This window comes from Thermobia domestica, chromosome 3, assembly GCF_964235325.1.
Source record: "Thermobia domestica chromosome 3, izTheDome1.hap1.1, whole genome shotgun sequence".
NCBI lineage: Eukaryota > Metazoa > Arthropoda > Insecta > Zygentoma > Lepismatidae > Thermobia > Thermobia domestica.
The window spans coordinates 50,946,357-51,090,535 of NC_137456.1; the positions used below are offsets into that span (position 1 = coordinate 50,946,357).

At 34.3% G+C, this 144,179-nt stretch overlaps 1 protein-coding gene across 1 annotated transcript; it reads left to right on the forward strand.

Annotated features, from left to right (window-relative positions):
* The first annotated feature begins 48,398 nt into the window (after positions 1–48,398).
* LOC145681782 (glycine receptor subunit alpha-2-like) lies at positions 48,399–109,305 on the forward strand. Its single transcript, XM_081753391.1, has 9 exons — positions 48,399–48,461; positions 90,366–90,429; positions 95,753–95,826; positions 97,698–97,927; positions 99,331–99,413; positions 101,304–101,441; positions 103,847–104,048; positions 105,289–105,490; positions 109,069–109,305. Exons 1-9 carry the CDS (start codon positions 48,399–48,401, stop codon positions 109,303–109,305), a joined length of 1,293 nt encoding a protein of 430 aa, XP_081609517.1.
* Positions 109,306–144,179: the final 34,874 nt, after the last annotated feature.

The following is a 144,179-nucleotide window of genomic DNA, read 5'->3' on the forward strand; positions in this document are numbered from 1 at the left end:
AAGTAAATAACTTTGAAACCAACAAAAATATTCTAAGATCTTATTAGAAACTAACAACTACAAGAAATTCAATTATGACAAAATACTACATACCAAATGCTATGCAATGTCAACCCACACGAAGTGAAAGCTATTTCACTCTATTCAGATGTACACTTATTGTAGGTATTCATAGTTTTATTGTTGGCATAATATTGAAAGATTGTGCACCAATCGTGACTTGTTTTGTTGCTTCAGCAGAGTGCACCTTTCATGTTAGCTTGGTTAGTATCGTTTGACAAGCTTGCCCTAAATAAGGTAGGTGTGCACAATTTCATCACGATAAGCTTTGAAGAATCACTACAAAACTCTGGATATAGATAGTAAATATGATGGTTCTATTAGGTAGGTTCCTATTTCTGGTATTTTTGATAAATTTATCCAGGGGCGGATCCAGGACGGACTTCTGCAGGGTGGCGCGGTGGGTTGTAATACTGCTACTTAGAGCTAATTTAAGAGCTCCAAACTCTGGGTTGGGTTTTATTTATATATAAAATAAGAAAGTTTTCTCTTCTGGGGAGGAAGCGATCGCCCCGATCGTCCCCTCAACTTATCTTTGTTTCTTACAATTATATTGATGTTTTTCAAATGCGTAAAACAGATCTCTTGCAGATAACAAAATTACACGACAGAGTATATTCAATTTCACCAGTTAACCGCAATGTTATCTGCAAGCGGGCTTACTTAATTAATAGGAGAGGATGAAGATAGCTGCAAAATTTCTTTATAGTTCATAGTGTATACTTGGAAACTAGACAGTTTACACCCAATGTCACATACATGTAATTACGTAAGCACTTCAACTTTTTTTAATAATAAAAACAAGTATTGCTTATTACATTAGTAACTATATGATATACGGGTTTTGAGAGATGTTACTCTTGACTCTTTACAATGAAAATGTGAAGTCTATACAGCGCAATCAATATTGGAAGTCAATATAATCACAATACTAATAAATGAAGCATAGATATCAAATAGTATGATTCAATTGAAGAACCCAGAAGGAAAATCCACACAAGTCTAAAATTGTTGAAGGGGTGGAAAACTCATTTTAAGTTAGCTTATGTTGATCTGTTGAAACACGTACTATTTGAACATTTTTTATCTACTTATCTACGAACCAGACTTGCCAACCGTATGATAATTTATTGTAGTATAAGATAATTTCAGAACCTACACTTTTTTTCAGTTTTTGAATGTGCAAATAAATTGTAGATGTACATTAAATAATTTTATAAAACAGATACACTGAGGACTTTAACGGTATTACCTCCAAAATAAATCAATAACGATTTGTGAATTGGCAAATGGCAACTGAGCATCCATTCTTTAAATTCAATTACGTTTACGAGAGAGTGAAAATGTTGTTCGGAGTAGTGTGTATAAGTATTTTAAACAATTAAGAGAACAGTGACGCGGATTTCAAGTTCGAAACTGAAAATTATTAGATAAATTTAATATATTATTGTTATTATTAGTAACTAGACTTGCTTCTGCAATTGAGCGGTTTAGCGCAACAGTGGCCTAACCCACATTTTTAAAAATGGAGAAAAATCAAGTTACAAAAAGCCACATGTGTTTAACTTGATTTTTCTCCATTGTAAAAAATGTAGATTAGACCATTGTTGCGCAAATCCCCTCAATTAGCACTTGTATAACGAATATATACGATAAGTTTTTGTAATATGCGATAATTTTAAAGACAAAAATCGATAAATTCGTTCTCTGACGTTTGCCAGTCTGCTACGAACTTCCAATGTTTTGAAACCACTTGTTACTACATAACACTGATTCAAACTGTTCAAAAATTTAGTCATTTCATTTGCTTCTGTTTAAAAGCCTGAAATAATGTCATGTAATTCATCTTGCATTCTGTAATTGTAAAGACACTCAGAAGTTTCTTTGAAATTGAAGCAAGAACAAAAATAAACAACAACAAACAATGACGGTTTAAAATTTTGACATGGTGCTTCCACCACGGTGAAATTAATACAATCATGATTTTACAAAGATAACGTTGTATGTTTCATTTTTTTTTTGTAAAATCAATAATTATTTAAAAATTCAAAATTACAGAAACAAATAGAAATTTGAATATAACGTTTTTACAACAATTAATTTTCCGATATTCTTAGATGAAAACCTCGGCTGAATATATGATTGTTTACAAATATTTAAAATAATAATATTGATTCAAACGAAGGTCGATGCGTTTGACCTACTGTGCTCTCTGCTGAGAAAGGGAAAACCATAATTAGTTTTCTTCTGGTTAACATAGCTCTGTATAATGCATTGACCGACGCTTTAACTCCCATAAGACTCGGGGCTCAAATGCATTCTAGATCTCTCCAACTTTATTTCCAAATTTCAATGCTCCTAGTGTACTAAGCGCCGTCAGAAATTATAAAAGAAAAATCTCTTCTAATTCTTTACCAGTGGGTAACGTGCCCATAATAGCGGCCACGTTCCCTCGCTGAACAGCAATGCTTATGCGCTGAACCAGAAAAGACCTAGCTCGAGTGTCTCCCGATTTAATGGATATACGCTTGCCAATTTCGTTAATAAATTTTGCGCCCTCTTGATCCCAGGATCCACTAGATTCAATTGCTATTGCGATAAACCAATACTTATCTAGGAGATTAACGTATTTATTTCTTTTTTCTTTTGCTCTTCGTGCAGCGATAAGTCCTGCTTTGGTCGATGAAAATTGCAGATTGGAGGGCGCATAAGTGTCTGAGCAAGTGAAATCCCAAATCAACGACTTTCCTTGCTTCCAGGGCACTAAAGTCATACCATCCGGCCTTTTTCCGTCTGAACGGCTGCACCCAATTGGTTCTCTCACTGCTGGCACCCCTGCGGATGTAAAGGCTCTCAAAATGATGTCATTCACATTCGAATACATACAATGTATTATACTACTACAATCAGGTGTAAATACTAGAATGAAATGTGATTTTATGTATTTGGTTACAGTATTATGCACAGAAGTAAACGAACTTGCAGTATATGCCATAATGGGAACAATTTCTAATTCACAATGTTAGATCGGCGCCAGAACGAAAGCAAAGAATAGCTGTTCTTCGTTCCTCCTTAGTTATTTCTCGTGGTAAAACGTTATAACGTACTGCCTGAATAAACAATGACGCCTTTTGACTAATCATTTATCAGACTTCGCAATAGTGGTGGGTGGAGAAATTGCATACATCTAACTTATATTAAACCACATTCACAGAAATTACAGTGTATTTAAGATGCATCAAATATCCTCGTTTTCTTCAGCAAATGTCGTGCATGTCTTATTATTGTAGGTGGTGTATGCACAATTCAATTATACAGTAGAATTCTGATTGGGTAACATCCGATTAATTTTCAAAATTTGTTCATCCTATGAAAATTCAGGGTAGGCATAGTTTGAAAATAGTTTTGTTCATAGTTTGAAAATAAATATTTCTTTAACAGTCCTACAATATAGTATACGAACATACATAATTTTCCTTGAAACTAGACATACAGGATCATTTATAAATGAGGTAATTTTCTTGTTTCGAATCTTAATGGTAGTAATGAGTCTTATGATCGTGAAAAGTAAGTCAATAAATAAAACATGAGTTTCGACGAACATAACGACTTTCTAACATACAGAGGATAAAAAGCGGCTTATGGATTCCGTTATTTTTCAGTTGAGTGTCTAAATGCTACACAGTTTACTGTATCCACTCCGAATTTTAAAACACTGTTTTAACAAGGTTCTCCAGGAAGGTCTTAAGAATTTTTCTCCTACACCGATGAGAGTAGTTTTATAGAGACCACAGTTCGATTCCTGTTGGAAGCTCAAATAGTTCAGATCTCACGTTAAACTGTAAGTCCACTCCCGCCACATAGCCTAGGTGCCGAAAGGATCACTAAACCGCAGTGCACTCAATCAAACTGAAAACAATCGAAATCAAATGCCACGATGTTCTCAATATGATGTCTGACTACTACCTTTATATTTCGTTAGTACACTAGGAATCTTAAACTATTGCATAATTCATTTTCCTTATAAATTTAGAGGTTTTACTATACTGGTAATTGTACATTTTGTTCCGACAATTTTCTTCAAAATAATACTAATAATTATCTGTGAATAAATATTTCACTACTAATAATGAAATGTAACATATAGAGTATTATACTGACAAATTACATCTGTCAGTTATTATAAGTGCAGTCCTATATTATTGATATTATTAAATGAAATGCCTATTTAAGATTCAATTTCTTACTTCGTGTAGCTTTGATGGAAATTGGATTTTTCTCGATTTTTAATTGTACCACGTAGTTTGGAGTCTTAAGTTCCTTTGCATCACTTTTTACAAAATGCGCTTGCCTTTTCGGGTTCCACTTCATTAATACTTTATCCCGTGTGTCTGGATCTGGAATAAATAACAGTAAGAAATATCCATAATTAATCTACAATTATTATAAATTACTTGCAAAACACGACACGAATGGTGATTGGAACGAAATTATCTAGAAACGTTTTAGAAGATGATGAAGTAAAAGAAGCATAATCTCCAAAATTAACATTGCTATACCTCCCCGAAATTCCATATATTACGATAATCGATTTAATTTTACTCAGGAAAATAATTAAGGACAACTCTTTAAACTTTAATTCCAAATTAAATTCTAACATGCTAAATCTACAGAAAATACAATCTTTTTATATAAGTTTTGCGAAATATATTTTTATTTTTATTTATTCATTTCTTTGTACAATTTTTGCTTTTACTTCCGTAGAGGATAAAGTACAGTTACTCTATTTTTGAACTTCTAAAAATGATAGCATTTTGAACAAATGATTATTATAATTACATACTAGGATACTACATCTAAGTTTCTTCACAAACCTTTTTAATGATGCACTAAATTTAACATTGCCCTCGAGGATGTTTGGAAAGTGCAACGAGACATAGAAATGCAAATTGATTAAAGGCATTGTAAAGAAGATTTTAAATCATAACCATACTTATTAGAGAGAGAATGACAAGTGGAAACTGAATCCCCTTCTTATATCCTTCAGTTCCTGAAACTTTCAGTTGCTTTTTTTTTTTTTTTTTTTTTACACAATTACTGTGTGTGTTCAAAAAATAAGTAGTTAAAAAATGTAAGGTGAACTCAAGTTGCCCATTCCGAGAAAGTTAGCCTTGGTCCACTTCTCTTAGTATGCTGGCTCTGCGCCTGAATTTCAACCATTAACTTCGTACAAAATTCTACAGCTGTTAAATTATATGATGGATACTCTGAAGCAGAAATATTGTGAAATTATAACATTGAATATTGGTAAGTATATGGCGTGCCATACGTTGTATAATTGTATCAGGTCATCAGAAAAGATCGAATCTAGCACGAAAGGTAATTAAATTGAAAAGAATTGTAAAACACTGGATAAAGATATTCTTACTTACATGATAAAGCACGAAAGGTAATTAAATTGAAAAGAATTGTAAAACACTGGATAAAGATATTCTTTTTTACATGATAAAGCACGAAAGGTAATTAAATTGAAAAGAATTGTAAAACACTGGATAAAGATATTCTTACTTACATGATAAAGCACGAAAGGTAATTAAATTGAAAAGAATTGTAAAACACTGGATAAAGATATTCTTTTTTACATGATAAAGCACGAAAGGTAATTAAATTGAAAAGAATTGTAAAACACTGGATAAAGATATTCTTACTTACATGATAAAGCACGAAAGGTAATTAAATTGAAAAGAATTGTAAAACACTGTATAACGATATTCTTACTTACATGATAAAGCACGAAAGGTAATTAAATTGAAAAGAATTGTAAAACACTGGATAAAGATATTCTTACTTACATGATAAAGCACGAAAGGTAATTAAATTGAAAAGAATTGTAAAACACTGGATAAAGATATTCTTACTTACATGATAAAGCCTTGAGAACACAGCACTGGACGTCAAAGGGGTAATTACTGAAGTCAAAATTGCAGGGAACTTTGGCTGTAATTCTAGAAAAGGAAATTAGAATACGTAAGAAATATAATTGTTCAGTTTAAACATATGCACTCCCTCACATGGTCTATAAACATATGCACTCCATTCTGAATACACCTTTCTCTCATGCAATATGATGCATTCAGAAGTTCCAGGTTAAAAGAATTTTGGTTTGTCAGGAAATCAGAATATCCACATGTACACTCATGTCCAAAATGATTGTCGCATATCTATAACTGTATTCTTCTAAGAATATAATTTGATAATGATATTGCAGTGTACTTTTAATACTGATACTATGTGTATAATCGGGAAATCTATATTTGAGGTAAATTTCATAGGAAAAGAATTATAAATATGAAAATTAGAATCAGTAAAACAAAATGTTGCTAAATGGACAAAAAAAAAATTATTTTCGTTTTATTGTTCTTATTTACTGCTCTTTTGACATGAATTTTGCCACATACATGTCTTTGCCGATAATACATACTAACATTATAAGAAATACTGGGCGAATTCGTTATCAAATTATGTTCCTACAACAACATATGTATTTATAGACATGTGACAATAATTTAGGACATGTGTGTACATTAGAGAAAAGAAATAATTTCGTTTCATAAAGTTTTCGTATCAGCATTTACAACCTCATCCATACAGGACGTATTACATAAAAGTTATATTTTACAAACATCAAGTTAACAATAACTGTTATTTCCTTTCAGTTCTTTTGAGTGTTTTTACTGTAAGTTCTTACTGTGTATCTAATCACTTGATTTCCGTGTTATTTCATTTTTACGATTTATCACCAGATATATTTTTTAAGTGTGTACATTGCTGAGATTCCACTTCTTAATGTAAATATATATTTTTCTGTTACCACTCTTTAAAGCAATCAAAAAATATTTCCTAGTTCACAATTGGAATAGTTCTTCAATGATCCATACCGTTGTTGTTCACAGGAAGAGGGAAAATGGGGGCAATTGTATTTTCCTGAAAAATAGTTCTGCAAGCAAATGTTGAAATATATCAGATTGCCTGGCTCTGATTCCTCAGTATACAGTCATGAGCAATTAAATTAGATAGCTGTCGTTGATTACAGGAGTTTCCATCAGATAGCCGGATGGTAAGAGCGGATTGAGGGGTCATAGTGCAGGCAACCTTTCGTCAATAAAATGATTGACAATAACGACGGGTAGGAAGCCATACCATCTCCTGCCATCTCCTCACCGTGGGGTACGGAAGTAAGCGTCTCACAACGGTACATCTGCACAACTTCCATCACAAGGCACAGCAAGTGACATGGACAAAGGAACACCGCCATTGAACGCTCTTAGCATGTGAAAAGGTCGACTGGCAAGAAGAGTCTAGGTATCAGTAGGTACATATCGATGGACGAGTACTAGTGCGTCTTCAACATGAGACAATGAATCCTTCTTGGCAGAAAAGTAAGGTTCAGGCCAGTATCGATGGTATTCTCGAATGGAGACCACTCGTGTTGGATGAAAATCGACATCTTCTACATCTGTCAACACCTCTCACTGGTGAAGGTTACAGGAACCTGCTTCAGATCGTGTACACCCTTTGTTTGTCTCTAGCACACTACAAGTGACCTGTATATACAGGAAGACAACGCTCCAACCAATCTCTTCCAGATTTACCTGAATGATTCGATGAGAACTCCATGGACGTGAAACTACTTGCCTGTGTGACGATGTGCAGACTCTTTTTAATTATTTAGCTCGTTTTATTCCACCATAATGTAGAGATCTGCTCACGCTAATTCTGTAGCGGATGTCACAAAGAAATATACTTGAATTACACCATGATTTTCATGGGAAAAGTGGTTTAATCTAGGGGAATGACAACATTATTTATAAAAAGTAAGTTTATTACATAGCTAAAATGGTAATATATAACAACACTTGATTTAGTGATTCAACAAAAGTAATGGAATATCTGATAGTACATGGACAGCTAGGTGCATTAATGTATATATATTGATTGACAGGCTAGAGATTGAAATATTTAAGTTAGAAGAAACGGAAGATGAAATACAAGTATGTGACAACAGTTCTTAACCTTGAAAGTTTTATGGTAGGTACACAATTCATTTTGAAGTACCGCATGACATCTCTAAACTTGAATTTTATGATGCAACAAGAGATTATACATACCTTACGGTAGTATTCTTGTAACTCTTAGAAACTTTGACGATGATTCTGTCTGGTCACAACCGACGTCTCGAACCTCTGCACCTTTGCACCGGAACTTCTGAACTTCTCTATAACCGTTTGAGACCTTGAGGTTCTTTTATATTATTCTCGAGAGTCACACCCAAGCCTCACATCCGTCAGTACATCCGTTTTATCATCTCCACAAATATGGAAACTTATTGCTCCTTTGCATTTTGATTGGCTCTTAGAGACTGCCGCACCCAAAATACGTGGCGTGACACACATGTACATACGTGTACTGTCACAGCCGGAAGAATTAAATAGCGTGATCTCTAGACTTATCTATAGATTCATATCTATATAACCAATTTCAACATATTAATGCGGTGTCACGTTGCCAAAATCATGATTATGTATCCTGTAGGATGACTATGAGTAATCTTCGACAAGTAAACTTCCTACAAAATTGCGCAGCAAAAGCAACATTAGTCACTTTCAGAAAGTTTTACGTATTTCCTGTTTCTGTTGCTAGCTTGTAGCAAGTCAAGAGAGAGAAAATGTCTTTTATAATGCATATTAATCCAAAATAGCCTTCTCAATTCCTTCAATAAAGAGCAATGTAACCATATTTTTTGATTCAGCGTCACATTCTCACTGCTTCATAATTTTCGACCTCGAAAATCATCAAGAAGCGAGGTTAAAGCTGGAACATGGGTAATTTACTTTCCGAGTGCCCCTTGTAAAAATAAAATAAAATAAAATAAAATAAAATAAAATAAAATAAAATAAAATAAAATAAAATAAAATAAAATAAAAAAAGTTGTTTGAAAAAAAAGTTTTTGCCAAGTGAAGGATATTATATGTCATGGATATAAGTATGAGCCTGTTGTCTACATAGTCGCATTTCACCTTTTCTGTACAATAATTAAGAGAACGTTTATAACAAAATGGTGTCTCTGTTCCTTCACATAACACAACTAAAATGGAAATACATTTGATTATGAATGAGTTACATCAACTAACAAGAATATTTTAGTGATAATGAATGAGTAACATCAACTAACAAAAATATTTTAGCTTGACGCATCATATAACATTACTGATGTACTATATCAAAGTAAGGATGAACAACATTTCAATGTGCTAAAATTTGCAAGAAGTCACTCGAATGAAATACTACACTAAGGTTGAAAAGTCAATGACATACTGAACATGCTACATTAAGATAAAAATTCAATTTTCTCAATTATCATAAATGCTACGATTGCAAGAATGCAACAGGAGAACAACCTACATAATGTTCATTAACAATGTTGTTCTACATAATGTTCATTGTAATGTTCAGCACGCTATCTTAAATTCAATTCAGTTCCTTTAGTACAGTAAATTCACTAATGGCAAATTCTGAGCTTTAATAAAAGTAAGTATTAATATACGGTTACGTACGTTAAATACTACAATCTAGTGAGATGTGTACCATCTCATATTCAACGAAATAGGGTCCCATTAGAAATTTAACACTACACAAATAAGTAAGAAATAGTATTGTTATAATTAGTAACAATGTAATATACTCAGGAGCATAATAGTTTGCATTATTTCATTACATCACACACATATTTTAATTTCAATATTGTGCTTATGAAATGATTGAATGAAATAAGAGAACATAAACCATTGATTAAGAGATTGGCACCTAAGATGAATGGAAAAGAAGATATGCCAATACATAAATTGTGTCAATTACTTAGCAAGACAGCCTTGTTTCGTTGTTTACAAAGATACATGAATGATTAAAATTTAGTCACCCCAAGTAATTGGTAATGAGTAATTAGTAACGTCAACTATTAATGGGGTTTAAATAGAGATCTCTACAGTTACATAGCTCGTAGAGATTTGGTTACATAAGGATTCGAGATATCAACAAGGGTTGAATTACAATGTTTGACTACCATTGATTTGTTAATTTATTATAATGAATTTCCAATATTTAAGTTCATGTAGATTCAAGGGGTAACTACCGTGAAACTGTTATTATGATCTTAAATTTTAATTTATCTCTTTACTATAGGTTATATTATTTTAAGCGTGACAAAACAAACAAATAATAGTTCAATATTGAATTTACTTGTAGCCGTTTCCTTGAGTCTACATGTCATGAATTTAAAATTTATTGGAACCCTGTTTCGTTTTAAGTAATCCTCCAAAATATTGAATAATCCTCTCTTTCCCTTCTCCTCTTTTGTGCGTTTTAAAAGTTTACAGGTGTATTCAAAAGGAGCGAGGAAGGAAAAGGATCTCCTGTTGTTTATTAGTTGGGGACTTCGGAGAATCGAACCAATACTTAGTTAGATTTGGAACCTCCACACCTAGTGGTTCTTGCTTCCGCTAGAGGTTGTGGGCGTTTATCAGGTATACCGAATTTAGCCAATTAGAGAATTTTAATCATTCACATTTTAACTTCTCGCTGGCATTAAAGTATATTGCCACAGGCGATCATTCGCAATCTTAGATTAGGTAAAACCGCAGGCATTTCCTGTTTACTGTCTACAATTTGCATAGACAGGAAGCGTGTGCCAATTCAGCTAGGAAAACGTTTACAAAATTTCCAACTGAATAAGAAGTAATGCTATATTCCTTTTTGTTTTTACTGTTGGAACCCACAAGAATCAGGGGCTTAATTGTGAGTGTTATTGAGTGTTCATAATTCACAAATAAAGTGTCGGGTTGGATACTCCTTATTCGAGTTAATGTTCTAAGGATGACACCATACATCATATAAGGAAAGTAATAGGTGTCTCAATTCTTTTTGGTCTATTAATTATTTCCAATAGCGGATGGGTGGATGCCGGATATTTTATATTATGCAAAGCTTGTGACCACGTAGTCAAACGTTGGTAATTCGCGGATTGACATGCACATCGTAGTTACTCTTATTCTTGAGAGTCGCGAAGTGATCGTAATGTAGGTGTTTGTGTGAGTGTTGTTTAAGTAAGAAATGCATATTGAATGCAAGTACAACAATTCTTACTAAAATATAAAAGTGCGTTTAATACTACGGGTAGTTAGGGATTTAAATCATTTTGGAAATATTATAATCGCGTCGGCGTGATTTACTTCAGCATCCTACCTATGGATTACCATGGGAAAAGTGTCCAGTGGTAAGTAGAAACTTAGAAACTATATTCTGACATAGTATAATACTCTAACGCTTGAATGTAATGCCACGTTTTGAATTAAATACACCACTATACACCATTAAAGACAATTACTTCCTGAAGTTGTAGTCTGATGTCCGAAGTACAGTAAGGATTTCCAAATTATTTCCAATTTTACAAATTACAAATTTTACTCTTCTTAGGCATTCTTCCATTTTTCAAGGAACAGAACTCACACTCAGAAGTCAATTAGATCCATGAAAATAGAATAGAACACGATTAGTTTATAATTTACCATTTTCAATTAAAAGATTTAAATAACTAATAAATAAATAATAAGGTAATTCTTCATTTAACTAAAAGACTGATATGATACACCATAGTATAAGCAGAATTTCCTAACGCAATGTTGATAAAAATTTATATAGATATAGCAAGTAGTAAAAAAAATGAACTTATAGTAAGGAAACAAAATTAAAAGAAAAAAGTATTTGGAGCAAAGAAAAATAAAATTCTTTGCAATAGTAAATGGTAGTTACAATGATTAGAAAGTCTCACTAATATAAGGAGGGAGCGTATCCAATATTGGGCGCACAAGAAATACGCACAGGAAGCTATGCAAGTAGTCACAATGGAAGTAGTGGTATTAGAAGAAGGTATTCAAATAATATTTGTTATAGGAAGTAATACTTGTTTTATACAATAATTGTTATAGGAAGAGTAATGAGGGCAATTGTTATGTAACATGTACATTCTTCAATTGAATGTAACGAATTTAAGTAAGTGGAGATCGATGGTAATTTAGACGGGGAATCGAAAAGTGAATAGCTTATATATACTCATTAGTATTACTATTTAACTTAGATGACAGTACAAATCATATGTATTTTATCACTGTTATTATTATTAGTAGTAGTATTAGCATTATTAGTATTGCATGAAAACTTATGGGTAAGGTTGCTGCTATTCAACTTGACCTAATTCCAATAGTAGAACTAAGAGTGTGTGCTGATAACAGTTGAGTAAGGAAGTAGATAACTTACTTCCGGAATGCAGAAACTATGCAAGAGAACATTATTACATAATAGCAGATAATACTGTTATGAAGTAAGATCGTTGAGAAAAGAAACAATATTTGATTTAACAAATATGAAGTATATAACAATATTTTATTTAATAAATATGAAATACATAACAAAACATATACTTGATTGGAGAGGGAGACCTTTAAAAAGGGTACAGAACGTTGCAGGATCAGGCCGGAAATAGACCGGAAAAAAAAGTAAAGGGGAAAGAAGTCGTCCTAGCTTCGTAACAGAGTACTATACCTACATTCATGCCAATGAAAAAAAACTAAAGAGGGGGGTACACAGGTATTTCGGGGCTACCTATAGTGCTTACGCAAACGGTGAATTGTGAATCGTCATCCATCTGCAATATTTGTAATACAATAATGTATGTAACTATAATACTTTATATAGAATATACTATAATGTTGCATTGCAATAATACAAACAAAACAAGACGTAATTACTTACGACCAATGGCAATTAATAGAGACTTTTATCTGTAAAAGGGAGCAAAACATGATTATACAAAATTAAGATTGTGTCGCTCGTGTTCTTTTCTTGTCTTTGTTTTTGTTTTCAAATGACAACTACGTTCTCACTGCTTCATTATATAATGTTCTAGAGTAAAATAATACTAATAGAATTATGGAATTGATTACTAATAGAATACTAATAATGAATTGCATCTGCTTATAAAGGTAGTAGGCTACTACTTGAATAAGATAGGTCGTCAGTGTATATGAAATTTATAACCTATATTTGCACATATCATAAAAATGAGAGTTCCTAATATAAATAAGGAACAACTTATACTAAGCTAACGAAAACTAATAAGGGTACATACAATGCCATGCAATAATATTATATACATAATATTCCATTCCTTTATTGAATTTATACTGACTTCATTTACTTTTGAAGAACATAAGAACACTTAAAGCGAATAAGTACGCAAAAAAATCTTATTTCCTGTCGCATAAAATAGAAGAGAGAGAAGAACTTAGCTAATCTCGCATAGTTGAGATAGAGACATATGGTATAATAAGGAAGTGCGTTTCTAATTTACAAGCAATTAATATTTACCGTTGTAACAGATAACATTAACATATTAATTCCAATATATAGTTCTATACTCTAACAACGGGTGTCTACAAATAACACATTGTCGAGTTGAGTCTGCACAGTAGGTGCACAGGCTAAATGATTACAATGATTTACGTATAGTAAATGTATATTGACATATACATACATTTATTTACAGCAAGCCTACTAAATACATAATGAAGACTACACTGTTGCCACATGAATTAATCATAATTGAATTAAACATTCCATTGCACTAGCTTTTGTGCACGGATGTCTTTTGAATAGTACTCTCGAATCATACATTCCAGATTCTGTTATAGATTGGTGGCGGGGAGTAACATCCAACTCGAGTAATCGAAGGCAACTTAACCTAACTTATGAACTTATTCATGCTTCTTCATATATTCTAAATGAATATAATATATGGTGTGTGTTGTTTTGTTTTCTTGTGCCTTTTTTTTAGATTATGGAGGTTGTATGTACAGTGTTAATAATTCGAATTCTTTCTAAAGATATGTCCTGCGTGAATTTTATTTACAAAATTCAAATTTGTCGAATTCTTGAAAGTGAGGGGAGGGGAGTACCAATACGCACTTGAGATTTGGGCATTATTAGGAATTTCTACATTTTAAGTTCTACCTACATTATTGTTCTGTCTCTCCCTATTAAGGCGTCTTCTAGAATGTCGTCCCTCTATTATGCGGCTGACCTCTATCATTATTATAACCTCTTTTACCACGACCCTTATTATTATAGTATCATTGTTCACGATTTATCAATACACTCTGTCGATTGATTTTAACTTTGGTTGACTACATTCCACATTATGGAGCTCCAAGGGAGCATCAGAAAGGGCACGTAAACCTGCTTGAACCTTAGCATATTCATACAATTTAAGTAGTCTCTTAACTTCATTTACACACGACCTGGCTCACGAGTAAAAATAACTTCCAATACACGGGGTTCAAACCATTTTTAATATGTAATGTGTACTCTTAATTAACTCTAGTTTGTTACATGCTCTTAGAACTGCATACTTAATTCGAAAACGTTCATAGGGTATTTTATTCCGTCTTGCCAACAAGGCAATGGTTCACTAAGCTCAGATGAGGTTGCATGGGCAAAAGCCTATCTGGACCTACAAAGTACAAAGGCGTATCCTGTTTTTAATTATTATTCTCTCCTTGTATTAAAATATCTTTTTTAATTATATTCTCATCAATGTGATTTTCAATCCTTCTAACGGAAGTTTTACTTTTAATAAATAGAATTTAACTTTTGTATATCTATCCACTTCTCTCGTCTTCTTCCTCTTGGTGTTTCTTTTTTGTCTGTCTGTCTGTCTGGCCATCGGTCTGTCTGTCAACACCAGGAATATAATACTTACGCAAGGAATCAAGTTGGTTCCTTAGTTGTATATATATATATATTTTCTTATTATTCTCTTTTCTCTTTCTCTCTCTTTTTTTTATTCTTTGTAGCAGGGTTTCCGACCATATATGGATTTAAAACTATCTTGTACTTCTCTATACTACTCTTTTTCCTCTATTTATTCATTCTATACATATAGATATATTTACTTAATTGGTTAGTTACTTGCTATATTTACTTGCTTAATTATTTAGTTATGTATTAATATAACATTTCTTTCAGAAAGCCTGCATCATCATTGAATTTCACGTTAGAAGTTGAATTTCACGCCTTTCACGATAACTTAGTAATTTAACATATTTTAATTAAACCTTGCGTGTAAGATGATCGAACAAAATCGATCAGGTTTGGAACTAGAGAACTTAGATAATATAATTTCATTCGTTCAACATTAACTTTCTTTGGCTGATCTTCCTCGTTTACATTTAAGAAATAACCCCGGCTTAGTTGTCAAATTTTTAATGAAGACTAATCATTTTCCTTTTACGTATGGGCTTTCCTACACTTATCATTTTTTTTTGCTTTTGTTTTTACTGCTGACTAATTAAGGTCTTTTGAGCTAGTTTTCTTATACGACTAAGATTCTTTTTCACGAGTTTCCCATACAGGGTTCGACATGGTGTCTCGATTTCGATACCTAATACAGCCTTTCTACCAAACACCAATTCAAAAGGAGAATAAGGATGGTGTTCGTGTCTCGCAGTATTATAGCGTAACAAGCAGTTCTAACAAATAGAGGCCAACCTTCTGGAGAAGTAGACACATATTTCTTCAATTAGTTTGCCAAATTATGATCATATTTCTCGACTATGGTCTGATATTCATCAAGGAATCTAGTAATAGATTCTTTAGGACTTCCTTTAAATTTCGGCAATTTCAATACCGGTACACTGGCTACTCGATCTCCATTTTCTTCTCTTGCACTTGATTCATCAAGGTTTTGTCTATTTTCTACTTGGAGTTCTTTCGGAGGGGGTGAATTAACTTTTATTGCCTTATTCTCGTCCAAGGGTAATGAATCCTCTGAGGGAGTTTCACTTCATGATTATTTAAAATTTCTTGCCTAATATTATTATATAACAAAAATTCAAGTGCATTATCGACAGTGGGGGAATATTTTATTTGAGGAGGGTGAGAAGCAACTTGCGGATATGTAGGAAAACTTAGATTCTCAATACAAGGTTCTTCATTTATAAACTCTTTAACTTCTTCGCCTGAGTCATATGAGAAAGGACTTGGTGTTAGTACGTCACGTGCAGTCTTTTCCTGATAGAGCACCTTCTTTGCCAATTGTTTAATTTCGTCATTGGAATCATATTTACTTGATTGTGGTGGTGAATTTTCTGGGAGTTTACTTTTCAAGGGTTCGCCCACATGAGGTGGTATGTCAAATGGAAAATAAACTTCATCTTTGACAGCTTTTGAAGCAACTACTTGCTGCTGTTCTTCTTTCTTTAAAGGTGTTGACGCTAATGTAGGGTCAAACTCAAAATCACTCGTCATAATGCCAGGAGACTCTTTGGATGAGCTATCTGCACCTTCATTAGAAGGGTTAGTAAGTTGTTCTGGCTTAAGGAAAATTGTGCGTTTCGCGACCACTGGTTTATATTGTGTACTGTCCAAAGGAGTCAAGGATGGCATTTTATTACAAGTTTCTTCAAACTTAGCTAAATTTTCCTTATAACGCTGCGTTTGTGTTATCGGTTGCCTATCCACAGGATCTGGTAAACTATACTGATGTGGATGGTTTATACGCGGTTCAAGTAAAGTAGGCGAACTGGCTACTGGGAAACTGGCTTGCTGCACGGGCAGATCTGTTGCTTCTTTTGCCAGGGGACATACTTCGGAGCGCAAAGCCTGCGTAAGCGCGGCGTTCTGAGCAAGAATTTTTTCTGCAATATTTGCAACTTGCTTCCCCCGATTTTACAATATAACAAACATAAAATTTTGGTGGGGATTTCTTAGGTTTGAAAAAGGGGAACCAATGGAAAGACATTTTGAATTACTGTTTTCACTATTTTTTTGTTTTCACTAATCAAAATAAATCAAGGGGGGTATTTCACTATGAGCAATATAATCAGATCACAAATTGCCATTAGAATCCATAATAACACGATTGCAATAATGCGACAACTTACATAACTCACTTAAATTATCATGCACTATGAACAAAATACCAAACATAACATAAGACACAAAATAGAAAAGGAAAGATGTCATAGCAGCACCACAAAATTTTTTCGTCCCGAAAAATGAAAAAAAAAGGAAGAAAAGCTTTGGACGAGCCCCCATTTGTGACGATGTGCAGACTCTTTTTAATTATTTAGCTCGTTTTATTCCACCATAATGTAGAGATCTGCTCACGCTAATTCTGTAGCGGATGTCACAAAGAAATATACTTGAATTACACCATGATTTTCATGGGAAAAGTGGTTTAATCTAGGGGAATGACAACATTATTTATAAAAAGTAAGTTTATTACATAGCTAAAATGGTAATATATAACAACACTTGATTTAGTGATTCAACAAAAGTAATGGAATATCTGATAGTACATGGACAGCTAGGTGCATTAATGTATATATATTGATTGACAGGCTAGAGATTGAAATATTTAAGTTAGAAGAAACGGAAGATGAAATACAAGTATGTGACAACAGTTCTTAACCTTGAAAGTTTTATGGTAGGTACACAATTCATTTTGAAGTACCGCATGACATCTCTAAACTTGAATTTTATGATGCAACAAGAGATTATACATACCTTACGGTAGTATTCTTGTAACTCTTAGAAACTTTGACGATGATTCTGTCTGGTCACAACCGACGTCTCGAACCTCTGCACCTTTGCACCGGAACTTCTGAACTTCTCTATAACCGTTTGAGACCTTGAGGTTCTTTTATATTATTCTCGAGAGTCACACCCAAGCCTCACATCCGTCAGTACATCCGTTTTATCATCTCCACAAATATGGAAACTTATTGCTCCTTTGCATTTTGATTGGCTCTTAGAGACTGCCGCACCCAAAATACGTGGCGTGACACACATGTACATACGTGTACTGTCACAGCCGGAAGAATTAAATAGCGTGATCTCTAGACTTATCTATAGATTCATATCTATATAACCAATTTCAACATATTAATGCGGTGTCACGTTGCCAAAATCATGATTATGTATCCTGTAGGATGACTATGAGTAATCTTCGACAAGTAAACTTCCTACAAAATTGCGCAGCAAAAGCAACATTAGTCACTTTCAGAAAGTTTTACGTATTTCCTGTTTCTGTTGCTAGCTTGTAGCAAGTCAAGAGAGAGAAAATGTCTTTTATAATGCATATTAATCCAAAATAGCCTTCTCAATTCCTTCAATAAAGAGCAATGTAACCATATTTTTTGATTCAGCGTCACACCTGGTTCTTGAGGATCCCAGATATCAACCCTATCAACCACAGCAGGGATACCATCGAGTTGAATGTGCCCACCCTGGACCATGGTTCTATCAATCTTCATTGATTATGGGAGGGTGTGCAACGATCAGGATCTGTACACCTCCCCAATACCTCCTGTGTATTATAACGTCCATGCCACGACTCATCGCGAAAGATATGAAGGCAGAAAGAGATGCTAGACAGGTGCCTTTTAGGCAATTATTCATAAGTGCATTTACTAGAGTTAATAAAGTTATGTCATATATGCAAATAATAGTTTTACATGAAGTATTATGCACACTATGCTTCAATGTGTTTGTGTATTCTTGACTGCGCTTCGATTTTTTACCTTTCATAAACTAGAAAATTCCTGCACGCATCCTTGCTAAGATATACAGGTGTCTTCAGTTTGTGAACATGTAGCATAAACGTAATTTGTGTTCGGATGAGGAAACTCAAGATGTGGTAACTATAGTGTGTTTAAACATGTTCAAAATGTTCCTGTACACCATTTTGAAAACACTTCACCTATTATCGCCTTCCTTGTACGTGATAATTTGAGCTGAATTTATGGTATTGAATGATCTTAGATACGTTTCTGCAAGTGAATAAATTTGCTGTAGAGTTTTCAAAGGAGGTAAAATGTGCAGTTTGTTACAGAAAGTAAATTGTATACCTATGTATAATATTTGTCAAATGGTGAAAGTTGATGAGAAATAAAATAAATATTAAGATATTACTCTGAAAAATTTGTACGTTCTTACCCTGTGGCCAACATAACTGTTTTATTCCTTGTAATAGCCATTCGAAACGCATCACGGATTCCTTTCCTCACCCGTATCTCCTGCATATGCCAAAAGTAGAAAGTGGGTTTCCAAAATAAGTCCTCTTTCCCAGCCTGCAGTGCTAACTCATCACAGGAATCACAATGAGATAAATTCAGTTCAAGGCGTGATTCTTGCCATTCTAGATAAAACCATAAATCTAGAGAAACCAACTGCAATTATATGAAAAATATTATCCTTTGTAGGATTTAACAGTATATTATTATATGTTTTAAAGAAATAGTTGATAAAATGTAACATAAAAGTGCTAAAGTATAAAATGCTAAACTATAAAATAATCTATACTTCTTGTATTTATTGCTAAGCGTTCAACACGTCAAATGCACAGACAAGAATATTTTTTAACTGCACCATTTCACATGGTTTAATCTTTTGGATGTTTTGAGCTTTGAATGTAAGGAAAGAAGCTAAGAAAGGAACGTCTACAATTACAATTATACGTGAATTATAAAATTAGACTTTTCGACTCAACTTAAATAGAAAGATTTATTAACAGGTACAGGTTTATATTTTACAAAGATTCAATGAGTAATATAGTGATATAGAATTATCCGTGCACGGGATACACATTTTGTTACTCTATCCAACAGCTCTTACGAACACCGAGTGGGAAAGACAGAATTTCGAAAACCAACTTACAAGGTTAAGACGACTTTCAGTTTCATCTTCCCCCCGAGAACTGCTGTTTTAGCTCATGATTGTAAAAGACTATGATGATGTGGCGACCAATCGAAATAATGGATGCGTGACTGATTGATGTCCCCGTAGCTCCAACCCATCTTATTTATTTACAAAATTTATCTTTATTTTAATGGTCAATTATCAAAGATTGGGTGTTGGCGCAGTCTGTCTTGCTAGTTTTGGATTTGTTCAGTTTCGGTTTGGTTTACATTTATAACAATTTAATGTTTTCCTCTGGTATAGTCTTCAGGGTGTAAAGTTCATAAACTTATTTTAATTGGCAGAAATTTTTTTTTTTTATCATTTCAACAACAATTGTCTTTTTGTTTTTATTTCACTCTGGCGGGGTGTGACACACGAAATAAAATTGCAAATGAATGGTAATAAATATGTTGTTTTACACTTGTTAATTTTTATAAATGAAACAAAACAATTGTTTAAACAATTATGCCTTACGTTAATTATTTACTACATACTGTATTTTGGACAACGAAGTAGGGGAGGATGTGAAGGGTTGAGGATTCTTCGGGATGAGTTTGGAAAGGCTATATCCGAGATTAGGAATGGAAAGGCAACCGGGATAGATAATATACGAATCGAATCCATTTAAAATATGGGCGACGAAGGCAAGAAAGAATTATTCCCACTCTGTAATAAAGTATATGAAACAGGAAATTGGCCAAAATACTTCGTGAAGACGATCATGATATTGATGGCTAAGAAATCAAACCCAAAGACATAAGTGGATTATAGAAGTATTAGTCTCATATCTCATGAAGCTAAAATTCAGCTCCGAATACTGAACAGAAAGTTGTATGGAAAAACAAAGGAAATGTTGAGGAGAAACAGTTTGGGTTCAGGAGAGGTAAGGACACAAAAGATGCATTTGAATTTTTTAAGAGTGATTAGTGATTGATGTATAGGAAAAAGGTAAAACGTGTGTGTCGTATTTATTGATATAGAAAACGCATTTGACAGAGTGAGTTGGAAAGTGTTGTTGGAAGTTCTAAAGAAGATTCGGTTGGAATGAAACTATCGAAGACTAATAAGAAGCTTACATATGAACCAACAAGTAAGTGTTAGGATAGGGAAGGAACTGACAGAGGAAAGTGCAATTGGAAGGGAAATTCGACAAGGATGCTGTCTCTCGCCAACATTATTTAATACTATATATTTAGAAGAGATAGCAAAAAGGAAAACTACATGATGAAGACGGTATCTCAGCAGGACGTAGAAGGATTAGATGTATAAGATTTGCAGATGGTATGACACTTGCTGCAGAATCTGAAAAGGAATTCAATAGGATGACAGAAAACTATAGGAGGGGCTTTGAAGAATATGGAATGAAAATAAATGTTAGAAAGACAAATGCCAATGTGATTTGAGCGAAGTGGTCTTTGTCAAATATAAAAGTGGGAGGGAAGAAAATAGAACAAGCGAATAGTTTTCGATATCTGGGTAGTATTATTAGTAACGACATGAAGTGTGAACTTGAAATAAAAGCAAGAATAGGAATGGCGAAAGAAGCTTTTAGGAGGAAAAAGTGTTTTGTAGATCTTGAAAAAAGGGTTGAGAAAAAGACTTATAAAATGCTTCGTGTGGAGTGTTGTACTGTATGGGCCGGAAACATGGACATTACGGAAAAATGATGAAACACGACTAGAAGCTTTCGAAATGTGGTTGTAGAGTAGAATTAAAAAAAAAATAGTTAGGTCGAGCGAAAAACGAATCAGGGGGTGTTAGAAATGAAGGAGAAAACAACACTTTTAGATATTATTGAGAAGACGAAGAGAAACTGGTTGGGATATTGCCTAAGAAGAAATTGTATCATTAGGGAGGGTTGCGTGGCAGAAAGAGAGGGAGAGGGCGAAGGGGGATACAATTAATGGACGATGTAAAAACAGAAAGATCATACGCGAAGACGAAGGTGTTAGCGGAGGACCGTGGATCATGGAAGCTATTCAGCTGCGGCAAGTGATCTGCCAATAAGAGCAGAATACCTACGATGATCATCATCATGCACACGTATTGATCTTTAAATGTTTCGAACATCAAACTTTATATTTGAATACTACCTTAAGAACTCGTCATAGCAAGAACTTGCATAAAAAACAAGAAAAACGTTTTTGTAAAACAGTCTCAACCATTTCATTGCTCGCAAGTTCATCCTCTGTATTATTTAAGTTCGAAAACACAGAGATATGGTGATCGCATAGAGGAAAGGCATTCTTATAAACAACAAGAAAAGAAGCATACATAATATTTGATCTCCTCTATCCTCCTCTTTGATCCGAAAATAAGAGAAAATCAATTAGAAAAAGCTTCGTATACTATTAGAACTGATGAGGATCTATGTACAGAGTGGTGGCTGTAAGTGACACATTTCTATGTGAAATTCTGATCACAGACAAACATATTATTATTTGATAAATACACAAGTTTTGCACGGATTTATGCAATATATAATATTTTAAAGTAAAGATAGGATTGAAATAAATAAATATGGAAGATAGGAACCCCGCTTTCACCTTATCAATATGAATGAAATATATAACTAAGGATGTTGCTTCTGTCAACATCACTCAAATGAATAAACAAGAGGGCCGAACTCAGTTTTTCTTGAAAATATGAGTAAAATAAATAAGGTAGGTGCAGGTAAATACGTCATGTTAAGGTGTTATATTTTTTATGACCTTATTTTCCACGAAATACAAACAACAAGACATGTGAGTTAAAGAGTAGCCCTTTCCGCTTGTAGCAAAAAAAAAAAAAAAAAAAAAAAAAAATGGGAATGATGCGACGAAATTCTGTTTTGCACCGAAGGTAAAAGAGGAAACCTTACAAAGTGGCATCTTTATCTACATGTGCAGGTAATTACGCCAAATCTAGGATACTACTGGATACTTAGACTTGGAACTGTAATAAGCCTTGCAACTGCTTACACCGTCTATATTATACGAACTCAAATATTATTACACAACATGGCTGAAGCAAACAATAGAATAACCGAAGTGCAAGATGAAGACAAAGAGATAAAATGTAAAAACGATAATCTGGAAAGTTGAAATGAAGTTCAAACCTAAATTGTTTTAGTTCATAACAAGATAAAAAAAAAAAAAGGTGTCACTGTATTGTGACTTAAAAAAACTACACTGATATTACATGGAACATGTAGGACAAACGAAAACATTTTTGTCTTCTGCAGTGTATTTCGTTTTAGATGTTTGGTATTGACTTAGTAGTCATGGAATCACAAATACTGAAATTACTACTAAAGATCAAATTATTCTTAGACGTACACGAAATAAGGCTTCAATTGCTGTAAACAATCGTCAGTGTTCTGAGTTGGCAGGTACTAATAACGAATTCTTAGCTCTTTTGAAATAATAACGTACTTCTACGGAACCTTCCCGAAGCAAACAACACTGCACGGCATGGCGGTTTCAGGGCTGTTTCCCGGAGTATTTGTCAAATCGGACTTGTTCAAGACCGTGCCACATATTGGAGGCGCATTTTAGCGCATTTCCTGAGAAGCACCGGTATATATACCTGCAGTTACCTCAAACAAATAACCGAAAAGTAACGCCGTTTGCATTGCTCCTCTCAATACGGCTGGAATAAATAAGCAACGCCCTCTTCATTAATTCCCGCCCAACTGACTTACCTCTTCTTGCCTAAACTTAGGCTTAAACATCACTGTGACCGTAATTATTATACGAGTTAGCATAGGATATAACAATGGGTCCTAAACCTTGTACCACGAAGCTATGGATTACCACAAAATTGTCGTTGATATATATATATATATATATATATATATATATATATATATATATATATATATGTGTGTGTGTGTGTGTGTGTGATCTCATTAAAATTATTCAGGTAGATTGAAATTTTAAATTGTGTTTGAATTGTTTATTTCATGAATATCAGTTTATTATGGCTCTGTGTGAATTTGTAAATGTTTTTGTTTTTCATGTTTGCTCACCAAAGAGTAGTTTAATTAGATTTTCGTCATTTGATTAACACACAGAGCCCAGAGAATATTGCAATAACAATTTTATCAATATTTTATGTATATAAATAAAAATTAACTAGGCGATTTTTGCTTGTTACAATCTTTGTGCACCACTTTCACCACTTTACCGTTTTTGACGATTTTTGGTATATGAGTGGTCCCTGGCCTAACACTGTAAGAGTAATATAACTCCAAAAATGTTAATTGCAATACACGGTCTGTGTGGCCGGGACATTGATTTTTATTTATGAACCATACACTTTTACAACGTAAGCGGCCAAAGGCAAAAACATCTTTACGTTATTCCTTCTACAATTATATAAAATGTTTAAACTTACTCTGTCAATGAACTTTGTTTTTAGTTTATATTGTTTCTTAAGTAGCAAGTATACAGGAAGTATTATAACTCGCAAGTATTTGACAAAAGTATGCAAAAATGCAATAAAAATAATTACATATACGTTTTTAAGAACTTTTATTAATTACAAAACCATTACGAAATGTACAATTGAAACCAAATATTAGACTTTAACTTTTTGTCTTCAACTGCTTAGGTGAGAAAACGGAGATCCTAAAGAACCTGTTGAGGAAGGAAGGATTTAAAACTTACAGGAAAGGAGGAAAGAGGATAATAGACTTAGTGAGAGAGACAAGAAGGAAGAAAGAAAATGAGATGAGGTCAGAAGAGGAAGGAGTAGTGTACCATGTTAACTGTAAAGAGTGCGATATGAAGTACATAGGGGAAACAAGAAAGAGATTAGAACAAAAGATAAAACAACATAAGGACGATGCTAGACTAAAAAGAGAGAACAGCGCAATATATAAACACATTAAAGAAACAGGAAGTGAGATAGATTGGGAAGGAATAAAAGGATTAGAAAGGGAGAAAAGGAGTGTGATAAGAAGGTGGAAAGAAGCCCAGTGGATTAAGAAATACGGGAAGGAGAAGTTGATGAATTGATCTTGTGGACTTGTAATACATGAAGTATGGGAGAAGATGCTAGAAAAAATAGCAACAAAGAATTAAAAGGATCAACACGAGCTGTTGGAGCAGGTGTACTACGGAGAACAGCAGATGGGCAATACTGAACAGAAAGTGTAAGAGACGAACACCTAATTAAGATTTTCATAACAGGTGCTTAAAAAAGAGAAAATGACTACACTAATTAAAAGTTTACTTTTTAGAGCCATTTAAAACTTTACGTTTTGTAAAGAGAAAGTGGGCGGGCATGTCTTACATTCAGATTGTATATAAGCTGTCATAATTGGGTATTTATCTTATAATGTGTCTGAGGAAGGCTATGTTACATAGCCGAAAATGTAACACAAATATATAATCTTAAAATATATATACTGCTTTGGTCAGTTAGAGCTTTATTAGCAATCTTGAATTGTTCAAAGCTGCAATGAATAATTTACATGCTTTGTCGCAGTTTTTCGCCCTTCACTGAAGCTCGGTTTCTTAAAAACATCTTTTTTGAGAACATTGACAGAAGAGTTTCCTGATTTGATTTCAAAACTGATGTCAGAAGTAGCAAGCCTATAACCGCATTGATCTCAACAGTGTCTATTTCTCGGTAATTTGATTTGTATGATGGATCAGTCAAGATATTTCGTACTGACGGGAGCTTCACATTAGTATTCACAACAATTGCGACAACTATTGTAGGGTCAAATATCAAATTCTAGATGTTTCTATGTCAGGGCGCTGGGATTTCACCAAGACTTTTCCATCTTGCTCTTTTGTGTACGTTGGATATAGTGGACCATTCTCGTTCTTTCTCAATCTACCAAAAATATACTCAGAAAGATTACTATTATCAATAAGTAGTTCAGTCTTCTCTGGTATCTCACATTATATTTCATCATTTTTTCATTTTGATGTACATTATCACACATAACTTGAGTTTTATTGTGCTTCTTCTGGAAGTACATAATCCAGATCAGCGTCGTAGTCATCCATAGAATCACTTATCTCACTGCCACTGTCAGTAATTTCTCCGTCATCTAACATCATCTTTATACGATCTATACGCACAAATCTGTGATCTCTAACTGAAACATTTTTACTTGTATTTGGCTCTTCCATGATGTCTTCAGTAAAGCATATGTAACTGAAGTAAGAACAAACTGTACATTACTATAATAAAACTAGTCAAAGCAGCGTACATAGCGTACAACGTAATATGCGCATGAAAAACCGGTTTGAAAGTGACGCATACTGCAATACCCGGTACCTGATACCAGAAGTGTTTCCAAAAGAAAACTGTAACAAAGAAATAAAAGTCTCACAGACCGGTAGTACGTTTAAAGTGTTACTTTACGGCGTACTTTTCGGCAAGGCGGGATGGGATGAAGGATGAGATGTAAAAATAATGGAAACCAACCAATATTAATGACAAATCCATTGGTCTTGAGATCGCTGAGATGAATAGTGGTACTTCAAATGCCGTTGAAGCCCAAGTATATTCCTCACCAGTATGGAAGTTGATGATGGGATGACAAGGTCCGATATTAGAGTCCAATCCATAGTGTTTGGAGCTACTGAGGTGAATAGTGATACTCCGAATGGTTCCACGAATATCCACGAGTTCGCATTTTTCATAAATCTGTTCCGGGGCGAAGAACGAGCATTTCAGCTGGCATCTCGTATGTTAATTTACATCAAACTAATATACGTAGAACTCTTTGTCGTGTAGGTCCTTGGGGCTCGGACACCTCTTCCCCGAAATGTTTCCTTTGCTGTAAATTTAATCTAAATTTAGGTGTAATTTTACAAATTTCAATTAAATTTATCCTTGTATTAAATTTTGACCTCCCCAAAAGCTTTAGACGCTCTCGTGAAATTATTGCTCATGTGTCTGCTCTAATGCATTTGTAACATATAAAATATACTTACATTATTAACTGCGTCTACTTCAGCCAACCGATCCAGTCGTATTCTGAGGAAAACAGTTACTGGCCCTGGAAGAAAATATTATTTGTACATTACTCACTAAAATGCATTAGTGACATTAATTATGTTGGTATGCTAAACACATCTATATTCTTTTAAAAGAAGGAAAATATACTTTAGTTATGAAAATGAAATTCATGTTATCAACGTTCAAAAACGCCCATACTTTAGTTCTAGAAGGATGTGGATAAGATTGTATTATCTTAATTTCCACATAAACTATTACGACAATAATTTAAAGTTCGAAAGACACTTTCCGCTATTATTCTATGAGGAGATGCTGAAAAGTTTGTAGCCCAACATAGAAAGAGTGTAGGTAGAATGATAAAATTATATAGTTTTTAAGAACTCTGTATAGTTTTTATATCTCTGTATTTACAAATACAAATTTTCGTATAAATAACAAACTTCTTACTGTACTTATTAGGCAACTGAAATGATCATGTGTGGCCAACTTCACAAACATTGAGATCAAAGTTGTCATCAAATTTTAGTTGCACGAAGGGAAGTCACCGAATTAAATTCATGAGGAAGTCTATGAAACACTACGAGCTCTCTTCCGTACTATGCAATGATTAAGAAGTGGGCAGTGCAGTTTAAATTTGGCGAATTCTCAACCGGTGGTGCTCAACGTGCAGGAAGACCAAAAACAGTGAGTGTCCCCGAAATCATGACTGAGATTCATGACATTAAAACCCACAAACGCCCCTTGTGCCACCAGTGACCCACTTTATTTTTCACTACGTTACATGGGCTATATCATTCATTTAGCCAAAAGCCCGTTGTTCCACTTCAGGCACACTACCCGTTCTCTTGTACGAATTTCGTTCAGTTTTCTTCTCAGGTTTTCGATGTAACACGGTATTGTTCAATGCAATTGCTAATGAATAAAACTGGTCTTGGGCGTTTGTGGGTTAATCATGAAAATCACAGAATCCTGCAATACTTGTGGCAGAGATTGTGAACATTTCTGGAGAACTCATCGGTGGCATAATTTATAATGACTCGGGCATGCGCAAATTACCGGCAAAATCTGTTCTCAAAAGTTTTTTTTCAGTAGGTCAAAAGCGTGAAAAATTTAGGACATCAAGGGAAGTCATTCTTCCTTTCGACCGCAATGTAGATCAGTATCTGCCACAAATAGTAACCATTAATGAAACTTGGCTGTACCACTACGATTGCGAGACGAAGCAACAGTCAATAGAATGGTTACACGAAAGTTCCTCTCGACCGAGAAGTTCAAGACACACAAACTGTGTTTGCTACATTCTTCTGACAAGGGAAGAGAGGAAGTTAATATATATAAGGGGAAGATGATTTATACATGAATCGAAAGCTCTAATGACGCTTATTAAGAATCTGTAATAAAATTTTTCCGAATGCATATACCGTGCGAGTTATATGAATATACAGGGAGTCCAGAAAGTCTATTTCCACCCCTAGAAATGATAAACGGTGAGACAGGTACCAGAACAGGAAAACACTTGTTTTATCATTTTAAAAGTACAACGCATCAAAGCATAAAGTGTTGTCCAGTTCCACCCGCAGGGTCCCAGACGGGGTCCAACTCAAAATTTGCAAATGGTAAGGGAGTCAATAGGCATGTCGTTGGAAACCTGCTGGGAAAGGAAAGAAGATGAAACAGGTCTCTACTCTCTAAAATTAATCTGTGCTGTATGACGGCTGGTCAAAATATCAGCAAAACCATCATTGCAAAGTCTATGACCACTCCCATAAATCTGAATTGTTGAGACAGATATCAAAACAGGAAGGCAAATGCGTCATCATTTCAAAAGTACAATGACTGAAAGTAAAAATATTTGTCCCAGGATGCTCCACAGGGTCCCAGACGGGGTCGTACTCAAAATTTTCAAATGGCAAGGGAATTCAAGTAGCATATCACTTGTAAGTGTTGGGAAATGAAAGAAGACGGAATAAGTGTCGACTCTCTAAAATTATCCTATGAAAATGGCGGCCAGTCAAAAAATGTACATCCTCATTTCGATTCTCAGACCGCATTCGCTTTCCATTTTGCAATCGGTACTTGTTGTCATTGTCAGACATTTGCACGTATTCGCTGTTCCTGATGGAAGAAATTGTTTTGAATCATCTTATTCATCAAGTATAAAATGATTCAAAACCAGACAACGAGCATAAGTGCCACTATTCTACACTATATGTTAGTCAGATCTATACTCAAAGATGTCAAATGTTATTCATTTTCTTTTCTTTATTTTTTAATCTTATTTTATTGTATTATATTTCTTTAATTGTTTATACATTACTTTGCCCAAAGAGCATAATCTCACAGTAGGGAATGTTCTTTCTTTCCCTTGAGTACAAGAATTAAAATGAAACTAAACTAAAACTCAACTACAGAAAAAAGAACTAAAAAGCAAGATGTGTGCACAGTGTTATCGTAGAACATCCACTTGTTTAATCTACTTTCATTTAACAACAACTTGCCAACGATATGCTACTTATCCACCCTTGCCATTTTAAAAATTTAAGTAGAATCCTGTCTGGGACTCTGTAAAGGACCCTTCAATCATTGTACTTTGGAAATGATGACACACTTGCTTTCCTGTTTTGACATCTGTCTCACCGTTTCAGTTTTTTTTCTTTGGGGAGGGGGATAGCCATACGCTTTACAATGACGTTTTTGCTGACATTTTGACCGGCTGGAATTTTGCACAGGGTAAGTTTAGAGAGTCGAAACCTGTTCCGTGTTCTTTTATTTCACAACAGGTTTCCAACGATATGGTATTTGACCCCCACCATTTTCAACTTTTGAGTTGGACCCCGCCTGGGACAATTCGGGTGGCACTGAGACAATACTTTTAGCTTTGATATGTTCTACTTTTAAAATCATCAAACACGTGTTTTCCTGTTCTGGCGTTTGTTTCACCGTTTGCAATTTCTACGGATGGAAACGGATTTTCTGCACACGCTGTATATTTATATAACTCGCATAGTATATGCATTCGGAAAATTTTTCTTACAGTTTTGTAATAGGCGTCGTTAATGCTTTCGATTGGCGTATAAATCATCTTCCACTTCAATATATAATCTAAAGTTATCTATTGAATACTGTCACGTTCACTTGTCGCGTTCACTAAAGTTATCCATTGAATACTGTCCTTAGCCAAAGGATCAAGTTTCAAGTTTTTACTTTGTATTCCTGTTTCTGCGAGATCCATCTTAACATTGTAATCCGATATGCACCTAGGTCGTTCTAATGATCGTTTTCCGATTGGGTTTCCAGTTAAAACTTTAAAAGCGTTCCTACTTTCTTCCATTCAGGCTATATGGCCTGCCTACTTGAGCCTTTTAGACTTCATGAACCTAAGAATGTTCGGTAAACAGTATAGATAATACAGTTCCTCATTAAAAAGTTTCCGTCATTCCCCATTTCCGTTAATCCGAATATTCGTCTTAGGATTGTATTCTCAAATACTTTAAGTCTGCGTTTTTTTTTTCTCAAGGTAAACGCTCATGGTTTGCAATCATACAGTACAATAGGCATGATTATCATTTTACTTATTTTAGGGTTCAAATTCCTCAACAAAATTCGTTGCAACGAAAGGTTTTAAACTGAGTAATAACACAGATTCCCTGATTTCAGTCCACAATTTATTTCTTCATGGATATGGTTTTCGTATGTTAATATTTATCCTAGGTATTTCCACTGTCTTGAAAGCTGTATTTGATATCGTAACGCATCCATAATTTACTGTATTTCAATCCCGACGAATTTCCATGTATTTAGTTTCCTCACCATTTATTTACTTCTAAAGCCATGCCCTGTAAAGATTATATATAAAGCTTCTGTCTTTCTTTCTATTGTTCTATCATCCCGTATTATATTTATATCATCGGCATACATCATAACCTAGTGAATACTATTCAGTCCAGGAACTGTTTATTTTCTTTGATTTTCCTTACAGCGTATTCCAGAAAAAAAGTTGAATAATAATGGCGACAACACATCTCATTGTTTCACGCCATTCTGGACGTGGAAGTTCACGGACAGTTAATTCAAATTTTGCATTAAAATGTTCGTTCATCAAGTCTAACTTAGAATCAATTCGCTGCGTCAGTTGTTGAGTGATTTCCTGAGACATCAGCTGTATTTGTTGTCTTGTGTTGAGTTTCATTTCTTCGACTGTCGTTGTAAGCTGTTGACTTGAGTTAAGTTTCACTTCTTCGACTTTCGTTGTAAGCTCACTGCTTATTTGCTGCTTTAATTGCATAAACATATCCAAGATTTGATTAGTATTTACCATTTGCGATACGGTTTCTTCTGTATTATCCGTCGTTGACCTACCATCATTATGCACATTGGCCATATTAGTCTTGCGCTCAATTTTTCTTCCACTACGCAAAGAAGTATAATTTAAGTTCATAAGTCCCTTGATATTAGAATTGAACCCTGTCTTTTCTATGCTTCAAGACTTCTACAGGGTCCCGGGATTCGGCGCACCATTATATAACGAGAATGTTTATCTCTCTATATATTATTATTAAATAATATTATCGACAAGACTATTATAAAATATATTTGAAGCTTACACTTCCTTTTATTTTCAAAAGATGACTACAAGTATCCACATCACAAAATATTTATCTTCATAACAACCATACCTTCTTGACAACCTTTTATATATCCATGACAACCTAATCAACAAACTTTTTCTTTTTCAATATATATTCCTGCTCACTTATTGCGCCTCTGATCATATTCATAAAACAGGTACAGATTGATAATATTATTTTACATCGTTATATGAGCTGATGTTGAGCATCACTTTAACAAATTTCATCCCGAAGTGGACATTATTTTGTTGTCATATAATTATCGTGCCCAGGAAAACTTATTAATCTTTTCTAGCGGTGTATCTACTTTTCAAACTTTTGTGTTTTAAAGCAATTCTAAGCCTATTTTATATCACGACTCCCCTTGTATCACTTCCTCTACTCGCCAACAACTCCCATAAGTTATTTCCTGTTTTAATAAGCTTTTAGATTAAATAAGCTTGTTTTTGATTTACAGTGTACAACAATTTGTAGTATAACTTATTTGATATTAAGTGTAGAAAAAATATGTCTATCATTATGGACATACGTAAGGAGTGGGTCCTGGGAGTTCGTAAGCCCCCGAAATACCGATATTTCTGTAAATTTAATAGGGTCTATAATTTTATTGGTGATTTTATAAAATTTAATATAATTCATCCTTGTATTGAATTTGGACTCAGTTCGAAAAGTTTGGACTCCACGAAATAAATTAGTGCGTATGTGTCCGTGTAAGTATCACAATCAGAATTCAAAATATTATCTTCCAACATATTACATTCTGGACTATCTGCACCTACCATGTTCGCCTCCCTTTGCTCTCCCAGTAGGGATTCTGCATCCCAGGATTAACAACCCTATTCTAGAGAAACACTGTTTATGTTGGCTACATATGGTCATTATTTAACCTTGTACAGTTAATGTGGGAACATAATGAGCGATAATACATACAAACTTTATACTTTAAACACCTGAAGACATATGATCAATTTTTGGGGAAAATTGCAAAAACAAAAAGATGTCAAATATTGCATACTTAACGGAATTAACACATTAATTAGCAGTTTTATATATAGGAACTTAACATACAACTTGAACTCCTGTGGACTTTGTGCTACTTGTACCAACCATTTTTATTCACTGGGACAGCATACTTGTCATAGTCCTCTGGTAGTGAGAATTGAAATGAAGAGCTCCTGGTTTTATCTAATACTAGTAAGATGAACCTAAAAAATAACATATTAATATTAAGTATAACATAAGATTGACTACAATGACCGTATTTTATACACAGATAAATAAGCATATGTGGCGTATTTAAAAACATAGATTATATGCGTAAATCCTGCATTTTTTGAATTTAATGTACGACTATAGGAACATCCTACAACAAATGTATAAGTAAAAACGTATATTTTATAATACTTTACGTATGGGTGTTTCATCTATATGTACTTTCCGTATGAAACAAAGAAATGTATACGATGAAATATGTAACATACGCATACGTATGTAATATACGAAAGACTGTTAGACGTCAGACATCCTGCAGTGCTTGATGTAACATATAAGCGGGAAGAATGTAGAACTTATGTAGCATGTTTCTGACGTATGCTCCGTACAGTTTTCCGCAGTATATATATGGATTCCATATATTTGTGCAATATACCCCTCTTTAAATAACGGATTTTTCTCAGTGTAAAGGATTTTAAATGTTAAAGGTTTATTGCATTTCATGGCCCGTATTCCAGAACCTAAGTAGAATAAAATCTCACTTTAGAACAAGTAGCACCGTAATGTTTGCAGCACGTGAAAGAGATTGGTTTGTTTGGCATGATATTTTCTCAATTATTATTGAAACCAGAAGCGGTAGTAGATGTGTACCAGTTCTGGTTTCAGTACAAATTTTAGAGTGGAGGAGGAAAATATTGTAAGGATCCTTAGCTTCTCGTGTATATTACTTCTACAAACACATGCTACAACTGTAAGCACACGTTATAATTTACCAACTTAGTTACAAGCTAACGATAGTTGGAGGAAACAGGAAGACACGAAGCCGGTCCGGTCGAAACCGAAGATAGACGAACCTTCCAGAGGACAATTATAAAATGGATCGCAAGAAAAGAAAAGAGATCAGTTCTTGACTGATCAATTAACCCTCAACACCTTCTCCTGAGGTCGCTATGGACAAGGGAGTACCTAATCAAATCGTATCTCTGGAGGTCACCCTGGGCAAAGGAGATATCTTAACTATCACTTACTTCCCGAGGATGCCTGCGCGAAGGAGGTTCCTTATAAACCGTCTCCTGAGGTCGCTACTAAAAGAGGACACTTCTTTAACAAACAGATTCCAGATGCTACCATGAGCAAAGGCGTTCTCGTACAAACCTAGTAAAGCCACTGCTGTGTGCTAAGGATATAACTGAACTTGGAAACATTTTTATTAATATTTCAAAGAAACTGTAAATTGTTTACAGAAACTTATTTTTATAATAAATTAGTGACGGGATTAAGCCTCAATATTTATTGACTCTATATTTCAATATTCTTTGAACTCTTAATTGATTGCAGAATACCAGTTCTCATTATTGCTATTTCAGCGTTAAAATCGAAAATAGTTAATTTCTACCATTTCCTGTTTGAATATAATCTATAAGGGAACTCGGTTTCTAACTTCTGACAGTGTTCATCCTGGCCAAAACTGATAGTAGGTAGCTCAGTAGCTACTGAGATATTTGTCTCTCCGACGATCGGACGAATAGACACGTAAACTCGAGGACATCAATAAAAAAAAACTCCTTAAAACTTGAACAGAAACTGTAGGCTGATAGCAAGTAATTAGAAACAATTGCGCTTGGTGTGAACGGTAGAGGGTGACAACTGAAGAAGATATCTGAAACGGATAAGTTTAAAGGCTGCATAGTTTTACATTACTACTAGCAGAATGCTCGTTCTTTGCAGGGGAATAATATGTTTCACTGTTTACTTAAAGTATCAATAAGGACTGAATTTGATTTAAGCAGCATCGGAGGTGCCACTATTACTCTGAGGCGGCAACGAAAACTATTGATTCGATCCTAATATTCGGTTATTTGTGGATCATATCTATATCTATCTATCTATCTATCTATCTATCTATCTATCTATCTATCTATCTATCTATCTATCTATCTATCTATCTATCTATATCTACTGGCCTTTCCCTAAGCTGCATCTCCAAAGTGAAATGATAAAAAATATACCAGGTGCCATCCTCATTTATGTAGCAATATTGGTCGAGATCAGTCTCGTATTTCAATATATATATATATATATATATATATATATATATATATATATATATATATATATATATATCCTCCCGTACGTGGTAATGTCAAAGTGGAATGGTAACACTACCCCTAGACCAGAACCTCATCTATTTTGAATATTTGATCGAGATCGGTCTGGTGGTTCAAGAATTATTAAGTCACAAAGATATTGACTTCAATTTTTGTATATATAGATTAAACCTGGATGGAAAATAAAACCACGGATAAGAATAAAGTCCAAATAAGAATCAGGGGAGGATTCGGGATGGACTCCTGGCGTCAGGAGACGAGGCGTTCCGAGGGAAGCTGGTGAAAATTTCTCAATTTTCTGTCTCACCAAGCTTATGCAGCACTGGTCCCTGTGCCGTTGGGGAAGGGGCGGACGAGTCTTAACCCTCTTGAATGTGAATATGTTCGGAGTAAGGATTCTTCGAGCAGAACGTAACATTCTAGGTTGTGAAGAATAAAGAGTTAAGGAAAAGTATCATTCAATGCTAAATATGGAGTATTCTATTTCATAGACTAAGAATATGGTTACATTTTTGTTTATTTTAAATTTCCACGTATATGCTCCGAGACGGAAACGTATAAGGGAGACGGTTTGACGAGATAGTAATAACGATGGAATGAAGACAGTGAGAAAGAAACGTCAAACTCCCGATAATATAAAGCACACGATGCTGTTCGCCACAAAGTTCAGTTGAGGCGCGCTGGGAGGACTCCAAGCATCAGAGATGAACCCTCTATCATTTAAGCTTCGCGGCTCCAAGATAATAATAATAATAATAATAATAATAATAATAATAATAATAATAATAATAATAATAATAATGATAATAATAATAATAATAATAATAATAATAATAATAATAATAATAATAATAATAATAATAATAATAATAATAAGAAGAAGAAGAAGAAGAAGAAGAAGAAGAAGAAGCCAGCGTCAACAATTGACAGGAAATCATAACAATGTAAGAGTACAGAGGAATAAAGAAAATTAACGGGATGCCAATTAAGGGAAACATTGGATAGACGAGAAATATTAATAAAAGAATATTTAAAAATATTGAAGAACAAGAAGTATTATAGGAGAGAGAGGGGTAGCCCCGGTCAGGGCGATATAGCGTGAAAATCTTGTCGTAAATAGAAGCAGATGATCGCGCCTTACTGGCAGCTGTCAGATACTCTAATTTTGAGCGCAACGCCATTGTAGGAGTGATAGGTATTAAATGAAGACGTGTTGTTTTTTTTGGCTGCGGTTGATGTAATATTAGGCAAAATACTCGTCACTGTTAAGTACTATTCCGTTTGATATTTTTATTAAGTGACTGTTTAGGTAGACACTATACTTACGTAGTTCTAAAGTAATCTATAAATTAATGCATTTATTTGTTTGTTTGTTGGTGTTGACCGTGTTTTACTCAAAACATGGGTTTTGGGTAGCCTCGTTCAAACGGATGGGGTAATGGCAGTCAGTGACCGGGGCTTCCCGACATTAAAATATACGTTAATCAACATGTATTAAAGGTCAACCCCAAAACAAAGCTCTTCAAGTGTAATCTAACTCAGAGGCCAGAGATGATGAAGTTGAACAAGGAACTTCCACTGGATCCAGGCGTATATATTCATTTGATTTTTTTTGGCAATACCGATAGATTTATATTTCAAATTTATTAAAGTGTTGACTAAAAAAATATATGTAACTTGAATGAATAAGTAGTTTCTCAAATCTTCTTTACGCGAAACTGTGGTTTATTATCTGTCCCTGTAGATACTCAACTATTATAAAGTTAATGAATAAATTTGAAACTTTAATGGTGTTGAAGTTTTTTTTCCTTTCCACATGTAAAGCATGGGGAAATCCCTGACTGCCATTACCCAACCGTGTGGGAAATAACGGTGAATTGAGTATGTCCATTTTTTAGTTTTTAGCTTGGCAATGAAATAAGTGGCGTATTTTAAAATTGGTTATAGTAAACTAGACAAAATTACCTATCGGATCGACTTATCGGGGAAAGTTTTCGTGCTTTATGAGCTAGATCATAACGATTTTTGCTTAGGTGACCCCATTCTCCCCTATTAATGCACGATAATTTATTGTATCTCCTGTTAGTGTCATGAATCGAAACGATCTAGTAGTTAATAATTCTCTCCACAGATGGCAATGCCATTTATGTTTGCAAATAGGTAAGGTCAACTTCATTCATTAAATACTCGTGAGATGTAGAATAACTATCGATCAGAACACACGGAATTTATAGGAATAATGGCAATTTATTCTTAAATCGAGAATGAAATGACCAATGAAGAATGCTGAAATAGACTATTAGCAGATAGATATAAGGGCGCCGATTTCTCTGTTACTTTGGATGGCGAGCATTCATAAAAATATATAACAATACATAAAACAATAAAAAATACATATAAAATATAAATTCATAAAAATATATGAGGGCCCACACGAGTTTTTTTTTGGGGGGGGCTCGACCCTCAGGATCAGCGCCCTTGGATAGATATTAAGAGCAATTTCTAGATACTCCGGGAAAGATTGCGTATAATTTGCATCTTTCCTTCTCATAGTCAGAGGAATAAAAACTTTTCACCCTATGAGTGAATGTTAAAGTAGCGTATACACATATAACGGTAGCCCGGGTGCGATCCAATGACTTTTAAGAGAACGGGAATTTTCCAGCTGGCATTGGACTTGATTCCAAAGTTAGACAAATATAATTAAAAATTAAAAAAAAAAATAATAAATGCAAAATTGAGAGTAGTACCCTTGATTAGCAGCTTCATGGTTCGAAGGAAACCAAAACATGTAACGTATATCTAAATCTACCCTTACAGACTGAAAAGTTTTAACCAGATATAAAAATCATATTTCAGTATACTTATTATTTATTTCAGCCATGTGCAAGAGCTGCTCCTGGGCCAGTTCCGGCCTGCTTGATTCGTAAATGAAAATGTATTTCTTAACAAATCCCTCAAATTGAACTGAAACATTTTTCGTAGAAAACTTATGCCCACTTTGAAAATATTATCCTTGTTTTAACATGGAGTATATCACCAAAGATTGAGAGTCTAGTCCAGAACATAAATGATAAATTTTCCCATTAAAATGGTAAATACATATTTTTCTGATTTTCTTTAATAAGCAAATACATGGGTTACAGTTATAACAGCTTTTTGTGTTCCTGTGATATTAGTGTATAATTATACGATGAGCGAGTTTCTCCACTGAATACGTATTGGCCCTCAATGCCAATAAGTCCTCTGTGATGAGCCCATTCGCAGTTCCATCTTGCATATGCATGGTTTATTTCAACTACAATGTAACCGAAGGATAATTACGAAGATTAACATTGAACACTAATGGTGGGTCATGAACTGGATTTTTATGTACACCTACCATAAAATTACATTAAGCAATACCTAAATCGCCCCACTTCCATTTTATAATGTAATTTATCCATACTTAAAAACACTTATTTCAAAACTCTATAATACTTTTATAAGTTAAACGAATAACAAATCACATAACTAAACAAAACTTTGTGGGAGGCGCTAGCACAAAGACGTACGCCTGGGCCAATCAACTAATGTCATGTTTGACAACCGTCCAATAACATCAATACACAATGCAATATTGTTAGCTCACATGCAACATCGTTATCATCAGAAGTATTCTACCATTATAGAGAGGTCATTTGCTACAACTGAGAACCTTCTATGCTCACACTCTTCGCCAAACCTCTTCGTCTTCACGTATGATTTTTCTAAATTGATACCATTCATCAATTCCACCTTCTTCAGATCTTTCCCACCCTTTCCTGTCACCATACCATCTAACACGTCCCTCATGATATATTTTATTATCACCCAATATCCCAACAGTTTCTTTTCCTCTTTTTAATGATATTGAATATTACTCTTTTCTGACCCACCATTTCTAATATCCTCTTATTGTTTCCCGCCCGATCCAACTAATTCTTTGTATTATTCTCCAGATTCAAATTTTGAAGACTTCCAGTCGTTTTCCATCACTTTTGCATAATGTGTATGTTTTTGGTCCATACAGTACAATACTCCATAGGATGTATTTTTTTCAGTCTTGTTCACAATTTTTTATTGAAGGACCGACAAAATAGACTTTGTTTGATTCTTCCAAAGGCTTCTTTCTTATTAATATCCTTATTTTTATTTTACATTTAGACTTCACATCATCACCAATAATACTACCTAGGTATCACAAACTAGTCACCTGTTTATTTTCTTACTTCCTACTTCTATTTTTGACGTCGACTGTTTCATTTCAATCACCATAACTTTTCTTTTTTTTACCATTTATTTTAATAACATATTCTCCACAATCCTTCCTAAAGTTTCCTAATATGTTATTGATGTTTTTTCAGATTCCTCGATAAGCATACTATCATCTGCAAACCATATACACCTGATCATTCTACCTCTTACCGAAATGTAGAGTTTATTATCTAGGATCTTTTTTCTCTATTTCTTTTATATAGATATTAGATAATCTAGGCGTACCTGTCAAACTCGACTTCCAATTGCCTTCTCCTTTAAGATTGTCTCCCCTATTCTAACACTTTCTTCTTGGTTCAGGTTCCAGCATTACTATGGAATATTTGGAACAATTTTAACCAAACTTTGTACACATATTACTTACAACATGGTAAAGAACTCTTTGGAAGTAGGACCTTATACTACAGTAGGACAGTAGTGGGAGAGATGAAGTATAAAATAATTAAAAATAGCTGGTATTCGAGGCGAACCCATAGTTGTCGTAGCTTAGAAGAATAGTGACACTTCCGATATCGTTTAAGTTCAAGTTCAGTGCCCATTAGTACTCATGTTGGCAAATAATTACATGTAAAAATAACCGAAAATAATCGATATTTTGCTCAAACCCATAGTTTATGGAGCTCGTAAGTTGATTCGTTACAGTTCCGTTGCCGTATGAGACGAAATTCATCCCCAGTGAGGGGAGGACCCTCTGTTACTCCTAAGAGCATGTGAAGTATGAAATAGCGATATATGAATAGCCACCGTTGAAGTCGTCGTTACCGGTTTAAGATGTTAACGGACTGACGCGATTGACACACTTGGATAATCGCTCTAACTGTTTACCCACAAAAGGTAAACTATAAAAAATCGCTGTTGTATAAGTTTTATGTAAATTAATGGACTCACACACGTATGCATTAACATTGCAGCCCTATGAGGGCCACTTGCGTGATCCTAAGAAGCAATAAATAATATTTTCCTATATGTATCAATCCAATTAGTATATAAATCGAAGAATTACTATTATTTGTGATAACATGATATTACAAGATACAATAGAAGAAAATTGTGATTCAATACAAGAAAATTAACCAATTTCATTTTTATTTTTAATTTTACGTTCTTGTTTTACTTTTTATACTGTCAGTATGTTTAAAATAATTTCAACTTTGTTTTGTTTTCAAAACCTTTCCTTTTTGTTGATCAAATTCTCCAATATGTTTCAATCAACAATTTTCTTGTAAGCCTTATATCTGGACAATGTAATGAGTTTGTTAAAAAAAAGTTAACCTATTGAATTGTATAGATTTCGGGGAGATAGGCCGACTATAGCGCTGTTGTGGCAATCTACAGAACTATATATATATATATATATATATATATATATATATATATATATATATATATATATATATTCGAAATTTACGTCACGAGTTATAAGCTTCAATTGTAAAGCTGAAATCAAACTGGTCGGAAAAAAAATCTGTAATAACGGGTTTAGTGAAAAGTGAATATATAATTTTCGATATAAGTTATCTTAAATCAATTGTTCGTGAAACTAGAAAAGTCAAAATTAATAGTGGTATGATACCAGTTGAATTGTATTTGGTGAGTGTATTTTTAAATAAATTTTATGTATGATTATTAAAATTTGTGGTTAAATAGGTTGTCCATAGATTATATATTATCCCTTAAAGGATCCTGGCTTTTTGGGCTATTTTTTAGACTTTCAGACAAGCAGCTCCTTTATCGTCACTATTTACCCTAGGATCATGGTTCATACCTCATTCTCTTCAGAATAGAGCTGGCTTTCAAATGGTATCACTTGCATGCTCATACCATATACCAGAAGCGGGAAAAAATGTCAAAGTGAAAATTTCGAAGGGAAAAATTTTTTTCTCGAATTTGGCCCCCCCTGGCCACTGTGTGATCGTAGTCATCTAAAAAAAATCTGATAAATAGTACTTGATATACTCAATGTGTGTGCCAAATTTCAAGTTTCTATCATGAATAGTAAGGGCGAGAGAATTTTTATTAAAAATTCCCACAATGCCCCAAATTACCATAAAACATTATGATCTCAGGGAAAAAAATTCCTGAGACATCCCTAATTACCCTAGCGCTACAATCCGCCAATCATTCTCTTCAGAATAGAACTGTCTTTGAGGCGGTACCATTCACATGTCTCCATCATATATCTATGGCGGGAAATTCCTGAAAAAAGGGATTTTTTGGGGCAAAATTTCCCTTCTTTCAACTTTTGCCCCTCTGGACTCCCTCTGTTTTTACGCAGAAATCGGAAAAAAACTTCTGGTAAATACTACTCGGTGCACTGAATGTTTGTGCAAAATTTCAATCTTCTACTTAAAAAAATAGGCCCGCCAGAAAAAATTTCCCTACCATGCCCCACTTTTACCCTATACAGAAGTATATTTGGATAAAAATTCACTGAGACGGCCCTAATTACCCTAGAATAACAATTCGACAGTCGTTCTCTTCAGAATGGAACTGCCTTTCAGACGGTATGACTCACGTGGTCCTATCATGTATGTAAGGCGGGAAAATGATGAAAAACGGGATTTTGGGGGTTAAAAAATCCCCTTTTTTTACTCCTTCGCCCCTCTGGTTCCCCCCTATTTTAACACTGACATCGGAACAAAAAATCTGGTAAATACTACTCGGTGGACTGAATGTTTGTGCAAAATTTCAATCTTCTGCGTAGAAAAATAAGCCCCCCAAAAATATTGAAAATAGGCTTAGAAAATGAGAAAAGAAATTTTTGACTTATGACGTCATCACCTCCTATGTCTGGACGCAGGAGGGTCTGAAACCATACGTAATGTCTGAAAAAAAAACCCGGACGAAAAAGCTCAAATAGAAGAGAAATAACGCAATGTACCATGAAAAACGCGTATGGTACAAATTGTACCATAGGATCCCCATATCCTGTTTTTCATGATTGAACTTGTTTCTAATGGAGCTTGAATTGTAAAGATTAATTAGTTAAAGGTTGTAAATATCAATCATATTAGGAGATTGCTTTTATGTCTATGGAATTTAAATTGGATAATTTGTTAAATTACTCGATTTTTCTGGAAGCAGTTATAGTGTTGGTTTTTGTTATAAAATTGAGGGAAATTGTTATTAAATTCGCATATTTTAGAACATTGCTTAATCAAATCATCTTTTAATCTCTGAATAATATTACAGTAATCCAAAGGTTGTGATTTTCGATTTATATTTTTATGCTTATATAAATATTTTGAAAGGTTCAATTGTTCTATGCAATTCTAACATAATTTCTGCCAGAAAATTTATTGTGGAGGGGGGCCATTAATTCCTCCTCGGTTAGTGACGTTGCGGTATTAGATAGCCATTACTTAACGAACATTAAAATAACTACATATAGTGTAGCCAAACCCAAACTATCACTTAACTCCGTATGATGTGCTTATTCCGCAGAAAATATGTAAACTCGATTTAGAGGCCGTTCAAAACTTTAGTGGTTATATATATTGGCCAAGATCGCAATGTTTTGATGCATTTTTGGACCATTCCTAAAGTTCTTGCCCAAGATCGTAATCTTTCGATCCATTTTTTATCATTCCTAAAATTCTTGTTTCATTTTTAAATGTGTTTATCACCATTTTAAGTGATAAATAAATTCAATTAAAATGTACAGTTAATAGACCGACCATTACATTACACGGATGTTGCTTAGAACGAGTGAACTGTTTTTTCCGAGGTACTCTTGAATGTTAAAGTGCTTTATCTTAGTTGTTAGTGTGTACACGACAAGATACAAGGCATTTATTTACTTATCCCAGATGCTGCTTTTTCAAAGTCAAATAAATGAAAATATATACAGGTTGAAATTTTATTAACTTCTCAATATGCATTTTCAAACATCTATATATTTCTATATCAAATTATACTTAAGGTGAATGTAATATTTAATGCTTGCTTGCCAAGTAAAATAAATCCATACTTACACAAGAAAAATCACCATACTAGATAATTCTCGAAACTCATGTAATTTGGTAAAATCCCACTTAGTTCCTGTAAACAAGAAGTTATATTATGCTTAGATAATGAATTACTAAATTTAGATTAATTTAATATTATTTATTTATTTATTTATTTGCCAAAGTTCCAGATACAGCAAGGCAGCCATTTTACACTGAAACCATATAACATAGAATATAAAAAATTAACAATAACAAGTGTCTGTTTAGCATCTGTTCATGTAACAGTATTTTTGCAAATAAGTAGAATAACAAGTTTCGAAGTATTTAATTGTTTTTTAATTTATTATAGTATAGAATAAAACATTTTTGTCTGTACTAATATAATACAATACTGTGTGTGTGTGTGTGTGTCCGTCTGCCATCAGTTTTTCGGATAGAAAGAAGTAACCTACAGCATCTAATTTGGTGCATCTTCACCAGCTTTAAGGTTGTATGAAGATCTTCTTTTCGAGTTGAGTTGACTTAATTTTAACATTCCTTTCAGCAGCAAGGCTATATGAGACTACTGATCTACTGATTAACGTGGCATCCGAACCACATGAGCTCCCGAGGGAAATCGAATCCGGGTCTTTCACGCCAAAGCCGCGTATGCTAACCGATTAGCCACGAAGGAGCTCTACCTTCTTTTCGAATTTGGACTAGGGGAGAAATTATAAATGCATAAAGGGAGATAAATACTAAGAACACAAGAAATTAGTTTCAAATTCATAGTTTTAGGGGACGTTGAGTGACTAGTATTACTTCTGAAGTCGCTCAAGTTCAATTTTATCCCTTAATATAGTTAAAGGTTAGGGATCATGAAAAATAACATGTCCAAAATTACTTATATTAATTTCAAATTAATAGTTTTCGAAACTGATGAGATGAATAGCAACACTTACAACACCATTCGAATCCAACTTTATTTTTCAACATCACGGAAGATTTGAGTGGTTTCATGAACGTAACCAAAATGACTATATTAATGACAAATTCATAGTTTTCGGGCTCACTGAGATGAATAGTCGTACTAGGGACATAGTTTAATTCTAGCTTTAACCTCTATCATTATGAAGACTTGTTGGGCGTGAATAATAATGTCTTGATAATGACAAATATTAGCTTTGTACCTTTCGGGGCCACTGAGATAGGTTCCCGACGCAGTTCAGCTCCAATTCTATCCTGCATCGTCATAGGGCTCAGAGACAAGAATAATAATATGTTCAAAACTAGTGATATTAGTGTCGAATCCATAGTTTCTGAGATTGCAAAGGTGATTGGTGACAAACTCCATGATATTTGAGCCCATCTTTAGGAAAGGAAGGACGTTGCAGCCAGTCCTGGAACTTATAAGGTCAACGACGAAGAGGGTACTCTTCGATATTTCACTTATACGAATCCACAAGGGTACCGCCAAAGGCGTCGCTCTTCCATACTAATTTATTTATTCCAATGATTTCGTTATCTTCATGTATGATACATTACGTAAACCCGATCCTCCCCGTGCGCAAAACCGGTATTAGGATACATTTTACTGTTCAATTTCCTAGGTTTTTGAGTCTAAACCCCTAAAATGTTTTGATATCGAACCAAATCAACCAATGAAGAGAAATAGCTCATTTGAATAGTATTAAATTGTACGCAAAGTTTTGAATACATTTACAGTATGCAATATGAGGCAAAACCAAAGGCATTTTTTAAGTATGGAGCGGGTAGTGGGATATACACCATATTCTAGATAGAGGTAATGGAGATATCTAAATGAAAGTGATCTTGTGAAGAATAGGATCACGGGAAAGCTACTTGAGACGAGCCTTTTACCTATTTCGAACTGGGATTTTATCACATTACATGGGTTAAAATGCACATTGTATAATGGGGAGTGGGGTAGCAACTTATTCGAAAAATTGAGTATCTGAAGAGCCCATCAAATTAGGGAGATGAAACTCAGGATATAAAATCTTCTTTAAACATGAACTGTCAAATGCGAGCTTTTTTGAAAATTCTCGTTTCAAACGAGACACTTTCTAGTTTTGTTTACATTGAAAGTGACGCGAGGTTTGCTTGTTTGTGACTGCATCCGGGATAAATGGTTGAATAGTTTGACCTATGGGTTTTGTAACATACAATAGTTAGTATCTGGTTCAATTTAAGATTTTAGGAACAAAACAGGACAGGATAGGAAAATGTCTAAACAGTTTGAAACGAGTTTCGAAATGTAGTTACTACCCACTTTAACACTTCAATTGAAGAGCGCATTCTAAAGGAATAGAAAGGAGTAAAGGAATACAGCAACTTTGCTATTCTAGTGTGACGAGCTGATAAGACAGTCAACAATCAGGAATTAAGTTGTGACAACGTTTGCAGTATTCTTTCTATTTTCGAATGGCTGGCTTCCTTCAGCACAATGAGATCGGCCATTTTTCAGAATTCTTCAGTTCCGAAGTGAGGATTCAGCTCCATCAGAGGTTTCTATCACTTATCACCATTGACCATAGATTGGACATATAGATTCTCGGAGAAGAAGATTCGAGGGCCGTCAGTTTAACGAAACCACTGGGACTAGAACCCTCGTGGCTTTAAACGTTTAGACTGTGATAGTGAATACATGGACGACAGATCACTGATTTCGAATACAAACCTTCAACATTTTTTAAATCGAAGTTATTTAAGGTACGGTGCCCATGTAAGTGATCACACTAGACCAACTTAGGTTAACTTCTATCGTCTTTTATCTATTCTTCTAAAACCTTTAATACCATTGAACTAAATCTACCAACTGGTTCATGGATTAAACCTCTCCCAAGACAATTCGAAACTTATATCTTAATTATTATCCCGATGTTGTCATCAATGGTGGAGAACTATCTTCGTATTCAATTACTTAGCCAAAGAAAAAATACCATCTACCATAAATGGTTGTTTTTACCAGAAACATCATTGACAACAAGTAATGTAACACTTGCAAGTTAAAATTCAAAAGCATGATATATTCTGAAGTTAAATTTAAGTCTTCCAAATACTGGATGATATTTTCAAAGTTTAATGGAAAACCTTAATATAATGCATAACAAAATGCTCAATACAACTGTTATAACGATTGGTAATGATAAATATATTCATACCTTACACTTTACTTACCTTACGTTTACATTTTTCATACCTTAAAATTCATTGTTTCTTCCTTTGACTGCGGCGAAAATGTCTATTACTTCTTAGGAGTCCAACTTCCTAGTCAAGGATAATTCGATTGGAAAAAAGTGTTAATCCTTTCAATCTTTCTTGACCATGGTGGCCCTCAAATGGTCTATATTATTATTAGACCATTTTACTTCAGGTCTGAAAAATGGACAATCATACTAGCATAAGAGCTGTACAGACTTCTGAGAAGTTGAATCAAAGGGATTGATTTCATTATAAGAAGAAAAGCAAGTTCAGTGATTATTGTGACTGTAGATATATTATTAATAGGTGCCGACTGAATACTTAAAATTTCTCACGAAAATCTTACACTAGTTTGTTTTGGTAATAAGATTTACGAATGATCTGTGTTGTTATAATTATAGACTTAAATTCTGTGTGTTTAATCTCTTTAGTATTAAGGATGCTTTCCTTAAAAAATAAAAAAAATGTAGTTGATAACGAGTTGTCCACTTTATATTGTAGTCCCCTGGCCACTTGCCAGTCTAGCCACACTCTAGATATGCTCCTGATCGCACACGCTTTAGGATTGCTTATAATATCATGCCGCTTACACAGTAAAAAATTCAGATGCAGCCACTTAGCGAGCCTTTCTTTTTAGGGAAGATGTAGGATATGAAAATCTTTCAAGATTTCTGCTTCAAGAACTTCCTTTGTGCTCTATAGTCTGCACACCTCGATTGGGAAAAACACAAAACCTAATTTTACTTTATTAATTACCTATTGTTAAAAAATAAAACTCTCATTTCGCTTTAAAATATAGAGAAACAGATATATACTTACTACAAAACACAATGAAAATAGATCATCTGTCGATTTACAAAAACATTTTTTGTCCGTTAGCGGCCATAACATCAATAACCTCCTCAACATTGAGTAACAGCTGGGAATGAGAGGAATTGTTTAGGAAAGCATCTCACATTGAGATCGTCATTATACCCAGCTCTTTAAACTCAAATATACTAGCATGTACTTATCGTTCAAGGTATTCAACATTAAGGACAATCTCTTCTGGTACGCCTTTTAAAAATTGTGTATAAGTGTGTTCTTAGCGTGAGACGCTTTTCTAGGCAGTTCTTCTGCATAAATATTATCATACTTAATATTTGGAAGTGTATAACTCAGTATCTAATAAAAATCAAAGATCATACACTCATATTCAACATTCAAGATTTAAAACCTAAATATATAAGCCTAAAACTTGTTTAACTATATATTTCATGATATTGCACCGAAATTGCACCAAAGATAACAAGAAATAAGTTACATGTCAGAAGAAAATTCAAACTTATGCTCAATGATGTTCAGTAGGCACAAGTTATTATCTTTATTCAATCAGAAACACTATAAATTCAGCACCATCGTAATCTTCAAACAAATTTTGCTCTTTCTGTTATTTATATAGCTTGTCGAATTACATTATAATCGAATCGAATCTTCTCTCGAATCATTAATAAACATTTACATACAATAAAATACAAACTCTGACGAAAATATATATTATGTAATAAATAATAGCATTACAGATTCGGCAAATTATCTTTGCCTTCATTAGACACATTATCTATGCTTCATATATCCTTTGGTCAGATTTTGTGTTTTATTGTATACAAGAAGTTCCAGTGCTAAAATGAGTGGTATTCAGATAAACACTTACTTTCTCAATCTCATCATCATTGTTCTGTTCTGCAGGAATTCACATTTAACTCACGAATCTTTGTTGGCGGAGTAAATGCTATCTGTAGTCGATTTAGTCGGAGTAATCGCACCAAGGAACACAGCTCTGTACTACTCTTAATTAAGTAACTACTTATCCCAGAGTAACAGTTTAATGTAATTTGGATAAAACTCGTCCTATGGATATTATATTCCACTCTACCATCGTAATACTAAATCTGAGAGTAGATTTAATTAGGATTATTATTTTGTGTTCTATCTCCTTTCTTTTCTTTTTTCTCAGTTTTTCTTTTAATCCCTTTCCACTTTTGTTCTTGATCAAAAGTTTACGAAGGGGCGTGTTCACCTGTCCGTCCGTTTGGCTACGTCTCTGTCTAAATGGAATATCAAGAGTGCTTGCCACCAATTTCAAGATGACATTCAACAAGGGCAAAGAGAAGGCTACGAGATTCGCAAGAAGAGAAAGTACAGAAAAAGTAAGATTCAAGATTGGAGATCGATGGTAGGAGGGATCGAGGAGTTACATTATTTAGTAGGTAAACTTAAGAAATATTATAGAAATGCAGTGAATGTGTAAAATTGAGAATAGATGAGCCGAACAGGACATAAGAAAGAAAACTGCTTAAAACAACATAGGAACGAAAGAGAGGGTGATGGAAACAAACTTATAGAGTGTCACGTAGTATTAAAGTGACGCATGGAATCTAGAAGAAGAAAAAAACATAGAATGAAGATTCTTGATATACCATGCTACAGAAGAATATTCAAAATTAGGTAGGTGACTGTAGTATCAAATGAAATACCGTTGGACATGGTAGGACAAATGCAAAACTATACAAAGTCTAATTTCGAAATGAAAAACTTAGAATAATCCGATATAGAAAAATCACTCTGTTAGCTGTGAAAAGAATACCAGAAAGACACACGTTTAGAAGAAAGCTGAGATTGAAATTATGGATGGAATAATACAAGCGTCTGGAAGAAAAGCAAGAAGATAATGGCAGGCTCACTCAGAATATGATAGAATAGAAAGTAAACAGAATAATATACGCGCCTGTTTCGTGGGTGACCTGTGTTCGATTCCTGGTGGGAGCTTATGCGGTTTGGAACTCATGCAAAAATATAGATGCACATCTCAAATAGACTCGCTGCTGAGAAGTACGCTAAACTTAAATCAAACGAAATCAAATGACAGCCGCCTAAATGTAAGCATGAAATTGACGAAACAAGAAGAATAGAAGAAGGTATTACCTGAACCATCGTTTAGTCCTAAAGCCAATACGGATTTAAATAAAAATGGTCTAAAAGAAGTTTATGCCAGGCGTTAATGCGTGTATGGATACACCTGAGCATTTCAGCAATTAACGTTTATATCCACGTGTGGGCTTTTACAGTCTCTATATGATTGCAATTAAAAACGATAAGATCAGAAAACAATCTGGTGATGTAGAAAGCAGAAACAAATGTTTTTTTTTATTTTTGTTTTTTTTAACAAATAATGTATACCTAACTACAAAAAAGTATTCCATTAATGTGTTTTATTGTTTCTTACTATTATCACTAAGCATGCAAAATATGGATCACTTCCATTAGACTTCATTTTCAAAACCACTATCTATGCTTTTTATCAGATGCTATAAATGAATATGTTACATGATGCTTTTTAAATTTTTAACCGAAACATTATTTTTGCTAAGAGTTTCCATTTTGCCTATTATTCATTGTATAAAGAATAGGGAGAAAAACGTACTTAAATTGCTAAGTATTTCACTAATTTTCGATTGGACTGGCAAAGGGTAAAATGTTTCATGAAGTATAATTTTGGTTTCTTAGAACTTCGAAAATATAAGCTAACAATAATCTAGATTATAAAATTGAAAGTGACTATTTTTGTGACTCTTAATCTCTTGAAAAACTGACCGTTCTCGATCAAATTTTCAACATTGATGATGTTTGGATCTAGGAAGGTTTTAATCTATTGAGTCTTGACGGTGCAGCTTCAGCAGGAGGTTGAAACATTAACATTACGTTGTTCGAGAGCATCGTGGAGAGTGGAGGTTCTGCGGGGGCAAGATCATCCACTCCATCATGTCGTAGTAATCGTCCGCGCCAAAATTTATTTTTAAGAACTGCGAATTATTGGAAAATACAAAGAATACTATCTGCTTTGTTTCCGTGGGTAGAAATTGGGCTGGCTGTCCCAAATTCCATAAATTCCGTGGTCCATCACAGCATGCTGGCTTTTGTTGGATAGCAAACCAGACTCGGGGATATACCGTGACAATGTATTGTTTAAGACACATGAATGCCTCGCAAGGTCTCGCTGTGCTAATGTACAAACGAAGAATTCGACATACCTTGTTGAGCCAAACTGACTTGATCACTGGTCCGGGTTTCTTGTTCGCCAAGTTTGAAGAACAGTATCCTGAGTGAATTGCTCTGCAGATTGCTAGTAAATATTACTGGTCCGCACTGATGCCTTCAATTTTTGCGAATTCATCCAACCAGTCAATATTTATTGCGTTGTATTTTACCAAAGGCGCTTCCTCGCATTTGTCGAGCTTTTTTCGGATGGGTCCCGAAAGTGTTTTGGACCCGATGCTCCCTCCTCGAGATGTCTTATTAAGTAAAACTCTTAGTAAGTAAAGTTATTACTTAATAAGAAACGAAGCGGTAGTTTATTTCCGTGAAGAATGCAAACGATCCATTGAAGTTCTCGATTTATTTTTTAGTAATGTAGAACCCCTTTAAATCTTCCCGTTTTGATTGGTGTACCGTCATAGTAGGACCATTTGTCTATCTCTGTATTCATCTGTGTGGAGTTATCTATCAAAATACCCCACATCAGCCCGTCACGTATGATCTGTGGTACTTCAAGCATGGATTCTGGCCTGTAATTTAGGAGGAACCAGATGATGAGAATGAAGTGAACGCTTTAGTTAAGAGAAGGTAGAAATGTAGTAGGTAATTTCATTTAACAAATTATGGAACTGAAGTCTAGATATCAAGCAATATCTCTATGGATTCCGAAAAGCAATTCCTAAAGTCTTCTTCAATCTATGCGTAGTAACTTGTTGCAAACATCTTGCTCATTGACCATAAGCATAGAAACAATGTACATTGAGTTATATTTATTAGAAATGCATTTTCGCATTAAAGGTTTCATATTAATGATAATCTACAAAATACTGTATACCACTCACAACGAATCACAGAAACCTGCCCACAAATATCCACGTTGGTACATTATTCCTATTGAAAGAGTACTCCACAGGCGTCTGAATCTTTCTGCTCTGTCTGATGTGTCATCAATGTCATATTAAGCGTATTTAGAGGTATCTCAATTTCGTGAAGATGAGAATTGATTATGCTCCAATGATTAGTTTTATGATATTGTCTCGTAAATGCAAGTTAATGTCGACCGTTGTAAGATCACAACATCAGAGAAATGTCGCACAAAGATCATTCACAAGTCAGAAAGATGTACATTCAAAGGCTGTAGTTTCCAAGTTAGTCCCTGTGGTATTTTCTGCAGCGTTCAATCCATTTTGTTCAACTCAACTTTGCGTAATGGGTTTTCACAATTACTACTCCATGCATATAACAGCAGGACAGCGTTCCATTAAGTTGTAGTAAAATACACTTGAACGAGTCATGTTCGAACGTGTTCGTTTGTAAGTTTATTGGACTTCGAGGCAGTTAGGTAAATGTTATGAGGGCGAAACACAGTGCCCTGTAACCTTGAACCGAACTCACTTCTTGGTTCCTACAACACAACAAAGAACGGCAACAATAATCTCCTAACAGCTGATATTATAAATTGGATGATATAACTATGTGTTGTAGCACTCACGAATTGTATAACTGTTTCAACTGTTTTCATGTCATGCACTGCTAAGGTACGACCACCATGCATTTCGAGTTTGAAACTTGCAGTGTTCTGAATTATGCACGTACTTCGACCGTATTGCACTAAATGCTGTATCGTAATGTTCATGAAATCACTAATGGTACTCGACGAGTCTTGGTCTTCTGCTGCATCTACTGAAGAAATACATTTTGTCACTTTACGTGACACATTTTCGTGTCTCCTTTTAAAGTGCAACACTCAGGTATGTGATGCCAAAAATTATGGTAAGCCTAGATTGTGTAAATCATCACCGGAGTTCCTTATCGTGTAAAGGAACGTTTGCATGCAGTGCATTCTTAAATGCACGTAGAACGAACTATGAGAATTCTGGTTACTTTTCCTTTCGTTCCCAACCAGCAATGATCTGTTTGTCTCATCGTACTATCAGTTATCTTGATCTGGCTTTGCTGTATTTATAAAGCTAACCAAAAAAGATCTGTCTTTGTGGAAATCTGTGTACATTTGGCCCTCACACCGTGAGTTGAATGCGAATGGAGATAAGGCGAAGATCAGTTGCTGGTGTGGGTATATCCAACCATACTATCTGGTTGTGGCACGTTACATCGTGAACTTGCGTAAGGACAGAGTGAACATGAAACCTCCACAGAGCGTCAAAAGGACGGTATGCTGTATGAGTTCAAACTGCAGTCAAACACCGCTTCAACGTTGAGGAGGATAGGATTAACAAGCGTGAGGACGGTGACCAAAAATTCGAAGACGAACCATGTGCCGGGAGACCAACATATGTACAAAATAAAGATCTTCAGGCAGTAATTGAGGCGAACAGTGGCCAAACATGCGATGAACTGGGACTACAATTCAGTGTGAGTGGAGAAACCATTCGGCAGCACCTCCATCAACTTGGAAACACTAAAAATTGGGTCGATGATTTGACTCCGGCCGAGAAGGCAAAACGAGCAGACACCTGTGTTTCTTTGTTGTCTTCTGTGAGTAAGGAGCCAGTTCTGGACAAAGTGTTGACATGTGATGAGAAGTGGGTCCTATAGAAAGCTCCACGACGCCATCATCATTGGTTAGCATCCCATGAATCGGTTCCAAAACCGTCGAAACAAGCACTGCACCACAAGAAAGTTCTCCTGTGTGTTTGGTGAATTACTCGCTGCGTCGGGCATTGGGAACTCCTACCAACTGGTAAGAGCATCAGTGCAACTATGAACTGTCAGCAGTTGTACTATGTCCAAGAAAAGCTCTAAACTTTGGAGCCAGCACTTCTAAATCGCAAAGGGGTCCTCCTGTTAAAGGAGAACGCTAAGCCCCACGTGGCTAGGATGACCCGGAACACCATTCTACGCCTTGGATAAGAAACGCTATTGCATCCGACATACTCCCCGGACATTGCACCGTCCGATTATCACTTGTTATATTTCTTGGACAATAACTTTAGACTACACCAGTTGAAATCCATAGTAGAAGTCCAAAATGCACGTAATATCTTCTTCGCTTCACGGCTCACCAAGTTTTACCACGATGGTACCCATGTTTTTTTTTCAGAACGTTGGCAGGAGGTCGTCAATGCAGATGGGGACATTTTGATCTTTCAGCTAGGTCTTAAGCAACTTATCGATGTTCAAAGGTGGTGGCTGAAAAAGCGATAGAACTTTCTTGGTTACCTTTATAGGTTGGATTGCTCCCACAGAGAGAGGTTTCTTCTTCTCCCATATCTAATACATGATAGCATAGGATGATATTAGAACTAGATGCAGTGCCAAGGCCAGTACACTCTTTCGGAGTCGTCCTCAGGTAAATAGTGTACGTCGCCCGCTTCTCTTCTTTTATCGTCAGCAAGGGTTGTAACTTGTTCAGTCTGAAACGCATCTCTTTCTTCCATTCAGTCGTCCAACACTTTAGGGAACTATCTACGTATCTTTTATGTAGTGTAAGTGACGTATCCGACAGATGTATTACGTTAAATGCTAGATGCAGTAACATAATAACATATAAAGGATTAATTGAAACCATCTTCACGTTTCTGCAGCTCCTTTCTGTGATTACTGTATTGCTTCCGAGCCATATAAATATTCCCGGTACATCATTGTGTATACATGTTAAGAGTTCTATGTAATCAGTATACTCGTGATATATTACTCTTATGTTTTTCACGCAGTGAGTGAACAAACGCATTTCCGCATACTTATCATGCTCATTATCTCTCCACTGCCACTGATGGTATGCATACCTGCAAGCAACAACACTTCGATACATCTCAAATAGTCAATGAAATGTTGAGTAAATTTGTACAGTCTCTTAATCTTTCTCTTTCACATGCTGTTTGGACATACCCACATACCGATATTCCGTATCACAACTTGCGTCATATTCAGTTATCAGCATGGCAAGTGCAACTCATGATATTTCAACACTACAAGGCATACATTACGTAAAAGTACTTCAGATCATATAAAGAGGAGGAAAATGACATTAAATGTTTGCATTAGTGACGTTATTGCCGTGCTTGTACATTCTTCTTTCAAAGGTAATACAATCAAATGACAAGTTAGTTTCGATTAGGTACATTACCTATCTCTATCATGGACTCTGACTTTTGGCGTTGCCATACTTTATTGAGGGCTCGTGGCTTCCGAAACAGCTTTATCGTAGACAAGAAACGTATTCACGCAATTTGTGTGCGTTATTTGTGTTTTAAATTTCTTTTACATCATGCAAGTTTTCTGTTTTGGTATCACACATTTCCTGCTTTTCACATGGTTTGATGTTTCGAGATGCCCCGGCAACTTTCCTGTCTTTTAATTACTCCTTCCTTTTAAGTATTATGAATCCTTGTCTGACTATTTTCCGTCCTCTTCATACGTTGATGAGATGTCAGTTGCCACAATTTATCACTGGGCTTTCGCTATCAATAACCGTTTTCCGCTGTATACTCAAAATGCTTTTCTTGTTTTATATATATTGTCTCTCAACGCAGTTTCATTAAAATCATACATGTACTCAGGTACTTCTGAATTACCTTCATGATTAATTTTGAAATTTCGTGGTAACAAGTATGAAGGAGCTTCTACTCCAATTAAAGTGTTTTTGAAGAAATACATGTACGGCATATTCTTTTATTTTACGTCTAGTATATCTGTACCCAACTTCATTCACTTCGGTCTACCTTTCCTTCGCTATTGGTATCGAGTCATACATTTTTCGGTTTTCGATTTGGCCCCAAGAACAGTTTTTCTGCAGAAAAATAAGAAAACACTTGTATTGCTTTATTTTACACGTAGTATCTACCTCCCAAATTTGATCGTAATCAGCGTGGATCACTAAGTTGGTGTTTCGTGTAAGTCGTGTATTCACAAGAAGACTTAACTATTTTTTTATACTCAAGTACAAAAATGCATTGTATAATGCGCTTAACTACTTTCAAGAACTGACAGCGACCATGTTATTTGATGCTCATTTACAATAGGTTTAAATTAAATTTGTTCATTTCAGAAACGCTAGGATAACAAATAAATATAAAAATTAGAACATGTGAGATTCGTTCCACAGCTGAAAAACTATGATAGACTTCAAACTATGCCAATTCAATATTGAAACAGATCTAAAAACGTATTTTTTTTCTATTTCAATTTTAGTAGAGGTATATTCACTTGAGACGATAAAAGTATTCAAAAATAAATAAACGCATGAAAAATATCTTGTTATAATTTACCTTGGCGATCGTGGTTGAAACCGAAAATTTGAAACCGGTTGAAACCGAAATCCGGTTTCTACTAATTTGGCTTCAGTAGAGTGTTAATTTTGATGATAATACAAATTCTTGGTAGGCTACATCGATAGCAATAGAAATTTTTCGATTTACAGGGTGCAACTAATATGCACGGTTAAACTCCATGACTGGATTCCGTATGGGAGAGGGGATATGTAAATTATTTCATATAATATGACCATATATGAGGAAATGCATGGTAAGAGATCTACAATCATTACTCTCTGATGCTAGGCGGGAAATTGACGAATATGACAAAGTCAAATTTTCGTCATCTCTGTTTCCTCGATAAATTAGTAGGAATACATCAGTGGAAAGAAAATGGACCGCATATTCCCAGGAATCCGCGTTTGTACTCATTACACTGAGCTGTAAAGGAAGGAGAAATAGTCTAAAATCACAAACAAAAATATGTAAGTTTATTTTCTTATAGTAAAATGCTAACATTGCTACCAATAGAACAGTGACAAAAGCACACTCATGAATTCAATGACGTAGGTACATCAGATATCAATAAAAGTATTAAAAAGTATCATGAAAGCACTACAAACACTCAAATCGAAAATTGATATTTATTTATACAGGTTCTAATTTAAGTAGAGAATAAAGGATATGGGTAAAATGAGCTCTTGGGACGTCTAATCGATGACGCCTGGGTTACGTGATTTCCACCAGCCAACAAGAGCGATTGGAGTTAAAGGAGTGAAACACTACTCACATACACAGTACGTCTTCCAATTTTAAGAAATTTCCAGCACATATTATGTTTATTGAACTATATAATTATTCTCATAAGCACCTTAATGTTAAACTCTTCACTTCACTGTAAGTATCTACGTATTCCTTTGAATGTTGAAAGTCGTATTGGGCGTATAGCAAACGCTTACTGGGCGATATAAACATCACGAAGTTTTGTCTAATTCTTTTTTAACAGTTATAAAAGGACTACCTTCTTACACTTACATTAGGCTTTCCCCCCGTTAATTATGTAGACCAAATAATTTATAGGTTACTATAATCTTCATGTCCCTTTTATTAATGATTTCAGATCTCGACATCTGAATTCAGACATTCAGAAAAGGGTTGAGGTTTCGTTGGAAACCTCCCCTCTTTAACTGTTTAAGTAAAAGGAGTACGTGAGGGGAGAAGGGAGTTCCATGATTGTAAAAGAAAGTATCCAAGAATTGCCGTAAGAAGATAAATTGTAAATAAGGGAGTAATATTTAGATAAAAGTAAGTGTATATTTCCTGCAGTTTATTCCGATCAACTTCTTTGCTTGTGGTTGGAATCAGTCAAGGACAAAGCGATATAATTGGTTAAGTTCTCCTAAGCTTAGAAGTTTCATGATTTAAATAATAGATAAGGAAAGTCAGCTTGTTGAATCGAAAATAAATACGAAATAATATTGAACTACTTTGATCAAAAAGAAACTTGTAAATATGCTGAAATACACTGATAAATCTACTTTAAAAAAAGAAACACAAAACAAATATAACATTAATTTGAAAGTTCTATGAGTTATAGGCAACTCCGTTCTATGTGCATACCTCTTTGATCTTAGAAATATATTAGGTTTAAGAATACGGACATTATTTCTTCCTCATAAGCACATCTAAGAATACATACGTAGATAATCTGTAGCCATCATATTTCTTCCTAAATGAACATCGGACAGCTTGACAACAATATCTTTCGAGTCTTTAACGATTTTGAGCAACAAAATAAAATCTGTAGATAATGTTACTGCCACTCCCATAGTTACCGGTATTAGCCATGACTTTCAAGAATTTATATTTATCCAAACTGGATTCAAAACATTCTTAATGAACATAGTGAAAGTGGTTGTCAGCCTCTAGGATTTCTCTACTTCCGTCTTATTGTGTGTTCGTGAAAAATCTCGTCCACTTCTTTACCAGGAGGTAATGTGCCTAAGATCGATGACACATTCCCGCGCTGGATGGCGATGCTGATACGTTGAAGAAGGAATGCAGTAGCTCGGGGATCACCATTTTTGATTGCTATTCGATGACCAACTTCATTATTGAAATTAGATCCTTCGTGATCCCAAGACCTACTGGTTTCTATTGCTACTGTTATTTTTGTCGATAATTTCCGCCGACAAAATTTTCCGGCTTTGATGTAATTGGTGTACGCATTTTTCTTTCCTTTCAGATTTCCCAATTGCCTCAACGTTTTGTACTAAAATCTTTCAGAGATGGAAGGGTGAACTTATTCCTTTCCTTTGCATTTCTTAAAAAGGTTGTAATATCACATAAAATATCTGATTAAGAAACTTTATGCCGCATAGTTTGTTTGAAACTTCGCAAATGATCCCCGAACATGGAGGCAAAATAAGTGAAGATTAACGAATGGAGTTAGCAGCCATTCTTGGTTTACAAATAAGTTACAGTGAACATATTCTATGAGAATTTACCGTAGTATCATTCTGCTTGCAGTTGAAAGCAGTTAATCATTAGGAGGTGAGTTAACTTCCTCTATAATTAAAACGATTTTGACCTCAAATTATGCAAATATGGCCTGGGAAATATTTAGTAACACCACAAATTAAACAAACATAACAATTTGTTTCTAAAGTGGAGCATCTCTAGAATTATGAAACCTACTCGTTGTGCTTAGATCTTTCCGGTAGATCATAGATAAATTACTTGTATACCGGTATTCATCTGTATCCGAACAGAAAGCAAAATCTATAAATATGATTCAATTACATAAAATAATACATATGAAAACACATTTGTATGTAATGACTCAATAATGAAGAACTCTCACCAAATTAGTTTTATATTGGCAAAATTTAACAACAAATCAAAGAGATAATTTGCTTTTCCATCGTATGTCAGTCAGTCTTCTGGTGATATGCCTGGCATCTACTGTATGAAGTAGTTGTGTGGGAAGTAAGCTATTTGGATATATTTACCACGAAAAGCAGAAACCCTTTAATGGATGCATTAAGAGTTACAAAGAATAGTATTATATGGACTAGCAAATGCTTTTTTCATTATTGTCGTGACACAAAAACGCCATTAAGAATACAAGTTAGCAGAAATTGTTTTCATCAGAACTAGTATTATTCCGTTATTGTAAAAAGGACAATACAGTTTTTCATTCAATGGTAATATCTTTCTAATATCATCTACGTAGAATATTACTTCCTTATAAAATTAAACAAACAACTACGCTTTCACTACCATAACACACTACAGACTTACGTGTATATCGTGTAAACGCGCCGCTATTCCGAATCTACACTACAGCGCATTACATATGTGGAGTAAGATATTGGGAACTTATTCGAAACGCAAATAATATGAAAACAGAATATAAATTGGTGATAAGGATTCAACTCCGCACTATATGATATAAATTTAGAAAAAGTAAATGATTTTTTCGAAACGAAAAATATAAATTAGATATAAAATATATAGATAAAAGATGTCGGAAATTACTACAGGTGAGAAAAGAATTATGAATAGCTAGTTGTGCGTTTGTTCGGGAGATATTTCTCTTCTCTCTCCCCTTATCATTATAATCTGCTATTATTTTAGGATGACATGATTTAAAGTAAAATATGATTAAAATAGTCAAAATCTTAAGCTTTACATTAAACTCTTCAGTATTTACTACTTGTCCATTATTTTGACTAATCAAACTTGTGCAATAAATTTATTATATGTTATGAAACTTAATCACATGGTAGATGAATAGTTGGAATTTGAATTTAGTAATACAGTTGTAGATGTTTTCTAGAAATGTGGAATTTTGGCGCACCAATTTATTTAATATTTTAAATAGCAGACGAATGGTTCTTTTGAGACAATGCAAACAGTAACTTGACGTTTGTGATGATTTGGGAACTAACAGTAGTGGTTGCAGCGCAGAATCAGCGTACCTGTAAAAATATAATAAATAAATAAATAAATAAAGAATAATGTATTTTAATATAATAAGAAGAAAAGATACACAAGAAGAAAGTAATTTTATATGAGAAGAAGAGAGATTAATAAAATATTGCAAATATTATATGCATATGTTTACGACGTATTTTAATTATGAAAAGGAAAGTTAAAGGTTGAATACTTACCTCGTGTTTGATGTTGTTTCCGCTGTTTAATATTGTTTCCTGAACAAATTATATAAATATACTTACGACAAAGCTGAAATGAGAAAAAAGAGCATTGAATATATATATATATATATATATATATATATATATACAGGAACATCTACATATAAATATTTTATATGAAATCTAAACTAATTAATCTACTAAGAAGTTAATCTAATAACCTAATCTAACAAAATTAAACAAAGAAATATATATATATATATATATATATATATATATATATATATATATATATATATTAGTAACAACCTATTATAAAGAGATTCAATGTAATTAGACAAATCACTTACCTGTTGTAATATTCTATGCTGTATATATTAAAATGTTGAATTTAGAATGCTACTGAGAATTTCAGTTGATCGTAGTTATTAAATTTTATATATAATATGTACATGAAATGTATATTCTGTTTTCATATTATTTGCGTTCCGAGTAAGTTCTCAGTATGTTACTCCACATATCGACTAGAATCTGATTTCTTCTGATTGATTTCTCGAACCGTTATGTGTGATGGTGGCGACTTCGTTGACGCCGGGTCAAACTTTGGCTCAGTTCCTGTTATGAAATGTCCTGTTGCAGAAACCGAGCCCACAATTGAAATAACTTAACCTAAGAACTGTAACGACTTGTTGTACCGCCAGAGAAAAGTAGATCCCATGTACCATCTTATTATGTCGACCTATAAAGGTGACAGCAACATTATCAGTACTTAAAAGGTTCATACAGTAACTTCATTTAAATGTCAACAACACTGTATAGTACTGTGGAAGGAGTGTATTGCAGTAAGATGGCGATCCCAGTCATCAGGATTGGATTGTGACAACAACGTTGTGGAAAACAGGAACAATGTGGCAGTAAGCTGTGAAAATAAATTTGAATATTTTTTAAAAAAGAAAATAAATGAGAGATATGAAAAGGGGAAGAATATAAAGATCTTCCGAGCTATAATTAGAAGAATATAATGGCAATTGTTCGTAATATTAGTAAATATAAGAATTCTAAAGATGATGATAAAGAAGATAAAGAAGAAAGAAAACGCAAACACCAAGAAGAAAAAGAAAGAATCAAATTAAAAGATGTTGAAGAGAAGGAAAAGGAGAGAAAAAGAATAAAGAAGATGGATGAAAAAGAGAAAATAATAAAATAAAAAACAGAAGATGTACAGGAAAAGAAAGAAGTAAAGAAATGTCCAAGCGATATAAAAGATGAGAAGAAGAAAAAACACAAAAGTTACAACAAAGAAGAATAATAAAAAGGGATAAAAGAAAACATAAAGATAATTTTAAGAGTGAAGCGAAGGAGAAAGAAAAGACAAGGGATAGACACAAAGAAGAAAAGAAAGAGACGACAATTATCAGAAATGATTCCGTAAAATGTAAGAAAGACTCGAGGAAAAATGAAGAGAACGCAAATAAAGTAAGAAAGAAAATTAGAAGCGATAATGAAGAAGTGAAAGACAAAAAGGAAAGAAAGAAAACAAGAATCGATACTCAAAACGATAATTCGGGAAAAGAAAGAAAAAAAAAACTAGAAGCGATACAGAAGATGTAAAGGCTAAAAAGGAAAGAAAGAAAACAATAGGCGATACTGAAAGAGATAATTCGAGAAAAGAAAGAAAGAAAACTAGAAGTCATACAGATGTAAAGGCTAAAAAGGAAAGGAAGAAAACGATAAGCTATAATTAAAATCAGAAGAAAGAAATAAAGAAGTCGAAACGTGATAGTGATGACGAAAAGAAACATAGGACAAAGATGAAAGAAACTAGGAATATAGAAACTAATAGTATGAAAACAAAACCCGTTCTGGAAGACAAAATTAAAGAAGAGAAAAAGAAAGAAAGAAGTCGAAACGTGATATTGAAGATGAAAAGAAGAAAAATAGAGATAAAAAAGGATGTAACAATATAGAAACTAATAGTGGGAAAACAAAACACGATCTGCAAAGTAGAATTGAGGAAAAGAAAGAAGAAAAAAGGAAGTCGAAAAGCTATATTGAGAGTAAAAAGAAGAAGAGTGAGAGGCAAGAATGTAGTAAAATAGAAGCTAAAAAGAAGAAAACAAATTCTGATATTGAAAATGAGAAAAGCAAGAAGAGATAAAAGGAAGAAGGCACTGGTGGAAAAGGTGGAAGAAAAGAGGAGAGATGTGAACCAGAAGATGGGAAAAAGCAAGAAGATATGAAAAAATTAAAAGGGAGAAATTGTGAAGACAAACATAAAAGAAGAGAGAAGAAACGTTTAGAGATTAATAAAGAGAGTGATGATCAGTTGGAATAAAAGCTTAAAATAAATGAATAGGAAGTTTACAAAAGAAAAACTAATGAAAGTTCACATTAGGACACATGATGAAGAAATTCTGTTTGTTGTTTTTTCGGGAAGCAACAACTCAAGAATATGAGACGATAGAGAAAGGTATTGACGAGATTGATTTTAATGAGATGACTGTGTATGAGATTTCGCGGTTTATGTTCAAACAGAATATGCAGTTTCTGAAAGAACTGAAAAGGATACGAATCTTAGTTTGTCTCAATTGTCATCCTACTATCATAACAAGATGGACAAATTGAAAGACTCGAAGAATAGTGAAGTGAATATCGGAAAAATAGATAAAAAAAGAAATACCAAGATAAGTTTATAGACAATGAAGACAGTGAAAAACAAATATTTTAACTGTTGAACGAATCGAAAATGAAACAATGATTGTAAATGAGGATGGAAGTATTATCAAATGATTCAATGTAATGAAACAAATCACTTACCTGTTGTGATATTCTATACTGTATGTATTAAAATGTTGAATTCAGAGTGCTAATGAGAATTTCAGTTGATCGTAGTTACTAATTTTAGATATAATATGTACATCAAATTTATATTCTGTTTTCATATTATTTGCGTTTCGAATAAGTTACCAGTATGTTACTCCACATATCGACTAGAGTCTGTTTTCTTCTGATTGATTTCTCGAACCAATATGTGTGAGGGCGGCGACTCCGTTGACGCCGGGCCAAACTTTGGCTCAGTTCCTGTTATGAAATGTCCTGTTGCAGAAACCGAGCCCACAATTGAAATAACTTTAGCTAAGAACTGTAACGACTTGTTGTACTGCCAGAGAAAAATGGATTATGTCGACGTATAAAGATCATAGCAAACATTATCTTTTCTTAAAAGATTCATACAGTAACTTCATTTAAATGTCAACAACACTGTAGAGTACTGTGGAAGGAGTGCATTACAGTCGGAAAATAGTGGGTCATGGTAACTCAGTAGTAGAGTTCCAGTCTCTGGTGCGTGTGGTCCTTGATTCAATCCCAGGCTAAGTAAGTTTGTGATGAACATCGTATTCGTGGATTTTCTCAAGGTACTACCATTCTCCCACATTCTTATACTAGTAAGGACCTGACCTGGTCGCGTTTTTGACTCCTTTGGAGCGTGGCGCCCGCCGCCCGCCAAAGTGTGTACCTCGAGCCCCCGGCATCAACCTGGGATCACGTCATATGACGTCATAGGCTCACGTCATGTTAGGCCACGCCTCATTGGGTCACGTGATATTAGGCAACGACGACTTTTGGGTTACGTGGTGTCAGGCCATGCCTCTTTGGGTCACGTAGTGTTAGGCCGCGCCCTTTAGGGATCACATGGTTTTATGCTCCGCCATTATGGGGTAGTTCTACCGACGAGGTTGATTTTGTTCCTTTTTACTGCATAAAATTTTGGAGATGATTACCTTTTGATGTAATATAAGTGTATGTATAGCCCACTTTGCGGTATCTGATTTCAACTTTTCGCCCTGTGGAGTTTGAAGTCCGCTGAAATTCTGCAGCCTGTCCCCTCTGGCTTACATGGTTTTACGCTCTATCTTTATCGGGTAATTTCACCTAGGGCGCTGATTTTGTTTCCTTTTATGGCATAAAATTTATGAGATGATTACATTTTGATAGAATATAGGTGTAAGTATAGCCCACCTTGCGGTATCCGATTTTAACATTTGCGTCCCCTGGAGTGTGATGCCCGCTGAAATTTTGCACTCTGTCTCCTTTGGCTTACATGGTTTTACACTCCACCTTTAAGGGGTGGTCCCACCGAAGGGGTTGATTTGGTTACCTTTTATGGGTAAAAAATTTAAGATTGTTTTTCCCTTTCCGCCTTATAGGGTGTATGTATAGCCTACCTTATTGTAGCGTATTGTATTGTAATAATAATAATAATAATAATAATAATAATAATAATAATAATAATAATAATAATAATAATAATAATAATAATAATAATAAGAAGAAGAAGAAGAAGAAGAAGAAGGCAGCGTCGACGATCGACAGGAAGTCATAACAATGTAAAAGTACAGAGGAATAAAGAAAATTAACGGGATGCCAATTAAGGGAAAACATTGGTTAGAGGAGAAATATTAGTAAAAGAATATTTCGAAATATTGAAGAACGAGAAGTATTATATTAATGTGTGATAATTTATTGTATTCCCTGTAAGTGTTATGAAGCGAAATGATGTAGTAGTTGATAATTCTCTTCACAGATGGCAATGCCATTTATGTCTGCAAATAGGTGAGGTCAACTTAGTTCATTAAGTACTCGCGAGATGTAGAATAACTATCGATCAGAACACGGAATTTATAGGAATAATGGCAATTTATTCTTAAATCGAGAATGAAATGACCAATGAAGAATGCTGAAACAGAATTAGCCGATAGATATTAGGAGCAATTTGCAGATACTCCGGGAAAGATTGCGTATAATTTGCATTTTTCCTTCTCATGATTAGTGGAATAGAAAGTTTAACCCTACGAGTGAATGTTAAAATAGCGTATACGCATATAACTGTAGCTTGGGTACGATCCAATAACTTTTAAGAGAATGTCAGTTTTCAAGCTGACATTGAACTTTATTCCAAAGTTAGAGAGATATAATTTAAAATAAAAAAAACACAAAAATAAATGTAAAATTGGGAGTTGTACCCTTGATTAGGACCTTCATGGTTCGAGGGAACCAAAACATGTAACCTATATCTGTATCTACACTTATAGACTGAAAGGTTTTAGCCAGATATAAAAATTATATTTCAGTATACTTATTCTTTTATTTGAGCCATGTGCAAGCGCGGCCCCTGGGCCAGTTCCGGCCTGCTTGATCGTGAATGAAAATGTATTTGTTAACAAATCCCTTAAACTGAACTGAAACTTTTTTTATTCATAACTTATGTCCACTTTGAAAATATTATCCTTGTGTTAACATCGAGTATATCACCAAAGACTGAGAACCTAGTCCAGAACATAAATGATCAAGTTTCGCATTAAAATAATAAATAAATATTTTTCTGCTTTTCTTTAGTAAGCAAATACGTTGGTTACAGTTATAACAGTTATTGTGTTCCTCTGATATTAGTGTATAATTATACCATGAGCGAGTTTCTCCACTGAATACGTACGGCCCTCAATACCAGTAAGTCCTCTGTGTTGGGCCTATTCCCTGTTCCCACTTGCATATGCATAGTTTATTTAAACTAGAATGTAACCGAAGGAGAATTACGAAGATTAATATTAAACACTAATGGTGGGTTATGGAATGGGTTTCTATGTACACCTACCGTAAAATTACATTCCGCAATATCTAAATAGCCACACTTCTTTTTTTATAATATAATTTATCAATACTTAAAGACACTTATTTCAAAACTCTATCATATGCTTATAATTTAAAAGAATATCAAATCACATAATTACCAAAACTTTGTGGGAGGCGCTTGCACAAAGACATACGCTTGGGCCAATGAAGTTCTTAAACTAATGCCATGTTTGACAACTGTCCAATAACAACAATACACAAAACAATATTGTTAGCTCACATGTAACATCGTTATCATCATACGTACTCTGCCATTACAGGGAGGTCACTTGCTACAATTGAGAACCTTCTATACTCCACAGTCTTCCGCTAACCCTTTTGTCTTCACGTATGATTTTTTCTAATTTGATACCGTCCATCAACTCCAGCTTCTTCTGTCCTCTCCTGCTCTTTCCTGTAACCATACCCTCTAACACGTCCCTCATGATATAGTATTTCGTTATCAGCCAATATCCTAACAGTTTCTTTTCCTCTTCTTAATGATATTGAAAATTCCTCTTTTCTCCCCCACCATTTCTAATATCCTCTTATTGTTTCCCGAACGATCCAACTAATTCTTTGTATTATTCTCCAGATTCAAATTTTGAAGGCTTTCCAGTCGTTTTCCATCACTTTTGGATAATGTCCATGTTGCTGGTGCATACAATACAATACTCCATAGGATGAATTTTTTCATTCCTTTTCGCAACTTTTTATTCAAGAACCCACAAAAGAGACTTTGTTTCATTCTCTAAAAGTCTTCTTTCTTATTAGTGTCCTAGCTTTTATTTCACATTTAGAGTTCACATCATCACCAATAATACTACCCAGGTATCGAAAACTAGTGACCTGTTTTTTCTCCCTTCTTACTTCTATTTTTGACGTCCACTATTTCATTTAAATCACCATAACTATTGTTTTTCTAACATTTATTTCAATAACATATTCTCCATAATCCTTCCTAAAGTTTCCTAATATCTTATTGATGTTTTTTTTCAGTTTCCTACATAAGCACTAAATCATCTGCAAACCGTATACACCTGATCATTCTACCTCTTACCAAAATGTAGTGTTTATTATCTAGGATACTTTTTCACTATTTCTTTTATATAGATATTAGATAATGTAGGCATACCTGTCAATCTCGACTTCCATTTGCCTTCTCCTTTAAGATTGTCTCTCCTATTCTAACACTTCCTGCTTGGTTCATGTTCCAGCTTAACTATAGTATATCGGGAACAATTTTAACCAAACTTTGTACAATATTACTTACAATATGGAAAAGAACTCTTTGGAAGTAAGACCTCATACCACAGTACAGCACTAGTGGGCGGGATGAGGTATAAAATAATAAAAAATAGTTGGTATTCCAGGCGAACCCATAGTTGTCGTTGCTTAGAAGAATAGTGACGCTTCCGATACTGTTTAAGTTCAACTTCAGTGTCCATTAGCACTCATGTTTGCAAAGAGTTGCAAGTAAAAATAATCGAAAATAATCGATATTTTGCTCAAACCCAAATGGGCTTCATAAGTTGATTGGTTACAGTTCCGTTGAGGTATGAGCCGAAATTCAGCCCCAGTGAGGGTAGGACCCTCTATTACTCCTAAGGACATGTGAAGTATGAAATAATGATATATGAATAGCCACCGTTCAAGTCATCGTTACCGGTTTAAGATGTAAACGGATTGGCTCGATTCACGTACTTGGATAATCGCTCTAACTGTTTACCCACAAAAGGTAAACTTTAAAATATCGCTGCTGTACAAGTTTTATGTGGATTAATGAACTCACACACGTAGGCATTAATATTGCAGTCTTATGGGGGCCACTAGCGTGATCATAAGAAGCAAAAAATAATATTTTCCTATAATATCAATCCAGTTAGTATATAAATCGAAGAATTACTATTATTCGTGATAACATCAGACTAAATTTAATACAAGAAAATTAAGCGATTTCATTTCTTATTTTTCATTTCACGTTCTTTTTTTCCCGTTTTATACTTTGAGTATGTTTGAAATATTTTCTGCGTTGTTTCGTTTTTAAAACCTTCCTTTTTTGGATCAAAAGATCCAATATATATTGTAATCAACAATTTTCTTGTAAGCCTTATATCGAGAGAACTACATATAGTGTAGCCAAACCCAAACTATCACTTAACTCAGTATGAGTGATTATTCCGTAGAAAATACGTAAACTCGATTTAGGAGCCGTTCAAAAATATTGTGGCCCCTGATCCAAAAACTATATATATTGGCCAAGATCGCAATATTTTGATGCATTTTTCTGACCATTCTTAAAGTTCTTGGCCAAGATCGCAAACTTTTGATCCATTTTTTTCTTTCCTAAAATTATTGTTTCATTTTCAAATGTGTTTATCACCATTTTAAGTGAAAAATAAATTTAATTAAAATTTACAGTTAATAGACCGAACATCACATTACATGGACGTTACTTAGAACGAGGGAACAGTTTTATCCGAGGTACTCTTGAATGTTAAAGTGCTTTATCATAGTTGTTAGCGTGTACACGACAAGATACAAAACATTTATTTACTTATCCCAAATACCGCTTTTTCAAAGTCAAATCAATGAAAAAATGTACAGATTGAAGTCGTATTAACTTCTTAATATGAATTTTCAAACATCTATATATTTCTTTATCAAATTATACTTAAGGTGAATGTAATATTTAATGCTTGTTTGGCAAGTAGAAGGAGTCCATACTTACACACGAAAAATCACCATATTATATAATTCTGCAAACTCATGTAATTTTGCAAAATCCATTTACTTGTGTAAACAAGAAGTTGTATTATGCTGAGATAGTCAATTACAAAATTTAGATTAATTTAACATTCAGCATCTGTTCATATAATAGTATTTCTACAATTAGCTTAAATAACAAGTTTCGAAGTATTTAATTGTTTTTCATTTATTATAGTATAGAGTCTTACATTTTTGCCTATCTTACTAATGTACTATACTATTGTACTATGTGTTTGTGTGTGTGTATCCGTCTGTCGTTACTTTCTCGGATAGAAAGAAGTAACCTACAGCAACTGATTACTTGCACGGGTACATCTTCACCAGCTTTAAGACAGTATGAAGCCCTTCTTTTCGAGTTAAGTTTACTTGATTTTAACACTCCTTTCAGCAGCGAGGCTATATGAGACTACTGATCTACTGATTAACGCGGAATCCGAAATACATGAGCTCCCGCCGGAGATCGAACCCGGGTCTTTCACGCCAAAGGTTCGTGTGCGCTCCACGTTCTTTTCGAATTTGGAAATTATAAATGCATAAAGGGAGATACATACTAAGAACACGAGAAATTAGTTTCAAATTCAAAGTTTTAGGGGATGTTGAGTGACTAATATTACTTCTGAAGCCGCTCAAGTTCAATTTTATCCCTTAATATAGTGGAAGGTTAGGGATCATGAAAAATAACATGTCCAAAATTACTTATATTAATTTCAAATTCATAGTTTTCGGAGCTGATGAGATGAATAGCAACATTCGCAACACCATTCAAATCCAACTTTATTTTTCAACATCACGGGAGATTTGAGTGGTTTCATGAACGTAACCAAAATGACTATATTAATGACAAATTCATAGTTTTTGGGCTCACTGAGATGAATAGTCGTGTTAGGGACATAGCTTAATATAGCTTTAACTTCTATCGTTATGAAGAATTGTTGAGCGTGAATAATAACGTGTGTATAATGATAAATATTAGCTTTGTAGCTATCGTGGTCACTGAGATAGATTCTCGACGCCGTTCAACTCCAGTTCTATCCTGCATCGTCATAGGGTTTAGAGACAAGAATAATAATATGTTCAAAATTAGTGATATTACTGTCGAATACATAGTTTCTGAGATTGCGAAGGTGATTGTGACAAACTCCATGATATTTGAGCCCATCTTTAGGCAAGAAGGGACGTTGCAGCCAGTCCTGGAACTTTAAAGGTCAACGACGAAGAGGGTGCTCTTCGATGTTTCACTTATACGTATACACAGGGGTAACGCCAAAGGCGTCGCTCTACCATACTAATTTATATATTTTAATGATTTCGTTATCTTCAGGTATGATACATTGCTTAAACTTTATCCACCCCGTGCGGAAAACCGGTACTAGGATACATTTTACTGTTCCATTTCCTAGGTTTTTGAGTCTAAACACCTAAAATGATTTGATATCGAACCAAATCAACCAATGAAAAGAAATAGCTCATTTGAATAGTATTAAATGGTATCCCAAGCTTTGAATACATTTACAGTATACAATATGAGGCAAAACCAAAGGTATTTTTTAAGTATGGAGCGGGTAGAGGGATATACGCCACATTCTAGATAAAGGTAATGGAAATATCTAAATGAAAGTGATCTTGTGAGGAATAGGATCACGGGAAAGCTACTTGAGATGAATTTTTGTATGTACCTTTTACCTATTTGGAACTGGGATTTTATTATATCACATGGTTTAAAATGCATATTGTATGATGGGGAGTGGGGATAGTAACTTATGCAAAATATTGAGTATCTGAAGAGCCCATCAAATTCGGAAGATGAAACTCAGGATATACAATTCTTCTTTAATAATAAACTGGCAAGTGCCAGCTTTTTTGAAAATTGACGCTTCAAACGGGACAATTTCTAGTTTTGTTTACATTGAAAGTGACGTTACGTTTGCTTGCTTGTGACACCATCCAGGATAAACGGTTGAATAGTTTGACCTATGGGTTTCGTAACTTACAATAGTTAGTACCTGGCTCAATTTAAGATTTTAGGAACAGGACAGGACAGGATAGGAAAGTGTCTGAACCGTCTGAAACAAATTTCGGAATGAAACACTTCAATTGAAGAGGGCATTCTAAAGGAATAGAAAGGAGTAAAAAATACCGCAACTTGGCTATTCTAGTGTGACGAGCTGATAAGACAGTCAACAATCAGGAATTAAGTTGTGACAACGTTTGCAGTATTCTTTCTATTTTCGAATGGCTGGCTTCCTTCAGCACACTGAGGTCGGCCATTTTTCAGAATTCTTCAGTTCGGATAATAGAGATAGTTTATATTATTAATAATTTATAAGATAATTTATTGCCGACTGAATACTTAAAATTTCTCACGAAAATCTTACACTAGTTTGTTTTGGTAATAAGATTTACGAATGATCTGTGTTGGTATAATTAGACTTAAATTCTGTGTGTTTAATCTTTTTAGTATTAAGGATGCTTTCCTTAAAAAATAAAAAAAATGTATTTAATAACGAGTTGTCCACTTTATATTGTAGTGCACTGGCCACTTGCCAGTCCAGCCACACTCTAGATACGCTCCTGATCGCACACGCTTTAGGATTGTTTATAATATCATGCCGCTTACACAGTAAAGAATTGAGATGCAGCCACTTAGCGAGCCTTTCTTTTTAGGGAAGATGTAGGATATGAAAATCTTTCAGATTTCTGCTTCAAGAACGTCCTTTGTGCTCTATAGTCTGCACACCTCGATTGGGAAAAACACAAAACCTAATTTTACTTTATTAATTACCTATTGTTAAAAACTAAAACTCTCATTTCGCTTTAAAATATAGAGAAACAGATGTATACTTACTACAAAACACAATAAAAATAGATTATCTGTCGATTTACAAAAACATTTTTGTCCATTAGCGGCCATAACATCAATAACCTCCTCAACTTTGAGTAACAGCTGGGAATGAAGGGAATTGTTTAGGAAAGCATCTCACATTGAGATCGTCATTATACCCAGCTGTTAAAACTCAAATATACACGCATGTACTTATCGTTCAAGGTATCCAACCTTAAGGACAATCTCTTCTGGTACGTCTTTTAAAAACTGAGTATAACTGTGTTCTTAGAGTGAAAGACTTTTCTAGGCAGTTCTTCTGCATAAGTATTATTATACTTAATATTATACCGAATAATATTATTATATTATTATACCAAAATTGCTCCAAAGACAACGAGAAATATGTTACATGTCAGAAGAAAATTCAAACTTATGCTCAATGATGTTCAGTAGGCAAACGTTATTATCTTTATTCAACCAAAAACATTAGAAATTCAGCACCATCGTAATCTTGAAACAAATTTCTTTTTCTGTTACTGGTATAGTTTGGCGAATTCCGTTATAATCGCAATCTTGTCCCGAATCATTAATAAACACTTATATACAATAAAAGACGAACTCTGACGAAAACATATTAAGTAATAAATAGCATTACAGTTTCATCAAATTATCTTTGTCATCATCAAACACATTCTCTATGCTTAATATATTCTTTGGTCAGATTTTGTGTTTTATTGTATACAAGAAGTTCCAATGCTAAAATGAGTGGTACTTAGATAAACACTTGCTTTCTCAATTTCACCATCATTGTCCTGTTTTGCAGGAATTCACATTTAACTCGCGAATATTTGAATTTCCTCGCCCTTAGTTGGCGGAGTAAACGCTATTTGAAGTCGATTTACTTTGAGTAATCGTACCAAGAAGCACAACTCTTTCCTACTCTTAACTAAGTAACTACTTATCCCAGAGTAACAGCTTAATGTAGTTTGGATCAAACTCGTAATATGGATATTATATCCCACTCTACCATAGTAATACTAAACCTGAGAATAGATTCAATTAGGATTATTATTTTGTATTCTATCACCTTTCTTTTCTTTTCCCTCAGTTTTTCCTTTAACTCCTTTCCAATTTTGTCCCTGATCAAATGTTCACGAAGGAGTGTGTCCACCTGTCTGCCCCCTTGGCTACCTCTCTGTCTAAATGGAATATCAAGAGTGCTTGCCAGCAATTTGAATATGGCATTCAACAAGTGGAAAGAGAAGGGTACGAGATGCGCAAGAAGAGAAGCTACAGAGATAGTAACATTCAAAATTGGAGATTGATGATAGGAGGAATCCAGGAGTTACATTATTTAGCAGGTAAACTTAAGAGATAATATGTAGATGCAGTGAAAGTGTAAAATTGATAATAGATGAAAGAAATGAAATAGCAACTTCTGCTTAAAAACAACATAGGAACGAAAGAAAAGGTGATGGAAACAAACTTATAGAGCGTCACATAGTATTAAAGTGAAGCAGGGAATCTAGGAGAAGAAGGTAAACGTAAAATGAAGATTCTTGATATACCTTGGTACAGAAAAATATTCAAAATTAGGTAGGTGACTGTAGTATCAAATGAAATACCGTTGGACATGGTAGGACAAATGCAAAACTATACAAAGTCTAATTTCAAAATTAAAAGCTTTTAAAAATCCTACATAGAAAAATCAGTCTATTAGCTGTGAATAGAATAGCAGAAAAAAAGCACGTTTAGAAGAAAGCTGTGATTGAAATTGTGTATGAAATAATACAAGCGTCTGGAAGAAAAGCAAGAAAAAAATGGAAGGCTCACTCAGAACATGATAGAATTGAAAAAACCTGATTAATGTACGCGCCTTTTGCGTGGGAGACCTGGGTTCGATTCCCGATGGGAGCAAATGCGTATTGCACCTCACGTTAAGCTGTAGATCCAAATCTGAAATAGACTCGCTGGTGAGAAGAACGCTAAACTAAAATCAAACCATATCGAATAACAGCCACCAAAATGTAATCATGAAATTGCCGAAACAAGAAGGAGAAAGAAAATATTACATGAAGCTTCGTTTAGTCCTAAAGCTAATATGATTTAAAATAAAAATGGTATAAAGGATGCTTATGCCCGTCGTTAATGCATGTATGAATACAGCAGAAAATTTCAGCAATTAACGTCTATATTCACGTGTGGGCCTTTACAGTCTTTATATGATTGCAATTAAAAACGATAAGATGAGAAAACAATCTGGTTATGTAGAAAGCAGAAGCAAATGTTTTTCCATTTTTGTTTTCTTAACAAATATTATATACCCAACTACAAAAAAGTATTCCATTAGTGCGTTTTATTGTTACTTACTATTATCATTAAGCATGAAAAATATAATTCACTTCCATTACAGTCCATTACAGTCCATTACAGTCGAAACCAATATCTTTGCTTCTTATCAGATGCTATAAATGAATATATTGCATGATGCTTTGTTAAATTTTTAACTGAAACATTATTTTTGCTAAGTGTTTCCATTTTTCACATTATTCAATGTGTAAAGAATAGGGAGGAAAACATACTTATTGCAAACTATTTCACTAAATTTTCGTTTTCTTTTTCGATTGGACTGACAGAGGGTAAAATTAAATGTTTTATGAGATATAGCTTAAATTAGGTTTTTTAGAGTTTCGAAAATATAGGTTAACAATAACCTACATTATAAAATTAAAACTGATGTTTGTGGGGTCTAGGTCAAAACCCCCACAGCCAAAACCCCCACACTCAAGAAATGTCAAAACACCCACACAAATGGACAAATCTCCCAAACGCATGTAATTGTTATTTACGTCGTGGTTCGGAGCAACATTTATTTTTCATATATTCCCCCTTTTCTTAGTTATGTTTCCCAGTTACACCATGACGTAAGCGACCACTGCCCATGCCTACAGTTCCATTTACGATGACTGGGGTATGATAAATGAAAATGTAAGCAACGTAAAGTTTGTTGTTTAACTACACATATAAAGAAAATTAAGTATTAAACATGTAACAAATGATAAAGTCACTTTTCGATAAAAGAAATATAATGTTACTATAAGAGCACAAATATTACATGCTTTTATATTTCCAATATATTCATCATTAACAATTTAATACTAACGACACTATGGTGGCTTGGCTTTAGTAATGGATAAAGTGGTGGCTTAAAATGTTAATAAACTCACGTGTTTCTTCGGCTAGCCTGTCAATGTTGCGCCTCCGCTGTCCTATATTCGAATATGTGCGTAGTTTTTGAAGTTGAAGTCCTAAGGTTGACTCTCGACCGCTGCTTCCTCAATGAGATTTCCAAATAGATGTGATGATTGTGAGTCCTGTTCCCTAAGATTCTTATCGACCATCAGACAATTTCACTCATGTAAATATTATATCAGACAATTTCACTCATGTAACTATTGCATCGGACAATTTCGCTCATGTGAATATTACTGTACGAAAATACGAACTGTCACTGTCATATTCAGAAAACTTCGTTTATTCTGGCTTAACACTGAGCGCGTCGACAGAACACTTATACGTATACAACTATCTAGTAATATTATAGTTTTAGGCAGCTTAAGCGCTGCTCTTAGAAAAAAAAAGAGAAGGCGCGCCGTGCGCGAGTAAGTGTCGACGAGTCCTCCGCCGATTGTACGCCGAGCAACTGCGCCTTTTCAATTTGCTGTTGCGTATATGTCCTCCGGGCTGAGACCCTCCGGTGATGACGTATGATGACAAGTTTACACTCTTTGGCTGAAGAAGTGCGGACATTTCAAATAATCAAATCAACGTTGAGCAATGACAAGAAGTAAAGTAAAGAACATTTGATGCTGTTTAAATCCAAATTCAGCTTCTCAACTTGGTGCTGGGGAAGATATAAAAATTATCGAAATAACCAATATCAGTGTCGAATTTATAGTTTTCCCGCTCGCTGTGACACTACAAGTGCCGTGCCCCACAACATAGGGTGGGGAGGGGATATATAAAATACATCGAAAATGGCCGATATCAAAGAGCGCTTTAGTAATCCTAAACAGTGACCGTGTAACGGAACATAGCTGGTAATTGATGTTAATACTCCTCCTCCTCCTAATCCTCCTACTACTAGTACTACTAATAATAATATACTGCTGTACTGTGAATGTGAACATTAATTATTATAATTATTATTATTTTAGTAGTAGTAGTAGTAGTATTCACGTTCGATTGAACTTGTACGACTAAATTACTGCAAAATATGTTTTATTTCCGTACTTTTTCCTGGATTCTATGTTTTTCCTTTATTAGTGAGCACTAATTACTCTCTAGGCCGTCGAATAATTCAATTTCGTTGTGTACTTTGGTTCGTTCCAAAGATCACGGCGAAATGAAGTAATATTTGGTTTGTAGTTTCAGATGGCATCATAGTGCTTTCTGCTCGCGCTTTCGAGCAGGTCACATCGCTCATTCGTGTGGTCTGGCTGAGTGAAGCTACAGCTACTCATATATTTATCAACGTCCATTGTGGTTTCTTTTCGCAGGTTTATAACCTTCAGGTTTTTGGTGCCTAGCATTTTGAGTTTTCAGTGTTAAAATGTTTATTTAGTGATCAAGATATGGAATACAAAAAGATCTACAGTTTTAGTTGCTATTTGACCGCAGATTTCGTAGTTCTAGACCAAATCCCAGCCAGATATATCTCTGGTTAGCCGACCATTTTCTTGATATTTTCGATCATATAAATGCACTGGAACTACATGCTCAGTCACATAGTGTTCTTACTCAAGTTCAAGAATCGATGTACTTATGAACAGTTTGCTTCAAACGCTCCGCCTTCTGTTGCATTTCACCATTCGGACACCAAGATTAGTGACGTCAGGATCATCGCAGTTGGGGATTCAGTGAAAGTAATACGTGTGTATGGTTACCCTTTAGAATGTCCTCTTTCGATCCTTGAAGAACATTTTCGTGAATATGGAGTGGTTCGTAAAGTTGAGTCCCAATCATAGAGTGCGCCTTTCCTCTCTGATACAGACAGTGGAATGCGAGTTATTCATATGTATTCAAGAACTAACGTCCCCGTCATATTTTCTCAGTGACTATGATTCAATTGTAAATATAGAAGGTTCCACTGCGCTTCTGATCCTTAAGGGACTGCAATATGACAGTGTGGTACTGTCTTCGATGGTCGAGCAATTCGTTGTTATATTCAGAATATATGTTTTCTAGGATTATACAGCTCTTCTGGCTTTGTACGTACACAGGAAAAGGATGATTTTTACGCATCTGCGATCCCATGCTTATTGCCCCCGGGGTTTCGCGTAGTACCTTGATCGGTGAATTTAATGCTATTATCGACCCCCTGGACTCACTCGCACCTGCCCCGCCTTGTCCTTTGTTGGTGGAGCTTCTCCGAGTTATTAATTTATAAGACGCTTATTCGTGTCTCAGTCTCCCCATGTTTTTTTCATATTGCTCTGTAACTACCGAAAATCGTATCGATAGGCAGATACTTATATCTTCTGTCCTGCGGTAATACAAGTACCTAAAATCCCAATAGACTTTTACGATCACGCAGCAAATGAAATTTGTTTTAAATTACCTTTCTTGTTCCCACCTTCTAGAGGCCCTTCTTGTTGGAAGATGAATCATGAGTTAATGATACGAGAGGAGGTACGGGAAGTTTTTTCCCCTCGTTTCCTCTAATGATGTCGCGTGCAGAGATATTTCCCAACTGTAAGGCCATGGTGGAACCCATACTGTAAACCGAAAATTCGTATCTTTTTCTCAGTGGCGAGGCAAAATTGGGCGTGAGGATGATCATCATTTACATGAATTCTTGTATCGTGCACATCGAGATTCTGTTTAGCCCCTCCTTCGCTTACAAATTTTGCGCATATGAATAGTGTCAAAACGATTTATTCCCATGATTTCCTCCAAGCCTATTTGTCAGATGAAATCACCTTTATCACCGTTTCTACGACGAAAGCACTACCATTTCCCAAGTAAATTTACTTTTACAACAGGGGTGTTCTACGGCTATTCAGTCTCCAGTTCTGGAAGACGGTACGTGCACCATGGACATTAAACAAATATTACGTGAATTTAAAGCTATTATACGGATTCCACTATTGAGCGTCCCACGCATGCTACCCAGAGCCCGGATTTTCTGTCTATGATATCTCAGCCACTTTCAGAGCACGATAGCCAGAGTCTAATGCAACCGATTTCTGCAAATGAAATTTTCGCTGTCCTTCGTCGAGTGCGGAGTCGTAGCTCCGCTGTTGAAGACGGCTTGACGCTCCAGTTTTATAAACAATATTGGACATACCTCTGCACTCATCTCATCTCTTTATTTAGTGTTTACTTATCTAGTGAGCCCTTTTGTAGGAGCACGCTATTATGGTGCTGATTCCGAAATCCACTTCTGCGAAAGTGGTTCAGGACTTTAGGCCCATTTCTTATTACCCGTGGATATTAAATTATTCACGAAAATCCTTACAGCTCGTCTCCGCCCACTTATGTCACACTACATGAGTTTGTTTCAAGCTGCACTTCACTCCACACATAATCTTACGAATACCTTTCGCTCTTTTCGAGATGTTTTCCTACTTTTATTTTCGGCAAGTTCAGGCAGGTGCTCTAGACGTAGATTGAGAAAAGGCATAGACCTTCTCGACCACAGTTTTCTTATGCATATTCTCGAAGCTTGGCAGTTTCCCATAGCTTTCCGTGCAGTCATTGCGAATTTATACTCTACGGCCACTTTCCGCATTAACGGACATCTTTCCCCTCAGCGATTTCTTCGTCTGCACTTATTGCATCGAATCCAATTTATTCATATTTATGTGGTTTCTAAATTGTGGTACAGAGCGCGTATTTTTCCATTACCGGAAATAATGCGAAACGGTTTGAATCTTCATTTCTTTGGAATATTTGGCGCGGTTTCTTATTTCGCATCCCACGTCCGGCTCTTTATCTTCCCCGTTCTATGGGAGGTTAAGAACTGATGAATATACGTATTAAATGCCGTACCTTGTTTGTGCTTGACTTCTATACCGTCATGTATAACGCCGAGGCCTTTACAGACCAGTGGATCCGTTGTTTTTGGCCGAGTTATGAGGGCCCTCTCAACTCCCCGTTTATTCAATTCTATGGCAGTTGCCCGTCTTACATTATCTCATTAATACAGTACTGGACCTATGCTGGTATGGCACTAAGCCCTGAGGGCCACACTTCACGTACCTTGCACCATTTACTTGCATTTTACACTTTCGCTTCGACTCTCTTACCTATCTCCCAGCGTTTTCCACATATTTTTGGTCGCAAGTTTGGGCTAATATCTCTCTTCACGTTTGGCCTTCGTATTTCCAGGCAACCTGGATTCAAGTGGTTCATCACTAAATACTCACCCGTGCTCGTCTCGTTGAGCACCATCGTCTTCCTGCCGCTTAGTGCATCAGAACCAAGAAGACACACACGATGGCTCATCGTTACACTTGTTGCGTCGGTGCTCCAATTATTTGGAATTCCCTCACGACTTAATTAAGAGGAATTTGTGGGCGACCCCCTATCAGTTCACAGTGACGTACATCTTGTTTCCAGATTTCCATTTTGTCCAACCTAAAAAACATTATGCAGTCCTTTTTCTACTCGCATGCACCATCGTTTATATTCACCGCTACGCCCCGTTGATTGACGCTCACAATTATTACGACTTTCTTAAACGCACTCGTTACAGGCTTTTTTTCGTCTGCATTGGACAAACGGTATTTTAGTAGATTTCTAGAAGTAATACTTTCGTAAGTCCTTCTTTTTCTGTTCGTTTTGCAAACTTTCATTCGGAAGCGCTATCAATTGTTATGCAAGTTTTTAGTATATATGTTTGTGTCCCAGTATTGTTATAGTGTTTAGTTACGGAAGCAGCCGTATTATGTAAATTTCTGTACAGTCTTATCCAGTCCTTTACATGTACAATAAAAGTTAATAGTATAGGGGTAACGTAATGCCCTTTTGAATAATACAGCTATCGAAAGTAGGTTCAAATCCTGTTCATGCCAAAGCTAATTTTTATGCAAAGTGATTTTGAAGAATCGATTTATCACACTGCACAAGCAATACATAAAAATGTGGAAGCAAACACCTGTATCACGATTTACGAATGCTGGTTCGGAAAGGGCAAGAGAATTATAAGGACATTTCAAAGACATTATTGATCTGCAGTATACACTTTTCGTGTTAACGTTCTCAGAAAGAAACACTACATCATTTGTTAAACAAAGTTTTGCTAAACAATTGGTGGTGTAGTGGTAACGTGGCAGACTTAGAAATCGAAAACCTTGGTTCGATTCCGCATGGGTATTATGATTTTTTGCATAAATTAATGGCTGGAGAGATTTATCTTCGAATGGAGAACTTACAAGGCATCACTGGTGATAGTTCGAGTAAACAGTGTGTGCGTTCTACACCATACACTGCAATGATAAGTATGTTTCATATTTATTTTCGTGCCCGTTTCTCTCTTTCTTGATATTTTCCTATTTTATCTTTGCATCTTTCACTTCTCCCTCTCTCACACACACACACCCACCCACGCACTTCACGTTCCAAAATTAAAATGGAGGAAGAGCCCGATACACTTTTTCTGGAGAATCTAATTAACTGTTAACTTCGGCGTCGTGTTTTTCGTGCTCTGTGGATAACATCTCCAGTCCACATCATCTCCGATAGAAATACTGTTTAAACGCAACGGAATAAATATTCTTATTTACCCTCTGGGTTACCGAGTCTCACTCGAATTACCGTGTCACCCGGATGGTTTCGATATATTTATTTACACAGAATCCAAATTTCGAAATCCCAGGGCTATAGATTGTGTCAAATTTTTTATGGGCGATAAAGTTTAGCGATTTTAAATAGGGAGGGAGGATACACGTAATATAGCCGTACAAAGCAAAAGTTCTGTGCAGGGTACAGCCAGCGTATTTATTTCCATTTATTTTGGTACACAGAATTTAAATTTGGAACCCCTAGGACGAGAGATCGGGTCAATTTCTCTTTTACGGGCGAGAAACGTATGTGCGGTCTTAAGTATAAAATCCGCACCAAAAATTGCTGAAGTTTTTCTCCCATGGAAGAAACTGGGCACAGTCGATCGTCTTGGAATTTTAAATTTTAAATTCTGTATACCAAAATATATCCAATCCACACCCTGTGGTATGCTGTACAGAATATTTGTTTTCTATGGATGTCTTACATGTGTTCTACCTATATGAATTCCCTACAGTTTTTGACCCATAAAAATGATACAGTTTTTGACCCATAAAAATGATACAGTTTTATTGTTTTGGGCTTTCAAAATTGTGATTCTGCGTAATAAAATATATCGAATCCATACCGTGAGGTACGGTGCACATAACTTTCAATTTTCTGTGTGACTGTGTATTAATTGGAATAAAGATTTAAGAAGTTAATACGTAATTTCACCTGTTCTTTTGTTCCATTCTAGAAGGAACAGTAGCCCTCATCAGAAGAAAGATCATAACTAATAAGATTGTAAGTGTTTATTTTCTTTATGTAACATAATACTCTTGCTGTGCAAAATAATATTGTTATGACTTTTCATAGGTTAATGCAAATAACTTTATGAGTGTTTTTCTTTCATTCCAATTTCCTAGTCATATCTCTTCTTTACCTCACTTCCCTTATATGAAAAATATTCATATAGAGAAAACTATTGCTGGTAAATATTGTCTAGATACGCATCACTATGACGCCCGTGATATTCAATGATAATATCATCGTAATGAGAGGGTACGTACCTACATGTATGTTTTGTAGCAAGTCCCACTGTAGTTTCTTATATATAGGGTGTTTCAGAACAACACTGACAACAGACAACATTTGAGAGGTGATTCTTGACACCAAGATAAGACGGAAAGAGTGGACCAACTTGGCTGCACAAATGCTTCCTGTCGGAGTAATAGGCTGCTCGAAACATGAAAGAAATGAATTTTAGAGGTCCATAGCTTCAAAACTATGAAACCTACCGTAGTCGGGTCAATACTTCACTTAGAAAGTAGTATATACAGCCACTTACAAAAGAATTTCCCCACTAAGTGCTCCAATTCCATTACTTGGAGTCCAGGTCATTTGCATTAGTGAGAACGCCTAGACAGTTGCAACCCAACTTACACGTAACTTTGCTCGGCACTGGCAGGAGTTGGTATACCTGATCCAGGTGTTTATGCAGGTAAAATTGTAATGTAGGTGACTAACGACAAGATCTCCATTTTAAGACGAATCTCCATGATTCGGATCGTGTTTTCCAAAGAACGCAATATATTAATCTCAATATTGCTGTGTATGTAATGTATTATTTCTTTATATACTGTATGTTTAGAGAAATAAAAAAATATTGAGGACGCATTTATGAGGAAATTCTTGAAAGTAGCTGAAAATATCAAATCTAGAAAAACTGCTGGAAATAAGTTTTTAAATGATTGCCTTCATTGAGAGACCTCTAATTCCCCTCATTCCAACAACATTTTCTTCTGGACAAGAGAAGATCTTTCTTGTCACACTGAGTATGTATTGAAATTGAAATTGAAACCTTCGAAAAAATTTCAACCTGGCAGGGAATCGAACCCGGATTCGCCGAACAGAATTTCAATATGCTAAGCACTTACCTACCGCGTTACTTAATCTTTTATCTACGCTTTCAGATAGTTACAATCGTATGTACAAATGCTCGTATAGGAAGACATTCTTTTGATTGTCAGAATGATTTACTCGAGATCGTTTTTAACTGCTCCCATTTACATTAGTACTATTCTTCCTCATCGTAACTTCTAATTTCCAAAGAAGAAAAGCCGGTAGCATTTACGCGGATTCCAAGAGTTTCGGTATTTGTGCGCTACCCTAGCCAGCTCTTTGAAGTTGGCAATGTAAAATGTCAGAAAAATTTGAGCAAGAGAAAAGAACCTAACCAACTCGTGCGGGGCTTCTAACCCCTTGATGCTACTACTATTACTACTACTGATATTATTATTATTACTATTACTTTTACTATGGATCCGTATAGTAAAACTGCAAGCTTATTTTAATGAAAAAAGTGTTATGAAAATCTGAAAATAATCGGTAAATCACTTTCTTTAGTATTATTTTCAATTCTATTTTAATGAAAAAAGTGCTATGAAAATTTAAAACATCCTTTGGCAGGGTTTGAACCCGCGCCAAAATCTAATGTCATTACTAGAATGTTGTCCTAGTACGCTCGGCCACGAGGGCGCCGGAAGTTGGCCTTAATTTCCGGTATATGTAGGTAATGACTCTTGATGTCCTATCGGGCAATAAGATCAGAGGATATCTGAAATTATTGAAAACCGCGAAAACGAAAACCGTCAGAGAGGCATGTAGCCAGGATATCGTAATAGCGGGAATCCGTGATGAAATATTGAGGTTATCACACCAGGGGCTGGGTCAATCTAAACTATTTTAAAGGTAAATATTTTGGTTCGTGTAGCCAGGATTTTGTAATGACGGGGCGTGACATGAAATATTGTGGTTACCCACAAAAGGCTCGATCAATCTAATCTATTTTACTGATAACGTACCCACATTGCTTTGTTAGGACAATAAAATGAGAATATTTTAGTAAGTATTTTAATAACAAACTATGAAGAAATCTGCAGTAAAAGGATATTTTTAAAAAAAAATTGAAAGTAGTATAGTCTTCCGAGGTCTTTCGTACTCAGTTCTTCTTGTCTTTTATTCTTATTTTTCTTGCATTCGTTTAATGCCGTTAAGGATAGCAGTGATATCTCTTTTGGCAGTGAAAACATCCTGCCGCGAAATGGTTTAGTGTTGCCGGGAAATTGAAAACATCTTTAACAAGTGTCACTGGAATCTATGTTGCCATGCTCATATTATTGGGGATTATTGGCATTCCTTAAGTTCTACTTGAGAGTCTATCTAATCGTCATTTGTAGTCCATAAGATTAGCATGGAATTACAATAATATCCATTTTTAACTTGTTACCCTCTGCTTTCCCCACACAAAGCTCCTCATAAGAAAAAGTAACAAAACGGTTGCTGTAGCTTTATATTGTTAACGCTGATTCTTATTTTCCTCGTTTTTTTTGTTTCAACTTTCCTTATTTTTTCATTTCTGGTCTCGATGGGGGGAAGGGTACGGAAACCCGGACCCACTCTTTGGCTGCGTGCCTGCAGCAGACATTATTTCCGCATTCTTTCAATTACATTAACATGTGTAGAAAAATAAAGTTCTATTTTATCTTCCATAACTACTAGTTTATAGTTTTATCTTTGTGTGAGGAATTTGTGGTGGACTGGCAAATTATGAAACTCATATGGCAGCCACATGGGTTCGAATCCCGTCGTAGCAAGGCGGTAACTTAGATTTTTCTGGGGAGGGATCAACCATTAACACTCGTATTTGCATCCCCTAGAAAAAGTCGTTTTCCAAATTTTTGGGCCTCGTCTTTCTACCCTTCTCTTACTCTTTATGGCCCCACGGAGACTGTGGGCCCTCCTGCACAAAAAGGTCTGTGACTTCGTTAGTTACGCCTCTGGGCCCGTTCCATACACGACAAATTAATTAAGGGAACAATATTGACCAACCTGACAATAATAAACAAATATAAATTATTACTAGTGCCCCTAATAGTAGACTTTTTTACTAAAATGGGCCCAGGACTCATTATTATTTTATTTACCTTTTGTGTGCTGTTCTGTTTATGGAATGTAGTGAACCTGTTTGATGCTTCACTTATAATTTCATGTTCGTATCATATATGGAGTAAGAAAATTTTGTGTTAAAATGCCCCCCCCCCCACGTCAAACGCCGGGAAGCTTCCCTTTGGGCAGTGGGCCCTGCCCCCTACAAGTTACGGCCAGCGTCGTGGCAATCATTTTTTCTTAATTGGAAGATATTAGTTAAGTAAATGATTTTGTAATTCTGTTATTCCATTATTATTATTATTATTATTATTATTATTATTATTATTATTATTATTATTATTATTATTATTATTATTATTATTATTATTATTATTATTGTTGTTGTTATTATTATTATTATTGCAAAATCGAGACTTGGCTACATATTTTATATTTTATGAATTTTTGATTGGATTTCACCTCCTCCATTGAAGGGGACGGCGGAGAGAAATATCATCCTTTTGCTTTTTATTTGTTTACTTGCATACTACAGCAAGCCTGGATACTACATTTCACCTTTCAATATCTACGAGAATTACCCTAAATGTTTTGATGACCATAAGAGAGTAAGTGAATAAGTGATGAGATCAATGAACTTTGCGTATTAACATTTAAAGTATCAAGTTGTAGGAAAAGTCATGACTTATTTCGGTAAAATATGACAAATGATGATTGTGGATATACTAGAGTTATTCGACTCATACAATAGTTATGTCATGACTAGCTAAGATGTTGAGCGTTTTGTGTATTAATATTGCTCTTTGTTTGGTTTCGTTTTACAGATATGATCAGAGATGGCGTAGGTCAATGAAAACTTTACACACGACCCACTGACCCACCACACACCGTGATCCACTCATCCATGATCCACCACCCACCGTGGCCCACTCTGACCCACTACCCATCATAACTCACAATGACACACAAACCACCATGAACCACTGACCCACCAAATCACATGGTCGATGACAAATGATCGATGGCCTCTTCTCTACCGACTAAAAAGTTTATACTTCAATAAAACCTGGTTGTCAAATTCTAAGTAATCGTAAATTGAATTTCCACGGTCAATCACTAAAGCACCTCTCTGTTACAATAACGATGGATCTGGCCTTTATGATATAAAATGGCAGTGTTTGTTATTCGCAAAATTACGATGAATTTCAATTAAATTATCATGGTCTAATTATTTCCTTGTTGAAGTATCGATACTTTTCAGCGGAAAAACGGATGAAATTTGAAATTCCCAAAATTAAGATAAGTAGACCAACATACAGAAGCTTACATTGCAAATTTTATGTCTATTTTTCTCATAACTTGATGGGTTGATTGCCCTGTGCTCTAAACGCTTCATATAATAAATAAGCTTTAGCAATTATTATAAAGCGCATGATAAGCATATATGGATATATGATACGAAATACGATGGATATATGAAAAATATAGTTATACCCGGTTGTTTTCAAAAATCTGGACTTGTAGTGGCCATACGGTAAACGATTGATTTTTATGTCCATTAAGACTTTCTCTCACGATGAGAAGATCTACATCACAAATTTACTCATTCTTACAGAAATCCAGATCATCGTTACACTTGGCTGTTTCGGAGAAAGTAACCTTGTGGTGACCAAGCGATTAGTGACTTCTGGTTGTGTCCATTGGGACTTTTTCTCAGGATGACAATATCTACAATATATCACAGTTTCTGTCATTTTGACCGAAATCCAGCATATCATTATCTTTGGCTCGACTGCTTTCAAATAAGTGGCCTCGTACTGGCCAAATGGTCAGTAATTGGTGGTTTTGGCCATTAAAACGTCTTCTCAGAATCACAATATCTACAACGTATCGCAGTTTCAAGCAATTCCACCGAAATCTAGAATACCGTTCCTTCTGCTCTTTTCAAAAAAGTGGCTCTGTAGTGGCCAAATAGTCAGTGATGGACGGTTGTACAAACTGAGATGTTTTCTCAGAATCATAATATCACGGTTTCATTATTTTTTACGGAAATCCAGAATACCGTTACCTTATCCTGTTTTCAAAAATGTGGCCCTGTAGTGCCCAAAAGGTCAGTGATTCATGGCTCTGCCTATTGACACTTTCTCTGAAGATCACAATATTTACAACATATCACAGTTTCAGCCATTTTCATCGAAATCTAGAATATCTCTATATTCGACTGCTTTCAAAAAAGTGGCACTGTAGTGGTCAAACGGTCAGTAATTTGTGGTCATGTCCGTTAAGACTTTTCTCAGGAACAAAATATATACAACATATCACGATTTCAGTCATTTTTACTGAAAGCCAGAATATCCTTATCTTCGGCTGTTTTTAAAAAAGTGGCCCTGTAGCGGCCAAAAGGTCAGTGATTTTTGGTTGTGCCCTTTGGGACTTTTCCTGAGGTACACAATATCTACAACATATCATGATTTCAAGCAATTCCCCCGAAATCTAATTTCCGTAAGGATTGTGCGGAGTCCTTTGTCATTTCTAAGGAAACCATTGCCCCCTGAAACTCTTTTTTCGCAAAAACGACAAAACCCGTATTTCCTACTTTCCCCTATTCACGTACATTCGAAATGTGATTTGATTAAGATTGGTGTTTATAAGCATCGGTATTAAAATTATATTTCTACGTGAAAAATCATTAATTTACTGTGTGGATCGATTTGGTGACTTTATTTACTTAAAGCTAAAACTGCACAGGGTATTTAATCATATTTTGGTTTAGTGGTGGGATTTGACGTCTTTCTGTTTATGCACATGTTTCATTCTGTGACATGTAAGTTTGCGTGCTCATTCTGAAATCAAATTATTCTATATCAAACAAAAATAATGCTATTACTAGTTCAGAAACACTTAATGAGAAAATGGTAAATAAGTAGTGATGGATTAAGTCGAGTTGCTGTAAGAGAACTGTTTGTATAAGGAGTAATAGGCAGTTACTCAAAGCAATAAGTAAATGTAATGTACCCGACCTTACTTTATTCTATCGATTACAACATAAATAATGATTCCTACTTAGATAATACAGAATAGTATATAACGATATAAAGAGTTATTGGGAGTTGTCCAAGTCAGTCTACAAGGTAAAGCAAACTGCTGCGTGTAGTTCATGGGAGAAATTCGATCACTTGTTTCCAGTAAATTTAAAATGTTGAGGAAAGATTTCTTATGAATTTAGTATCACTCAAAATCTCAGGAAATATAATTTTTATCAATTAACACTCACTCATAAGCAGCATATATTTTATTAGGATTTCAGTATATGATGACATGTTTTGGTACTTTCTTTATGTGTTTTTTTGTTTGCCTTAATTAGGATTACATGCTTAGAATTTAATACGCCATATCAAAATCTTTAAATGTGATTGTTCAAGCGCATTTCGACAATAGTAATTTATAAGAAAACATACATATAAGGAAATATAATAATTTTGCATATGTATATTGTAACTGATATTTTACTATGGATGTTCACAGTACAATGGCAAAACTCTATAAACCAATTTTCACCACCGATTAGTACACAATGGTGAGAGAAACATGGATGAACAGCTCTGAAGATCTATAACTGTTACAGATCATTTAAAATATATTTTTTTCTTATTATTTATCGTAATTTTGATTCTCCATTGAAATTAATGTACCTCGGATGAAAGCAAATTTGGAAGGATAAGTCTTGCACACTCCAAGTGAAAAAAAAATAATTTCTTGAGATTAGAATAGTACTAGAAATAAACAATACAACAGCAGTGGCTTATTTAAAAACTACAAGTCTTCGAACTTTTTTCTTACAAGCCTTAAAATATTGTGAAGTAGAAGTAGTAGAATTATAGTAAAAGCATTTTTAAATACTAATGTCTAGTATGTCATTATTTTATTGAAACGAGCGTTATCAAAACTTCTACCATTTGATTCTACCAGCATTTGTATACCTATTCATTTGTGCGCCTGTCTATTTCACAATAATGCTAGTACAATTGATCCCATTATAATGAAATTTGACATATTCCTTTCTTCGATGTGCAAAAATAATTTTGTTGTCTACTTTTTAAATTCGTCAATAAGAAAAGTTAAAATGGAGTAAAATTCACCTTTATTTTAAACCAACGTGTAAATACATGAAATACGTTTTTCCATATAAACATTGTAATGATTATTGGATTACAAAGAAAGCATACGATAGTGTTCTTAATGGAATTATTATCGTTTCCATGGCTTGGAGTTAAAATTTGCCGGTAATAAAATGATTGATTTACTTCACTTAATTTAAAGGAAATAAATATGTTCCAGATCATGTTCGACAAAAAGAAGGGTATATTTTGGTGTATACGTTTAAACATTTCGTTGAGTTTTCTAGTCTTCCTCTCTGCATAGAAATTAAACCAATAAAGAATAATGTAGTGGATTTTAATCCTTCATCATTTTCTTTGGTGTTCTATGATAACTTTCATAAAAACTCATTCGGTTTTAGTACATTAATTCCTACATTTCCTTTGACCATTCTCCACAATCTTCAGTGTTTGAGATTAAAATGAACCAATAAAAGTTGTGCATTTAACTCTATATTGTAGGATGAATTTAATTCATTCCCACCTACCTTAATTAGAAATATGGTCCACGATATTTTTCGTCCAAATTGTATATTTTTATGCTGCAGTGCATACATTTTGCTGGTTCATAAGTATTACAACTACTTCGATTTGAAATAAATCGAGAAAGTTAGCTCTTCACCACTTCTTTCCCTTTTTAAAAATGTATTCTTTGATGTTTTTTCTCCGAAACATTATTAGTTTTTGACACAAGATAGTGAATTTACTTATTAAAGTTTTAGTATTATTCTCAGTGGTTAGAATTCAAATTGGACAATTATTAGGACTCAAGTAACTCATGCCATGATATAAAACATTTTCTAAGATAACTTTTAAGAAGAAATCAATTTTGGTCGAATATGGGGTAATAATGTCTGAGAATTTCCAATCATATAAAGTACTTAGATATGATATGGGTTAAAAATGAGGGAGTATATTTTCCCAACTCCTTAACATATGTTTAATGAAAACAAAATTAAAACAGAATTTTATAGGCCATAGTGTATGATCGCTTGGGAATCTTGAAACGTTCAATCACCACAGTACTTATGTGATTTGTGTTCCTTAAGAAGATAGTCTGTTTGCTGGCCTAAAGAGATCATCTAGGTGTTTTACGTTAGCCTCTGCTTGACAACAACATTAATCTAATGCCCAATGTGTGTGCTGAAGTGAAAAGGGTAAAGAAGTAACTAATACTTACCGCGAGAACAAAAAATACCTTCTTTGACTTAGTTGAAGAAGTACGAGAAGTCCTTTTGTACTAATCATTAGGACCCATATCTTTAGGTTTCAAAAATTGATTTATAGCTACCAAAATTGTCACTTAAGAGCTTTAATAAGTTACGTTCGCTTTTTACAAGATTTAGTTAAATTAATAACAAAAGACATTATCTGGTTGTTTTGATAATTAAGATATTAAATTTGAAACACATGTTCGTCTTCATTAACCTAACGGGCATAATAATGACTCTTAAACTAAAAGATTTCATTTCATTTTTTGAAGCAAATGTTAGTTTAAACTTCAGCCTTTTACTCAGTAACTTTGTTTATATACTTCGGATGTCTGATTTTTAGTGCAAAACAATGAATATTCTTATTATGGAAACGATGGACAAATGAAATCATATATCATCTGGTAACAGTAAGATAAAAATTACTGAAACTTAGGTTTTATCATGTGTGAGGTACGATAAAATGTTGCGTTGCCTTCTAATTTCCTTAGAATTTGTTCAAATTACGACAATCGTAGTCATTGGGAAATGATGGGATAACTACCCGATCATCTTCTCAACACATCACATAACGCTATTTCAGGACGATGTATATTATGAGAAAGCTGTACGCAACGTACATTATTGAGTTTAATGCGACAAGCAAATCATACAACGTAATTTTCGAAAGTTTCATTGTCTATGAAATTTAATTCCAGCTATAAGAGAAGTTTTATCCTCGCGCGACAACAATTTACTGTAATGAATTTAGGTGAGGATGTTACATGAAATCCTTTAGGTATTATTAAGTAATATTTTTGAAAGCTTAAGCCTAATTTATTTTCCACACAAACACAAGGTTTAAAACTTAATTTCGAATTAAATATAATTTAACTGATTTGTAAAAAGGAAAGGTACTTAGTTCGATATGTGATATATGTAGGTTGTGTACATGTTCATGCATAAATTCCTCATATGTTCAATTATTATGTTTTTTTTAATTATTGAAAGAGTATTTTTCTCGTAACGTTCCATGAACATTTTATTAATATTTGATGATAATCTTTCTAGCTAGCCTATGAGAAACCGTATGCCATGTTAATACCGTATTTCGTCATGTGCATATTTTTACACAGAAATTTGAGGTAAATGTGTCGATTATTCTTTTTCTTTGCATGTTCTCTTGAAAGATGCTTTCGTTGTGGTTGCTTGTAAATTGCTAAGGATACGATGATAGTCTTTGAAACTGGGCTATGAAAGTCATCAACGGCGAAGTGTCAATACATTCATGAACTGTATGTTTACGTATAATTTCGTAGGTGCGGACCGACGTAAAAGAGGAAGATTCTCAAATGTTAGGTAGGCCGTCCAATTTAGTAGAAGGTTAGTGTAGGGTAGAACTTTGAAGGAATATACAATTTTGAACCTAAACTATTGAAGCAACACAAATGTAGAAATAAGAGGGGCGCGGTAGCTCAATGGTAGAGCGTTCACCTCCGGTGCTTGGCGTCCTTGGTTCGCTCCCAGCTCGCGCCGTGTGGACTTTGTGGTGGACAAACACCGTGCTCGTGGGTTTTTCGGGATTCTTCCGTTTCCTTCCACTTTCTTCATTCCACCATTTTCAGTCATTTGTCATCTTCACTGTCTCCTTTAGCCTAAACGGCGTAATCGTGGGACGTAAAACAAAGATTTCATTTAATTTTTAAAAGTAGAAATAAAATAAAATTAATGAACTTTAAAAGTAAAGTAAAAATTTATGAGAAAGTACTAAAATGCTGAAAATAAAAAAAAATCTATAAACAATATTAACTCATTTCAAGTAAATCTTGAAAGTAGAAAATAACATAAACACTTAAAGTATATGTGATCAATGAAAAAAACTAAAGTTGATGTCAAACCAAACAAATTAATGACTACTATAACTACTAATGAAGCTTTAACTTTTGATATTGGTAGTTTAATAATGCTATATCCTAATTGTTGAAATGACATGATGCTAAATGTTAGTCATATTGAGACTGCTGATCTGTTATAATTGAGTTCTATTATCACCGTAAGGTTTTGCTGTGCACCACTTGTCTCTGATGTGTCCTTTCACAAAGGAGGAATTATTATTAAAAAACACTTGTTAGAATGAAATTCAACAAATTCAACCTATAATAATAATTTAAGATTTGCATAGATAGTTCTAGCATAATATATTTAAGACATGTGTGTTTTACAACAAGAACTTGCAAGAGGGCAATGTGGCTAAGTAGTAAGATATTTTCTTTTCGTGAATATTCCCTGGTTTTATCAGATCTCAAGTGAAGTGGTAGTGTATATAATATCGTGCTGTTTTTGTAGATTTCCCAGAGTTTTCCCACTTTTGTTCAACTTCTTCATTCCCTTAGTTTGCAATTAACCGTTAGCTTGCATTTATTACTTTCCATATGTATTTTACACAATAGAAATGTCTGTTTAAACGTAATACAACTAAGTTTATGTGATGTGTTGTGTTAAGTTTCAACACATATCTGGTGATAAACAACATAACACGGACTTTACACTAAATTATTAAAATGGTAGTTCTGACAGAAAGTATTTTTCATGCCTACTTGTAGTAAAGTAATACGTCACTGCAGTTGTTTACTGTATAATTGTCCAACAGCTGTGTTAACAAAAAAATACTAAACAGAAGTGACTATTATAAGGGATAATAAAGTATGTAGCATAAATAATTCATATGGAATTAGGAATGAATTGCAGAATAGGAAGATTGTGGAATATAATATTGTAAAATGGCAACCAAACTTCATGAATGAAAGAATTTATGAGTAGAAATGTATCGAGAACAATTGTAAGAACATGAAAAACAGATCGCAGCATTTCTCTAATGTAAAGTTTGACAGAAAATCCATATGTTCGCAATGCTGTTGTCACGAAAGATTAAAACAAAAATTACCCATTTTTCTTAGCGTGATACGTATGTCATATTACCAAGTAAGGCTTTTTTCATAGCTCAAAATAAAATTAATAGAAAATTTTAATGTTAATTTCTTAGATATGTATTATATCCTTAGAAGAGAATGCATATGCGTATAACAAATACAAATATCTATGTTAGTGCTTCAGTGTCTAACGTTCACCATGTAAGCTACATTATTAACAACATAATGTACAATATACTGAAAGAACATTGTATTGTTGTTCCTATTACTGCATTCCTTGATTCATCCACTTAGTTGTGTAACACTGCCTCGTTGTAATTTTCACGCTGCAAAGTTAGGACTATTGTCTAATTTTGAACTACTCAACAACGTGCCTGTATCAAACCAGTAACACTATGCCGGTTTTAACTGGAACACCGTGCCTTTGGTGTTGAAATAACACGCTAAAAGGGTAGTTATGCTGAAACCACAGGAATATTAACACTGTCATTTCATGGTGTGTACATTGCATGCATACAAGTTAGTTTGATACATTCTTTTGTTGATGATGAACTAACTTTAAATATTATTAGCGGAAATTTCTTTGTAGTACATTATCGCTCAATCGTGTATGCATATATTACGATCGCTGCACACAAATTCAGCAAAATATGATTTATAAAGTTCATTAGTACACGAAAGTAGACAACCAATATATCTGTAAATGTTATAATGTATTTCTCTACTTTCAGAATGAATGGTATATTCATGGCTATTCTGCTATTGGTACTACTTATTCTATCACATGGTGTTGGCAGTCACCGCTTCTTTTTCGGACAGCAAACGGTCAGTCTTTCCGATGACTACAATCAACACGAAAGGCCCAGGGTATTCAATGGTTCGTATATCAAATTCGTTAACCAGATCTTCTAAGTGTCTATATACGCAGGGTGCACCATTTACCTTCCTACAGTCTTGTATATATATAACTTTATACTAGTAGATTAAAGTATTGGAATTTTGTACGATACAAGTATCAGCAAGGGGATAATATTTTACAAATTCTGCAAAACTACCAGGTTAACAGTGGTGTCAACCCAACACATACTTACATTTTTTAAGTAACACTGCGCCACGTTATAACAAAATTGAAATCCACATATGAAATGAAAACTTTTAATAATACATTTAGTATCCAATGTTACACACTAAAGACGCTCTAATATTATTAATATCAAACTTTAGGACGCCTCTACAGCAATAATAACTTAAGTGAGATGTACGGTGATATACATTTTTAATATACCATATTATTAAATAATATGACCATGACAAGACGCATTTTGAATAAACAGAAGTAAAGTTATAATAAATTAAAAATATTGTTTTAATTCAAATGCTTTAGTTCTAGAAAGTCCTTCGAAATTTATACGTCTAATGACGTGGATGATTTTCGAAGGAATTAACAATGATAATTCCGTTACCAACAGTATGAAATCTCATACCATTTCGGAGACATACAAAAATGGGTATATAGTACTTTAATGTTTGAAATGACGGGTCTGTGGGATGTCTTCATTATCAATTTTTTCTTTGCTTTTATAACATTACAGCAGTAGTTGTGGATAGCAGTAATCAGAAGTTCTTGCATTTACTTTATTTAAATCTTGAGCTGTGAACTTGAACAATGTTTGGTAAATTTCTAAAACATATTTCAAACTTGAAATTTTGAGTATTTCCTCCGCCGTTTTTACGAAGCTGATGACTTATTGTGAAAAGTCATTGAAATGGATGACAAACGCATATAACATGTGTTATAAATGCCATCACCTACACATTATAATCAGAGATGTAATGGAAAATATACGGAGGTATATGGCGTATACTGACCTAATAGTTGTATAGCCTAGTGCATACTCACTTTAAAGTTATGAAATATATAACCAGCCATTATATAACTGTAATCAAGTTACTTTTTGAACTACCCGTCTTTGTCCCTGCTGAATTAATCCTGGTAAGTAGGTTAGGTTAGGTCTAAGTGTTTTATTCTACTGAATAAAGCATAGAAACTTTGCGTTCAATTTGATTAGATGCACCGCTTGCAGAAGGCTGATCTAGTCGTATAATACCGATTCTGAAAGTATATTTACCCGATGAACAGTCGTGGCTTCGCAACATATTCCATTCTATCGGACCACTAGTAGTACACTGTATGAATATCACTCGGCATTCCAATTTCTACTGCAACAGCTAAATTGACGCATAGACATAAAACCCCACTGCATTCATTCCCACACGTTTTTCATAGTCCTGTAAGGGTATGTTTTAGTCGTCATTTTAACAATTAAAGGAATGAAGACCATTATAGTGTCGTCAGAGCTTTCTAAAGGAATGTAACGAAAGAGAGTAAGATATCCCATTTACTGCGCTGTGTCATGAAATATTATCTAAAAATATGACATTACGGTTGATGGTTTTTGATATGAATCTGCAACTGATTGTTATACGTCCGTGCAACCAAAGGACAGATTGGTGTTATGATGAATTTCTGAAGATATTTAGCATTCATATTCACGTTTCTTTATGACTTTTACTACTCCTAACCATCCATGGCATTTATGATTCTCGACAGAAAAACTTCTGTGCATTTGCGGTAAAACTCGTTACAACGATTTCAAGATTTATCGCGATATGTACTTACCTTAGTGCTACAATTACTCGTAAGATAAATGTAGGTCTTATCCAATTTGAATTCTCCATCCGCGTCTTCGGTATAGTTTGAAGAATTGTCTTACGTTCAGCAATAAGGTGAAGGAATATATTCCTTATATACGCATCACAGTCCAAGACGGTTAGAAGTGACTTAGTTGACAGTGCATTTTATCGTATTTAATTTCTAAGCATATGATGTGTGTCTGACATGATAGTTGAAGAAAAATTGCACGAAGCACCTTACGCGTTACTCTGGCTGATATCCTTGAATGAGAATCATTTTAGTCGAATGTTTCTGCATCAGCCACATTTTCGTTTCTTTGGCAATCATATTTGAAGCTGTGGTCCCTTCAATGGTAAACCATTAGTCGGTAATGTTAATTATTCGATTGTAAGAAAACAGTATAATATAAAGATCCATTTGTAATCTTCCCAATAACGGTTCATTTGTTCCATTTTGCACCGGCATCTACACAATAATTGCTCACATTTGCATGATGAGAAAACATTAATAATAATAACGAATTCATGTGTCTGCATAACTACAAAGGTGATAGCAGTATTGCAAATCGGTTGTATATAGACTTGCTATACAAAAGCTAAAATTGCAGTGTCTAAGCCTCTACCAGTGATAGTGGTTTAGATTATTAGATTCATAGATAAACTCAACTATTTTCAAAGTTATCCCTTAGAAATAATAGTCTCAAAGCTACTTCATTTGACAGAATTAGACTGTAATGTATTGATGGCGAGGCAAGTGATAAGTTAATTGTTTGTACAAAAGTATGAGATGACAAAATATAAGAAAGGTTTTTCGCTCAGTATGGCATTGTGCTTAAATATTGCTATGTAATACTCTCGATATCTTACATTATGAAATATGATTTTCCCTCATACACTTTTCAGCTCTGATGGAGTTACGAAGCTAATTTTTCTGTTTAGATCCATTTAGAACCTGAAATAACAATACCATTTTTATTCTTCTTTTATTCGTTCAGTGACTCATAATTGGGCGTTGTATTTAAGTAAATGAGGATAAATGTTTCCAGATTATCCCTTATTGTAAAGTCGACTTTTTCTTTCAGAACAGGATAAAGAGTGGATTATACAGCTTGACCTCAAGGAATTAGAAATTCTAAGTATTGATAATGTAGAAGGGGTAAGTAAATACACAAAGAGAGATTCACATTTAATATTAATGGCATTTCACTTTGACACACATATGAATACCTATCACATATTGAAATCAAATTTTTAGTGTTTCAGTTAACGTTCAATAGGAAAGTAATCATCATAAAAGTAAAATAATAATTATCAAAAGCAAATAAATAAAATACAATATTGAGTTTGTATTCATTTCCAAACCCAGAGTTTGATCGCCATCTATTTTTTTAAATTAATGATAAATCATTTTTTCCTAAACGTCTCGGCTGAAAGATAACTTAATACAACGTGACTATAGAAAATCTCTAATCACTTTCTATAGAAAAGAAGTCTTGACTTGCTGACATGTATATGAATCACTCATTTTAGAGATGATCATTGACTTTTTTGATTTTTAATTATAATAATTCAATATTATTATTATGCTTTTCTTGATGTGATCTTGGCAATAAAGAAGGTGAAGAATGCTAAAGGGATGAAGCTTGACATTGTTATAATAAGAATTCATCCACATAGCCCTTTAAGATTGAAGACATGAGATTTCCTTTTTGAACTCTTCATTTAAACTAATTAAATACGAGTATTTCGTTTACTTTTTGATAATTTTGATACAATTTTTCTTGATGTAATTTCTATAGTAAATTATTACCGGGGAAGGATAAAACCAAAGTATAGGATATACATATACCAATTCATAGATCTCATTCGACTGAACAAACAAGTATAGATAAGTGTAAATTTTCATGTTTTGTTTTCGATAACATTGACAGAAAGTATATTTTAGTAAATGAAAACACAAGATGCTCTACAACAATCATGCCAACAACAAAGATAAAATTGATAGTGATTTATAGGGACATAGAGTCGAAAGTTATGATTGATTTGTGGATTTTAATTATCAGAGTATAATATTGTTCAGAGATTAGATATATAATAAGTGGTTAGATGTCAGTGATCTGAACAAAATGCCATGATTAAGGTAAACTCGTATGCTCAGTGATCCACAAATTCGACAGAAACTAAACTTTAACCGCTAAAATGCATGCTATGTGTTATCAGTAATGATTGATAGTTTTATTAACTAAAACAGTTATGCATTTATTAATAACTAGCAGATTGCCCGTTCTTCGTATGGGGGAGAACACGTTTCATATTGTACATAAAGAGCAATGGGTGTTGAATTCTGATCTAAACAGCAACGGAATTTTCATTTTTCATCATAAGTACCCCAGAAAGTATGGACTTGAAACTAATATCGGGCACCTTTGATCGTTTTTCAATATCTTCCCCTCCGCAATAATGCAGCTTCAAAGTAAAATTACAAAAAGCATCCCAGGCTCGCACCTCATGTATGTTGAAAATTGGTTCAAGATCGGTTAGGTGGTTCAAGAGTTATTAAGTTATATATATATATATATATATATATATATATATATATATATATATATATATATATATATATATATAAGACCTACAGTCAAAGTGAAAAGATAAAAAGCATCTCAGGTCCAAACCTCATCTTGAAAATTCCATCAAGATCGGTCAGGTGGTTCGAGAGTTATAATCACGAATATAATCACAAAGTCACGAATATAATCACAATTTTATATAATAGATTTGATTTGAATATGTAAAAATATACACTCTTAACTAGTAAATTATATGTAGTGTATTATTCTTTTTCTTCTCCTAACGGTGACAGCAAATTTTCTAGCAGTGAGACAGATACCCCTATCGGTGACACACACGCTCCAAAGAGTGACCCAAATACTCCTAATAATGACTTAAATATTTCTAGTTGTCACTCACATACTAAACGTAAAACACGTTTGCCTATTGTCATTAACATATTTCTTTGGTTTCCAGACATTAAAGGCTGATTTATTCATGGTGTTTTCTTGGGAGGATCGTCGAATAAACATGTCTTCCATTACGGACCCTTCGTTCAGTTATCTCATTCCTTCTGGAGACAGAAAACATTTTTGGATACCAGAAATATTCGTTCGTAGAATGAATATGCTAAGCACCAATAAAGGTCTCACAGATACGAGAGTACTGCTCTTAACACACGGGCAAACTCTTCAATACTTACTCAAGTAAGTGTTCTGAAGTTATTAATTAATTTTAGTTTGATTCAGACTGTTCTATCTTTATTATTATAATGTTTTAAGATTGCTTAATTAGATTGTTTTTATTTTCTTCTTGTTTTCTTTTCGCTTTTGAAGCTTTACACTGTATTGTGTATTAATTTGGAAGGATTTACCAAATGACTGTATCTGTGAGTTCATCAGTAGGAAGTTTCAGGAAAGAAGGGCAAGAGAAAGCGGCAAACGTTCTATTTGAGTCAAATCAGTAACCCAAGTGTATGTTCAACCTTTTCAGCTAAACCATTCTCCTCAAAGCGGAAATGACAGAACTCAACCAATTCTGGTTTCAAGATTGATTACTTTGAGCATAGTTGACAATAGAAGCGAGAATCAATGATTTTAAATATAGGTTTTATATATTAAAAATATATTGGATTTTCAATATAATTCATCTATTGCGTCGGAACTACCATTTTCCGTTAAAATAGAAAATGTTCTCCGTAGAGCAAAACACGGTAAGAGATAGTGTGGGAAAGCTTTATGATATTGATCAGGAGTCCCAAGAATAACTTTAATTTCAACCTTCAATTCTCCATTGAAACTAGGACTAGTGGGACTTTAAGATTTCCAACTTCAACACGCCATATCGCTATAACTTAAGATAGCCATACTAGCACAAAAGGCAATAATATAGGCTATATGATAATGATTGACTTTACAGTATGTTTTTCTGTTTTACATATTGAACACAACTAAATATAAATTATGTACACTTTTACTATCATATACATTTGATTGGGTTTAACGTAATATTTGTTTCTTTCATGAAGAACGTTTACACATGGAAGAATATTCAAGTTATGGTGGGTACTCTCTTCTAGAATTTCAAGCAAGCTAATCATAAGCGTGATTACTAGCATTTCAAATGACTAATAAAAAATTCTCCCAAAATAAACGAAATACAATGTACGCTTTATCATTCAATATTAAATGTTTAAATTAATCTGCCGTAAAATTATAACTTATTCAGAAAACGAAGATCTTATTCGGTATAACAATATGTCACATAATTTCTTAAATTGAGTCAAAATTCCTGAGAGCGCGTATTATCTATTTGTACTTACCTACGTATATGATTAGTAATATGCTTAATACATGGGAAGAGTAAAAATAGTGGCAACCCTACTATAATCCTTAACTACTATAATTGACTAATGTAAATATCAGTTACCTTGCTTTAATCACTAAACTGTATCCCGGCAGAGTTGTTCGGAAAACCAGCAAAAAATCTTACTTCACATAGGTTATATGAAAGTATGTTGACGGAAATATAATACATCTTGTGACAATTTGTTCAAATACTATTGATAGTATTAATTTACTAACATTGAGTAATATTTTAACATTCACAGCGCTATACTTCAAGTTAAGTGCGATTTTGATTTTGAATTATACCCAATCGACATTCAGCTCTGCAATATAGACTTCAGCGTATGTAAGTAATTTTTTTTCTCTTTTTATTCTACGTATTTCAATATCAATATCAGAATTAAATAAATATTGATATTAAAATATAAACAAAATTTAATTGAATATACATTTGCTACCACAATTTTAGTAATAATATGCAATGTTAGATACTAATGTAAATTTCAGCAATGTAGTATCATGTAGTAATGAAAAAGTATTTAATGATTTAAAAGTCCATTCATTTGTCCTTAAAGACGATTCTGTAGCTTTACTACTACGACAGTAGTGCTCACATATGGTTGTCCTTATAGCATATTGTCATTATAGTATATATTGTCACAATGTATGTATGAAGGGTTGGTTCCTGGGACTCGTACTTACCTGAAAGTCCTACTGTTTTGTAAATAAGTATAATTTTAAGATTAACCTTACAAATATTAATGTAATTTATTCTCATATTAAATTTGTATCCCTCCAAACGGTTTGGATACGCCCCGAAATAGATATCTGCCTAAGTACCTTGTTGTAACTACGTAATCACGTGTTCTTGTTTTAAAAATGAATTTATTAGTTATAATAGTAGTGTAACAGCGAAGTTAATAACGAATGACATTCATTACATTATATTTTCAATACAACATTACGAATATTTTTGAAGAAAACATAAATTGGGTTTGAGCAAAAGTAAACTACACTGTAGTTATTTATAAAGTACTACTAAAATAATAAAGTATAACCATCAGTACTTAGCATATGTTATTTAGGAATTACATTGGTAAGGTGATATTGAAATCCACACTGTCTTGTAGTATAATCACCGAAAACAGTATTGAATTGATATGTTTCGCAGCACAGCTAGACTTAAGTTTTTTTTTTAATGTATAGCATCACCGATGAAAGAGACGAAAATCTCAAAATCAAATCAACATCAAGAATAAGACCCGTCAGAAGAAGTTTATCATAACCTCTTGAAAAACTGTTGGTCAATTTTTACCATGTTAAGTGTAATTTTACTGAGAACGTCAACTACATTACCCACTATTGTAAATTCATAGTACTATACAGGTAACTGGAATATGTGTGGCAAAAATGTATCAACAAGAATCGAAAAAATGATCTGTCGGAATGACAAAAATGGCCATTATGTCTGGCCGGGTCTGTGGACATGAAAGAAATGAAATATACCAATCTGGTGGCAAGTCAAAGTTGAATCTCAAATGTACGTTTGCAAATACAATATTACATGATTCCACACCATTCTTAAAATAATCAGCTACAGCATATTGGTAGATAGGAATGTACACACTATTTCAGCTTTCTCCCACAAAAGTGTTTATTATAAAACTTTATTATGGCACAATAAAGTTAGAATTCTGATGGTGGTTCAATGACCAATATAGTCTTTAAATTTGGTAGTTGGTCTTTAGAGATATCGCAGGGTTCAGCACAAGCCAAACGACGGGTTCCCAAGCCAAACGACGGGGACGAGAATATCGGTTCCCAGTCACAGCCAACAAAAACTGAAGGTTGCTCTTAGGGTCCAGGTGGAGCCAAGAGAGTGGTAGGAGAGATAGTATGTGAGGTGATCAGTCCCAGAGCAGACTGATAACTTCGAAACTGTGGTGACTTCTTATATAACCTATCCTTCTGTATTTAAGTAGAATTTCGGAGTTGTGATGATGTTTGTCCTTTTGCAGATTACATGTTGATCTTGCCGTCTGCTTGCTTGTAGTTGTGGTAAAGAAGTACTTGGCCATGTTGGTAAAGATGAGGCACGTGTAGTACATAATTATATTCAAGGATATTAAGTTCTTTATATTGGCTATTCAGTCCTCTGCAAGTAATTGCCTGCACTATGATTGTAATAGTGTATTTACTAATTTTATTTTCATGGTAGCATTTCTTGTATTTTCAGATGGTGTGCACAAAGATGAAAATGCTAGTCTTGTATGGGCAGCAAGTACAAGTGTTAAGAAAATGGAAGTATCGTTGCCTCTGTACCATATTAAAATATGTTCAAAATCAGAACCTCTAATGTCACCAGTTGGAGTAGGTGAGGACAATTTCATAATTATATTTGTTAGCTTTCTAAACGTTTGAAATAACAGATAAAATAATTGAAATTATAATTTAATATTTAAAGTGCTATTTTTAACTAGATGCTGGATCTTTAAGTGCAAATAGAGACTCGAAAAGAAAGCACCAATAAATGGATTAAAATTAGCGTAGGAGTACTACACTATTTTCTCGAAAGTATGGGTCAACAGAAAATAAGCTCTAGTGTATTAAACATTACTCCTAATTTAAGGCTAATCAAAGAATAAGCCATATTCCCAAAAAAAATCTTTGAGTAGTACAGGTATTTTACCCCATAACTTTAGCGGGAAGAAATGCAACTGAAAATCTGGTACAAATAGTAGTCAGTACTGTACCGATTAACACAAACTAAAACGTACACTCTTTGTTGTATTTACGTAGTACCATAAGGAATAAGCAAAGGATATTATTAAAAAAAAACATATTAGTATTGATGTGTAACGACATGTCGCACATTTTGGAGATAAAATTGAATAACAACTTCAATGGAGATTGACAAGCTATCAGTAAGAAATAATGTAAAATTTCTTAAGATATAAATAATATCCATATCAATTTGATTCATATCGCCATTTCTTTATCAAAAGTCACTTAAAAGTAACTATAAATAAATCTCATAATTTATTTTTATTGCATTTAGCACAAATAACGGGCGTGTCCACCATTCAGTTATGTTATGTGTTATTTATCATTAACATAGAGCGGAATGTACGTGAGAGGTGTTGTAGGCAGAGAAGTAACCAACTTTTTTTTTCTTTAGAGATTTAGATATAGATAATTTTTACATAAAAATTCATAAACATCTTTTCTGAGTTGAAATGAAAGAATTGAGTTTTGGGAATTATTTTGATGTGTGTGTAATTTTATGTTTATTTGTACTTGTTGAAACTTCCCAAACACTGACTCATGACTAGGAATTGACAAATATAAAGCGACCATTTACGTTAGATCAGTGGTTCTCAACTTGATTTCTATGATGACCCCCAGTTTACCACATCCTCTAGCCAGCGACCCCCTAATAATTTCTGGTTTGTAATAAGTTAATGTGGAATTTTTAATATATTTATTGCGGATATCTCACGATATGAATCTATTTCTATAATAGTATAATCCATTTCTTATATATGGTGGATACAGTCACTTCCCTAAAAGCGAATGGATTAAAACCAAATTTTGTCAGATCATTCATATTACAAATATTGAATCCGATCCGTCATACTGTTTCAAAATGGAGGTCGTTTGAAAATTTTAAAACTTCATAACTCCCTTAACTTTGGATCATATGATAAGTATATAAAGTGCTTTATAATTTTGGTTAAGAAAAGTTGAACAGTTGTTAAAAAAGTTTTTGGGTATTTTAAATTACTTGATAACATGCGTCATGAAGATTGAACAGGACATTTCCGACTAGTTAAGTCATGTCATGCTCAGATATATCATTACTTTTCAATTTTAATTGTATTTCAATATGCAGTTCTTATTAGTTTTATATAGTACCTCTTTCATTTAAATTGATTTCTAAACAACTGTCCACCCGTTGAAAATGTTTAGTGGACATATTTTTTGTTGTTCTTAATAGAATTACAAAAATAAAAACATGTCTATCAGAAAAAATTCAAAATAGCATTTAAAAATATTTTCTGGTATTGGATTCTAATTATAATTATTTATCTCTTGTGTTTATTTTTGCGTTTCCTAAGGATCGTAACCCCAGGTTGAGAAACCCAGCACTAGATTAATGATGTAAAATATAACATGTTTAGTAGGTGTGTTTTTTAAATAGTGAAATTGACTAAAACTGTACCTACGATGTATTTGAGAATTTGTTGCAACTACGCTCGACTGAAGAGAGCAACTTTTTCTTTTTTTGGTTCGAGCTGAGATGATGTCCTTTTTGTACTTGTAGTGAAATTGTAGGTATGCACAGTTATGAATATACCTTTTTCATCACATTTGTCAATGCATAAATTTGCACGATGGCATGTGAAAGTTAGATGACTTCAGTGCTTGGAGTGGATTTTAAAGAGAGAATCATATAGCAGTTTTCTTTACAGACAAAGAATTTATTAACTAATCACAACTGAGTTTTGAAATATCCAAAGTTCTTTGTACTGTTTTTAATAGTTATTGAAGGAGTAATATACTAAAAGCAATGTCATGATCAATAGTTTATTGATCAAGTTGCCTAGCGTCCGTGACCCCACATGTGTTCATTGCGTCAGATATATTGATTAATCATACCTCTGATATTTAATATACACGGGTATTATGTTCAATTCATTCCAGAGACAGAATTCTCAACAAAGTTTATCGAATTAAATTTCTACGAATTAATGAAAAGAAATTTAATTTATTTCACAGTCAACATCTTACCAGAACTTAGAGTGCATGTTCTTCTTGAACGTCAAATCAGAAGTCATATAATCCAATTATATCTTCCAAGCACTATATTTGTGGTATTATCTTGGGGAAGTTTCGTAATACCTCCAGAGACAGTTCCTGGAAGAATGTCCTTGCTTCTAACAAGTATGCTGTCCTTGATCACCATGCTCATTGCTAATAGGTAAGTTATAATATTTTGAAATTTCAAACTATGAGATTAATTGTGAAACTTACTATTGCAAATGTTGAGATATCATATTGTCCTAAACAAGCAAAATTGTTTTGTATATAATACTTCTTTTGTTAGAGATGGACATAAAATGTCCACTGTAGGAAGTATAGCAGAGCATGGCAGCCCAGTGGTAGAGTGCTCATCTTAGATGCAAAAGATTTCTGTTTCTTATCGTGAGCCATTTGAAGTTGAAAAAGAAAACATCGTTTCTGTAGATTTTCTCGTGTTTCTCTCATTCGTCTAATTTTCTCATCCCATCAATTATTTCACACTCATTCAATTTCACAAATCATTTATTGCCTCTAACTTACAACAGATACTAGTAAACCGAGAAATTTAATTTAATGACATTTGATGTCATATGTAATAGAAAGACAGACATATATTTAAATAAAGGCTGAAGTAAAATATTGATTTTAGTGTTCCTGAAATATACTCGCTAATCTAAGGTAAACACACGATATGTCAAAGTGATTACTCAGGAGATAATTTCTGGAATAAAGGTGCTGAGCGGTAAAAAATAACAAATTTCATAAATTAAAATACTCTAGCTGAACGGTGAGTTTTTGTCCTCATAAAACCAACATTCAGAAGACTGGTAACTGGCATTTGCGTTATATTCTAGTAGTAAACTTTGTATATTCCTGAAAATGTTTTCAACATAGAACTTAAGCTAGTCTTTGCCACTAATTTCGGAAAACCATCAAAAGTGTTTGTGATTGCTGGTAAAATCTGTTCTTCCGAAAACTGTAACGATTATATTCATAACTCCGTATTTAATCAATATCTTAATTGGCTTAACTTGTGACAACCTTAGCAACGTGGTGTACCCTTAAGTCACAATACCATGCTCTCTTATAATTCTAACCTATTCTATTGCTAACCTCTTTATCTAAACTCTTTATCTATTCTCTATCTATTCCATAATACTCTTATCTATTCTCTGTTTAAACAGCAAAAGGTTTATTGATCAGAATCCTACTCGAAGCAAACGTGTCTGTTTCGATCTAATCTATAGACGAAGGTTAAGATTAACAAGACAATCTCGCTGGTTGATGGATGATAACTTGAAGATACATGGTGGTATTGTCAAATTAAATTCTAACTTTTAATGAAGCGTCTCTTTTGTGAATAAATTAACAGAGTATGATTTCTTTAAATTACTTCTAATATAGTATTTCATTTCCAGGCAATCTTCTCCTCCTTCTTTGGGAGTGACCTGCTCGGAGTCTTGGCTCGTTATCTGTGTAATGTGTTTGTTCATGGCATTGATGGAATACATTTATGTTTTAATATTAATAAGGAGATCAACACTGAAACCAGTCACGTATATCCATGCAACAAATAATCTTGGATTGTTCAACACACGAAATGTGTTAAAGTCCGAGAAGGTAAAATACACATAAGAGTTATTTCTTAAATGTTCAAGTTCGCATACACGTTTTAAGTATATTATATGTGATGAACTGAAACTGATATCCATAAGTATTCATGGTATATAACTACCCATTATACACAATGTAACAGCATTTTTAATAGGGGTGTCTCAATGTTTGTGCTTTTAAAGAAGTCAATATACACATTCAAACATTAGTACCATTCTGTATCTCCCTACAAATGTTATCCATGCAAAATTTGAGAGGCAAATTGGCGTTCGAAATACTGGCGTATCACAGCTTATACTGCATTGCTGAGCTATGGATCGAATGCTGAAGTGTCTATATGTAAGAATATTTTCAGAAACCTTTGTACAATTGTCCTCGATGGTAACGACATGGGGCCAGAACGGTAAGAATAACTTATTTCTGTACGTCTTTCACGAAACATTCTTTACCAATCGACCGTTGTTGTTTTTGAAATGTATATCTATCCATATATATTCTTCATCAGGTAAAGCTCTTCTCCTGTTTGACATTTTTAAGCAGTGAGGAAATGCATAAAAGAACGTTGACCATCCGTGGATGAATTGTGGATTTGGAAACCCCATTTTAATGGCTATTCCTCCAATAATATTGCTACTGCTGTAAACTAGAGCATACTCCATTATACTCCACTAAAATTGCATCATACCAGGTTGTAGTTTTGGAGCCACATTATACAGTGATCTGCATCACTACAACGTCAAATTTGCGTTCTCGCTTGCGATAGTCGTTATAACAGTTATAATTACTTTTGCATTATTTGCGTTGCAATGAGGACCGTGAACCATTATAGAATGATAGCTATATTCAATGAGCGGGTTTCAGTTGACCAGCATTCTTACATACGGAGACATTATATGATGTCTGTTGGTTAAAGGAATATGAACTTCTTGTTTGGTCCGGTTTCATAATGGTACTTCGCTGAAACAAATATTGTCTTCGTAACATCCATAACTGAATATCTACGTCCCTCTTGATTTTCGCATTACGGAATGGATGAGTACTCTATCATTACAAACCTCTCTTACCAATTATGCCCAGTGCGTTAGTGACAAGGACTGCCTACATTGCTCAATCCTTACAAAGTCTTAGCATAGCGATAAGTTTGTATTATTACCAATCATACTTGCAAACTTTTCCAAAAAGTCGATTGATTTAGCCCATCAGACTCCATGGCTCTATTGTTCAAGCAACCAATCTCTAGACAGGTATTAGTGTCTTCCAGTTATAACTACTGTTTGAGGACCATCAAACAAGTAGAGTCACACCAACATAAGCCGTGTACGTTATAAGTCAAGCATACTTCGTTTTCCCCTTGGAATACACACTTTCCTGGTTTACTGAATCAAATTGCAACTACAGTCGGGGAGTTATCTTCATGGCAATTTAACAAACGTGTTTGATTTCATGAGATCGGGGCGCTCATGTGTTCAAAACTCAGAGTTTAATTGACCTCAACCTCCAAGTGAGAGCTGGGTTAAGTAAGTGTAATGTCGAAATGATTATGTGAGTGTAAGGTTGGGTAAGCATGATGTCAAAATGATGATGAGTAAATGAGGTTCATATCATGGTGTCGAAATGATATGAAGTTAAGTACGCGAAATATCAGACTTGGGATGTGAACATGAAGTTAAGTGAGTATAAGGTCCAAATGATGTTGAGCAAATATGATGTCTAATTGTTATTACAAGCATGAAGTTAAAATGATTTTGTGAGCGTGATATGAGATTGATTGCAGATTTTAATCAAACAATAGTAAGTGGAGCAGAGAACATTATAAATAAAATCTGTAATAAATAAGTTTGGGAAATATTGGCTGGACCAGGTAGGAGTTCAGGATATTAGGTGGGAAGGAAAGGGCGCGATGCAGGTCTTAACGTTTACATTTTTTTTACGGGGAAGGAAATAAAAAAATCACTAACAAGAGACAGGACTTTAAATAAAAGAATAATGTTAACAATGAAATGGTAAATTTGCTAAAGGTAGACTCTACTTTATTACTCTTTAGACTCTGTAGTGTGATATTATTGTTCTAAATGTGCAAGCCCTTAAAGAGTATAAGGATAATGACATTGTTACATTCGCAAAATATAATAAAGGAAGCTTATGTGGTCAATATAAAGAAAACTCCTATATCAATTCTCGAAATATCATATTTATACACATTGTGTTGTTGCTAAAGCTTATATATTTGCTCCCGGGTCGTTTTTGACCTAGTATCATAATTTCCCAATGGGAGATCAGCAAAAAGATATAACACTTATTTCACCAAGAATAGGCCGATTTTTTTTTTATTTTCCAAAATTAATCAAAATACAAAACAAAAAAGATAAGGGCATATATGGGTTTCCAGAACTAATTTCTAAGTACGCTATATTGTTCCATATGTATCTTCAATTCACATTCATTTTTAACAAATATGCACAGAATATCCTTGATATACAAAAGCAATAGTTCGTCCGATAATTTAAAAGTCTAATTACATTACATCCCGACACTCTTCTCGGTTTCATAAATGAAAAGAAATATCGGTCAATTTCCCAAACGTTGAAGAAGTTTATAAAATCTTTCAGATCTTTCAATGTTGTCTTCCCTCGATTGATTTGATGTAGCGAATGATCTCTCTAACTCACTATTTATGATTTTTTTTCTTACTTCAGTTTATGTTTATTTTCCATCAATAGAGCTCTTGGCTGAATTTCTGTTGACCTTAACTGTGGCATATGTTTGAAGCATATTTCAAGAAAATCTTATTTGATGTGCATGAAATGGTTTTATTACACAATTCACCGATATTTTAAAAATATTTTTTTCTCATTTGTTTCTGTAAGACTCCTCTTATAAATTCACAGGAGTGGTCATTACATATTGTGATTCACATCAGCTCTAGTTTGTGTTTTTGGAAGAACAAATTATTATATGCTTGTTTTCTGAGCAGAAAACATGATTTTAATTCACGATATGCTCAGAGTTCTGACAGGTAATGTATTACCACTTTAGTTCCATGGTGATTAACGATGAAAGCGGGCTTATACAATTACCTTGTTGATAAAAGGATTTACAACACAGATGGAACTTATTTAGACGTTGAATCGATTTAAAGATCGCTTTTCCATAAAAAATATGCTTTCTGGTCTATGGATGTCAATATTTAAACCGGAAGTAGCGGCATATTTCCACTACGTCCTGTTTTAATAGATTAACGAAGCTGAAAATTATGTTTCCTTAAGACGCTGGACCGATTTCAAAACTTCGCTTGTCACTATGTGATAGCGGTTATGTTATATTCTAATCATTGTTGTAATTGGAAAGTGTTAATTTCTATTACTTCCGGTTTGAGTGGAGGGATAATTAATAAGTTGGTAAACTTTCTTGTAACGCTGAATCGATTACAGAAACTGTCTCTTGATATCGCAGTATTTTTAATCTTATACCGGTCGACGGGCGGACAACAGATATATATCTAAGAACATACACGTTCTGTAAGTTTTTTGATACTTATGCATAGATTAGTTTGGATAATTTACAATTTTTTTTTTTTGTTTCAGGGAAAGAAGATAGAAGTAGGATATCTCAGTAAATTAATCACTTGCTTGAAGACTTGTCTAACAGTATCTGATACACAGTCATGGTGTCTACAAGATAGAATATCTGCAGTATTATTTCCATCGAGTTTTGCTATTTGTGTTGCTACATACGTTACGTGCATGATGAATCAGTATTATTTGCAAGAACAAACTAAAAGCGAAGAATTTGATCGTTGTTGGGAAGAACAAAGCAATTAATTTGATTATGATCAAAATTTTATAATGCGTATGAGCCACATAACACCATTGTATTCATTTCAAGGTTATAGCAATATTCGGGATAAATAACATTATTTATAAATCAGTTTTTTCTGTAAAGAAAATATAAGAGGGTTCAAGCGATTCGGCACTTTTTGTAAAGAAAAGAAAAACGACAATGAATCTCAAGGAGTAATAACTGAATTTACATTTAAAAGATACCGGTCGTTTCTATATAAAGGGCATCGGTGGATAAATATAGTGAAATAGCCCCAGATGAATCTTTGGACGACAAGTGAGTGGTTTGTGGGTACCCCCAAGATACACTAATCCCCCACGTTTCAAACCTCAACTCTTATTGGTTCATGAGAAATGGCGCAAAATCGGAAAAGTGGAATTAATTTATTTCTCAAGAATGGCTCGATCGATTTTCTTCAAACGTGGATGTATGTATAGGTGTATACAAGGGCTTCGTCTGAAAAATTTAACAGCTCCCTCCGACCATTTCCTTCCCTCCAAAAATTCCATTCAATATTTTGAACCCCTTTTGACCTATGATGGTCTGCGAGCACAATTATGATTAAGTAAATTTTAGATGTCGCTTTAACCCTACAATCTCACATACTTTTTTTCAAAATTGTATCATGGGTACGCCATGGTCAAAATTAGTCAAAACCAACTTTACCCCACCTATAACTGAGTAAATACAAAAAGAACAGCTATTGATGTAGCTTTAGCATATTTCCTAAGTGAATGAATGAGAAATCACACCTGAACTACCAAATTTACTGAAGTGCCATTTGATATCCTGTGGCACCCAAATCCCTAGTTTGGGATATTGTGAAACTCTTTATATTTAATAATTTATTTGGGAATAAACTCCCTTGTCACTTTAAAACAAACAAGAAAAATTTAAGCTTTGTGACTGTGTGGATTTGGCTCGAAGAAAGGAATACTGACAGCCAGGAGCGTCCGTTACGATTTTTTCTTCAGAGCAAGACCCCATCTACAAAAGAATTGTACGTTTTATATCAGTAAATAGCAGGCAATGGAATAAAATATAGACCCTGTAAAACTTATATTACGGACAAAGGTTATGAAGTTTCTATGCCTGCATTTAAAGGCAAAAAAATCATAATTGCCCACTGCAGAATCAGGTAATAGATGATTTGTTACAAGAATTCGTTGGGCAGTTGAAGCTTCACATGGAATACTGAAAGAAAAGTATCTATTTTAATAAAATACTTGGGAATGAAATTGTAACTAGTGTCGGCCCGCATTATAAAATTGCTAGTTCTCTACACAATAAATTTTCCATGCGTGACACCAGATGAAAATCACGCCGCAATCAACGCAATCATGAAACCTACAGAAAAAAAAAACTTCAGGAAACGAAAACACCTTTGGAGCCTTTGTTGAACAGATGAAATTTAAACAAGAGAACTTTCGTTTACGTCTATTCCTTCCCAGCATCTTCACTATTTTCCTCGAATGACCGGAAAATATTAGAAAGTATTGTTTTGTGGATCCTTCCAATATAAATAGTTATTTGGCAGAAATGCTGGATGAAAGAGGTAATATTAATATGCAGTGTGTCAAAGATAAAGACAAATATTAAAAACGATAGTGCATTCAAGACTTACGTAAACACGACACACACAAATGCTTAATTTAAAACCAAATACAGAAATTTACAGAAGTGTCATTAAGTATTGTTGCGAGAGTGCAACTGGATTGCGAACAGTTGGCTCTTGCTTCCATGTGCAGCCATTATTTATTACTTAAGTTGGGGAAGATGTTTGTCAAGGATCCCAAAACCAGCACAAATATTGAACAAAATATATAATCACGACATCTTGTGGTCATAAATGAAAACAGTGACAATGACTGAAGTACGTACTACAATGCTCCTTTCATCCTTATTTGTTTCAAATATTGAAATACTCGTACTTCTTAAGTGCAACGTGCAGGGTGAGTCAAAAGTCCTTGGACACCTGCATAAGTTTGAAAATCGACGGGAAAAGTAAAAAGTGATGATGGGAACAGAGGTTTGATGAGCGGCCGCAACTTTTGGAGTGTATGTCATTCATGGCCGCCATCTTGAAATCCGCCATTTTGGACTCAAGTCATTTTTTAAATGGAAAGGGGTGTATGACACATCAAATAACAACACTAGCTTGAGCTTAGGAATTTATTGCTGTAATTTGTTTTTTCTATCTTGTACAGTCTAGAAGTTATTAATGTTCAAAGGTGGGAACTTACCTTGATACTGAATGCTACAATACATGTTCTACGTGTTGTCCATCCCGTGCAATGCACAACTGTAGTCGCCGCAACCACTCTGACTGCACACGGAGGAGAATGTCTCCTGAAATTTGGTCACAGGCTCGTTCGATGCGTTCCTCCAGGTGTCTCAAATCACGGATTGTCTCAGGATACACTATCTGCTTAAGATGTTCCCATAGATAAAAATCAGGGGGCGTTAAGTCAGGTGGTCTGGGCGGCCACTCCACGGGACCACGGCGACGAATCCATTTCCCTGGCAGTTGTTTATCCAAACATTCACGGACACCAAGTCCATAGTATGGAGGGACTCCATCGTGCTGAAAATAAGATGGGAAAATGCCGTCAGCGTTCAGTGTGGCAGGGAACACAAGGTCCTGCAGCAGCATCAGATACTGTGGTTCTTTTGAGATGTTGTAAATAAAAAATTGCCCAATGATGCGGGTGTCCCATATGCCATACCACGCCATCACCTTTCTCTGGACTATGTTCTCGACTGGGGTCAACCCAGTTCGGATTTTCGTCACACCAGCATCGACAATTATGTCGATTAACCTCCCCGTTCAAAGTGAAATACGCCTCGTTGCTGAACAGTATGCCCTTAGCAAACGCAGGATCCAGTCCTGTTGTTCAGTAGCCCACATGCAGAACTCCAACCGGCGATCAGGGTCATCCTCGTTCAGTTTATGTTGCATGTGCAGCTTGTAAGGATGTCACTGATTGGCGTGCAATATCCGGACGGAGAATTGGCTTATTGCACATGCTAGGGACACACGACGGGTACTTCGTTTAGGACTTTCCACAAAAACCACGCAACTAGCTCCGTTACAATTTCCTCCTTGGTGGCAGTCTTTGGTCGCCCACTACGTGCCCTAGCTTGAACAGAACCCGTCTCCCAGGATTTGGTAATCACGTGAGCCACCGTGCTGTGCGATAACGGTTCTCTGTCTGGGTGCCATCTGCTGTAGTCAGCTGCTCTTGTTTGGTAGTTGCGTTCCCCTGATATAAGGATGATTTTGATCTTCTGTTCGCGTGTAAGACCCATTTCAGATCACTTGGAACAAAGAGAGAACTGGGTCAGTATCAAGGTAATTTCCCACATTTGAAGATTAATAACTTCTAAACTTTACAAGATAGAAAAAAAAACAAATTACACCAATAAATTCCTGAGTTCAAGCTAGTGTTATTTGATGTGTCATACACCCCCTTCCTATTTTAAAAAAAAGACTTGAAACCAAAATGGCGGAGATCAAGATGGCGGCCATGAATGACATACACTCCAAAAGTTGCGGCCCCTCATCAAACCTCTGTTCCCATCATCACTTTTTACTTTTCCCGTCGATTTTCAAACTTATGCAGGTGTCCAAGGACTTTTGACACACCCTGTATTTTCCTTTTACATTATATTTTCTTTTATTTCTTGGATTAAACGCACATTTTATTCAAATATTACAGTTTTCCACTACTCTTTTTTTTTAATCCCCATCCTCCTTCTCTCAGGACCTACGGGAGACACTACAACAAAGTTTGCATTACATTATATTATTGTTGATGGATATTCTCTTTCCAGCTGAGTTTATTTCACTTTGATTGGACATTGTAGGTATAGGTAACACAGGCACGTAGTCAGGATATCGTGAAGGGGGGAGTCCGTGACTTGAAATTCTGTGAACTTCACACCAGGGGCTCGATCATTTTAAACTATTTTACTGGAACATATATTGGTTTGTTTAGCCAGGCTTTCGCAACGGGGGGGGGGGGGGGGCATGGTATGAAATTCTGAAGGCTCCGGAGCTTGATCAATGTAAACTACTTTACTATCAACATATCTTCGTTTGTTAGGACAATAAAATTAGGATATGTTGGTAAGTATTTTAATAACAAACTATGAAGAAATCTCGAGTAATAAAAGAATAAAAAAAAAATACTGAAAATGATTTTACAATATTTAAGTTTTTTTTTTTTTTTTTTTTTTTGTTCATTCAAATATAACAAGTTTCCTTTCATTATGATCTCAACTAATATGAAAAGCACATATTCACTATTATAAAAAGTACATACTCAATAATGTCTTGTAAAATATTTGACAATATCTGCGTTCCTTTTTCTCTTGAATCAAGTGCTAATAGAACTCCTTTCCCATATAAATTTTTGTTTTTATTATTCCATCAACTACTGTCGGTTCCAAATGGCAGGTTAAAGGATCAGTAGAAAATTGTTTTGGAAATAACATATTTGATACTCCAAGGATGCGATAAAGAAAAATTATGTTTAAAAACGTCCAAGCTGCTACACAATGGCACTATGTTTTCGGAAGGTTAATATCTCCCTGATTAGTAGCAGAAATTCTGAGAATTACGTAACTTTTCTAAACTTTCAAATTCCTGACTCTTCCAGGATATCTCGGTTACCTCGCCACCATGTATTGCAAGTAGGCTAATACAAATCTCCTCATAAGAAAGAGTAAAAAGCTCCCTGTAGGTTTTTTATTTTTATTTTTAACGCTGATCCTTCTTTTTCTCATTTCATTTTGTCTTATCCTTCCTTAATTTTTTTATTTCCGTTCTCGAAGGGAGGAAGGAATCCGGACGTAACTGGGTAACATTGATTTCTTATCTGAACACTCACCCTAATACTTCAGGCATCCTCAAATGGGATGCTTACGGGAGTCTAATGACAATTTTTACCTCATGTGCATGTTCAGGCTGCTTGATTCATATGAAATAAACACCAATATCAACAGTTTCACTTTATCTCAAAATGGGGATGGGAATGTCACAAGCCATCAAACGGGGCCTCAGTGAGTTTGGCGTTCCCAAGGTGTTATTTCTCATTCATTTACATAGCAAATACGTTAAAGCTACATCAATAGCTGTACTAATTTACTAATATAAAAGTACAATTCTTTTTTAGATGGGGTCTTGCCCCTAAGAAAAAAACACAACAGACGCTCCTGGCTGTTAGTATTTCTTTTTCTCTCGAAAAATCCTCACAATCACAAAGATTAATTGTTTCGTATTTTTTTTAAAAAAAAGACAAGGGCGTTCATTTCCAAATAAATTGTTAAATATTAACAGTTTCACTATATCCCGAACTATGGATTCAGGCGTCACAGGCCATCAAGTGTCACCTCAGCGACTTTGGCACTTCAGGTGTGATTTCTCATTCATTCACTTAGCAAATATGCTAAAGCTACATCAATAGCTGTTCTTTTAGCATTTACTCAGTTACAGGTGTGGAATGGTTGGTTTTGAAAAATTTTGACTATGGCGTACCCGTGATACAATTTTGAAATATATATATATATATATATATATATATATATATATATATATATATATATATATATATATATATATATATATGCGTGTGTGTGTGTGATTGTAGGGTTAAAGCGACATCTAAAGTTTATTTTTTCATAATTGTGCTCGCAGGCCATCATAGGTCAAAAGCGTTTCAAAACATTGAATGGAACTTTTTGAGAGGACAAAATGGTCGGAGGGAGCTGTTAAATTTTTCAGACGAAGCCCTTGTATATACCTAAACATACATTCAAGCTTGAACGAACTCGATCGAGACTTTCTTGAGAAATAAATTAATACCATTTTTCCGATTTTGCGCTATTTCTCATGAACCAATGAGAGTTTAGGTTTGATTTGTGGGGGATTAGTGTATCTTGAGGGTACCTACAAACCACTCACTTGTCATCATGAGATTCATCTGGGGCCATTTCACTATACTTATTCACCCCCGCCCTTTAGTGAAAATTCAACATGTAACTGTTTCTGGCAAATCAGATAGAAAATCTAGTTCTTAGAATAGGAGATAGGACGAATTTGTTTTGACGGTTAAAATTGAAATATTCTGCAAATATTGATATTTATTGCTGTTATTAGTATTGGTCTCATGTTTGATCACGTTGGCCGTCATATTTACCTAGATGTATAAAGCAGCAATAGCATTTTTGGTGAAGTCAACAAATTATGAAACTAACTGCTAATTAGATCCTTGACGCATTTTTATTTTCTTATAATGGTGTTCTAATGGATATCAGAATAAATAGTGACTGTTAACTTAGATGTCAGAATCCATAGTGACTGTTAACTTAGATGCATTAGTTGAAAAGTCGAAATTCTACAATATCCCTTATTATTCAGTATTGCAACGCCTTTCATATCCTCTAGAGTTTATTCTCCATAGTAACTATTTTTGCGATATTAATATAACACATTATAGCCGACTTTCAGGTAACAGTAATTTCTTATGGCAAATTTGTATTTAATAGCTGAGATAATTCAGTATTCAAACACATAAGACGGAAAAATTTATTTACTAGATTAGTATGATGTTTCATTATGTGTGACATTAATATTTTATGTGTTTGTAGGGATGCAAAATAATTTTGTACATGTGTATCTCTGCAGTATGTACCATCGGTCTTAAAACTTTGTTTTGATTTAGTGGAATGCTCCTAAGCCTTGATTTACATGGGATTGACTGATTTGCGTTCCGTTTTCAAATGTCGCCTTATCTCTACGTTTTTGCTGACATATAATTATGTGTATGTAAAGGGAAAGTATGCAAACCTTCACCATTTTGATAATTTTAGTTCAAAATAATTTTGTATTTTGTCAGAATTGACATATGATATTTGTTTAGACCAACGGCAGCGTGATACATATATTTACTGCTCTAATTTGAGTACAGCTCATTATGTATACTATTTTATGTATCCATGTAATGTTTGGAGAATATATTGGCACTATTAATTAAAAGCAAGTTACATTTATGGAAAGGACACAGATTATTTATTTATTTTAAAATGTATAAACATTTTCGCTTATGCTCATAACGAATTTTATATGCAAAAGTAGAAAAAACATTTTTTCTTTTTTTTTGAATAATCTATAGTATGGATAAGAATGATATTTAAAAAATCACTACCGATTCAACGGTATGCATTTCTTTAATATTTTGTCAAGGTATTTGCCTACTAAATCTTTTATTTTAAATAAAACGGTTGTATCTCATAAGTCGTTATTCATTCCAAAGGCAAATTTGATTCACATTTATTTTACATTCACATTCACATTTAATTTAGTATAATTAGGTCAGAATTATTACTATTACTACTGTTTCGATTTCTTGTTAATTTCTGAGCGGAAATTTAAGAAATTGGCGCCATAACGAATAGAAAATCCGATCAAATAATTTGTATCATACAGATCGTCTATCCTTGTAGGACATTTGTTCGATTCTCGTATCAGTTTTTTTCATAATTAACTATATTTCTCTTATAGGTTTCCCGATTCGCATTCGGCTTTACATTCATTTCGATTTTCCTGTTTTAAGAGTTAGCAATCGCAAACTGTGTGACATGATTTCTCCGTAGTACGTTCTTAAAATAAATAGTTGGTTTTAGCATAACTTCAAATTTCCGCTAATAACGTATTTTCTAGATATTTTATGTTATTTTATTTATTTACTTAGCTACTGTTTCATTTAGTTTCCTTGTATTTTTTTTTCAAAATTACGTAGTTTCGTACTAGTCATATCAAACTACAGCCATATGTACTAGCTTCGATTAAGATTTGACCATGTGTAGAACAAAACAAAAAGTTTTTCTTGTTTGTTCATTACAGCTAGAATCCATCACAACTAAGATCGACACTGATTGACGTAGATAATCTGTTAATCGCTTGCTCGATTGAATTGCTATTTACTGGAGGCTGAGTCTCAACATCGTACATGTACTCAAGTTGTAAGTTTCAGCTGATTTTATGGCCTTCTTCACTAAACACCTCATTCCTACGTGCTGTTTTGTGTACACGTTCACATGGTGGTCCACTTTCTTGTATAATGGTCACCTGCCTGGCGCATAAAATAAATGCAGTCCACTAGTAACAAGACACACATGCACTATCTTTAAGGTACCATTCGGTTTTTAATCTCCATAAAGAAGTTTCCGGATTGTCTTCAGCGTCCCACCTAAACAGAGGAAAAGTGAAATATTGTCACAGATTTTTCTGAAACACGGTATGGACTCCAGAAGAGGTTAGTCAGTCGACTGAAAGTTTGTAGTCACAGAGAAAGAACTAGTGTCTCATGGCTGGTGTGATTTTCGTAACCACTCACTACTAATTCTCAGTTATTCCTAACTTACTCAGTAGATTAATTCTTCAGAATTTGTGACAAGCAACTATTCGTTTCTCAATATCTTTCGTGTACGGTTCTGACATACCACTCACTTCTCTTCAACAGTTACCTGCACTGAATTGACCAACTCTTACATTCTTGGACTTTGGTGATCTTGGTGAGATCGGAAGATCTTTTGAATGCTTTTATTCCCTGAATCGGCTCTGAATAGGCGAGGCGTGGTCAAAAAATACGAATAATAATTTTATTAAAAACAAAGTAGAAAGCTTACACGGAATTTGATTTAATCTTCCTCAAGTACTGCCCTTGACTAGTAATGCACTTATCCCAACGTTTATTCTATAACTAGAAGTATTTCTGGAAGGATTCTTTAGAAAGGGCCTTCAGCTGCTCTGTCGTGGCCCTCTCAATGTCAGGAATGGTGTCAACACGTTTTCGTTTCACGATTTTAATTTTTGGGAAGAGATAGAAATCGCATGGTGCTAAATCATGTGAGTAAAGCGGATGTGGATAGAAAGACATATTTGTTGGGCCCAAAACTCCCATATCAAAAACAATGTGGCAGGAAGCTTTTTCTTCATGAAGAAGGAAGTCATGTACCCGTTTTAATCGGAAGTTAAAATGCTTCCCACGGACCAGTAAGAGATATTTATAGTTCTTCGGAAAGCTCTCGTATAGTCATTTGCCTGTTTGAACGAATCATTTGTGCTACTTTTTGTACGTTTTCATCTGGTTTTACGTCGGAGGACGTCCCGATAGTTGCTGGTTTTCAATCGATTCCTTGCCGCTTTAAATGACACTTTTCCATACCAGTTGTAAACAGTCTTTAATGCCACCACTTCATTCCCATATACTGAATTTAACATATTGCGAGCCTCTTTGACACTTTCTGCAATTTAAAATAAAACGTAATGTTGGCGCGTGACAAATACTCTTAACACGTAATTATTCTTCTGTCTCTAGAAGTCAACTCGCACTTCTCAATGCATTCAAACTCGAAACTGACTCCCAGTTCAGACTCTCGGGCTTCTCTCTCTCTCTCTCTCTCTCTCTCTCTCTCTCTCTCTCTCTATATATATATATATATATATATATATATATATATATATATATATATATATATATATATATACATACATGACATGTTGAATTAAGCTTATTGGCATAATAAGGCGTCAACGTTTAAAAACTTAGTTTACTATATTATGTATATTTCCTTAAATATTCTTATATAGATTTAGGAAAAAAATATATTTTTAACATTTCCTTGTATAAATGTATGTTTCCCGTCGTTTTGAGAAACGTTGCGTATCAATAAAAATTAATTTCCAAACGTCTCAATAAATATTTCTACCACTTTGTTTAAAACTACATTTCTAAATTATGTTTTTCCCAACCCTGAATACTTTCCCTTTTCACAAAAACATGGTTCCACACATTTAGTTTCCGGAGAGAAAGAAATGCTCCTTTGTGTTGCTGTAGGAGAAGGAGAGAGAAAGAAAGAGAGAGAATCAAATATTAATATTAGTGATGGATAAAATGGTATGTAGTATTTATGACATACATGTGCAAAGAACCTATGTGAATATACAGGATGTTTCAAAACAACACTGACAACGTTTGGGAGGTAATTCCTGACACCAAGATAACAGAAAAAGTATAGACAATCAAAGTATAGTATCTGTGCACAAATGCTTCCTTTCGGAGTTATAGGCTGCCGAAAACATGAAAAAATGAACTTCAAAGATCCATAGCTCCAAAACTATAATTTAAAGTACTCACCAACTGCCTCTATAAAAATTGTTGAGGAAGTACCGCAGGATTTTGAAACATGGATATTTGGATAGCACACATAATATTTCATATGCAAAGTCTTGACCCGACTACGATAGATCCCATAGTTATTGAACTATGGATTTTAAAGTTCATTTTCTCATGTTTTCAACAGTCTATAATTCCGAAAGGATGCATTTGTGCACCCATATTGGTCTATTGTTTTCATCTTATCTTGGTATCAAGTATCATCTCACGAACGTCGTCGGTGTTGTTTTGAAACACCCTGTATACTCTATGGGGTCATTCCTTGAGAATCGACCTGGCATTTAATGTTTTTAAGACCTGAGTAATATAAAATATTTATCTTCATCAGAAAATAACATTGTTCAACATATAATGATGAAATGTTCTTGTAGATGACATGGAGACAGTAGTTATTAATACTACTTAGCTATCCGTTAGTGTTATTTTTTTTAAATAATACACAATTTAAAACAAGAATACAAGAGTAGGAATAAGTTCAAGTGAAAAGCGTGAATAAACTCGAGATATTATCAAATTACTACTTGTAGCAAATAAATTAAAAATCTATGAAATAATTTAAGGAAGCGTATTGTACATGAACTATTGGTTGGTTACATGAACTATTGGTCGGTAATGTATTGTAAGTATACAGCTCTAAATTTTAGATTTTGTCAGTTAACTATGGGACTAAATTGTATAATTGATTTTCTGCTTAGTGTTCATGCATGTGAGATAAATTTCGCTTCTGTTTATATATATATCTCATGGGACACTGTTAACGCACGGAAACAGAATAAGGGTTTGATAAAACTACAATAACACGTGCGTCTTTTTCTTTTCTGTGACCTCATACATCAAAACAAAGCTTTATTAGCGAACATTTGTACGTTCATGCAAGTTTGTAGTGACGCATTATTACTCTTTCTGAAATTCTGACTAACGAAAGAATATTGAAGGTTAAACTGGATGAGAACTAAGTGAGAAGTTTGCACGAAGACTATAACGAACATAACGTGAATATTACAGAGAAAAAATATCTGCTTCCACTTATGAAGACAACATTGTAATATTTGACTTTGTGAAATAGTAGGTTAATACGTTAAGGAGAGGGTACTAAAAGGTATGTCTTTTAAGAAAAAGCAAGAGAAAAGTGTGAATTTTTGTACCATCTTTATATAGCAAGTTATAACTAGAGTTATTAAATACAATTCTAAAATTTAAAAAAATGTTTGTATTAACGTAAACAAAATTATATTTTAAATAAATAAATAAAATGAAATGAAATGAAATCTGTAAGTTTTACGTCCCACGGTTATGCCGGTTAGGCTAAAGGAGACGGTGATAATGAGAGATGAGTGAAATGGTGGAATGAAGAAAGTGAGAGGAAACGGGAGAACCCCGAGAAAACCCACGAGCACGGTGTTTGTCCACCACAAAGTTCACTTGGCGGGGGCTGGGATCGAACCCGGGACCCCAAGCACCAGAGGTGAACGCTCTACCACTGAGCCACCGCGCCCCCAATAAATAAATAAGTAACAAGTGTGAAATTGATTAGTGTACGCACGTTTGGATTGGGAGATCCCGGTTCAATTCCTCAATACGGTTCATATCCCACGTTTCACGTTTCATATAGCCTCGCTGTTGAAAGGGATGCTAAACTCATATCAAATCAAATCAAATCAGAAAAAAGAATAGAACTGACAATATTTTAAACATATTTACATTTTGTCAAACGTCATAAATGGCAAATATAATGCAGAAAAAATCAAGTTCACTTCTGGTTATTTACTTTAAATAGCTTAAAAGTTTTATATCCGTATATTGTAAATGGATCTTCTAATATAAATAAAAGCAATGTTAGTTTCTTTTCAAATACTAAAGAGTACAATACACGCTTTGTGACTCTCTCACTGAATTTTAGTAATGTAACATGATTCCCTTGTACTCTTAAAGACTTACATATAAAATAGGAAATATAATGATTGATAGCTTTCAAATACATGAATTAGAATTTCATTTCTGTTTCTGTATTGTATTTGTGTCTTCAACATTTTGTACAGCTTTTCTGTATTGCTGCACGATTTCGCACAATTTCGGGCTGTCTTCTATTTTATCTATCCGTTCTGTTAGTTAACAAGAAATTTACATTAGTATAGAAAATTTTAGTGATGAGGCAATTGAGTGCAAGTCATTATACGCGAAATTGTGTCTTTGGAAAAGATTTTGAAATTTTGCAGAGGTACGTTCCTTAACAGTTTGTATTCTGTGCTCAGTTCAATTAGAATTATGTATGCAATACAGTATCAAGAAGAACGCGTTGTTGTATGCTTCACTATCGTGGGATGAATTTGCAATAAATATTACTCGAACATTATCCAACAAAAATGAGTAATAACCAATAGTGCCTAAAATAGACCTCTCTAGTCGGCTAAAAGAAATCAGGTTCAACTTGGCTCGACCTTTCAGCAATGTTTCTTTACTAATCATTTTAGTGTTTTCTTTATAACTTAAAATTTAGAGGCTAATAGGTCTTAGGTATGCAAGAACAGTTGTGATATATTTGCCATCTCATTATAGCAACAAACCACAGCTATTGGCAAGAAATTAGTTGTACGTACGAACAGAGGTAACACGATATTCTGTATTCCAATACTCCATTGCAACTGACCATATATCGTGGTGTTCTTTCCTCTTTCGGTTCCCACCCCATCAACCAATGTAAGTTAAGTTTCTGCTCAATATCCAATTTTGAAATGTGTCAGCCACTGGGCGCTACAATTTAATTATGAAGTATTGCTACAGAAAACAAATCAGCACATACCTCGGAGCTAACAAGGAATCTTCCTACCACTCATTGTCAGTACCAGTACATTTGGGATGAATTCTGTAACTAGACGTATGTAAAGTCCAGGACAAATAGAGGTGACAGCTAGGAGTAATAACTGGAATTCCGCTGTACGCTATTACTTTCATACTAAAGATAAAACACACTTCCGAATGCGAGTAAGCTACATTTCCTTGTTGCAATATGATACAAATAGACAAATGATCGGTTTCCTAAAATATGTTGAATAAAGATAACAAAAGCTGGTGATTTTTGTTGAAAAATAAAAATTTAGTCAACATTACTCGAACATTCTCCAAAAGAAGTTCAAAAATAATTTTATTCAAGTATAGATGACTCTGTCAATACTAGATGCCTCTGGCAATAACTTTCCAGCAGAGTAAATAGAAGTAGTACGATAATTACTACTATTTTGGAAGGTATGTGGGAATTGCTTCAGATATCCTTTTTTGTTCTTTTCATAGTTTAACATTCTACGAATATGCTCTGAAAATAAGGAAGACGATGATGGTGATAATGAATTAAATGGTGGAATGCAGAAAGAAGAAGGGTAGGGAGCATTCCGAAGAAGCAAGTGGACACGGTATTTGTGCCCCACAAATCTCATTTGATGCAAGCTAGAACCAAACCTGGGACCCCATATACAAAACGTGAGAGTTCTACCACTAAACCACCGCAATATCGTAGTTTGCTAACTACCTACTTCAGGGCTCTCTTCATTAGCTATTCCATTCTTGAATGGAAAACTTAAATATTTCAATTTAACGTCTCACGATTAATGGAGACGAAAATAACTACAAGTGAATGATGATGGAAGAATACATGGAATGAGAAGGTGCGAGGAAATTGGAGTACCTTGAGAAGACCCACGAACATGATGTCTACCACAAACTTACTTGGCGAAGAATTGAAATAGGGGCCCACGTACCAGAGGTAAAAACTGTACCACTGAATCACCGTGGCCCTTCATTCTTGAATACAGAATAGGTTACTATTATTAAATGAATTTAATTAGCTTCCAATTGTAGCATTATCAGTCTTAGTACATGCTGTGAGAAGGAACGTGTCTGCCTTCAAAATACATATAAGGAAATCGATCGAGAAATGAATGTAGAAAAGGAGACACTGACATGCCATAACTATATTCAAGGAAATGCAATAATCAATAACACTAATAATATTTGTATCCTTCTGTTTAGAGAATGAAAGAAAAGCTATGGACATGTAATATTGTTCTTATTATTGATTATAATACGGAGATGATTAAATTCAAGCAAAAAGTCGTGAACAAATATACAAAAAAAAAAAGAATAAATTGATAAGCCAATAAAAGACCGTAAATGAATGTTCGTTTTAAATAAAAAAAATTATTGTCATCTCTAATATCAAGGAAGTTAAAGTATTAGAGAACAAAATATTTCGATTTGAAGTTGGATATTAGCTACCAGTAAAGAGGTAAAGAAATATTTCAAAAATTACAAAAAAGAGCAGATTTTATTTTTATTAAAAAGAGATTAATAGAAGTTATTCAAAAAAGTTACAGAGAACACTTCTTCACAATATGGTATGGCCTATAGTAAGGATAGCAGGATACAGTCACTTAAAATTTGCATATCTGTGTAGTTTTCTTCATAAATAGACTTGAGTAAAACAGTGTTCTGTTTGAGAGATTGTAAAAACACAAACCTAAAATTAAAAGCGAACATGAAAGAAGAATCAGAAAATGGGTAAGCTTGTATTGGATTGGAATACCACAAGATGCTTTTGTAGTAAGAAGATGCTGGTTTCTCGGGACTGTGTTCTATAGTAACAGGTTTTTCTGGTAATACACTTATAAATGAAAATGAAATCTTTGATTTTTACGTCCCACGATTATGCCAGCAAGGCTAAAGGAGACGGTGATGATGAGAAATGAATGAAATGGTGAAATGAAGAAAGTGGGAGGAAACGGGAGAACCCCGAGGAAACCCACGCACACGGTGTTAGTCCACTACAAATTTCACTTGGTGAGGAGTGGGATCGAACCCTAGACCCCTAGCACCAGAGGTGAACGCTCTACCACTGAACCATTACTTTAACACACTTAGAAATTGAATATTGAAAGTATCTTTATTGATGAGGTAAGGTTCATCCTTTGCTACTCTACTACTTATTCTAACAAAAAATTACGTTAGAAAGCACAGGAAGATGTTGCATATGAACAAAGGAAACATCTCTCATGTAAAGAAAGACAATCGAAAATTGTGCCCATTTATCTACTGAAATATATACGAGAGTTTTTTTTAACCTCTGATGGAGCATAACACACACACACATTATGAATCATATGAATCACAATCATTTTATTTCCAAAAGATCAAGCACAGTTGCAGTTACTTCTTTATATAGCCACCATAAAGATTAAGGTATTTGTCTTATTGCTGAACGAAGTTTCCAATACCCTCTTCATAAACGGTTGCCACCAGCGTATGAAGATAGGTCTTCACAACATTTTGCAGTTTTCCATTGGTGCGGAAGTGCTGTTCTCTCGGACCTTGTTTAGCAGTCGGAAAAGATAAAAATCACCAATCATTGAATATTTCTGGAACCACTTGATCCACTCGCTGAACTAGGTTTTCGTCATTGGCAACAGACTGGCGTTCTTGTCCACTTTTGTCATGAACATCCGTTCGGCTATGTTTAAATTTTCTACACCATTCACGCACAACACCCTCTCTCATACACTGTGCGCCATAAACACGGATTATTTTGCGATGAGTTAGTATGAGCCATATTCTTTTCTTTTTCGACACTTCGCTAGTCACACTTGGCGGGAGAATCAATGATGGCAGCCATGTTTACTCGGTTATAGTTCAACTCCTACTAAAAAGCTAAACATTGCCGTGGCAGATGTTATGGTGGGATAGTTGCGCAGTAGCACAGTGCGCAGATCCACATCCTTATGATTGACTGGTCACGTTTAAGAGCAACCAGAGGTTGAAAAAAAACCTTGTATATCGAAACCAATATAGAGTAAGTAAGTTATATTAATGCATGTACAAGTAGTTTGTTGCTGTAGTCTAAAATGTAGGTATTCAATCTAAGTTTCTGTTAACATAAAAGAAACCCTACAATCTTAACCATACGGTTTGAAGATTAAGAACCTGATTTGGGGTCTATTATATAGAGAGACTCCGAACTCTGACAATGTTGTAGAAATTACTTTCTCGACTTCTGTTAGTGTGAGCCCGTAGTATGTTGATTGTAGGAAAACTTTTATTATATTAGATGGATTCCATTTCGAAACATCACCTAAGCCTTAAGGTGCAGAAGAGCGTTATTGTTAATGACAGTATATCCTAACAACTAAAATACAAACCGCCCTCTTGTCATTGTTAGAATTATATTATTATTTAGTAAGGGTGAAGAATGTTCAAATTTTTGAGTGCTGTAAATAATTTGCGTATAATAGTTAACAGCAAGATAATTGTATTTTACGTACACACGTTCAAGCGAAACAGTTATGTGATCAGGCAATCTCTTTTTAAAAAATGGGAGTACTTTCAAAATTGTAAACTGTGTTCTTCATAGTTATGGAAGCTCCTTTATCGGTTTGTATGTCCAAGAGTCTACTGATGAGTCAGTCTTTTCCGTATATTCTACCTCCTTCCAAACGATACTCTTAAGTTTTTTTCTTACTTTGGAGTGCCACGCTCATTTCAAGCTCTGATACTATACAACAGGTGAACTGTATATACACATTATCCCAAGTTCCAAAGATCATATGCGGTAGAATATACTAAAAATCACATTCATTCACACATGATAAATAAGAAATTAAGATCAGTAATAATTTCGCATCAAAGCTATTGATTTTGCCTTATAAACTTTTGTATGACCTCTTTGTTTAAAATTGATGCTTCAACATCACAAATACAAATCTACATCATAAAAATACTGTCTTCTACTCTACCTTATTGCTTGTTAACAACAAATAGAGAGTCTCGAAGTAGCAGCACCTTAGCGCTGCGCTTGCAACCTGCAATGTAATTGGTAGAGTAAAAAAAGAAAAGTGACCCAACACCAGCTTGAGCTGCTACTTCTAAAATTAATAACTTTACCGGAACATAATGCCAATTGTTTGACATTGTATCTTTATGTCACACTATTACAGAAGACTTCTTAATTGCTACTTTTAATAAGGGTCGCGCTGGCTCAATGGTAGAGTGTTCACCTCTGGTGCATTGCTTTTCTGGCTCCAGCTCTCGCCAAATAAACTTTGTGGTGAACAAACATCGTGTGTGTGAGTTTCTTTGGTGGTTCTCGTGTTTCCACCCACTTTCTTCATTCCACCAGTTTTCATTCATTTCTCATCATTACCGTCTCCTTTAGCCTCGTTAGCATAAGTGTAAGACGTAAAACTTGAATATTCTATTTCATGTCATTCCTAATAATGTCCACCTGTTATTGTTTCGAAACAAAAAAAAAATAGATCATATACTGTAATACATGTAAATTAAATATCATTTTAGAGTTTGAATAAACTGCATATACAACTAACATTCAATTATCTGATCTTAGAATGATTTATTTAAAAAAATGACCTATCAAGTAATATATTTGTTGAAATATAAGATAAGCATTGTGCACGAACGATTAGCTACCTTAGAGTTGGGGAGCTCAATAAATATAGTAGGTATTTCTAAATTTTAGATTTTATCGTTTAACTGTGGAAGAACGTAATATCATCGAATTGTGAGCTAGTTGTTGATGAAAAGAACATAAAGCGCTTTAGTGTTTGTTTAAGTACGTCTCATGGGACATTGAAAACTGTTTTTTATTTGATTGATATACAATGAAACTCTTCATTGCACTATTGTGCTATAACTAATCAAAACAAACTTTATTACAAAACATTTCTAAGCTCATGCAATTTATTAGCAACGCACTGTCCATATTCAGTCAGTGGAATTGGAAATGTAGGAAGAAGGATCTAAAATAAAACAGTTTTAAGGTTTATGAGCAGTTACGAGAGTTCCACTTAGTAATGGCCAATAAAACGTAATGTAAATACAACCGGACGGTATGACCTAACAAAATTTAAATGCTGAATACTTTAAAATATTAAGTTAATACGTTAAGCCAGGCAACTAAGTTTCATGTTTATACATTAAGTAACACAGAGTCTTCGGCAAATTATATTTGTAATTGTTGTTATAGATCTTTTGCGTTTAGTGTTCTACGATTATGCACCATGGTTATGAGAGACGGTGATGATCAGATAAACGATGGTAATGGAATGAAGGAAATGGGAGGAAACAGGAGAGTCCCACGATTTGACAAGATAATGTTTAATTAATAACTGCAGTACAACGTGATTTCTTTGAAGGAGTTGGAGAGGCAAGTTTACCTCCGTTTCATTTTCTGTGACAACATATGAAATTTCAAATGGATTGCTATCAGTTTTGACATGATATATACGTCAAAAGTTAGGAGTCGAGGTTCTCTTGGAGATGATCCATCAACTTGAAATAGTACAAATCAACTATTTTAAATTTTAACGTTTACCACTATACAGCGAAAACATTAACAAACAGCAAGGATCGATTTCCTGTAATCAATTAAGCATCCGATGAATATAATTCATCTTAAGTCTCTACTAAATTCGGCAGTAGTAGGTGTTGTACAGTTAGAGGCTGAAAGTGCTAAGGATTAAGCACATACATTGCGGGAATCGGAAAAGAAAAGGAACTGATTTTGTTTGCTATTCTTTGCGTTTCTTGTTGATATTTAAATATTGGCTGTATTGACCTATCAAAATAAAAGTATAGGAATGAATCAAAGAATATCTGCAACAGTTATTCTAGGTAGAATTTGCTGGCTGTTGTGTAGAGTAATGTGGTTTATTATTAACCTTGCAAATATGGAGATATTGATACTTATACTTGATTGTATTATGGTATGGTTACGGAGCCTATCCATGATAAGGTGTATGAGAAGTTGCTACAGTAGGAAACCAACATGTTTGCTGGTGTTGATATTGATCTATATACAGCAACAGAAAACGTGGAGTGTTTTACTTTTGGAATCAATTAAAGCGTTCTAAGAATAAGTACCACATTCTCTCTTAAAGGTATCTTCGAATTGAAAGTGGAAGAAATATGTCATTTAAGGCTTCAACCTGGTCACTATATAATAGAAAGAGTAATACATTGCAAGCGGTTCTCTGCAACAAAAATAAGCATTCTAAGACATTGTGTACTCTGTAACAAACCTAACTCTTTGGCGTCGTGCACACTAGGACATTGGTAATTAAGGTAATTAGTTTTCACTCTTATGTAAAGGTATTATTAAAAGAGATGAAAATGTAACAGAGGATGAGGAAGTACAGAGTGAACCTGTTTTGTTAACTAATGTTTAGTTCCGAGTTATTAATTAAATAAAAATACTGTGTATTGTAGCACAGTATTTGAATTTAATATTAACGATAAAAATTAATAAGGACTTTCACAATATAATGTACTGTAAATTGGCGTAACTCGAAAACTCTGTATACTTGATACGATAGCAGAATTCAAGCTGAGAACCTGTCAGGACCGTCCTGGACACCTACACTAAGAGTAATTACTACTTACTTTTTATAGCAAGTCAACGCTAGTACGACTTGATTGTTTATTAGTATTGACCTAAGGTGTAGCACATATTTGAGAATGTATATTTTATGTATATATGTAGTGTGATTAAATTAGTCCACCTATTTTTGTTACAAATACTGCTGTATTTATAAGATAAGAGGAAAGTAAATTGATTTAATTCAACTTATTCGAGTGGTCTTTATAATGAGAGAAAACAAATGTTTCATTTAGTAAGAGTTTCTATTCTACCCTCCATTTCAAAATTACAAATTGATTTTCCATGTTTATACAAAATCATTCTACAAGACTTTAAGTGTATAAACCAATTTAAAATTGTATTGTAACTGCTGGTTTTAAATTTGTTTTAGTGTAATATTCATTTCTTAGATAGAGATTGCTACAGTGTTTAATATAACACATTTTGTAGGAAACGTTGAAAATGATGGGTGCTTCCATAATACTACATCAATAGTTTTGAATAGTTTTAACTTTAACGACCTCAAGCATATATAATGGTAGAAGTTAACGTCAAACTGAAAAAAGTACAATTAAAACAGTAAAATTCTTACATTTAAACATGATTAACACTAATGTGCAAATCTAAAGTATGAGATGGAACAACAGAAACTATTGCATAGATGTTGAAGATAAATACGAGCCCGGCAACATGCCTTCTGCACATACACACGGAGCAAGAGGTTGGATGGTGTGACATAAGTGTATTCTTAATGTTGAATGGGTCTACTCTTCAAACACGAAGCAGGTCAATGAAGGGGGCGAGTTAGTATGTATCAGTTACAAATATATTATGCATTGTCATAGCGTTACTCACAACAACATTGCGCTTAGGTAATATTTGGACAACTTGAAAGGGGAGTAATCATTGAGAAACACGAAGCAAGGCGAAGTATGATGAGTGTGTTCCAGGAATTGCCCACAGCATTGTTTGATGTGCACAGGGGACGTTTCTAAATACAGATATGGTGTGTGAAGAAGAGGATGTGGTAGTTAACTGTCATTAACAACAATAGATGATCCCTACATCGTGCAATAGGCAAGATGGAACCGACGTCAAGGAGCTGGTGGTATTGGTAACACATTTAATAGAATTGCAAGATACCCAATCTCACGCATCACCGTTATATATCGACTGCATGGAACGAAGGCGTTGCTCGGTATTCATTACGTTGCGTTAAGTTGATAATCGTACATTTACAAAACTGTGGTGATGCCAATAACATCAGGACTGTACTGTAGAGGACTGAGTACTCTCTTTTTAGATGAGGAAATATTCAATATGAGTAGTAATTCTAGATGTACACTAACCTGACGAGAAGTGGGAACACTTAATGGTCATACGTGCCTCTTTTTAGAAGTGCAGTCTGCTCCGATTTCATAATAAGAATGATAATGCGTGATCACTTCGAACGGCACAGAGCGAGATAGTATTCCCCAATGATCTGTGCTGCATATTCCTCCGACTTGGATCCCAACAAGAACTTGTGGCCTTCTATAAGATGATGTCTTCAAGCACTTCCAGATGTACCAAGTAATATCCTACAGTTGACAAAAACGCTGCTGGTGGACTGGAAATACATACCACAGCAATTCTATACCAACCTTTCGAGCAGCATGGGAGCACATTGCAGATTGTGCATCGGTGTCCATGGTGATCACACACCCTTCTAACGACAATTTCATTCTTTGTATAATGTCACCATCATGAGTAGTAGTACGGTATAATTTATTGATTGTGTATAACACTATAATGTTCGTTCTTCTAATCATGTATTTCTTTCTGTTGTTTTGTGTATGATACTCTAACACTACTTCATCATATGATTCAAGTTTCGCTGATCCATACCACTTGAGAGTGATGCAGCTTACTTTCGTCGTTAAGTTTTGCACATCAGTGTAATATAACTGAACTGAATGGCAGCTTTTAATTAGTGGCTTGCAAATTGGAATCAACATAGCCTAGCTATGCAACTAAAATATTTTCTATTATGATAATTACCATTTTAAAGTATATAGTACATGGAACAATAAACTGTTTCTAGAGAATAAAAGCTAATCATTTGTATTAAGAACGAACGACACGTTTACTAGTGGCAGAAAAAATATAATTTTCTTGATTTCCTCTAAATATACGCTTAAGAATTGAAGACTTTGGAGCAAAAAACCGTGAAGTCCAAAAAGTGAAAGTGTAAAGGAGATAGCTTTACAAGGGTTTCTTATCATCTGATTTTCTTCGAACTTGGCACATATATACTAGACCAAAAATAAATCGACATGTATTTTTTTTTGTTTCTTCCGGAAAATAAGTTAAGGGAGGTAAAGGGCATATTTTCAAAAAAATGGTCCAATTGTTTAAGGGAACTACTTTAAAGAAACGTAACTCTGGGGATGCAAAGATGACTTCAAAGTAGGAAATACAGGTTTTGTCGTTTTTGTGAGAAAACGGTTGCAGGAGCAATGCTCTCTTTGAATTAACAAAGGACCGCGAGCAATTCTTACCGAAATTGGATTTCGGTGGAACTGCTGAAAACCGTGATATGTTGTAGACATGGTGTTTCTGAGAAAAGGTCTCGATGAGCACAACAACAAAATCCTGAACGTTTGGCCAATACAGGGCCAGCTTTTTGAAAACAGCCGAAGATAGTGTTATTCTAAATTTCGGTAAAAATGACCGAAACCGTGATATGAGTAGATATTGTGATCCTGAGAAAAAGTTTTAATGGACATAACCACCAATCACTAGTCGTTTGGCCACTGCAGCTCGGTTTTTAAAAACAGCTGAAGATAGTGATATTCTGAATTTCCTTAAAAATGACTGAAACCTTGATATGCTGTAGATAGTGTAATCCTGAGAATAAGTATTAATGGGCATAACAACCAATCACTTATCGTTTGGCCACTGAGGGGCCCCTTTTTTAAGATATTGATGTTCTGAATTTGGGTAAAAATGTCTGAAACACTGAATTGTTGTAAATATTGTGATCCTGAGAAAATGTCTTAATGGGCATACCCACCAATCGCTTATCATTTAGCTACTGCAGGGCCACTCTTTTGAAGATAGTGATATTCTGAATTTCGGTTTAAAAAATGAGTGATACCGCAATATGTTGTAGATATTGTGATCATGAGAAAAAGTCTCAATGAGTACAACCACCAATCACTGACCGTTTGCCACTACAGGGCCATTTAAAAAGTGTATAACCAACAATCACTTATCGCTTGAGCAGTAAAGGGCCACTTTTTGAAAACAGCCAAAGATAGTGATATTCTGAATTTCGGTAAAAAAAAAATTACTGAAACCGTGATATGTTGTAGTTATTGTGATCCTGAGGAAAAGTATTAATGGGCAATACCACCAGTCAGTTATGGTTTGGCCACTGCGGGGCCAGTTTTTCAAGATATTGATATTCTGAATTTGGGTAAAAATGACTGACACCATGACATGTTGTAGATATTGTGATCCCGAGAAGAAGTCTTAATGGGCATAACCACTAATCACTTATCTGCATGGGCTACTGCAGGGCTACTATTTTGAAGATAGTGATATTCTGAATTTCGGTAAAAAAAATGAGTGAAACCGCAATATGTTGTATATATTATGATCCTGAGAAAAAGTCTCAATAGGCCGAACCACCAATCACTGGCCATTTGCCACTACAGGGCCACTTAAAAAAATGCTGATGGTAACGGTATACTGGATTTTGGTGTAAGTGATGAAACTGTGATATATTGTAAGTGTCGTGAACTTGAGAGAAAAATGTCTAGAGCTTTCTAGGGTTTTCATTTGTACCGCAAGACAAACATCTGAATGTTGTTTCTGCTTCAATGATGTTGGCCGCTACTCTCCACATCACCTTTCCGGGTTGTGGTATATGACTTTTTATGGTTTCAATTCTACCAATTCTATACAATTCTACCAAAAATCCAAATTATCCTTACCTTCTGCTGTTTTTGAAATATGTGGCATAATAGTTGCCAAATGGCCATTGATTGGTGACTGTGCCTCTTGACACTTTTTCTCAGGATCAGGATATCTACAACATATCACTGTTTCAAGTAACTCCACCGAAATCCAGAATAAGGCTACCTTCTGTTTTTCTTTTTAAAGTGATCCTGTAGTGGCCAAACGGTCATTGATTGGTGGCTGCGCCTATTGAGGCTCTTTTTTAGGATTACAATATCTACAATATGTTACGGGTTCAAGTATTTACACAGGAAACCAGAATACCGTTACCTTCAGCCCCCTTTTTTTAAAACAAAGTGGCCCTGTAGTGGCCAAACGGTGAGAGATAGATGATTATGCAAATCCAGACTTTTCCCCAAGATTACAATATCTACAATATATCACGGTTTCAGGCAATTCCACCGAAATTCAGAATAACGTTACCTTCTGTTTTTCTTAAAATTGGTCCTGCAGTGGCCAAACAAGTGATTGGTGGTTATACCCATTAAGACTTTTTCTTAGGATCAAAATATCTACAACATATCACGGTTTCAGTCTTTTTTTTTAACCGAAATTAGTAATATCACAATCTTTGGCTGTTTTCAAAAAAGTGGTCTTGTAGTGGCCAAATGATCAGTTATTGGTGGTTATGCCCATTAAGACTTTCTCAGGGTCATAATATCTACAAGATATCACGGTGTCTGCCTTTTTTTTTTTTTTACCGAAATTCAGAATATCACTATCTTCGGCTGGTTTCAAAAAAGTGACCCTGTAGTGGCCAAACGTTCAGTGATTTCTCGTTGTGCCCATTGAAACTTTTTCTTAGGAATACCATATCTACAACCTATCACAGTTTTAAGCAATTCCACCGAAATCCAATTTCCGTAAGGATTGTGCGAGATCTTTTGTTATTTCGAAAGGGCCATTGCTCCTGCAACCCGTTTCTCGCAAAAACGACCAAACTCGTATTTCGTCCTTTGAAATCATTTTTGCATCACCAGAATCTCGTTTCTTTAAAGTAGCCCTTTTAAACAAAAGGACCATTTTTTGAAGAGGGGCCCTTTGTCCCACTGAACTTACTTTCCTGAAGAAACAAAAAATACGTGACAATTTATTTTTCTTCTAGTATATAGGTAGAAGGTTTGAAGAAAATTGGATGAAGAGAAACCCCTGTGAATCTATTTCCTTTACAGTTTCACCTTTTGGACTTAACGGGTTTTGCCCAAAGTCTTCAATTTGTTTCAAATATATCATTTAGGTGAGTTTGTTTCGATCTATTGATCGGTTTAGTCTTATCTTTTGAATATTATAACTGAACAAAATGTATAGCTTAAGAATTAATAATGATGCTGATGTATATCTTATTACCACTCTATTCACTCTCATCCTGTTAGTGTCGTAATAAAAGTCATGATGAACGTATCATTTACTATCAATTTCATTTGAGTACTTAGCGAGGTTCTCGTACAACGTTGAATTCTAAGTTTACGAAAACTAATAGTTCCTCAGGAAAGTTACACATGATGATTTACAGTCGCGTATGTAAAGTTTGTTCTGCTCCATAAAATCTATGGGTCAGTATTCCTCTTTTTTTGCGACGACTTTTGAATTATTACCCGCTAATAATATAGTAAGAGTGTTGAAATGAAATGAAATTTTGAGTTTTACGTCCCACGGGTATGCCGGTTAGGCTAAAGGAGACGGTGATGATGAGAGATGAATGAAATGATGGAATGAAGAAAGTGGGAGGAAACGGTGAACCCGGTGAACGGTGAACCCCGAGAAAACCCACGCACACGGTGTTTGTTCATCACTAAGTTCACTTGGCGGGAGCAGCCTCTGAACCTGGACCCCAAGCACCAGAGGTGAACGCTCTACCACTGAGCCACCGCGGCCCCTAGTAAGAGTATTATAGCTATTAGAGGTTACAAGTGAAATACAAATTTAGATTTATATCCCGTTGGTAAATATGTTTATAAAGTAACTCAATAGTCTTTGAGCAACTGACATCAAAATATAATTACATATTTCCAAATAACCTATACAATAAAATTTATACACACACACACACACACACACACACATATATATATATATATATATATATATATATATATATATATATATATATATATATATATATATATATATATATATATTCATTCTACGTTAAAGTATGTACTATTCTGCAAGCTTGTGAACTTACTAATCTGTTTATTTATTATAGTCTTAATACAAACTTCAAGGGAGTCTTTCTTCTTATTTGTTGACAGATATACAATTCTCCGCTACCTCATTAACTCTTTGAAGGCATGGTCCATTTCCAGTTGTTATTCTTATTCCTTCCATTGTCAAACGCATTTAAATATTTTTCACTTCCTGAAGACTACGACAGATTTTCTTTCCCTCCTGGAAGAAACGGTAAGTTAAGAGCCTTCCTCATGTATTATTTAACTAACGTTATTTGAATGTATTTAACGTGCAGTCACGGACTGCTGACGTAAGGCTAGTTGTGTTTAATTTTAGTTTAACTTCGTGAACGTTTGAGTCGTAACTTTACTGTTTAGTATCAACTGTGAACCTCAGTTACTCCCAACCAATTGAGTAACCTGGCTCATTCTCTGAAAAGTCGGGATGACTAATCATTCAATCACTTTAAATCAATTGATACTATTTTTTTTTTATAAATGTTGCGTTATATAGACATATGTTATTATTACAGTGGTTGCTATTTTCTAAACAAGTTTCGTTAAAAGCATTCCTTATAAAACTCATCTTAAAACTACGACCAACATCACACGGTCTGCTGTCTTCTTAGACTAAATATGAATTGAACTATTGTAAATAGTATATCACTGGTGATTATATTAGTTACTTTCATTTGTGTTATTTTATTTTAACTGAATAATAAATTTAGGATGTATAGTTTTTAAATTTAGGACTTTTCATAGCACATTCTTGTTAAAGTTTACTGTTACATTACATGTCATTAGACCCTACTCTCAAAGAAGGCTATGCTCTCCTCGCTGTGACGCTCAATCTTGACTTGACAGAAGATTGTATGAAGCTTCAGTAAGGCGCTACACAAAGTACGGAGTTCACACAGTTATTCGGTTTTTGAACACGAATTGCGTTAAACCAATCAAAATTTACCTGTAATTGACGGAAGCCTATGGTGAGTCCTGCATGGATAGGAAAAACATTAGAAAGTGAAGTAGCATAGTCCGGAAATTTAAGACGAAGAAATAATCGAGAGACCATTAATTTTTGACGAGGCAACCGCGAAGGTAGCAAACAATTGATTAGTATCTGTTTCTGAAATTGAAAGGTCATTTGGGTGGAAGGATTCCACCGATAACCAATATAAGATTCAACGTTTTCGTAAACAGGTGGTCGGCGAGTTTGAATGCCATGAGCATTCCAAAACGGCCTCAGCGACTACGAAAATGCTGTCATCATAATGATAAATTTGTAGGAATGGAAGTAAGTATGCGAACTTAAGAGTAATGAAAATAAACGTACCTTTGTATTTCTAAAAGCTGAAGACCTTATTTTTACGATCATTTTCGTATGTTCTCTTTTCTAGATGTAATTACAACACAGCTTGATTGATCTTACTTGTCTTTCCTTCGAAATGAACCTTTTCACTTCAAATCGCGAATGAGACCGACTTTCAATTTAAGATTAATCGAGGAGATGAACCAATATACTGGACTGTTATTCTAGGTTATACTTCTTAAGTTGTTCTATTCTTGTTTAAACTGGCGTTAAATTTAATCAGGACTAAAGGACTACCAAGCATGATTTAACATATAAGATAAATAGATTTAAGATAAAACTCAAGTTGCTTGAGTTAGATGGAATTAAGTACAACAAAAAGCACTTAACAAATAAAGTTTTCCACTCCTACAAAGTCTAACTCCGTTTCATATGCATTACATTGGTACCACACTTTGATTTTATCTGCTACGAATCAAAAAGAAGGACTAATTATATCGGAGAATTGATATTTGAGGAGTTGTTTGTAATAGAAGCCATCACTTTCCATTCACATGATCATAAGAGTAAAACCACCAGAATTTACTTTGGCCCAAGGAATGCATGCATCAATGTACTGTGTTGTTAGATGACCCACTATAGCCTACTTGATCCTCCAGCTGGTACAGTTAATAAACCAACTTAGCCGCTCTCGATTCGTTTATGCCTGAAGTCCTAATTATATAACACAGCAGTAGCCACATGATCGACTTGACAATGTGCTTCTCTTTATAAAAGATATATGTTTCATTGGTGTATCTACTAAAAGAACTGGCTAAGTTTATGTCAGACATGACACATATATTCATATAATTATTCATATTCGTATTATTCACACTAACTAAAGTACCCGGCGCTGCATGAGAAGAATAAATTTATGGAAATTACTTTAGAGTATGTTTGAGTCTTTCTTTCTCTCTCAATGATGCGAATTTGAATTGAAATGAAATGATAAACACCTACTTCGACCCTAAACAGTTTAGAAAATTCCTTTGAAGGAGTGGAGTGATCAATCTTTTTCAAACATTTAAACACTCTTTCCTCTTTAGGATAAGTATTTCTATCATAGTGCAATGATAAACATCCAGATCAACCCAAGTAGTAATCTATTTCAAAGAAAAACATTTAAACGGTTGAGGCGTTTGTGAGATATTCCAATTCCAGCGTAAATTTCCGTACGTCTTTTAGAATACGCATGTTAATGAACGTGAAGTGATAGAAACCTAATTTGAGCTAAGCTGTATGTTCGAAAGTATATTTGAATCTGTTCAGATGCTTTCCCATAGTGTTGAAACAGATGAAGAAATATTACATACCTTTCCCGGTTTAGAGGCAGGATTTTTGAAAACACATGAACAGGCGTCATCTTGTTTTGAGTAAGAATTTTATATAAAAGTCTCAAACTTGAGGTGGTTGTGACATATCCCATTTTTCACATAAAGTCTAATGTATCCTTCACATATATAGAATACACAATTTAATGGAAATGAAATGACAAAAACCTAGCCTTATTCGAGTGCTACATTTGAAAATTCATTTGAAACGAAAAAATAGTATACATTTCTACAACGCATATAAACGTTGAAATCCTGGTATTCTCGCTATTTAATAAATAATGCATGGAAGTGGCCCGTCTAGAGTCGAAAGTTAAATATGTTTCATTATTAATTTTATAAGATTCAACCATTTCCCCGTGGGGATGAATGTAGACTTAAATTTCGGGAGAAAAAATACAGAAATCCTCCCGCCCTCTTCCTAGATGAACTTTTTCAAAGAGTTGATTACGTGTGGCATTATTTTTTAACAAATAATATATAGAAATTTTCAACTACGTAACGTGATTGGTTCCTTATAAATTACATGCGTCGTCCCCTTAGAGCACGTATTTTAATTAAAATAACAAAAAACATTTTGGTCAGGTGAAAATTATGTTCCAAAATTCGTTTCATTACTGTTCATCCATCATCCGTGATGATCAAACATATTACGTCCATGCTTTGTTTATATTTTGAGAACAATATGAATTACTTCCTTTTCCCTTCAGAAGCAGTATTCTCTATGGCAATGAATCACATGCTTACTTCTTTTTAATATAGAGTTTATATGCTAAGTTATATATTTCTAATATATGACACTTGTAAAGTATTTTACTTTTAGCTTTATTTTCGAATTGTATTCTCTCCTTTTAAAACTTCTGAAAAGCCTATAATCTCTTGTCTACCGTTATATTGAACTACAATTACAAAGCTAAGAGTAAGGATTTGATATATGATTACAAAGGATAATGTTACAAATAAACAGCTGACGGAAGAAATCATTGAACGTATATCACAATGTTGCTCTTTGATATGTTTTTAGAAATTGCCTACCAAAACTGTGCAACTAAGAGGGAAAAATAAACTATTCTAATGATTTCTTACTAAGGGATGTTTCTGTTTCCGAAAATAAAAAAAAAATGTGAACGTAAAAAAAATGTAATGTTATTAGTAATTGTTTCATTTTGTCCTTCAGGTCAGTTGCTTGATATAAAATTTGATCTACTTAACATTGAAGTATCGAGTGTGGACAATATTGAAAGTGTAAGTTGCGCTCCGGTTTGCTCTTTGCTTTCTCTTTCGTCAATAACTTTTTATTTTCTCTTATAATCTATTATTTTAAGTCTATCTGACTAAATCACTTAACACTATTGATTCTTATTATTACAATTACATTACAATAATTTTTACAACTACAACACTAAAAGAATAGGTTTGTGGAAAATAATAGAACACTTTTCTCTTTTAAATATGCATATTAATGAAATCGTAATGAATAGTACCCATAATGTAACCTTTTCATTGGGATATATTTTATGTATTCCTATTCCCTTAAGATGTGTCCTTTAGTCCAAGTGACATGATAAAAACCAAGGTGGATGATAATTATGCTCCAAAACTAATTTTAAATAATTCAGACATTGTCCTGTGATATACATCACAAACAAAAGACAATGCCAATTTCTTCAATACGCCAAAGTAATTAAAGAAGTAGCATCATCCGCCCTTAAAATATTTATTCTCGATTTTATCCGAACATACGTGTATTTATCGTCCTATTCTACTAACTTGGGCTGGAAGATCATTTGAACTGTCATCAAGTATTTTATATGTGTTCACTTTCAACCCCCAACCTTGTCCGAAATATTTCACGCACAGCAAATTGGTTGTGGAAATGGAAAGTAATTGAGTTCCTTCTCGCTTTCGGTGAGATGCTCATGACAATGAAAGTTTAACACCTGCATTATAGGCAACCATCATTGTTTTAGGTTATGATGAGTTGCCTAACGTGCTAGGGGCTATTGTTAAATTTTCCAATAGGATAAACTGTAACGTCGCAACTCAAAATATTGTGCTCTTCCGATTGGTCTAGTAGACAGCGCGAGACTTTGCTGAGTGAGGTCTTGGGTTAGAGTCCTGGTAAGAAACCCTTAAAAGTTGAACTCTGATAGCCTCGCTGCTAAAAACACGTTACACTCGAAGAATCAAACTATATCTGTTGAAATCGCAATACTTCAACATTCTCTTTGTCTAGACTATTTGACTTTTGGCTGACGGAAGTAAATAGGTACAATTGTTTTCCAAAACGGTATTGCTCCAAGTTTTTAATATTATCAGTTAAATATTTGTAATTATAGAGAAAATAGTTCTGTCAGCAAATCAAGTATTTTCTCTATCTGAGAGAAGTTTGATGAACTGCCATATTTTCGTCAATACAATAATCCTGTCACTAAAGAACTTAAGTTGTTACTGGTAAAAAAGAAGTCACATACATATTTCCCAGGCATCTTTTCACACTAAATTAATACCATTCAGGGAGCTAGACAGAGACCGAGAAGAGATTACATTCTGACAATGTCAGTTCCGGGATAATGATGGATGCAACAAAATCTCCCAGACAAGTATTGTTAATTTCTGATAGGTTGTCAAAGATATATTTAATCTGATGTTCTCGACGTAGTATACGACACTCTTTGTGTTGGCGAGTTCCAGTGGTTTCTTTTGGCATGCGAGGTGCACTTGATCTAATAGAGATGGCAATGTATTGTTCTGCCCGGCGGCAACAACTTGTGGTGCACAATACATTTATAATCCTACCAAATTTACAGTAGAGCTTTCCAAGACATCAGTATGAAATTTGTCACAGAATGTGATGCTTCTTCTAACTTTAACCATGATCGATTTTCCACAAAGTTGTATGTTATCCACCTTTCATTACTTGTGATCGACGAGGTTAGAATCGGGTTTGTTACGTTCAAGTAGAGATTTACTGATGCAAATTCGATTGAGTAAATGTTTATGAATCTGACCATATAGTACCCAAATGTCGAGCTTCTTGTTATAGTCAGCTTTCTCCGAAAGGTTTAACTATCCTTGGCAATGTTGAAATCATTGGCGAATAAATTTAAAGTTGTTTTCGTTTCGTCATCTGAAACCAAATAACAATTGTTAGTGTAAATTTTAATACACCTTGTTTCTCACAGACAATGAAGGCAGATCTGGCGATGCAATTTTGCTGGGTAGAGCCTCGTATGACGCTGAATGAGTCACATAATTTCTCTGTTAGTAAAGCATTAGATCCAGGGTTCTTGAATATTCTGTGGATTCCTGTAGTGAGAGTAATGAAGATGAAGGAACTGGTGACAAACAGAGGAGTTACAGATACAAGAGCATTAGTGATATCGCAGGGAAAGTTCCTGATTTATTATGTAGAGTAAGTGCTAATTACAATTTATAACCCCGAGTGATGTAGTCGTAAGAAAAGGTAAAATAAATAACCAATATGCTAACAGTTAGTTGCTTCTAACGACTATTTTTTTCGAAATTTCTTTGTAACAATAGTGATGTAGGCAATTTTGTTGCACTTATCCTTATTTACCTACACAATGAACATGTTATATTTAGACTATATTATTGTGAAATAGATTATAATAATATATTATATTTAAGGACTAGATTAAATAGCTTTTATTGAATAGGTTGTTGAGAGTAAATTAAAAGTAATGAAAAGGCAAGGTTCAATAAAATCGGTCCTGTACATAACTGTTTCATATAAATTTGTACTCAGCACTTCAAAAAGGTGGAAAGTGCATTAATATATATTCAGTAATGACGACTTCCTCTGACGTTCCTAGTGAAGAAGACAATTTTACCGGATGACGATGACCGATTCTTCAAACTAAATGTTCTGGATAGTAGTGAAAGTTAGTCAGGAATACCGTGAAAACGTGGTAATTGATGTCATCATGAATTAAAATTACTTAACAATATGCTTGCGCCCATAATTTTAACTTAAACGAACGTTACTTTCAAAGAAGCACTTTAGTAGTAAATGTAAATAAAACATATTTTCGTGTCAAAATAGTGAAGTGCCAATCCATCTTATTATTTGAATTAAATTTTCAATTAACGTGAACTGTTGTTTTGCTATTAATGAGTTAGGTAGCAAGTATATGTATTTATAAAATCCATTCCTTTCATAAATTTTAATGAAACTTTCGAAAAAGATAAAAAAACATGCTGGTAAGCTGTCAAAGTTTGTGAGGTCATTTACAATAACAGACAATGTTCAATCTTTGACTATATTAGTATTTTTACCTTTATAATTGTTGTTATACCTTTTCTTATAAACATTACGCTCCCTTCCTTTCATTACCTTTTAATGAGACTCTGTATTCGGTAGAAGTGTTACATATTGTCATAACTTTTGCTATGTTGGAGTAACAGATAGAGTGAAGACGAACACAAACCCATGTTAACAATCAACAAATATTTATTCCTGAATTGTCTTTCTTCCAAATAATTACCAGATGATATGGAATGTAACTGTATACATATATTTGAATATGAAATTAAATTAATCAAGCTTTTTTGTAATTAATATTTTTATTTGGAATTGTTATAAAAGTGTTAAATTTTAGATATTATAACAGTCGACATGTGATTTTATTCATAAAATTATAACAAGTTGAACGAGAGTTTAAATCGTCTTCGGTTTTCTGCTACAAAGATTGTAATATGTGGGGTCGTAAAAATCACGTGATGATTTTAGAGGAATGAATGTAAAAATGGTTAAGAAAAGTTTTTATTAGAACTTGTTATAATACTGGAGTCGTTACCTTCAAAATGCATAACATTCTTACTTGTGCGTGTGCAATCGGTAATGGTTCATGAATATGTACTTTTGTTCGAAACCAGTTTGTTATTACATTCTTCATCATCAAATAAATAGGCCTAATATTATAACTAAGTTACAACCAATTATTCTGTATAAATTTACATTAAGTGACTATTACACATAACTGAGAAGCCAAATCAAGTTAACTCTTTTACTTACATACAGTGGCAATGCTCTGTTGGGGAATGTGTCCACGAGTGCAATCGCTCGCTCCCTCACTCCTGACTCAAACATATTGTACTATAATCAATATCAAGTAATATAAAATTATTTTTGGAGTTAAAAAATAATTATCTTCACAAAAATATGTCTCTTCCTGACCGAATAAAGCTCGTCTTCTCATTGTTTACTAAGCTTGGCATCCTAGTTAAATGATTGTTTTGTTTTATACGATGGGTCACAAAACGGTCTTTTAACACTTTTCATCATTTTTTCACATATTACCATCTAAAAGCAGATCTCCACAGATAAGTAGCTTTAATGTCAAAGGAATACGGTTTATCATAATTGCTTAGATTTACTTTTTGTGTCCCACGTTTTAATACACAATTGTAGTCAACAGGTGGCAAAGCTTCTCATCTGAAAGATAATGTCTTTCCGGTGGTTTGGAAATTGTAGTTAACAAATCCATTATTTAATTTCAAATATCACAGCATCTGAGGCATAGCAGTGAAAGACTTTAGTTTGCTATAAATATATAAATCTTCCTGAAGTTCTCAAATTTACCATTTACTTTATTACTGTTAGGCGTTCGATTGCTTCGGAATATTTAATGAAATGTGACTTAACTTTCTGTGAGCATAAGAATATTTTCTATGTATAAGAAAATAGTTCGAATAGTAGAAAATATTTTCTGAGGCAAATCAGTTTCAACTTGCATAATATGGATAAATTAATAGAATTTTAATTGAAATATTTTCACAATGTATGTTAAGATGCATTCTGTAGCTAATTACAAATTGGAAGTTACACCCACATGATTTATTTCATATTCATGTTGAATATCTTTAGGCCTCTAAGGCATCAGTGTGCGTCGTTACGATAATTGAGAATCTGCCCAAATGAAAAATGTAAAACACATTTAGTCTAAATACAGGTTGTTCAAAAGAAGTTTTGCAAACTTATGGAAAAAAGTATTCATTTTTATTATTGTGTATGTTTTTTTTTTTTTTTTTTTTGCCTTCAATGTTCGAAATTACTGCCGTATTTTTCTTCATACATGTGGACATGTTGAACCAAACTGTTGAAAACTCTTTCCAATGATACATATGTGAAGTTATCTACACAGCAAAGAATATTGAGTAATGCATCCTTCAATACGGAAACACGTCTCATCAGTCCAGTATGAAGGAACAAGGTCTATCCTTTCTGGCGTTACAGATTCCATTAACCAATGACAATAGTATTTTCGGACATGCATGTCTTCAGGCAACAATTGCTTAGCTGCTCTATTTAGTTATGGGTA

Excerpts from the sequence above, each read along its gene's own strand:
- LOC145681782 (XM_081753391.1), top strand. The coding sequence starts at position 48,399 with ATGACATTCAACAAGGGCAAAGAGAAGGCTACGAGATTCGCAAGAAGA. Across the intron at positions 97,928-99,330 it reads ACTCTTCAATACTTACTCAA|CGCTATACTTCAAGTTAAGT; the intron begins GTAAGTGTTCTG and ends TAACATTCACAG. Across the intron at positions 104,049-105,288 it reads ACCATGCTCATTGCTAATAG|GCAATCTTCTCCTCCTTCTT; the intron begins GTAAGTTATAAT and ends TTTCATTTCCAG.